The sequence below is a fragment of the Pipistrellus kuhlii genome, unplaced genomic scaffold (assembly GCF_014108245.1).
Source record: "Pipistrellus kuhlii isolate mPipKuh1 unplaced genomic scaffold, mPipKuh1.p scaffold_m20_p_9, whole genome shotgun sequence".
NCBI classification, from domain to species: domain Eukaryota; kingdom Metazoa; phylum Chordata; class Mammalia; order Chiroptera; family Vespertilionidae; genus Pipistrellus; species Pipistrellus kuhlii.
This window is the reverse complement of record NW_023425595.1, coordinates 32715768-32846825: the sequence shown is the minus strand read 5'-3', so window position 1 is coordinate 32846825 and position 131058 is coordinate 32715768. Positions and strand designations below refer to the sequence as shown.

The 131058-nt window shown below is 53.8% G+C and overlaps 3 protein-coding genes, 1 non-coding gene and 1 pseudogene across 14 annotated transcripts in view; 2 read left to right on the top strand and 3 right to left on the bottom strand.

Annotated features, from left to right (window-relative positions):
• ATG16L2 (autophagy related 16 like 2) overlaps positions 1 to 15408 on the bottom strand; it is a 16449-nt gene extending 1041 nt beyond the window's left edge. Inside the window, exons 1-15 of one of the 3 annotated variants that reach the window (XM_036426784.2) lie at positions 15254 to 15408; positions 13383 to 13482; positions 12238 to 12340; positions 8648 to 8721; positions 8111 to 8362; positions 7860 to 7925; positions 7438 to 7548; positions 6195 to 6257; positions 5504 to 5612; positions 5041 to 5146; positions 3467 to 3537; positions 3140 to 3211; positions 2904 to 3024; positions 1078 to 1183; positions 108 to 257 (exon numbers count right to left, since the gene is read on the bottom strand). In XM_036426784.2, the coding sequence (XP_036282677.1) occupies positions 108 to 257; positions 1078 to 1183; positions 2904 to 3024; positions 3140 to 3211; positions 3467 to 3537; positions 5041 to 5146; positions 5504 to 5612; positions 6195 to 6257; positions 7438 to 7548; positions 7860 to 7925; positions 8111 to 8362; positions 8648 to 8721; positions 12238 to 12340; positions 13383 to 13482; positions 15254 to 15362 (1613 nt within the window). In that variant the 5' untranslated portion in view covers positions 15363 to 15408. Of the gene's footprint in view, positions 1 to 107; positions 258 to 1077; positions 1184 to 2903; positions 3025 to 3139; positions 3212 to 3466; positions 3538 to 5040; positions 5147 to 5503; positions 5613 to 6194; positions 6258 to 7437; positions 7549 to 7859; positions 7926 to 8110; positions 8363 to 8647; positions 8722 to 12237; positions 12341 to 13382; positions 13483 to 15253 lie in introns of those variants that run through there. The other 2 variants (XM_045577633.1, XM_045577634.1) reach the window with 2 other exon arrangements.
• A 9241-nt stretch (positions 15409 to 24649) lies between these two features.
• On the top strand, positions 24650 to 61472 carry STARD10 (StAR related lipid transfer domain containing 10). 7 transcript variants are annotated; one of them, XM_045577560.1, is made up of 7 exons: positions 24650 to 24665; positions 36919 to 37232; positions 57550 to 57697; positions 58315 to 58418; positions 58989 to 59106; positions 60762 to 60814; positions 61066 to 61472. In XM_045577560.1, exons 2-7 carry the CDS (start codon positions 37026 to 37028, stop codon positions 61309 to 61311), a joined length of 876 nt encoding a protein of 291 aa, XP_045433516.1. In that variant the 5' UTR covers positions 24650 to 24665; positions 36919 to 37025; the 3' UTR covers positions 61312 to 61472. The 7 variants fall into 7 exon arrangements, with proteins under 7 accessions (XP_045433516.1, XP_036282679.1, XP_045433514.1 ...); XM_036426786.2 differs by lacking the exon at positions 24650 to 24665 and adding an exon at positions 33040 to 33057; XM_045577558.1 differs by lacking the exon at positions 24650 to 24665 and adding an exon at positions 35611 to 35626.
• Positions 31383 to 31541, bottom strand: LOC118713863. The gene has a single exon (XR_004986422.1). It is a non-coding gene; the product is annotated as a U1 spliceosomal RNA (small nuclear RNA).
• A 2266-nt stretch (positions 61473 to 63738) lies between the features above and the next one.
• Positions 63739 to 125101, top strand: ARAP1 (ArfGAP with RhoGAP domain, ankyrin repeat and PH domain 1). 3 transcript variants are annotated; one of them, XM_036426828.2, is made up of 35 exons: positions 63739 to 63884; positions 81447 to 81518; positions 86940 to 87477; positions 98850 to 99013; positions 99601 to 99668; positions 100277 to 100404; positions 100519 to 100674; positions 101046 to 101115; positions 101616 to 101736; positions 102155 to 102357; positions 102833 to 102939; positions 105613 to 105812; positions 107641 to 107726; positions 109010 to 109192; positions 110303 to 110477; positions 111682 to 111816; positions 113895 to 114030; positions 114295 to 114397; positions 115129 to 115324; positions 115571 to 115622; positions 115710 to 115873; positions 116012 to 116224; positions 116530 to 116635; positions 117015 to 117162; positions 117250 to 117336; positions 117419 to 117487; positions 117787 to 117904; positions 119235 to 119348; positions 119579 to 119724; positions 120224 to 120256; positions 121971 to 122053; positions 122725 to 122775; positions 122932 to 122995; positions 124110 to 124259; positions 124496 to 125101. In XM_036426828.2, exons 3-35 carry the CDS (start codon positions 86969 to 86971, stop codon positions 124511 to 124513), a joined length of 4356 nt encoding a protein of 1451 aa, XP_036282721.1. In that variant the 5' UTR covers positions 63739 to 63884; positions 81447 to 81518; positions 86940 to 86968; the 3' UTR covers positions 124514 to 125101. The 3 variants fall into 3 exon arrangements, with proteins under 3 accessions (XP_036282721.1, XP_036282720.1, XP_036282722.1); XM_036426827.1 differs by lacking the exons at positions 63739 to 63884; positions 120224 to 120256; XM_036426829.2 differs by lacking the exons at positions 63739 to 63884; positions 81447 to 81518; positions 86940 to 87477 and adding an exon at positions 91190 to 91502.
• On the bottom strand, positions 103224 to 105162 carry LOC118712748 (annotated as a pseudogene).
• Positions 125102 to 131058: the final 5957 nt, after the last annotated feature.

The following is a 131058-nucleotide window of genomic DNA, read 5'->3' as shown; positions in this document are numbered from 1 at the left end:
CCTCAAGGGAGGAGCCCCCATTGACAGGCCCTGGGGAGCCTTTTATAGGAGACAAGAGGCCCAACTGCCCCAGCCAGAGCCTCAGGCAGTGGCCATGAGGCAGGTACCTGAACACCTGGCGGATGTTGCTGAATCGCAGGTCGATGACCTTGAGTGTGTTGTCACGGGAACAGCTGAGCAGATGCAGCTGATCGTGGCTGAGGCTCAGGGAGGTGACCCGGCCCTGCACGGGGATGACCTGTGTGCAGCGGGGCCCCCTAAGGAGCAGGGACAGAGATGGGGATGAGGAGCAGCCCCCCCGGACAGGGCTCTCCTGGTTCAGAGGCACCAGGCCTCACACTGGGCCAAGGCTGCCAGTGACCGACCTCCCCCTGCAGCCAGCCCCTCCAGCAGGACCTGGGGAGCCCCTGAAGCCCGGGGGCCACTAAAGTAAGGACAGCGGGCCCAGCCGGCGTGGCTCAGTGGTTGAGTGTCGCCACCTATGGAACCAAGAGATCATGGTTCAATTCCCAGTCAGGGCACATCCCCAGGTTGCGGGATCCATCCCCAGTGTGGATGTGCAGGAGGCAGCCAATCAATGATTCCCTCTCATCATCGATGTTTCTCTCTTTCCCTCTCCCTTCCTCTCTGAAATAAATTTATTTTTTAAAAGGCCAGAGGAAAAGCAAGGAGGTCTGTCTTTACACGGGTGAAAGACAGCCAGGGTGTCCATGGCAATCACTGCAGACCAGTAAGGAGCAGCCTGGGGCAGGCCTGGCACTGGCTTTTATTACCGTTCGAGCCCAGTGTTGGGCTCTTGGGTTTAAAATACAACTGAAACTTTTGTACCTCTTGATTAAAAAGTGGTGACTATAGGAAAGGGGGTTTCTAGCTAGTCTGGGCTGCCAAGGCCCAGGCAGAGTCCTATGGTTGGAAGGAGAACCCCTGAGTGGCAGAGGTCCGCCAGCTAAGCCTTCCCCAGGCCAAGCCCAGCTCAGCCTCCCTTCCCTGAGGTGCCCCCCGCCCCTGCCCCGGGCTCCACGGCCAAAGAAAGGAGAGAGCCCTGCCCCTGCACCTCCACCAGGCACAGCCTGTCACCTGCTGTCCCAGAACCGGATCTTCTGGTCATTGTGGCCACTGATGATGACATGGTCCCCACACACCACGTCGTTGCAGTAGGAGAGGACATTGATGGTCCTCGAGCCTACGGGACAAGGAGCAGAGCCCCAGCCTCAGAGAAGAGCCGTCAGCCTCGGGCATCTGAGAAGCTGAAGCCCAGGGGCCTCCCCAAACTATCGGGTCTAGTAATAATTAATGTCGTTTTTAAACATTCGTTTAAAATCTTGCTTGGCGTTGACTTGTATTGACATAACCTTCAAACACGTGGTATCTACAGAACGTGTGAAGTGAAATTAACAAGTTTTGCTTGAAAAAGTTTGTGTTTGAGTTCCAATTAGAAAGAAAAGCAAGTGAGGCTGCAAAAAACATCTGTAGTGCTCTTGGTCAAGATGCAGTTAGCGCCAGAAAATGCCAGCGTTGGTTTGAGAAATTTCGCGAGGGAAATTTTTCGTTAGATGACAAGAGTGGTCGAGGCCGTGTGTCCAATTTTGATCAAGAAGCTCTTCAAGCTCTTTTGGTGCAAAATCCTCAAATTACCCAACAAGAGCTTGCGACAACTTTAAATTGTTCACAAAAAACAATTTCCAATCAATTGCATGCACTTGGCAAAGTCCAAAAGTTTGGAAAATGGGTTCCTCATGAGTTGACCGACAACAACCGTAATCAAAGAGTCACAATTTGCAGTTCGCTCCTCTCTCGTCAAAACCGTTTGCCGTTTTTAGAGCAAATTGTTACCGGAGATGAAGAATGGGTGCTGTATGTTAATTTGAAAAGGCGGCCTCACTAGTTGGACAAAAATGAGGCTCCGCAGCCCACGCCAAAACCTGACTTGCATGCGAAAAAAGTGATGTTGTGTGTTTGGTGGAATTTTAAAGGAATTCTTCATTATGAACTTTTACCATCTACCCAAACCATTACAAGTGCAGTGTATAGTGCCCAATTGGAAAGGTTAGCCCAAGCTTTAAGAGAAAAAGAACCCGCGCTGATTAATCGGAAGGGCGTAATTCTTCACCACGATAACGCACGACCGCATACTGCAAGAATCACTGCTGAAAAACTGCGCCAGTTGGAATGGGAAGTTCTCCCTCAACCTGCATATTCTCCTGATATTGCCCCTTCCGATTACCATTTGTTTCGTTCTTTGCAAAACTTTCTTCTTGGAAAAAAATTTAATAATGAAGAATGCCTCAAAAATGCATTGACCGGCCGAAACCGGTTTGGCTCAATGGATAGAGCGTCGGCTTGGGGACTGAAAGGTCCCGGGTTCGATTCCGGTCAAGGGCATGTACCTTGGTTGCGGGCATATCCCCAGTAGGGGGTGTGCAAGAGGCAGCCAATCAATGACTCTCTCTCATCGATGTTTCTAACTCTCTATCTCTCTTTCTTCCTCTCTGTACAAAATCAATAAAATAGATTTAAAAAAAAAAAAAAATGCATTGACCGAATTTTTTGCATCAAAATCACAAGAATTTTACAACAGAGGGATTAAAATGCTTCCTGAGCGTTGGGCACAAGTAGTAGAAAACAACGGCAACTATATTGTTGATTAAATTTTGTTGTATAGTTTAAATAAATTAGATTTAGAAAAGTATTAGAAAACGACATTAATTATTACTAGACCTAATAGAACCCAGGTCCCCCGCATCCCAGCCCAAAGCCCAGGGTCACCAAGAAACTGACGGCGCCCCTGGGGGATGGAGGAGGGGCCTCGGGAGGTGTCACTCCCAGAGCAGGTCAGGGTCCCTCACTGACCAGCCTGGGGGGTTAGGCGGGGGTGGGCAGAGGGTTGGGGGGCAGGGCCTCACAGCAGGCACGGCAGAGGTCCCACTCCTTCACTGTCCGGTCTCGGCTCCCAGTCACCGCCTGGTGCCTCGTTAGCTTGAATTTGGCAGCCGTCACCTTGTCTGTGTGTCCAGTTAGTGTCTCCTACCCCTCCCCCATCCAAATATGGGTCAAGGGCATGGCCAAGACTCCATACCACCACCCTCCAGGCCCAAGGCATGACCCTGACCCCCAGGCGGCCTCCCCAGTCAGACCTCACCTTGGACTGTGCCTCTCCCACCTTCCAGAGCTGAGCGGCCTGGCTGTAAGTAGCTGCCAACAGCTGGGAGCCCTGGAGAGATGAGAGTGGGAGAGGTCACAGACCTGAGCCTGCCCAGAGGCAACACCCCTCCGGCCGGGGAGCTGGGACTGGGCCGCCTTGAGGCTTCTCACAACCCAGGTTCCCCGGCAGCAGAGGAGCCTCTGGCCCAAGGAGGAGCATTTGAGGGCCCAGTGCTAGGATACCATGTGCTTCTAAGTCCCAGAGCCCCCGCTGCCTAGGGTAGAGAATGGAAACATCCCATGTGCCTGGGGCAGAGGCTCTCACCGAGGGGTCAAAGTCCACACTGGTGATGCTGCTGCCAGCTCCTCCAAGAGTTTGGTTGGCCTTCAGGCGACCTGGGGGAGGCAGGGGAGATACAGTGCAATGAGGCCACTAACCTCACGAAAACGAGGAGCTGAGACGGAGAATGAGAAACTGAGTCTTTCCCAATTTAGGGACAGAATTGTTGGGTCTGCTGCGGGGGTGAGGAGGGGGGCCCTGGGCTGCACCTTCCCACTCTGCCAGCAGGGGGCGCCAGAGGATAGCTGGTCGTTTCACAGCGCTGAAGCAGGCTAGAGAAAAGGGACTGTCCCTAGGTCACAAGCAAGCCAAGGGCCAGGCCAGCTGGAGATCTGACTCCTCAAGGAAGCCTCCAGGAGCTGGCTCTAACTTCCCAACACCCACCCACCCCACCTCCCCCTACACACACCACACACACCACACACACACACACACTCACACACACACACATTCACACACACACACACACACACCACACACACACACACACTCACATTCACACACACACACACACCACACACACACACACACACACACATTCACACACACACACCACACACACACACATTCACACACACACACAGTCACACACACACACATTCACACACACACACACACACCACACATTCACACACACACACACACACCACACATTCACGCACACACACACACACACATATTCACACACACACACCACACACACACCACACACACACACACACCACACACACCACACACACACACCACACACATTCACACACACACATTCACACACCACACACACACACACACACACCACACACACACACACACACATTCACACACACACACACCACACACACACACCACACACACACTCACATTCACACACACACACACACATTCACACACACACTCACATTCACACACACACACATTCACACACACACTCACATTCACACACACACACACACACACACACACCACACACACACACACACACACACCACACACACACACACACACACACCAAGGTAGGCAGCTAACATTGGTTTCTTATTGAGTTCTGAGTGTGCCAACGATAGCAGAAGTGGCCTAGCACCCAGTGGTGTGTCTCAGTGGTTGAGCATCAATCTATGAACCAGGACGTCATAGTTTATTCCTGGCCAGGGCACATGCCAGGATTGCGGGCTCAGTCCTCAGTGTGGGGTATACATAGATCAGTGACTCTCTATTCACTGATGTTCCTCTCTCTCTCCCTCCCTCTCCTCCCTCCCCCTTCCTCTCTGAAATCAATAAGAAATAACAGTGACCTAGAGAAGCCCTCATCTCCTAACAGGGACCATGTGAGCCCAGCCTCCTCATCCTGCAGGCCTGGACCCCAGAAGCTGGGAGACTCTACCTTTCTTCAGAAAAGCAAGCTCCACACTCTTGCCAAGGAATCATCTGACCACTGCCCTCAAGAATATTCCACATGAGGAAACATAAAGAGGTCCAAGGCCTTTACCCACCAAGAAACGAGCTGAGGGTGGGTTCTGGAGAGAAAGCATGGGGTTGGCCTGCAGGGGAAGGACCCTCACCTCCCACAACATTCCAGAGGTGAATGAGGTGGTCAGCTCCTCCTGTGGCCAGGAGGCTGCCGTTGGAACTAAAACAAACTGCATTGACCTCAGAGAGGTGGGCATCCTGTGGGAGAAAAGGAGAGATTGGTGCCCCTGATCCTTGCCACCCAGGCCTCTCTGTGCATGCTCACAGGCTCTCTCACATGCACTGGTGCACACAGTAGGGTCTCACCATCTCCGCCTAGATCCCTGCAGCAGCCTCCCCTGGCTGACACCCCACACTTCCTGACTGGCCTCCTGGTCTCCCAGCCTCCTCTCCCCCTCTCCAGCCCATGCCCCTATTATAAATGGCTGAGGGGCTCCCACCACAAGCTGCTCCTGCTCAAGAGCCCAGCCCTGCTTCCCTGGCCTCCCTGGACCACGCCTGGGGCCCGCCCTCCCCGCAGCAGCACCTTGTGTGTGTGGCCCAGCTCCTCCTCACCAGCACGTCCTGAGCCCAGGTAGGCAGCCGGGCAGCCACGCACACAGGGAGGCCCTGGTATTGCTGCTCAAAGACTCCCCCAATTGAGTGTCCTCTCCTCTTCTTGAAGCTGGGGGGAGAGGAGGGTCAGGAGGGCATTCAGTAAGTCCCCTGAGGCAGAAACAGCAGGAAGCAGGCACAGAGGGCAGCAGAACGTGGCCAGGAGGAGTTGGGAGCACAGTCCCCAACCTGGCCTCTGACCCCAGGGGTCAGAGTGCAGACGGCAGGGCTCAGAGATGGCAGAACGAGGCACAGAGGCAGCAGAGTGGATAGATGCCGAGAAACCTTGGGGCTGGGGTTTCAGCCCTGGTCTTGTCACTCCTTGGTTCCGTGACCGTTAACGAGCCCCTGAGATTTCTGAACCTCAGTTTCCCAACTGAGTGGTAGCTCCTGGGCAGTCTCAGGCTGGAACTCTTGGTCCACTGTGAGGAAATTCAGTGAGGGACAGAGCCTGGAGGGCGGCTGGCTGAGCAGGGGCTGAAAAGGAGGCCATGCACCCAGCTCTGCCTGCGGGGCTCAGCAGAGACTCACACAGGACAACACAGATGGACAGACGGAGGCACACACGCAGACCAAGTCTGAAACGCTGCATAGAAGGCTCCAAGATGCCCTATCCCTTCACACACACACGTCGGTGCACACGCACACTTACTGCAGAAGCCCCTTTACCACATCCACACAGCGGGACAGCGTCAGGGAGGTGGCGGAGGCAGACCTGGGGCAGAATCGAGAGAGACGTGCTAAGGGACTGTCCGGTGGGTGTCCCTTATTCGACCCTTCTCTGCGGGGCCCTGGGGCTCACAGCTTCCGGAGCCCACAATGAGAACGTGGCTCCTCGAAGATCAGGAGAGTGGCGTGACCCAGAGCAGTCCCATGGAGATGGAGGCAGACGGAGTTGGCAATGAGGTCTCCCAAAGTTTTCACCATGAGCTAAGAACTGCCTCAGCACCCAAGTGCTCCCCAACCAAAGTGCCTCTGGGGAGGGGGGGTGAAGGTGTCTCCAGGCTGAAATAGCATAAGGCTGAGGGCAGGGGGATGTGAGGATTTGCTGAGACCTCAAAAATACTAAAGGAGCCCTAGCCAGTTTGGCTCAGTGGATAGAGCGTCGGCCTGCAAACTTAAGGGTCCCAGGTTCGATTGTGGTCAAGGGAATGTACCTCGGTTGTGGGAACATACCCATTGCGGGGTGTGCAGGAGGCAGCTGATCGATGTTTCTCTCTCTCTATCCCTCTCCCTTCCTCTCTGTAAAAAGTCAATAAAATACATTTGGAGAGGGTGTGTCCTGGGGTGACGTGGCTCAGCAGGACCGCCCAGGGCTTTGGGGACCAGGATCGCATGCCCCTCCCCAAGGTTCCTTCACTGCCCTGAGGCCTGGCGCCAGTGACCTGCAAGGAAGAGCTTTCAGCCTGGGGAGTGGGGCGGGGAAGGGCAGCCTCCATGCCGGGCAAATCAAGACAAATGAGGAAACTGAGGGGAGGGGGGGCCCGAGGACTGAAACCCCAATCGGGTCCCACTGTGTGAGCTCACATCTGTGTACACATGCTCAGAGTCTCACACGCATTCAAGTATGCTCACCCAGGCTTGCACACTCGTGTGCTCTCACATCCCTGCGTGTGCACACACACGCCTTCGACAGCTGAGCCCCGGGCCTTGCCCACAGGTTCCCTCCTGGTAACACCCTTTCACCAGCCTGATACCCCCACCCCCAGAGGTCTGGTCCCTGGGAGGAAAGAAAGGAGTGAGGACAGGGTTGGGGTTCCTGAGGTGGCACTGGAGGTCAGACCTGTCCTAGGAGGTCTGAGCTGTCTGTACCCCAGTGTCTCTACAAGGCCCCTCCCAACCCAAGGGTAGGTAGGCTCAAGGTCCTCAAGGCAGAGTTCCGGGCCAGTCCTCACCTGAAGGGCCTCTTCTCACCAGCCTCACTCTCTAGAAACTCAGGCTCAGCAGGCAGCGGGAGAGTCACCTCAGCCTTCTCCCTGGTCCCATTGCCTGAGGTGTCTGGGTTCCTGGGAGAACAAACGGGGCTCAGAAAGGCCAAGGGACCAGGCCCGCCCCTCCCTGTCCCAGACCCCCACATGGTGATAAGCGTCAGTGTGGGCGCACACGTGACAGGCCAGCATGCTGTCTGCTAATGAGCACACGTGCCTGCACGTGTCCTGCGGCCTCAGTCTCCGTGCCCCCTCCCCGCCATGGCTGCACACACACGTGTGTGGGTGGCCGCGGGCAGGTGTGGGGCGAGGTAGAAGGGGAGGCAGCGGCACCAGAGCAGGGCGCACTCCAGAGCACACGGGGCAGAGCCAGCCTCGGAGGCTCTTACTCGCTGATGCTCACGGTCCGCTTGGCCGCCTTCTTCAGCTCCTGGGACACCAGCGCCTGCTTGGCCCTGGGGTATGAAAACTTCCTGGTACGCGGGCGCGGGGCACTGCCCCTCCCCTTCCCCGGGGCGCGCGGGTGCCCTCTCCCCGGGAAGGGGCCCGGGGTGCCCTCGCAGGGGACGGCCCCATCCCCTCCCCTGGGGAAGGAGGGGCCCGGGGTGCCCTCCCGGGGGGCCGGGACCAGCCCTCTGACCTCTCGCGGCGCTCGTTGCGCAGGTTGCGCTCGGCGGCCGCGCGCGCCTTGCGCTGCACCAGCCGCTCCAGCAGGTCGCGCGCCTCCTCCTCCAGCGCGCGCAGCGCCGCCTCCCGCCGGCCCGCCTGCCGCCGCAGCGCCTCGTAGGCCGCCCGCTGCGCCGCGTTCCGCGCCCGCCGCGCGTCCACCTGCCCGGCCTGCCGGGCCCGCTCCTCCCGCAGCTGCGCCGCCCGGGCCTCCAGGGCCGCCAGCCTGGGGCGGGGGCGGGCGAGCCGGCGTCAGCGCCCGCGGGGACCGGCCTCGGCGGGGGTGGACTTGCCCGCGGCCAGGGCCAGCCAAGCGGCCAAGGCAAGTCTCCCACCAGCCTCACCCGCTCAGAGTCCCGCGTGCGGTTCCGGGCGTTTGGGGACGAGGGGAAAGCTCGTTTGGAGACACACGGGGTCACCCGTCCCCCCTCCCGGGCTCGGAGGGCACCCCCCCCGGAGGTGGGCGCGGTTCCCCCCCCCCCCCCCCCGCGCTCGCCCGCCGGCGCCTCACCTGCTCTGCCGCTCCTCCAGCTCCGTCTCCAGGGCGCCCAGCGCCGCGGTCTTCTCCACCACCTGGTAGGCCATCTGGGGGCGGTGAAGGCCTCTTTGTGGGGTCTGCTTCCCCATCCCCATCCCCCACACACACACTCCCCCACTGAAAAGCAAGCTGGGGCGCAGGTAGACTTGGGATCTGGCGTGGCATGCACTGCTGTTCTCTGGAGCGATGGAAGGGACTGGGGCCCTGAAGTCTAATCCCTGCGCGTCAGTCTTGGCCATTTATCTTCTCTGTGGCCCTGGGGTAGGTAGTCATTTAGCCTCAATCTTCTGTTATCTCACCCATAAAATGGGAATGATAGTGCTTGCCTTCTAGGGTAATACGGAGGAATTATTATGAGAAATCATTTTTCAAATAATGGCAATTTTTTTTTAATATAGCACTTATGTGTCCCGTGCCTTGTTCTGAGTGTTCTACGCATATTAACTCCTTAATCCCCATAGCATCATTATGAGGTAGGCAATGCCATTCTCCACATTTTACAGAGAAGGACACTGACAGAGAGAGAGGTTAAGTGTCTTGCCCAAAGTCACACCGCTAAGTGGCAGAGCTGATACTGGAACCCAGGCCACCTAACATTATGCTCCAAGTAAAGGGATGGGTTTAAGGGGTGTGGGTTCTGCCCCCTGGCCTACTGCACAGATCCCCCAGAGCAAGGAGGAGCCCTGAGCAGAGGCACACAGGCTAAGAACAGGAGTGGACTATATGAGCACCAGGCCCACAATAAATACTGGAGCTGCCTCCCAGCCCACATGTGGGGGTGAGGGTCATCTTATCGATACCCCTGCCTCACCCTAACCCTAACCCTAACCAACCCTGCCTCACTCAACAGTCCTTCAACAGAGCCAGGAGCTGGGGAGCTGGGGAAGCCGCACAGATCAAGTTCAGCTCCCACCTTCTGGAGCTGAGGGACCAGTGGGGAGACAGGCTCCAGGCAGAGCAGACCAGTTGCCACCAGTGAGGCAAGAGAAACCTGAGGAAGTAGCCTGGCCAGGGCTCTGGGGGTGACCTGTTCCTGTGCTCTCACATGGGCGGGCCGCTGAGGGAGGGTGAGGACAAGGTTGGTGCTGTCGCCTGCACTGACACCACTCATTCTCTGCGTGGGCCTGGGGAGGGCCCAGCACACACAAGGCAGGGAGGCCTGCCTTCATACCGGGCCCGGTTTACAACATCTGTAATTCCTTTCACCACTAAGCACTCTGACCACCACTTCCACTTCCTCACCTGTCATTCACTTGCCTTGATGTCTTGGTATTCAGTTTTTTATTTGTGTGTGTGTGTGTGGTGGGGGGAGGGTTATGCTTTTCAAAATTCAAATAATAGAGATGGAAAACAGATTAGTTGCCAACAGGAGTTAGGACTGGTTGGGGCAGAGGGATAAGTTGTGACTAAAACAGGGTAGAGAGAGATCTCTGGTGGTGAAATAGAGCCGTATCTGAATGTTCACACAAATCTACACGTGCCAGAATCACAAAGCATCACGTACAGTTCACACCAATATCAATTCCCTGATTGTGTGTGCCGTAGTTACTGAAGAGAGCCAGTGGGGGAAACTGGGTGGAGGGTACCCAGGTCCTCTCTGTACTGTCACTGCAGTTTCCTGTGAATCTATAATTATTTCAGAATAAAAAGTTAAAAGAATAGTAATAATACACGTTTGCTGTGATCATGTGGAACAGTACAAGCGAAGAAAAAGCCCCTCCTCGTCCCTTGGTATGTCCGATGGGAGCTGACTGGTGTGTGAGGAAGAAAATGAAGGAGAGAGAGTGCTGGGGGCAAGAGGTGTGACAGGTATCCCATACAGAGGGAACCGAGAGTGGCAGAGCCGAAACCGGTTTGGCCCAATGGATAGAGCGTCGGCTTGGGGACTGAAGGGTCCCGGGTTTGATTCCAGTCAAGGGCATGTACCTTGGGTTGAGGGCATACCCCCAGTAGGGGGTGTGCAAGAGGCAGCTGATCGATGACTCTCTCTCATCGATGTTTCTAACTATCTCTCTCCCTTCCTGTCTGTACAAAATCAATAAAATATATTTAAAAAAAAAAAAAAAAAAGAGTGGCAGAGTGTGTGTGTGTGTGTGTGTGTGTGTTGTATCTCCTATATAATAAGGAGGGAATATGCTAATTGACTGTCACGCCCTCAAAGATGGGGTCACCCACAGCCACAAGATGATGGCTCCCAGTCCCTTCAGCCCGGCCACTCAACGCACCTGCCTCCAGAATCCCCCAATCCACCCAGCCCTCCAGCCACCCAGGACTGGCCCAAGGTGCAGGCCAGCCTCGAATGTTGGCTGCCCAGCGGCCCAGGGCCAGCCGAGGCTTGCACTGCCAGCAGTGGCAGCAGCAGAGGTGTGATGAAGGCCTCGCCTTCCCCTGATCGCCGGGTCGTCTCCTGCCCCTGAGGGCTCCCAGACTGTGAGAGGGGGCAGGCCAGGCTGAGGGACCCCTCCCTCCAGTGCATGAATATTCATGCACCGGGCCTCTAAAATATAAATATACCAAACTGATAATGGGAAGAAGTGGTGAAAGAGGCTCTTACTTTTTTGTATTCTATGGACTTTGGTTCTCTTGAAATGTTCACAACAAGCATATATTATATATTACTTGTTGATAGTTGATAGATTCCAAGGCCCTAGCTGGTTTGGCTCAGTGGATAGAGTGTCGGCCTTGGACTGAAGGGTCCCAGGTTCCATTCCGGTCAGGGGCACGTGCCCGGGTTGCGGGCTTGCTCCCCAGTGGGGGACATGCAGAAGGCAGCCAATCAGTGATTCCCTGTCATCCTTGATGTTTCTATCGCTCTCTTCCTCTCCCTTTGTCTCCAAAATCAATAAAAATATATTTTAAAAATTTTTTAAAAGATTCTGAGGCAGGATCCATGATCTGGTGACTAGCTCAAAACAGAGGGTTGAGAAGGTTTCCAGCCCTGTGACTACGAATGGAGGGGTGCATGATCTACCTCACTCATCACTTAGTCTACAGATATTCACCGGCATGGACTGTGGAGACAAGCCCCAGGCAGGGACACGATGGAGGCAGACAAAAAGCATTCCAGACCTTGGGGTGCTCACAGCCCAGAAGGGGTTCAGATGTTTGAGAGCCACTTCACAAATATCAAGTTGTAACTACAAGACTCTGAGGGAGAGGCTCCCAGTGGATCCATAGCCCCATGCCCATAGAGTTAGGCAGGTGACTTGGCAGGAGTCTCCTCCAGCGGACTTGAACCTCCATAAGGCCGGGTCTTGTTTATGCTGCCTTCCTGTGCCTTGCATGTAGCAATTGTCCATAACTATGTGTTGAAAGAATGCAGAGTCCCCGGTCAGTGTGGCTCAGAGGGCTGACCTCTCACCTCACTTCCTCCAGCTGCTGCTGGAGCCCACTTCGTCCTGGGCTGCCAGAGCCAAGCGAGAGAGCATCGGACTGTCTGGCCTCAAGGCACTGGGCTTGGGACTGTCCCTCTTTTGCTGGCTCCCATGGACTGCATCTTCCTTCCCCCAGAATTCTAGATCCTGGCCCCACCGCACTGCTTCTCAGACCCTTGCCCAGCCTACCTCACCACAGACCAGCCGAAGTCCCTCCTTCTCCTCTTGCCACTTCACCCTCAGAATGTCTGGTGATGGGACCTGGTCTGCGTTAGACGGCGACTCCTCGTCCCTGCCAACCAATCGAGAGAGCGGTGCTCACTGACCCTCCGTTCACCCAGGCGATGCGAACGAAAAGCCTGAGACCAGGATCATGAGCTCTTTCCTAGGAAGGTGGGAGCCAGAAAGCCAGTAAGGAAAGGGCACATCGCCAGCAGTGGAAGCTGTCCGTGACCCCTCAGCTCTGGGAGTCCCCAGCTGGTTTCCATGGTCAGGACCCTTCTTAAGAAGCACCTCCCAACCATGAGCCCCAACCCATTCTTGATTCTCATCTTCACTCCCTCTTTGGAATAGGTACCAAGACTCTTTCTGTAGACATCCAGTGAAGAACAGGGATACAGTCCTGGCTGGGGAAGCTCAGTTGGTTTGGGGGTTCAATCCCCAGGAGGGGGCGTGCAGGAGGCAGCCAATCAGTGATTTTCTATCATCCTTGCTGTTTCTCTCTCTCTCTCTCCCTCTTCCTTCCTCTCTCTGAAATCAATAAAAACATATTTTTAAAAAAGACAAGAGAGCCCTGACCGGTTTGGCTCAGTGGATAGAGCCTGTGGACTGTAGGGTTCCAGGTTCAATTCCGGTTAGGGGCATGTCCCTTGGTTGCAGGCACGTCCCCAGTGGGGGGTGTGCAGGAGGCAGCTGATCAATGTTTCTCTTTCATCGATGTTTCTAACTCTCTATCCCTCTCCCTTCCTCTCTGTAAAAATCAATTTTATACATATATATATATATATATATATATATATATATATTTTTTTTTTTTTTTTTTTTTTTTTTTAAGACAGGAGAAATAGAGACAGAAAGGGGAAAAAGATGAGTGTGGGGTGGGGTGGGAAGAGGAGATGCGACAAATACAGAGATGGACTGAGATGGGCAGGAGAGAAGAGCAGTCACAGCAGCTGGCCTGGGGAAGGCTGAAGAGCTTACGTACCCCTCCCCCGGGTAGCAGACAGGGGCCAATGGGGTGCCAGGGAGAGAAGGAACCCAGCAGAGGCAGTGGGGGCAGGGCCCAGGCACAGGCGGCCCATTGTGACCAGGACCACAAACACCCATACACTCACCCAGGGCCCTGGTGGGGAGTGGGGGTGACATCGTTGGGCTCCGGCTGCAGCTTGTCTGAGAACCGGGCCAGCAGTTCAGCCTTCTCCAGGAGACGGTTGTCTAGGGGGGCAAGAGGGTAAACCTGGGGCAAAGACCCTTACGGGCAGACGCCATGCATAAAGGTCCCCTTTCTGGCCGGGAAGGCTGCGGGAGCCCAGGGGTGCCGATGGGAGAGCTGCTGGCAGACTGGGTTCTCCCCCTCGCTTAGGGGTGTTTATACAGCTCCCCCAGGACCTTCACTTGGCACAGCATCCTCACAGCGCCAGCCTCCAGACCCTCCCAGGAGAAGACCTGCGCCCCCAGGGACACAGGAAGATGACCAGCCCTGGGGAAGGGCCCTGAGGAAGGACGGGGCTGGGGTTGAACCCCCAGCCCCAGGGCAGGCAGGGCCTGGCCACAGAGAGTGAGGAAACACACAGCTCCACCTGCCTGTGGACTGACTTCCCCTCCAGGAGCTCTAACTTTCTGGATGAAAAACAATCCGACTTCCCCTGGTGGGTAGAAGGTTCCTCCTCCCGCAACTGCCCCCACACCCCCATCCCAGCCAAAACTGAAAGCCCTTGAGCCCTTATCCAGCAGACCTCCTCCGGTTTGGTAGTTTCTGCCACAGACCCTGACACACACCTCCTCCACCCCCACCGAGGTCACTTCCTCTTCTTCACCCATTCCAGGATAATGTGGAGGTGGCGAGCCCAGGCCTGGCTCCACAGAACTCTCCCTCCCTCAGCCCCACCTCAACCCCAGCCCAGCCCTCAGGGCCCTGCCCTGGCCCCCAGCAAGTCTGAAGATGCCATTCTGCCAGCTTATGGGTGAGAAATCTGAGGCTTAGGAATATGATCTGCCCAAGACCACAGAGAAGACTGGACTTGCAGTGTGTCTGATTTCAGCCCTCTGGAGTCTCCCCAGCTCACACATTTGCAGCTGGTGGGGGGGAGGGTTGGTGGGGGAGGGTTGGTTAAGCTTCAGCCAAGGCTAGGCCCAGTGATGGAGCTGGAGCAGTGACCAGAGAAGCGACCAAAAGCCCTGCACACAGATGCACACCCGTTTATCTTGCTTGGTCTACCTACCCCTTCCCGACCAGCAGACCCAGAAACAACTCTGACAATCTGATTGCCGGCTCAGTTAGCTCCCTCCTGCAGCCCGGGGCCTCCGTTTCTCCCTCCGGCCAGGGCTGGCTGGGCACAGAGGCACTCCAAAAACCTGAGCCAGGACCACCTACCAGCGGCAAAGCCTGAGGCTCTGAGCTTGCTCCCTAGACATTGAGTGTCACTCCTTTCCTCGGTTAGCGAAAAGGAGTGGCTCTGGACAGTCCCACCTTCTTTCACTGGACTGTGGGGACCACATGGGCTGACCAGGCTCTACCTTAGGGACCCCGCCCGGCAGGGGGAAGCACAAGAGACCCTACAAAATCAAGACTCCTGTCCAGAGCGCTGCAGACACGGGCTGGTGTGGAGAATAAGGGAGGAATTCATCGGGCCCAGGCTCATCCCAAGGCACATTGCGGGCCCTGCTCTCTCTCCGTGAGTGAATGCAGACCTCTCCATCCCCAGGAAACTGGAGAAACTGAGCAGGAAGAGCAGAGCCGGGCCCAGAGGGGCGCGGAGAGCAGCGAGCGGCGCGGGGAGGAGCTGCGCCCAGGACTGCGCTCCAAGCTGCGCCTGAGCTGGGAAGGGCGGGATGGGGCCGTGCGGAGACGGGGCGTCCCCGATGGGGGTGCAGCAGGCCCCGTGGGGGCTTCGGTGCACTTGCGTCAGCGCCGGAGACACCGGACACACTTTCCTGCAGCCCCATCCCCTCCGCAGCCAGCACCCGGCCCCGTGGGCGCACTCACAGGCCGGCACCAGCTCCAGGAAGAGCGCCTTCTGCGCGCGGTCCCGCTGCCGCAGCTGCCGCACGATGTGGCTCTTCCAGCGGGCGGCGGGCGCGCCGGGCCCCGCCATGGCCGCTCCCCCGCCGGGCGGCTCCGCAACGGTCCCGGGAAGGCTCGGGGGGCTGGGGCTGGGGCGGGGCCTCCTGGGGACTCCGTGACGACAAGAGGGGCTGGCCGCGGCGGGGAACCCCCGGGCTGTACCAACAGCGTATTGTGGGGGAGACACAATCCTGGGGGAAGCCGCTCCAGTGTCTACGCCAAGGAGACCCCTAGAAATTCCTCGCCTGAACTGGAGTTTTTGCTGCTGCCAGCGGGAATGAGCGGGACTCGAGGACGGAGCCTCCGGGGCCGCCTCCCCGGGCCTGTGGGCGCGTCCGCAGGCGGGGCCTCCGGGGCCGGAGCTTCTTACCCGCCGGCAGCAGCGGGGCTCCCGGCAGCAGACCGGGCCCACGCGCCTCCGGGCCAGGCTGCGCTCCAGGGCCAGGACCCGGAGGCCTCCGCACACCCGCCCTGGCCCTCGAGGCACTCAGGGTCAGTTTCTGCAATTTCCTGGGGATGGAGAGGTCTGCATTCACTACAAAGAGAGCAGGGCCCGCAGGGGCCTTACACAATGTGCACAATGCGCCTTGGGATGCATCTGGCGACACAGACACCGGGCACGCACACTGTGACCGTGGGTAAGGAAACACAACAGAGGAGGGAGCTGCAGGGAACAGACCCTGCCTTCTGGGGGTGATGGCACTTGAAGTGGGTTGTGAGGGATGAAATGGGAGTTGGCCAGGAGGAAAGAGAACAGGCAGCAGGAAGAACAAGTTGCAAAGGTTCCATGGCATTAGAACTCCCAGTGGATTCGGGAGTTTCCTTGATTGGCCTCTGGAATAGCAGCATCTCTTCCAGGTACACTTGATAGTACATCGTGGACTGCAGGGAACTAGAATAAAATGACGTCCAGCAGACGCCTTTCTGTCCAGAGCGCTGCAGACACAGGCTGGGGTGGAGGATATAGGAGGAATTCTTCGGGCCCAGACACATCCCAAGGCACAATGTGTAAGGCCTCTGCGGGCCCTGCTCTCTCCGCGTGAGTGAATGCAGACCTCTCCAACCCCAGGAAATTGGAGAAACTGAGCAACGCTGAGGATCCAGACAGGCCTTGGAGATGAAGGTTTGTTGAGAAGCAGATGATGGGTCACAGGACTTGGAAAGCAGTAAATGCCAGTGATACCCCCGGAGAGTGTAACTCCTCCTTCCAGCTGGCGTGGCTCAGTGGTTGAGCCTTGACCTAAGAACCAGGAGGTCGCGGTTTGATTCCTGGTCAGGGCACATGCCCGGATTGTGGGCTCAATCCCCAGTGTGGGGGGTGCAGGAGGTCGTTGATGGAGGATACTCTCTCATCATTGGTGCTGTGTTTGTCTAGTTGTTTATGATTTGTATCTCCTAACAGGCTGGAAGTTTCAGGAGAGCCAGCATCAAGCCAGCCTTGATCACAGCTCTTTCTTCAGCATCTGTCATGGACCCTGGCACCGGCTGAGTAGGTGATCAGTAACTATTGCTGTTGCTGTGATTTCAAAAATATACCAAACCAGTTTTCATGGCCCAGTGCTTACAAGTTTTAAATTCAAAATTGTAGCTATTTTTGACTGAAGATAATCACATGGACACAGCTGAAAATTCAAACAGCGTAAGAGTGAGGTGCTTTGCCACGCTTTCATACTTGTCCGGATAGGACAGGCTGTTCTGTGGTCTTTTGGTCACCTATTAATGCGACCATTTCTTACTCTCTCTCATGCTTCTGAGTGTTGGCAGAGATCAGCTGGGCGTCTCTTACGTGGTTGCAGTCACAACCAGCAGTGGAGTCCTCTGAAGACAGCTGATTTGGTTGCTAAGGACAGCTCTCTCATTTGTCTGGCTAGAGAGGTTGGCAGTTAGCTAGAAGGACAATTAGAGCTGTGTCTCCAGGCGGCTTAGGTTCCCAGGGCATGGTGGCTACCTTCTGAGAGGGAGCATTCAAAGCAAACATTCCATTGCTCAAAACCGTCACAGCCAGCCCTGATGCAAAGGACAGGAGACAGAGACTCCAGCTTCTAATGAAAGGAGTGTCAAAAAACGTGTGGCCATCTTTAACCCACCGCATATGGTACCAAATGAACCTTCATACTTCAGTGGCTTAACGTAACAAAGGTTGGTTTCTCCATACACCACAGTGTGAGGTAGGCAATGTTGGTGTACTTTTCTCCTCCAGCAGTACTCAGATCTAAGGGGCTTCCACCCAGTATCTCCACCAAAGTTCTTTGATCCCAACTGCTCAGGTGAGAGAGAGGCTGGGAGTTAGGGGAGTGGGGCAAAGATTCACACTGACACTTAATTGCCTTGGAGCTGAAGTGACACATTCCTCTGTCCCCATTCCCATTGGCGAGATCATATCACCTAGGAAGGTTGGGAAATGTAGTCTTCCCATGTTCCCTGGAAAGGAAAAATGGGTGTAAACACATCATTGTTGCTGACACACACTAATTTCCCAGTCTCCTTCTCTAGAATAATCACCATTAATAATTTAGTGTATATCCTTCCAGAAATATGTATGCATATATTATACAAACATTTAAAAACATAAATGTAGCCCTAGCCAGTTTGGCTCAGTGGATAGAGCATTGGCTTAAGGACCAGAGGGTCCCGGATATGATTCCAGTCAAAGGCATGTACCTTGGCTGCAGGCTCCTCCCCGCCTGGGTCTTGGTCAGGGCTCATATAGGAGGCAACCAATCGATGTGTTTCTCTCACATCGATGTTTTTCTCTGTTTTTCCCTCTCTCCTCCACTCTCCCTAAAAAAAATCAATGGAAAAATATCTTCAGGTGAGGATTAACAACAACAAAAAACATAAATGTAGCATTTACACACTAAATGCATGTTGCACATATTTCTTCTTTACAAAACAATATATTTTCAAAATATCTTAGAGAACATTCTATATCAGAATAAATAGATCTACTTTATTCCTTTTATGCCTATAAAGCATTTCATTGTGTGGATGGACTACAGTTTACCTAATCAATCCTCTATTGATAAACATTTAGACTATTTATAATTTTTTGCTCTTATTATGTGTTATCATACAGTCTTATACTTAGATCTCTGCTTAACTGTGTTAGTGAATGTGTAGGAAAATTTCAATAAATGATATTTAGAATTATATATTCAGTGTTAACATATAAGGTATATCCAATTAGAAAAGGTAGTAAAAATGAAGTCATTCACAATAGCAACTAAAATTAATCTATAACAATAAAAGTATAATATGCTAATTAGACCAGACAGCCAAACGACCTTCCGGATGTCATTCAGGACATCCTTCCAGACGAAGCTGCGGTGGTGGAGGCCGAGGCAGAGGTGGTTAGGAGTGATTAGACAGGCAGGCAAGCAGTTAGGGGCGATCAGGCAGGCAGGCAGAGTGGTTAGGGCCAATCAGGCAGGCAGGCAAGTGAGCAGTTAGGAGCCAGCACTCCCGTATTACGAGAGGGATATCCAATTGCCAGTTTAGGCCTGATTCTGCATGGATCCCTGTGGGATCAGGCCTAAACTGGCAGTCAGACATCCCCCGAGGGGTTCCAGATTGCAAGAGGGTGCAGGATGGGCTGAGAGACGCCACCCCCATGCACCAATTTTGTGCACTGGGCCTCTAGTATACTTGGGAATATACTCAAGGGGGAAAGTAAGTACAAATGAACAACATAAATTAACTTGAATGTTTGTATCATAATGAGATCAATTAAAATAACTGAAAGATATAAAAGAATACCTAATGAAAGCGAATATATAACGTGTTTGGTGTTGGGAAGACTAAAAATAAAATTGTAATTTACACAAATCATGAATTAAATATATACCAATTGATAAGATATCTTTTTTTGTGGAACTTGACAAGTTGTTTCTAAACTTCATCTCAGAAAGAATACTCAAGAAAAATGTTTTTAAGAAAGAGGGAAAAACTATTATAATGAAAATGGGGCGCTGTTGAGTCAGAAATAAGCAAGACTCATAACAGAATAGAGACCAGAAGTATCCTTCTGTGTAGGAATTTAATTTATGATGAAGATGTATCTAGGACTACCATATGACCCAGCATTTCCACTCCTAGGTATATATCCACAAGAACTGAAAACAGGGCCTGCCCTGAGTGGCATTGTCCTGTGTACCAAGAGGTTGCTGGTTCACTTCCCGGTCAGGACACATACCTGGGCATGTATGGAAAGCAACAGATCATTTCTCTCATGTCAGTATTTCTCTCTCCCTCCCTTCTTCTCTCTAAGCATGTCTTTGGGTCAGGATTAAAAAAAAAAAAAAATGAAAGCAAGGACTCAAAGATATTTGCATACCCATGTTCATCATAACATTATTTACAATAGTCAAAAGATAGAAACAACTCAAATGATGAACAGATAAACAAAATGTGGTATATATGTACATAAAATGGAATATTATTCAGCCACAAAAAGGAATGAAATTTAGATACATGCTACAATATATATATAAAACTTAAAAACAAATTATTGTATATGTGGAATAGGCCAGACAATAAGACAAATATTATATGGTTTTACTTTATCATATATATATAATAGGCATATAAATGGAAACAGAAAGTATTGAATAAATTGAGATTGTCAGGTGCTGGGAGAAGGGAAAAATGAGAAGTTATTGCTTAATTTTTACATAATTTCTGTTTGGGATGATGAAAGAGTTTTGGAAATAGTAGTGATGGTTACATAACATTATGAATGCAATTAATGCCACTGAATTGTACACTTAAAAATGGTTAAGATGGCCATTTTATGTTATATGTATTTTACCACCACATAACAAAAACTCATTTAAAAAAAAAGAGAGAAAGATACTATATAAAAAATAAAAAGAGAAGCAATAAATGAGGAGAAAATACTTGAAACATATACAGTAGTCCCCCATCCACCATTTTGCTTTTCATGGCTTCAGTTTTACCTAAAAATATTAAATGAAAAGTTCCAGAAATAAACACCAATCTGTAAGTTTTAAATTACACGCCGTCTGAGTAGTATGATAAAGCTTGCACTGCCCTGCTCTTTCCCACCAGGATGTCAATCATTCTTTGTCCAGGGTACCCTGGCGCTGTATATGCTCCCTGCCCGTTAATTATTTAGTCGCTATCTTGGTTATCAGACCAAATGTCAAGGTATCACAGTGCTTGTGTCCAATTAACCTTTATTTTCCTTAATAGCTTCCCCGAAGTGCAAGAGTAATGATGTCAGCAATCTGGATATGCCAAAGAGAAGCCATAAACTTTACCATGGTTGTGTATGTATAGGAAAAAACATAGTATGTTGTGAATTCAGTACTATCCAGGCATTCACTGGGGGGTCTTGGATTTAATCCCCTCAGATAAGGGAAGACTGCTGTATAGCCAATTGGTAAAATCCAGAAGATATAAAGAACTTCCACCAGTCAACTAAAGAACAGAAAAACCCTATAAAAACGGACCATGACTTTTATAAAAAATAAAAATAAAATAATCCCCACAAAAATAAAACTATGCATTATTAGTGAAGTGCATCAGGCTGGCAAAAATTAAGAAACTGAAGGTGAGCTGTCTCTCTCAGGAGCACACTCACACCTTTCTTCCCTTTCAGGCATGCATCTCCCCAACTCTAAGGTTCCCACAAGACTTGCAACTAGGGGAGAATGGGCAGCAGCAGCTCATCCCAAGCTTACCCCTTAGGTCCTATGACTTCCTTTTCCTTTGTGCTCAGTGGGACAGCACATGGTTCTTGTGGTGTATTATCTTCCTCGTTGCAATGGATCAATAAACCTGGGCTATAGATTTGTCCCTGCAATCTTTGGCTGATTGGGCTAGAGCAGTGGTCAGCAAATTGAGGCTTATGAGCCACATGCGGCTCTTTCGCCCCTTGGGTGTGGCTCTTCCACAAAATACCATGACCTGGGCAAGTCTATTTTGAAGAAGTGACGTTAGGAGAAGTTTAAGTTTTAAAAAATTGATGATATTTATTATTTATTTGTTTGTTTACTTTTATTCTCAAGGTTGTATTGCCACATAATAAAACAAAATATGAAGCTTAGCCCGGTGGGTGTGGCTCAGTGGTTGAGCATTGACACATGAACCAGATTTCCTAGTCAGGGCACCTGCCCAGGTTTTGGGCTTGATCCCCCAGTAGGGGGCGTGCAGGAGGCAGCCAAATGATTCTCTCATTGACGTTTCTATCTCTTCTCTCCCTCTCCCTTCTTCTCTCTGAGACCAATAAAAATATTTATTTTATTTTTATTGTAAAAAGATGTTTTTTTAGAAAAAAAAATGAAGCTTAGAACTGGATCACTTGGCGCTTTCTCTTCTAATCTCCCAGTTCGAAATGCTTGCATCTCTCTGTAGCCAGCATTAGCTCTGCAGTTGGGCTCACCACATTTAAGACTCAGCACAATCTTTGTAGTTTTAGCCATTTTGCAGGAAATCTGCTTAGTCTGCCCACCATAGCTGCTCTGCTTCCTGTCATGATGCCGCTTTCCCTGGGCACAGAAACTCCTTGCCCACCTGGGTAACTTCGTGGGGCGGATGCTCACCACGCTCCTTACAGAAAGTTTTAGGAGTGTTCACCATGTTTACGAGAGTGCTGTCAGCACGGAAAAGCTAGGTGACATTTAAATAAAGCAATATTTTGATGGCTCAAAGCAAATAGCTGTGTGTAAAGAGGCCAACATCAGGTCTGGATTGCTAAGTGAACCTAGAGTATTGTTTGACTGAAAAGAATAAAGTTAAGGTAAGTGTGGTATATCATGATCTGAATCTCTGTTCCTGGGTTGTAAGCCCTGTCTGCTTAGTGATTTAGATCCTCCAGGTTGGAGTTTCAGTTTTACTTATATAATTTCAAACAGCAAAGTTTCTGATAGTCTATGATTTTAGAAAACAAAGTTGCTCAGTGAGTAAGAAAGAAGTAAGTCACTCAACAGATAGTATGTTATGACATTTTATAACTGCAGTATGTCCTTGGGGAAAATCTTGCAGCTAAGGAATCTGCAAAGATAAAGAGTAGTGAGTAGGTCTCTAACCGGTTTGGCTCAGTGGATAGAGCGTCAGCCTGTGGACTGAAGGGTCCCGGGTTCAATTCCAGTCAAGGGTATGTACCCTGGTTCAATTCCAGTCAAGAGTATGTACACCCAGAAGGGGGTGTACAGGAGGCAGCTGGTCAATGTTTCTCTCTCATTGATGTTTCTGGCTCTCTATCCCTCTCCCTTCCTCTCTGTAAAAAATCAGTAAAAATGTATTAGAGAGAGAGAGAGAGAGAGAGAGAGAGAGAGAGAGAGAGAGAGAGAGAGAGTAGTGAGTAGGGCCTAATGGCAGGGAAGATGGTTTGACTTGGAGTGGTGGGCACACAGTGCAATATACAGATCTTGTAAATAGAATTGTGCACTTGAAACCTGTATGATCCTATTACCCAATGTCACCCCAATAAATTTAACAAAAAAAAATCAAAATAAAAGAGTAGTGAGTAGGCAGGAAGAAAGCTGGAGTGTAAGTCTCACAAAGCAGGAAGAAGATTGTTGGTGTTGAATGCCAAAAGGTCTAGTTTACTGCGACACTGTTCAGTAGGGTAGGCACGAGCCACAGGTGGCTATTTAAATTTAATTAAAAGTGGGTAATGAAATGTAAATTATTTAAAGAATAAAGTTAACTAAATAAAAATACTTTTATTTCTCCATGGCACTTAGCCACATGTCAAGTGTTCAATCGCCACAGATTAGCCCCTATTGTATCATTACAGATAGAAAGCATTTCGATCACCCCAAAAATGTTCTATTCAACCTCAGTAAGAGAACTGAGAGCTCTTGGCGATGTTGATGCCTGTTAGGAGTCTCCAAGGAGTTATGGGGCTTGTGCACTGAGGATGTGCACACTGGTAATGAGTAGTATTCTTTCTAAACTCAGCTCTGACAATACTACTCTCCTCCTGTGACAGCTACTATGGATCATGTACCTTGAACATGCCAGCGGGAGACCAGAGCAGTTCACCTGCTCTAACTGGTTTCTCCGCCAGCACAAACCCACCACTGTCCCCAAACTCCATCTCCCGCCATGCCCCGGGACCTTTGCGTCTCTGTCTCTTGGGCTTCTGGGAAATGTAGGGGTTTTTTTGTGTTTTTTTTTTACAGTGTTCCAACGCCAAAAGGTTTCAGCCCTGAACTAAGGCTCCCAAGAGGCAGTGCTCGGGCCATTCTGGTCTGATTCACCGCAGCCGCCATGTCGGCCGTCAGGGGGCGCCAGAGTTCGGCACCCGAGGTTTATGAACCGGAGACGGAGATGCTGGAGTCCCAGGAGAGGAGGTCAGAGACCGAGCTGTGGCTTCTTCCGGCCATTTCTCAGCTCGCCGCCGCTGCCGGGCTTTGGAGACGCCTCGGAGCTGACAGGGGCCCCAGGGAGCTCCCTGCGGCACTAGGGGCCGCGGCCGGCAGCCTGCAGCTGGAGGACCTCCGGCAGCCCCGCGGGAAGCGCAGGCGCAAACGCAGGGCCCGGCGGCTCCTGTAAACACCAGAGTGCGCCTGCGCCAGCGGAGCGACCCGGGATGGACACCTGGGGGCGCCGCAGCCAAGATAACTGAATTAGTAACTCCGTCTTTTTTTGTTGTTGTCCTTTCCTGACGGTTTGCAAAGCACAGCTTCCTTCATTGCCTTAGTTTGATCCAGTTGTAGATTGGGCAACGGGTCAGAGAAAGTCAGATTATAGCCAGAGGCCTGGTATGATCGAGTTCCAAGTCCAGAGGTGGCTGGTTCAGGATTCACAGGCTCCAGCCCAGGCTCTGCCTCTGACTTACTGTGTGACCACTTGGGTGATTCTGGCCCCTTGGGAACCTCAGCCTTCTCATCTGTAAATGGAAGTAGGTTGTTGGGAGAATCAAATCGGACGCAGGAGTGAAACTACATTCCCAAACAGTCTATAAAGGCAACATACTATTAGTCAGGTGATTGCTGATTGAGGGGCCCATTTCCTCTTTCTACAAATTGCCAAACTGAGGGCCTCAGAGGGTCAGGAGCTTGCCCTGCAGGTCTCCGCAGTCTGTGAGCCAGGGCTGCAGCCCAGCCCTCCTGCCTTTGGTCCTGGAGCCTTTCCCTGCACCAAGGATGAGTGTTTTCGTTGGATACGGTCTTAGAGACACAGACTACTCTGAGGACCTGGAGGAGACTCTAGTTCCAATCCTTCTACCCAACCTAAAGTCTAATGGAAGAGGGCCCTGCTCTGTTGAGATGGCTACAAGAAGCAGGAAACTAAGAAAGACCTGGAGAAAGAGAACAGTGTAGCTGCATCTGTACAGACCCTGCTTCTCAGGATAGTGGCCCAGGTAAGGGAAGGAGCCAGGTGGGACAGAAGTGGGGGGAGTTCTAAGGGGCCAGACTCTGAGTGGAAAGGAATAGGAGGGTACTGGGCTCTGTTTCTGAACATGGGAGGAACTGGGCACTCAAGTGACTCCAGGAGGCGCCAGCAGCGGCTGAAGTTGATACCCGGGCTGGCTTGAGTGATGAGGAGAGAAAGTGATGCACATTGAACTGAGGCTGTCAGAGCCCTCTCCCAGTCAGGGGGAATGGCCAGGTGGCACCATGGACACACCATACAAGCCCCAGCATCAGGCAGGTGTCCAGCAGGGATGTGAACTGTTCTCTGCCTCTGAAGTGGTGGGCCTGGGCTATCCCTGGGCGTTCCTCTCTGGAGTGCACTCAGAGGTTCTGGAGGTGGGTGCGGGATGGGGCTGGGAGACCCTGAGGTCTGGCTGCAGGAGGGGCCTCCTTCTCCGGCAGCCAGTGTTTGTGGAAATGGAAATCCAAGATCCTCCCCACATCAAGTATCGAATTCTGTGGGTCTTCGCTAATCTCTGTTTTCATTGGGGGGAAACTGAGGCTAAAGGAGGCAAGGACTCGCTTACGTTCAGTTGTCGGGGTACAACGGAACTAGGAGAGGGTTCTTTCCATTACATGGCAGCGATCACACATCTTCATCAAACATTTATAGAGTCTCTGATGTATGCTCGGGGCAGAGCCACCTTGGGGTAGCGAGCAGAAGCCAAGGTTGTAGTCAAACCCGGCTCAGAACCAGCCTTCCCAGTGACGTAACGCTGTGGCCTCGTGTCAGTCACTACCCTCCTCTGAATATTGAAATGTCTCTAAAGTGTCATGGGCGGGGGTGGGGGGAGTATGGGTGAGGGGTAGGAAACCCTATCCAGGGCTGTCTCGAGGTGTAACTGTGAATTGAAGATGTTAAGACATGTTAAGTGCATAGGACAGCACCAGGCACACGTTACAAGCTCAGTAAACATCAGCCACTGTTGTCACCGATGACCGCGGGGCGGAGGCCAGCGCAGACAAGGTTCCTCAGGAGCCACGCAGGGCAGAGAGGCTGCGGCCCAGGGATGCTCATCTCTCAGACACCCTCACTCCTCGCCTGAGAGCCTGTGTTTCCGGAGTCAGGGGAGAAACCCACACCCCCATTGCATCCTCTAGCATCCTCTAGCCTGGCAGGGATCAGGCACCTCAAGTGTTTACACTGCCTACACCTCCTCATGCAACATGATCCCTATCCCCACAGCCTGAGGTCTAGGGTGAAGCTGTACATTACAGCCTGGGTCAGCCAGACCGGGACCAGATCCTATACTTTTCCCAGCCCCTTTAGGGTGTGGGCCATGCACAACCCTTCGTCCAGGCAGGGCAGACATAAAAAAAATAAAAAAATTAAAAAAAAACTGCCAACATAAACTGATTACAAAAATAGATACAGAGACAGAAGCATGGACCAGACCATCAAACCTCAGAGGGAAGGCAGGAGGCAGGGGGGAGGAGGGTGAGAGATCAACCAAAGGACTTGTATGCATACATAGAAGCATAACTAATGGACACAGACGATAGGGGGCTGAGGGCCTGTGCTGGGAGAGTTCAATGGGGGAAAAAGGAGATACACGTAACACTTTCACAATGAAGATTTAAAAAAAAAAAAAAAAAAAAGGCAACTGGCAGGGGCTTGGCCTGTGTCCCCAGAGCAAAAAGGAGGAGGGCTAGGGGGGAGCCTAATGTCAGATGTCCTGCCCCTGGCCACCCTGTTTGAAGGTGGAGATCTGGCTCAGCGCTCATTTCAGCTGTGGCCCAGACCTCCGTGATGGAGGTCTGGTTCAAACCCCTTATTAGAGGAGGAAAGAGAAACCTAGAGAGGCCAAGGACTCACCAAGAGCCTCCGAGGTGGGAGTGAGACCCTCCCTGGCAATTAGTTTGGAGGGGGCAGGTCTCGGCTCCCTCTCTCCTTCCGCACTGCCCCCACAGTCCTGCGCGGCGTCAGCCCCCAGTATGGCCCCCTGGGTCAGTTCTGGCTGGGGGGTGGCAGGTGGAGGCAGACAGACCTGGCCAGAGAGAAGCCCAGAGCTGACCTGAGGGACGGGGGGAGGGGGTGGACCGGGGTGTGGTGGCTGCTGCAGGATTTCTAGGGCCTTATTAATCAGTCTGAGGCAAGCAGAGGACGAAAATACTGTGGGAGCACAATCCTGGAGGAGGGAGCAAAGCAGATTCAAGAATGAGTCACAGAGCCCCAGCCCTAAATTTAGAAGGTGCTGAAGGAGGCGGCCTCCCCTGGGGAACCCTGTGGAGATGCTCCTGACCCAGAGCCTCAGGCAGGGGCAGCGGCTGGCAGGCCGTGCCAGCACCTCAGGGCCTTGTGATGAGAAAGCAGTCATGTTGTGTTGCCACCGAGGCATTTAGAAGTATGTCAACCCTGCTCACACCCGGGAGTCTGGACATGTAAATAAGGGCCTGGAGCTTAGGCTCCCGCCACAAATTCTGGCCTTGCTTTTCCCAGGCACATTTTCAAATGACCACTCAGAGATGAGCCTGTGAAAAAATTACTGCCTTTGCTCCAGCCACCTCGTAGATAATAGTGCTTCTTGCTATCTGGTTGTTTATCTCTTGCGCCCTCGTGACCTGGGACAGGGAACTGCCCTTCCTCCCTCCCCCTCACTGTGCTCCCTCGCTTCTGGGACCCGTAAGTAATAAATCTTGTGACTACTTCCTCAGTGTTAATGTATTGAAACTGGGCCTTCAATCAAGAGGGCCCCTGGGTTTTCACTTCTCCAAAGTGGGAGCTCTGGTGCCAGTGTGGGTGGCTTGTGTTCCCTCGTCCCACAGGCCATAGTCTGCATATTCTTAGTACACCAGCTCTGAGGTTTCCCACACGCGCCCTGTGAGGTGGAGCCTGGCTTGGGCCCATTCCAGGGGGTGCGTTTTGCCCCAGAACGAACCCTGACCCAGGGCAGAGCTTTCAGCCCCGTTCTCAGAGCCCCTATCGAACCTTCCTCACGCCAGCCTCTGGAGTATGGACATTTCAGTCCTGTCTAGCCCATGGCATGGGCATGGCCTAGCTCCCTCTATCCTGCTGCTGTCCTAGCAACCAGTTGTCAGACATGGAGGAGGGTGCTCTGGGGATGCAAGGAGCCACTGAGTGCAGAATTCTTAAAGGGGACTCAGGCCTTTGACAACTGTTTGGAATTGGGGGTAAGGGAGGGGGACAACATGTCACAGTGCCCTCCTCTGCTTTTTCTTCAACCCTCAGGCTCCAGGTGAACCCAGGCTGTTTTGTTTCTGTTTGTTTGTTTGCTTTAATGTATTTTTAAAAATTGATTTCAGAGAGAGGAAGGGAGAGAAATATCAATGATGAGAGACAACCACTGATCAGCTGCCTCCTGTGCGCCTCCTACTGGAGATGGAGTCTGAAACACGGGATGTGCCCTGACCAATCGCTCTGGGGACCTTTCAGTGCACAGGACTCTGCCCAGCCACCTGAGTCACACCGGCCAGGGTGAACCCAGGCTGAGAAGAGGGATGCTTCAGGTCGAGCATCAACGACATAGGAAAGAGGCCATGCTTTGGACACAGATGTTGTCACCAATCCCTGTGGGTCAAGGACTTGAACTCATGGTCATTCTGCCCATTGTTGCTCACACCAATAGACCAACACCGTGTTCAGAAAAGCAGGTCAGAAACTTTATTCTTTGGCCCAGGAATGGAGTAGGAAGATCTTATGCTCTAAAGATGCCTTCTTCCTGATTCTGGGGATTTATGAAAGTCTTAAAGGGTATGAGGGGGAGTTAGGAAGTCTCAGGGGCAGAGATTTCTGAGAAAACGGAGTTCCCAGATTCCCAAGGGAGCATGCACTGTCCCCAAACATGCTTGGAACATGCCTAGCCATACACCACATCTCATTTTAGTGTTAAGTCTCCACCCCTGGGTGTGATTTTTTTTTTTTTTTTTTTTTTTTTTTTAGCATGCTAATGAAATTTCCTCAAAAGGTCCTTTGGAAAGGGGTTTCAGAATCCATCTTGGATCTTTATGGAGCAAACCGGTTTCTTAGTTGTGGTCCTTGGGTTTCTTATCTGGTTCCTGGCGGCAGGCTTAGCTAGCCAGCTTGGAATTGCTGTCTTCTCTTGACAAGTTCAACCTGCTTATGTCAGAGGATATGTTGGGGAGAATAATGAAAATTAATGGAATTTTAAAGATTACTAATATGCTGAAACCTGTTTGGCTCAATGGATAGAGTGTCGGTCTGCGGGCTGAAAGGTCCCAGGTTCGATTCCGATCAAGGGCATGTACCTTGGTTGTGGGCACATCCCCAGTAGGGGGTGGTGCAAGAGGCAGCTGATCGATGATTCTCTCTCATCGATGTTTCTAGCTTTCTATCCCTCTCTCTTCCTCTCTGTAAAAACTCAATTAAAAAAATATATAGATATTACTAATATGGTGGCATAACCCAATAACAATGCCAGACAGGAATAAGGGGGCTCAGAAGACAAGAGCTGATAGGTAGCTTAGTTGGTTAGAGTGTAATTCTGATATGCAAAGGTTTTAGGTTTGACTGTTGGTAAGGACACATACAAGAATCAAATAATGAGCCCTAGCTGGTTTGGCTCAGTGGAGAGAGAATCAGCCCATGGACTGAAGGGTTACAGGTTAGATTCTGGTCAAGGGCACAAGCCCGGGTTGTGGACTCGATCTCTAGTGTGGGGCGTGCAGGAGGCAGCCGATCAATGATGAGATATTTCTGTCTCTCTCTCTCTCTCTCTCCCTTCCTCTCTGAAATCAATAAAAAAATATATTTTTAAAAAAGAATCTACTAATGAATGCATATATAAGTGAACAAAAAGTTGATTTCTCTCTCAAATCAGTAAATAAAAAATTAAAAAAAAGAAAACACATTTAAAAAAGAAAAGAGCTGATAACAGCCATGGCATTTACTGAGCACTAACTGTGTGCCAGTCACGGGCTGAACACTCCATGTGCATGAACTCACTTCATCCCATCTGCAATGGCGTAAATCCACACTAGTCTACCCCGTTTTAGTAATGGGAAAATTGAGACCCAGAGAGATTCAATAAATTGTTCTAGATCACACAATAAGAGGTTCTACCCAGACAGCTTGTCTCTCTGGCCAACCTCGTAGCCATTATGCTAGACTGCTGAGGAGGGGTTTCTCCACATCTGTCCCATCCTTCCCCACCCCCTGCCCTCCAGTCCCTAACGCTAGAGCCCTGGGAGCTGCCCTCTGGGTCTGCAGGGTCCTGCTGCCCAGGCAACCAGGCTTAGGGGAAGGAGGAATCCTATATATTATAGGGGTGTCGAACTCAATCAGAGAAGGGGCCAAAATCTAAAATCCAGCCTAAATCGCGGGCCGAATGGTTTACTGAACAGTCATAAACTGTCATTGTGATGGAAACGCAGCGGAGTGCAGTGATGACAGCGCGGTGCGGGCCACATTGCAAGGCCTGGTGGGACGGATTTGGCCCGCGGGCCTTGTGTTTGACACATGTGCTATATAACAAAGAGGTAATATGCAAATTGACCATCAAGCCCTCGCACAAGATGACTGCCCCCATGTGGTCACAAGATGGCCACCACAAGATGGCCAGCAGGGGAGGGCAATTGTGGGTGATCAGGCATTTGAGAGAAATGAGAGAAAGCAAGGTAATCCCCCTCAGGCATTTCAGGGGTGTATTAACCTAGATGCACAAGAACTGTAAGGAAGGGCAGTTGTGGGGGACCAGGCTTGCAGGGGAGGGCAGTTGGGAGCAACCAGGCTGGCAGAGGAGGACAGTTGAGAGGTACTGGGCCGGCAAGGGAGGGCAGTTGGGGGCGATTGAGCCAGCAGGGCAGCAATTAGGCATTGATCAGGCTGGCAGGGCAGTGGTTAGGGGGTGTTTAGACTGGCAGGCAGAAGCAGTTAGGGGCAATCAGGCAGGCAGGCAGGCAAGCAGTTGGAAGCCAGCAGTCCCGGATTGTGAGAGGAATGTCCCACAGGGATCAGGCCTAAACGAGCAGTTGGACATCCCCTGAGGGGTCCCAGATTGGAGAAGGTGCAGGCTGAGCTGAGGGTCCCACCCCCCATGCACAAATTCCATGCACTGGGCCTCTAGTCTGGTAATAACCCCACCATCACCAGTGCAGGACTTTACAATTAAAGAGACCTCCTACCTGCCTCAGCCTAGTGGGGAGGCATCTTGAGCATCGCCATTTGACAGAAAAACAGGCCTACCTCGGGCAAGGCCCAGAGCAGAACCATGGAGACTCCCCCTTTGGGAGGTCCTCAGGCCCAGGTGAACCCCCACGCCCCTTCCCGTAAGGCTGGGTCTCCCTGCTGCTGATGCTTATTGGGCAGTTCGATGGCTGGGTCAATGCAGCCTTCTGAAAGCCATGGAGTTTCCTGTCACATGTCCCTGATCCATCCGCCTGACTCTAGGCCCTCCCCTCAGAAGGTGAGGTGTCCTGGCCCTTCAATCAGGCCAGGACGCCAGCCCTGGGACAGACTAGGCCCCTTTCCTGGCAGCCCACATAACTTCCTTCTTACGGTTTCTTATTTTTTTTTAATCTCAAGGCTGGGCCCTCAGCACCCTAATTCAGAACAGTGTCCACCCTAAGGGAGTAGAAGGGTCTTGGGGGAGCATGTAGGGTCACCCTGTGGAGAGTAGGAGGGGGTCCCCCTCCAAAGCCTGTAGGCCATTATTATTATTATTATTATTATTAATTTATTTATTCTACAGGGGAGAGCGCGAACGCAGTCCCCCACTACCACAAATTATACAGGCGAGTTTCCCACATTTGGGGAAATCACAAGGGTTAGCATATCGGGGTGCAATGGACAAGCCTCGCCCTGGGAAAACCACCTTCGAGACCATGGTTCTCCCCTCCGTAGGCCATCACTGCTCCTGAAGGAGAAGGTCCTCTGAGAGCCATGCTGAAGGAGCTGGGACCTTCCCAAGTGTCAATATAAGAAATGTCCGAACGTGTAGAGAATTTTTATGAGTTTATTTGAGCCAAAAAATGATGACAATTGCCGGAAAGCAAGATCTGAGATCTAGAGGAGGACAGTTTTGTAGTTTCTTCTGTGCCTTTGAAATAAAGAAGGGAAGTAAGGAAGATTACATGAAGATGAGAGAAAGCAAGGTAATCCCCCTCAGAGGGAGATTACTTCTGGCATTTCAGCGGTGTGTTAACCTACATGCACAAGAACAATGGACAGGGCTTGCATAACACCTTTCACTACAGAGGTTATAGGCCTGGGCATGACTACCCACCGTGACCTGCCCAGCTGGGAATTTGTGATCAGATCACCCTGTGAGGTTACTTCCCAAAATACCCTCCCTCTCTACCTTTTTTTTTTTTTTTCTTTTCAGAGAGGAAAGGAGAGGGGAGAGAGAGATAGAAATATAAATAATGAGAGATAATTATCAATTGGCTGTCCTCCCGCATGCCCACTACTGCCAATCAAGCCCGCAGCCTGGGCATGTGCTCTTGATTGGAATCGAACCCAGGACCCGTCAGTCCACAGGCCAACACTCTATCCACTGAGCCAAACAGGGTAGGGTACCCTTCCCCCCCCCCCTTTTTTTTTCTATCCACAGGGGGCTGAGGTCTATGAGGGGACTGGTGAGCAGCCCTTCAAGGCTTTATGATGTAGCCTCAGGCATCAGGTTGCATGATTTAGCAAATATTTGGGACATACCTATATTAAAAATGATTCTTTGCTAATCTGAAAATCAAATTTCACTAGGTGTCCGATGCTTTCTCTAATGACTACTTCAGTGCTCTGGGTAACCTCGCATGCCTAAGCATGGCTGGCCGGACAGGAAAGAGCTGAGGTGATGTGTGGTCGTGTGGGACTCTGGCAGGACTCAGTGATGCTCTGCGGCTGTGACAGTCAGCAGGCAGAGTGAGGATGTGGGTAACTGACCTTGTATCTCTCTGTGACTCTCTGTGACTCTCTGGCTCTAGCAGGGCTCCCTCAAGGCAGGGTTCGGGCTGTTTGCTGAGGGAGGCCCTTCCCGCCCTGGGCAAACACTTAGATCCGGCTCCCGAAGGGACTGGGGTGCAGAGCCTGTGGCCGCCAGACTGTAAAGGACATGTCTTCCTCAAGGACAAGCCCGCCCCGGGGGCCTCAGAGTGCTCTGCTCTGGGCCTTTCAGAGGGGCCCCTGGAACCACCTCTCCACTCTGCTACTTCCTGGTGACATCACACAGGTCTTTGCACAACCTTCTAGAACAGTGACCCCAGAATGCTGTCTCGTTGCCCTAGGCAACCTGGAAAATTTCTCCACCCAGACTGGCAGGCCCAGTGACCCCTGAGGAGGTGGTGGGGTGGGAGGAGTCAGAGGGGGGTCTTCTCCTCATGTCCCAGAGGGAGATCCAGGCAGCCATCCATATGTCTGACTAGATGGTGAGTAGGAGGGGGGACCCAGGAGCAAGTCAAGACTTGGGACTGGGGGAGGATGGGGCTGAATCTTGAGGCAGAGAGGGGGTGGTGACTGTGCCAAGGTTACCCCCAGGGTAGTAAAAGGGGTGTCATATAATGGGGAACAGGAACAGAGTCTTGGGCTAAGAGCGGCTAGACCAAGATTATTATTATTATTATTTTAATATCTATCTTTTTATTGTTGACTAGAGGCCCGGTGGGGCCGTTCCCTCAGCCTGGCCTGCACCCTCCCGCAGTCCCGGGCCCCTCGGGGGCTGTCCACCTGCAGCATGGAGTGGGCCTAAGCCAGAAGGCGGACATTCCCCGAGGGGTCCTTAGGGCTGCCACAGAGACGGGAGAGGCTGCTGCCACCGCACCACGTGCTCTTGCCAGCGAGCTGGCTGCTTCTGGCTGAGCGGTGCCCTCCCTGTGGGGGCGCACTGACCACCAGGGGACAGCTCCTGCGTTGAGCATCTGCCCCCTGGTGGTCAGGGTGCATCATAGCAACCGGTTCTGCAGTTCAGTTGATTTACATATTAGGGTTTTATTATATAAGATAGTAGAGACAAAGATTCATATATATATATATATATATATATATATTTTTTTTTTTTAATGTCCCTTGCTCTTTTTCTTTAACATATTTTATTGATTTTTTACAGAGAGGAAGGGAGAGAGATAGAGAGCTAGAAACATCGATGAGAGAGAGTCATCGATCAGCTGCCTCTTGCACACCCCCCACTGGGGATATGCCCGCAACCAAGGTACATGCCCCTGACCAGAATCGAACTCGGGACCCTTCAGTCCACAGGCTGACGCTATATCACTGAGCCAAACCGGTCTCGGCCTTTTATATATATTTTTATTGACTTTTACAGAGAGGAAGGGAGAGGGCTAGCTGATTTGATTTCTCAGATGATTAGTGGCCTTCAGGAACTTTGTTAGACTCTATTCTCGGTCTCATTGTTTCTGAATGGCTCAGTGAGAATTTGTTTGCCACACATTAGGTCCTTCTCATCTACCTCTGAATTAACTGCTTTCCCTTAACCCCAAACCTTTGTCCAAAATGGCATATAAGCTGCAACTGCCCAATGTGTCCTGGGGTCTCATATTTTTATGGAACCCCAGTATGTACATATGTAATACATTTGGTCATTTTCCACAGTTAATCCATCAGCTGCCTCCTGCACACTCCCTCCTGGGGATGTACCCACAACCAAGGTACATGCCCTTGACCGGAATCGAAACTGGGACCCTTCAGTCCACCTGCCGACACTCTATCCATTGAGCCAAACCAGTTAGGGCTAGAGACCAAGATTCTTATCTCTACTTTGTCCCTTCTGGCTGGGCTGGGCCTTTGTTTCTCTATCTGTACCGTGAGAAGCTGGGGCCACAGTAGTCTAAGATATTAATTAGTTCAACCCAGTGTGGGAGTTGAAGGGAATGTTAGGGACCAGATCTTGAGTGGCTCCAGAAAAGGGCCCTGCCCCTGCCCCCCTGCTCCATTCTCAGACTTGAGGTCCCCGTATGGGCTCTGACTTGCTGTGTGATTCAGGAACGTCCCTGTGCCTCTAGGGGCCTGGGTTTCTCTGTGTGTGAGGGGCACATGTAAGACCCAGAGCACTCTGGGTAATCACTCCTCACTGCCAGACTATGGGAAGCAGGGTGGCTGAGTCCTGGGACTTTTCAGACTCCTCCCTCAGACTCTCCCTCCCAGTCTTTTTAAAAATATATTTTATTGACTTTTTACAGAGAGAAAAGGAGAGAGAAGTTAGAAACATCGATCAGCTGCCTCCTGCATACTCCCTACTGGGAATGTGCCCGAAACCAAGATATATGCCCTTGACCAGAATCGAACCTGGGACCCTTGAGTCCATAGGCCGATGCTCTATCCATTGAGCCACACTGGTTTTGGCTGGGCTCACTCTTATGCCCTTGAGCAGACAGACCCTTTTCCCTGCTGCTTGGGGGTGCTTGAGGCAGCCTATGAATATCCTCAGATGAGGATTAAATAATAATAATAATTAATAATAATAATAATACACTTGAAAAATCTCAGTGTCCTAAGCATGTCAGGACTACATTTGTGAACCCACAATTAGACAATTCCTCATCTTTCTCTAGCGACTTTTAGGAGAAGCTGTTCCACCCCAGAGCTCTAGGCTGGTGAGGCTAGGAGGTTACACATTCTGATTCCCGCATTTTACAGATAGGAAACTAAGGCCCAGAGAGGATAGGGAAGCCAGAGCAGAGAAAGGAACCCTGGGATGGGAGGACGCTGAGACCTGGGTTTTGGACAGGATGCCCATGTACTCACTGTGCAGCACTGGGCAAGTAGTGGGCACCTGTGGACCCTGTTAGCTGCCCTCCAGGGGAACTCACCACGGGCCCTCCCTCCTCCTCTGTGGTCAAGGGCCAGTCCCTGGGGTCAGTGAATGTTCGGCCTTGGGCCCTCTGCCACACGGACTGGCCTGGCCTCGGGGAAGTTGAACTATTGGCCTCAGTGCACACAGAGAGGCTGGAGGCAGAGCTGGCACCAGGACCCAGAGGGAAGGTGGCTGGAAGGGGTGGTTGGAGTGCTGGTGGGCACATCTCCCCGCGGCTCTGCTTAGGAAGGGACAGGGAGCCCCAGTGCCTGAGCCAGATGCTCTTGAGAACCACGTCTAGTCCACGGGAGATGTGTGGACACACACAGGGGTGCTCAGAGCGGGTGGTGATGGACAAGGGTCCGAGTCGAGGGCTGGGGGGAGGCGGGGGAGTCTTGTTACAGCTCCAGCTGAGAGTGGAGATTTTGCCCAAGTCTGGCCAGCCTGTGAACCCTGCGGCTAGCGGTTGGTCAGGGATGCAAGCTGCGGGCAACTCTGAGTTGCTCTTGGTTGTAGTAGGGTGTGTGCATGCCATCTTTGGGTCTCTGGGGTGTCGTGTGGAGATGTCTCTGGGCTCTGGGGTCAGCGTGCCTTGTGTGTAAGTAGGTTGTTGCAGAGCTGTGTACCTGCGAGTATGGGCGGGGTGGGGGAGAGAGAAGGGGTTCACAGTTAACTTCCAGCATTACTGTTCTTAGCAATCACTCGCCCCTCCGATCAGAGCCCACTCGGCCTCTCCCAAGCGCTGCCTGGAGACGGGTCCCTCCCGGGCCAGGTCCCCTCCCGGCGGGCGGGGCGGGCGCTAGGACCCTGCGGGCGGGGCGGGGCGGGGCGGGGCCGGAGCCGGTCGGCGGTCCCTCCGCAGCCTGGAAAACACCGAGCCCGGCGCGGTGCCCCGAGCCCCCAGACCGGCCCGAGGGAGGGAGGGAGGGAGGGAGGCAGGCAGGGCGCGCGGGGCGGGGGCGCGGGGCGGCCCAACCGGGGGACCCACTGCCCTTCCCCCCGGAGCCCCCGCGCGGCCCGGTCGCCGGGGCAGCGGCGGCGGCGGCGGCGGCGCTCGCACCCCGGCCCGGGGCCCCGGCGGAGCAGGGGGCACAGGTGAGCGGCGGCCGGCGGCGCCCCCCGCCCCGCGCCCCGCGCTCCTCCCGGGCCGGCGCCGCTGCCCGAGTGAGTTGAGCGGGTCCGGCCAGCTCTGCGCGGGCCCCGCCCGGCTCTCCCCACTTGGGGTCCCGGCCTCCCCGGGGACCCCCTCGGGCTCTCGCGCGTCCCCCCCCCCCCACTCACCCCTGACACGCAGCACCCACTCCCCGCCTCGGGGCGGTCCGGGTCGCCCCTTGGGTCTGGCCCCGGGGCTGCCCCAGGCCGATGGACCTCCCCCGGGGCCAGCCCCTGCCTCCCGCGAACTCTGCCCCCGCCCCGGACCCCGGACCGCCCCACCCGCGCCCCCAGCGCGCTGACTCCGGTCCCCAAACCGGTCCTGCAGGTCCCGGGAAGGTGGCGTCAGCATCTGCAGCCGCGTCGACGTTGCCGCCGGAGCCTCCGCGGAGGACCCAGGAGAGCCAGACGAGGACCAGGGCCGCGGGCCTCCCCATGGAGAAGTCTGCTGCCTCGACGGAGCCCCAGGGGCCTCGGCCGGTCCTGGGCCGCGACAGCGTCCAGGTGCCCGACGACCAGGACTTCCGCAGCTTCCGGTCAGAGTGCGAGGCCGAGGCGGGCTGGAACCTGACCTACAGCAAGGCCGGCGTGTCTGTGTGGGTGCAGGCTGTGGAGATGGATCGGACTCTGCACAAGATCAAGGTAGGGCTGGGTACCGACCGCACATGCAGCCTCACTCCCTGGGACAGACAACCCGACTGTGCAGTTCAGTCTCTTGCTGGGGAACTAGGCAGAGGCACAGTGTGTTCTGCAAGCCCCATTCCACAGATGGGCCAACTGAGGCATGCTCCTGCGTGCCTCTGCCTGCTCCCGGGAGGTGATCTCCCCTCAATGACCCTTCTGCCCCCACAAGCCTTCCCCTCCTAACTGATGTGAGTCATTCAAGGTGGGACACTTGAGTCCTTCTCTTCCTAATTCCCGCTTCTCTCAGCTTGAGTTTGGGTCTCTTTCCCACGCTTTGCACACTTGGGTGCCAGGGATCCCATCCCTTCCTGCCCGGTGCCCTGCTCTTTCCCCTTCTGTCCCTGGCTGCTCCCCGAGTCTGCCGCAGGGACTCGGGATCCTGGCTGGCAGACCTCAGAGGCAGGGTGGGGATGTCCCCTGCCTTCTGCAGGGCCAAGCTGGTTGGTGGGTTGGGATGGGAGGGGGCCAAGGGAGACAAGAGGAGGCAGGGCCCATCAGCCCCATTCATTATAGCCCCATGATGCTTCTTTCTTTGCCTGGTCAAGGCAGGCTGAGGGTGTGGGACCCCGTGAGCTCGTCTCCCTGGGGGCCTAGACAAAGCAGAGGCAGGTGAAGACTCTGGTCTGGAGGCATCAGTAGCCGTCCCTAGCACACCTGGCTCTGTGTGAGTGCCCCATTTCCAGGGGGATTGGGCTCCCTTCAGCGGGCTCCTGGCCGTAGGCTGTGCCCTTTCCCTTCCCCTCCCTTCCCTTCCTCTTCCCTTCTCCTTCTGCCGTCCTTCTGGTACGGTGAAGATGTGGATTCCTGTTGCAAGGGTTGGTGGGATCAGGGCACTGGACTTGGAGGGCCTCCTGCCCTCCCCCCCACTCTGCCCCCACCCCCTTGCCTGGGCCCCGCTCCCAGACTTCGCTCAGGCACCTTGGCCTCACACCAGGGCCAGAGATGTCTGAGTCTCTGGCCCTGCACCTTTCTGCTTCCCTTTGTCTTAGTCATGTTCAGCGTTGCCCATCTGTTCCCGTGTGGCCTTCTGGCTCACCCTTCTGCCCTCTATCACGCTCTGCGTGCTGCCTGTCTGGCTTTCGTTTTCTCTCGGAGTTTCCATGTGTCTCCCCCTCTGGGACTCAGGACGGTGGGCTCCGGGGCCTCCCTGGGGGCCTGACCTGTGTCTGATCCGGGGGTGCAGGGACGGGGAGGGCCGCCGCTGTGTCCAAGCGTGGCGTTCACGGAAGACAGGGGATGGGTCCCAGCCCAGGTTGTGTCCCCTGCACCCAGCACAGGCAGCGCAGAGATGCTGGCTGAACGGAGAATGGAAGGAAGAGAGGGAGGAACAAACTGAGTGAAAGGTGAACAAGGGTGTTTTGAGAACAAGTTTGCTCTCCTGACGGTGACCTGGGAAAGGCTGAAGGATGGCTGCACGGTGGGGAGGGAAGCGTAGTTCCCCGCTGAGCTGGCTCTCCGGAGGGAAGGAAGGGAGAGATCTGAACGGAGGCTCGCACGCCCATCCTCTGTCAACAGGGTGGAGCTGGCGCCTCACCTGGCGTGGTTAATGGATAAACCAGTCCTGTCCAGGACGGGGGTGGTGGGTCTGGGGGCCAGACTGCTACAACAGGCCTCCTGCTACAGCAGACTTGTCTTGTCTGGTAGTCTTCCTTGGGAGCGGAAGGGACTCGGAAAAATTTGGCTTGTGGGCTATGGTTAAGGCATACCCTCTCCCTGGCAGCCAGGACCCTGTCCCTCCTTCCCTCTCAGACAAGGCAGATATTGGAAGTGCCAAAGGGCTCCTGGCAATCCCTATTTCATATTCCCCTTCCCCCCTCCCACCCTCACTGAGGTGCTAATGAGGACTCTGAGGCCCAGAGAGGGACAGGGGCCAGCCCAGGGTCACCCAGCCAAGTGCCAACAGAGTGGAGCTTGGAACCCAGATTTCTAGCCTCCCAGCCTCGCCCTCTCTGTCTCATTTTCCTCCTGATGGCTGCCCTCTAGGTCTGCTCCCTCCAGTGGAGTGAAGGTTGGGGATAGTGGGTGAGCAGAGCTGGGGCCCAGGGACCAGTCTGGGGTGTTGATTGTAGGCGTCCTGTACCCCACTCCTGGTCCCCTCGGCACAGTCAGGGTGCTCTGGGAGATGGGTGGAGGCCTCTGAGCTGCCCACTCCCAAAATTTCAGGAATACCATTTCTGAGAGGCCCTGCTTTGAACCAAGCATCTTTCTCCATCATCTAATTTGCTCTCAGGCTAGTCTTGGGCAGTCATAGGCTTATCTCCATGCTACAAACAAAGACACTGAGGCTGAGAACGGTGGTATTACTTGCCTCAGGTCAGAGGGCAGCTGAGTGGAACCCAGGCCAGCCTGGCTCCAGAGTCTCTGCCCCTCTCCACGTGGGCTCACACCTTAGTCAGTGTTATGGCTTTTGACCCCATCAACAGCCCTTTGATGCCTTGGTGGCTCAGTTGGTTGGAGCGTTGGTCTGTACACCAAAAGGTTTCGGGTTCGATTCCTGGTCAGGGTACATACCTAGATTTCGGGTTCAATCCCTGATAAGGATATGAATGGGAAGCAACCAATGGATGTTTCTCACATCAATGTTTCTCTCTCAAACACATAGCCCTCAGGTGAAGATTAAAACATAAGTAAAAAACTCTTTGAAGGACACAGTGTTCTCATCATCCCCTTCTCCTTTGATGCAAGAAAAGCCGAGGCCACAAAGGGGTGTGACTTACTAAGGTCACACAGCAGGTCTGAGGCCACAGTCCCAGAGATGATTGAATCACCCCTGGAGGCTGGAACTCAATCACAGGTGTTTGTTGAACTTCCCCCTCCCCCACTCCTGCCCTCGCCTCCTGGGCCTGCCCCCTTTCGGAAAGGGCTGCTGCCCCCTGGACATGCCCCGCGCTTGTGATCACAGGGTGTGGGTGTGGATCCGCATCGGCCTATCCGTCTACCTGATTGATTTTCTCCGCCTCGGCTCCCTTCCCCCTGACTTATCTTCTCCCGCCTCTGTGTCCAGAGGTCCCTGATAGCCGCTGTGGCGCTGGGCCCAGCATTTGGTGCCAGGACAAAGGGAAGGGGCTGCTGGAGGCCGCCCCCACCCTTTCCCCCTCCCTCCTGGCCTCCAGCCCAGCCTGGCCCCAGGCCTGCATTCTGCTCTGGGCACTGGAGAGGAGGCAGACACTGCCTCCCGAGAGGAGAAGTCCTGTCCCCGAGGCAGATACGGAACATGTGTTCCGGTCCAAGGCGGAGGGCAGCTTGGAACCTGAACCCAGGGCTCTCAGTGCCCAGGCCAGGCTCCCCGGTGGCTCCGGCAGTGATGTGAGAAATGGGAACCCAGAAGCTCTGTCAGTCCTGCAGGCGGTGCCAGCTGGGCAAGAGGCTGGGGTGTTCCTGGCGATGGTGCCCTCTTCTGTGTGTGCCATGTGAGCTCAGTCCTGTCCTCTCTGAGCTGTTTCTTTATCTGTGTCATGGAGCTGACTTGGCTCCAAGAGCCTCTGAACTCAGTGCTTGAGCTGGGCCCATGGGAACAGAATAAGGACCGGGGGACAGGAAGCAGGAGACGGCATGGCCTGTGCAGCCCTGGCCTGGATGCTCATGGGCTTAGGTTCTCCGGTGCCGCTGTGTGCCCAGCCTGGTGCCTGGCTAGCCATGCAAGAGGCAGAGGAAGAGACCTGGCCCGTGTCCGCAGAGGTTTCCAGACCCAGGCGGAGAGAGGATTGACAGTTCCAGGTGACCCCTGTCTACTCATGGGACAGATGCTCACAGGCAGACCACTGAGGCAGGAGTGGGCTGGATGGCGGCTGCAGTAAGGCAGGGAGGTCTCTTGGGGGAGTGTTGCTGAGAACCTAAGGTTCCTGATGCCACAGGAAGCTGGGCGGTGGCCGTGGGGACCTGTCTTCTTTGACTTCCTGCCCTGTGGCTCCTCCCCTTTCCCTCTGGGGAGAGCTCCAGTGGCCCCTCACTGCCCTGTCTCCCGTCCCCCTGCTTCCACACCGCAGCCCTCGGCCTCCCCTTCCTGGGATCCCAGCTCTCAAGCCAGTCTCAGGCCTGTCCCCTCTCAGCACCTCATTCTCCCCCGCTTTGAAACAAGGGCTCGGGGTCATGTCAGGGACCTCCAAGGCCCTTTTCACTCTCAACAGTCTGAGGGACTCAGAAGGTCACGGGGAAGGTGGGGCAGGGCAGGGCCAGGTGTTTTGTCTTTCCACTATGTCTTCACAACTGTCCTGTGGCATGAGTCTTACTAAGCTCATCCGAACAGATGTAGACACTGAGGCTCAGAGCAGGAACTTACTTGTGTAAGGCCAAACAGGAAGTGGTGGAAGGAGGATTAGAACACAGGCCCTTGGGTTCAGATCTCTAAGACTGAGATCTTTCTGCTCCCTTGGGCCAGAGAGTCTCCAGGACTCCATGGCTACTCATAACGCACCTCTCTCTGCTGACTTGGGTCTGCTGTGCTGATTCATTGTGGGAGGGCAGCCTGGAGGGGGTCCAGCTGGGCAGGAGGCCAGTCCTTGCTATGTGACCTTGGGGGTCATTTCACCTTTTAGAGTCAGTTTTCTTTTCTTTTAAAATATATTTTATTGATTTTTTTTACAGAGAGGAAAGGAAAGGGATAAGAGTGTTAGAAACATCAATGAGAGAAACATTGATCAGCTGCCTCTTGCACACCCCCTACTGGGGATGTGCCCGCAACCACGGTACATGCCCTTGACCGGAATCAAACCTGGGACCTTTCAGTCCGCAGGCCAATGCTCTATCCACTGAGCCAAACCGGTTAGGGCTAGTCAGTTTTCTGATCTGTGGGGGCAGGAGTGGAAGTTCATCTGGTTTTAGGGCTTTGGATTGGGCGAGTTCAGGTGCAGGCTGGGCCTTTGTCCCCTCTGGGGCTCCGTTTCCCCATTTCTACAGGAAGTTGCTGGGAAGGTGGTTTGCAGAGGCTGTGCTGGTCTTAGGCCATGGTGGCAGGGGGTCTGGACATGGAGTCAGGGCAGATAACTAAGGCCTTGTCCACCTTCCCGGGGGGGGGGGGGGGACCTCAGAGAGGGGAGTGGTCAGAGGTGGCTGGAGGCTTTAGGGAAGGCTTCCTGGAGGAGGTGCCTGGGCTGGCCTGAGGCTGTAGGTGAGAAAGTATGGGTCCAGAGTGGATCGCTGTTCCTGCCTGAGCTTTAGCTTCCTCATCTGCCCAATGTGGATGGTGGTGCTGGCCTGCCTGTCTCAGGCACTTGATTCACTCACCCACACATTTAGTGGCCGTTCACTGATAGCCCCTCTGCCTGGCCCTGTGCTGGAGGTTGGGGACAGAGAGGGGAATTAAACTTGAACCCTGCACTCAGGGAGCCCCCAGTTGGGTGCTGAGACGGACATTGTTACAGGAGCTGTGGAGACCTGGAGGGAGACTCTGAACCAGCCTTGGAGGCCAGGGAGGGCTTTACAGAGGAGGAATGCTTAGGTCCGTGGTGGGCAAACTGCGGTTCGCGAGCCACACGCAGCTCTTTGGCCCCTTGAGTGTGGCTCTTCCACAAAATACCACAGCCCGGGCGAGTCTATTTTGAAAAAGTGGCGTTAGAAGAAGTTTACAAAATTTGGCTCTCAAAAGAAATTTCAATCGTTGTACTGTTGACATTTGGCTCTGTTGACTAATGAGTTTGCCACTGGCTTAGGCGCTCCCTTTTGAACTGGGTCGAGAATGAGGCATGAAAGTTTGATAGTGTTGGGAGCTGTCCTTGAGGAGGAACAGCTGTGCAAAGGCCTGGAGGCCGGCAGTGCATTAGAACTGTAAGTGTTCAGTGTGGGGCTTGGCGCTCAGGGGGCTGGAGGTGGTTAGGGAGCTAGACTCAAGGCCCTAGGACCTGGATGCTGGAGGTCTTGAGGTGCCAGGGGGAGGGTTTTAGATAGTGAGGATGGTAGGAGGAGGCTTTTGCTATATCGTCTGGACTGAAGTGCTGAGGCCTGCAGTGAAGGAGGGCCTGTGAGGAATGGAGCACAGGGCTGTATGGATGATGAGTGGGACATGGAGATTACAGAGTAACCCTTTGCGATGTGCCGATAGTGGCGTGTTATTCGGGTTGGGGGATGGAAGTGCAGCCCCCTTGGTGCCTGCCCTGAGGATAGGGAGCCTTGTGGGTGGGAGTGGGGTAGGGTAGGGCGGAGTGGGTGCCTCCAGTTAGTGTGTCCCTGGGATTAAAAAGAGTCCCCAGCTCCCAAGCTGGCTCTGTGCCTTCCACGCCCAGCTCCCCAGGCTCTGGCTTTTAAACTTTAATGAGTCCGAGCCCCAGCTCAGTTTCCAGTCGAGAGTCTTTAAAGTTTCAGGAGATGAGAGAAAGGAGGGAGTCCTGGAGACAGATGGGTTTTGTTTCTCCCCCTGCGTCCCCACGCCCGGCTAGGCCACCTGCACACCTGCCCTCTTCAGGGATCTGGGACCTCCCGGGGTCGCACTAGCCAGTTCCCCAGGGACCAGTGGCCACGGGCCTGTGCGCCAGGTGCCACTGGGATAGACAGGGATAGAAACCCTGTTGAGCCCTGACCCCTGACGTGGGAAGATTAGAGTGCTCCAGCAACAGGTGGGAGGGGAAATGCTCGGACCAGGTGCCTCCCCTTACCTTCTCGGCGTGCTCGGGCTGGCCCCTGGAGCTTCAGAAACACAGGCGGTGGAAGAAAGTACCCTGTTTCCCCGAAAATAAGACAGTGTCTTAAATTAATTTTTTTTCTCCCAAAGTTGCGCTAGGTCTTATTTTCAGGGGATGTCTTATCTTTCCATGCGCTAGGTCTTATTTTCGGAGGATGTCTTATTTTCGGGGAAACACGGGTAGTAGGCCCAGAGGTTAGTGGTAGGTCCCACGCCAAATGCAGGGTCCTCTTACTTGTCATTAAAGAGAGCCTGGGGCAGGTGGCACGGGGCAGCTGGAGCAGTTCTCTGTGGCCTCAGCCTGTTGCCTCCCTGCCTCTCAGCCTGGGCTCCCTGGAGGCAGGTCCTTGCTACCTCTGATGTCTGTAGAGCCCTTATGTTCTGGGGCAGGTGAACGGCCTGCACATGTGCACCCAGCCCTGCCCCCATAGCGGGGAGCTAGGGGGAGTGAGTACCCCATGTAGTGTCCAGGCCATTTAGTCTCATCCTGCATCTTCCCCTGGTCCCCAGAGCTTCCCCTCTGCCATCTGTCTTTGGGCCGTTTCCGATCGCCTGGGACCTGGTACGAGACCAGGGAGGCGATGACTCTTAAGGCCGAGGCTGGCCAGCCAGAGGGATGGTGCTCCCTTGTGTGTCTCCGATACTCAGTCATTCAGCACATGTTTATGGAGCACATCCTTTATGCCAAGTTTTGTGTTATATCCAGGAATTTAGTGATAAAACCAGACAGATGAGGCCCTGCTGTCATGGTTTTATATCTTGAAGGGGAGATAAGCAAAACAGAAGCAAGCAAACAAGTCAATAAGATACCGGGTGGTGGTTGTGTGTTACGAGACAGCATAATCTATTGCAGGTTGTCTGGCCTTCCACGTGTGGGCCTTCTGCATGGAGCTGGCTTGTGGGTCACTGCATGTCCTTGTCGGATGCATGTGGATGCCCCTTGAAGGTTGGGTGTGTGCCTCTGGGTGTGAAGCTGTGTGCATGTTGCTGTGTCTGGTGTTACTCTGTGTGTGTGAGTCACTCCCCCTCACTGCAGCAGAGTTGTCTCTGATCCAATTATGTCTCCTCGGCTGTCTCCTGGCGCCTCCTGCCCCCTGCACAGCTCTGACTCTGCTGTGGTTTTCCTTCCCTGCCTCCATCCAGCCTCCTGGCCTGGCCCCTGGGCCTATCTCCAGGCCTTACAGTCTCCCCTTAGGGTGTGTTTCCTATTCCTGTCTCAGATGGTTACTGAGCCTGCCTTACTGTTGCTACTTGTCTCTTTTCCTGTAACAATTATTTATTCATTCAACAAACTTCTCATGCCTCCCACTTACTCTATCAACCACTGTGCTGCTGCTGGGGACTGGAGATGGATCAGACTCAGGCCCTGCTCTCAAGTCCTAGTGGGAGTCTGATGGAGACAGTGACAGCCTCTCTGAGAAGCCAGGCTGGGAGGCCAGGGGCTGGGAGCATGGTGGGCGGTGGCAGTGTCTGCGGGAGAGGGTTGGGGGGCCAGCAAGAGTCAAGCTGAGAAGGTCTTGGTGAGTCTCTCAGGGAAGCAGAGGGATGCACTGGGAGAGAGAGAGGAGTGGAGGCAGAGCCAGAGTGAGGAGGACGTTGGAGTTCGGAGTTGCCAAAGGCAGAGGGAGAGGCAGCAGAGTCTCTCGGGCTGGTCAGGGCCATCATTAGCTCTGGGTTTCAGAAAGCTCCCTGGCTGCCAGGGGACAGCTCGTCCTGGGAACCATGGCATGAGGATGTGGCTGCAGCACTCGAAGCAAGGATGGGGAGGCCTGTCCGGGTTTGCTGAAGAGCAGCTGTTGGGAAGGTCCTGACTGAGCGGAGCCCCGGGGATGGCAGTGAGGATGAGTCAGACCTTGCCCAGGAGCGGAGCAGAGGGGAGTGGCATCGGGGTAGACCGTACATCAGTGGTGGCCATGGTGCGTGTGTCCAGGGCTGATGCCCAGGCGGCGGCTGAAGATGTTTACGGGAGGCCACTGTGGTCCCTGAAGCCGGGGGCGGGCGTTGATCCAGTTTGCCTCTGTCTTGATGCCTGTGTGTCAGGCCTGGCCCTGTTTGGTCTCACTGGTCTCCCCTCTCCCCCTCCCTCTTCTGCCAGGCCCACCCACACTCTGCAGCTTCTCAGCTCTCCCTCCTCTGTCTGGCTCCTCCATCTCCCCCGGGGCTGGAACACAGTGGCGGGAGCTCCAGACCAGGAGGTCAGCTTCTGAGATGTCAGCAGGAAGTTCCTACTGCTGCAGAGCTGGGGCTGGCTGCTCCTGAGCCTGGGGGTGGGGGTCCAGGGAGGCTGCTGGAGACTGGTGGGGAGGGAGGAGGAAGGAGGCGGGCAGCCATGAGTCATTGAGCCCTGGATGGAGAGCAGCAGAGGGCCCAGCGTGGCCTGCCTGAGCAGGGAGCTCTGTGTAGGGGAAGCATAGCAGCACCTCCTCTCTCCACCGCAGTCTCAGAGGGGCCCCTCTTTTGGGGAGAAGATGGGTTGGGCATATCTGGTTTGAGATCTTCTCTTCAGAAGAGAGGGCACAGGACTCGGCTGTCGTTTTGCAGGTGGGAACACTGAGCCCGAAGGTGGGGGAAGGAGACCCAGTGTTGGGTGCACCACCCCACACGTGCTCTCCGTGACCCTCCAGCTCCCCTCGCTGCAGGCAGAGCCAACAGCCACAGCTCCCAGTGCTGGCCCACCTCCACAGGGCAGAGCCATGTTCTTGGGGAGCAGCCTCGGGGGTGGACTTTGGGTCACAGTGGGTTCCAGGCTCCTTCCTCCACTTCACCTTTCTGAGTCACCATGTACAAATGGACATAATCTTCCCTCCTCGGTAACTGAGAGGAAAGGATTAGACGAATTTGCTAAATCCCTAGCACAGAGCGTGGCACAGAGCTGGCACACCATTCACGTTTGTTGAATGGATGAATGGATGAACAGCCCGAGGTACCCAAGGGACAGCTCCATTTCCTCCGCCTCCATCCTTCTCGCTCAGGTTACCTCATGGAATTGCAGGAGCCCTCTCCTTCCCCCAGCCCTTCCAGTCCGTTTCCAGTCCCCAAGGCTCATACCGGCACCTCTGCCAGGAGCCTCTTCCCCATCCTTACGTCTGGGTGCCATCTACGCTCTGTTCATTCATTAGGACTCCACTTAGGTGCCCCTCCCTGTACCTTCGTCCCCAGCTTCCCTCTGTCCCTGCCTTGACTGCCCAGGGTGGTCATGCCTGGGCCACAGCCCGAGGCTCCCTGCTGGCTACTCCCAGCACGGCCACTCGACTGGAGCATTTCTTTCTTTCTTTTTTTATTTTTATTTTTACTTTTTAATATTTTATTGATTTTTTACCAAGAGGAAGAGAGAAGGATAGAGAGTTAGAAACATCGATGAGAATCATTGATCAGCTGCCTCTTGCACACCCCCTACTGGGGATGTGCCCTCAACCAAGGTACATGCCCTTGACTGGAATCGAACCTGGGACCTTTTAGTCCGCAGGCCGGCACTCTATCCACTGAGCCACATCGGTGTGACTGGAGCATTTCCAAGGTAACTCAGCACCAGCATGGGCAGCCTCAAACGCCATCTCAGCTGAGTCCGGCTGCCTTGTCCAGGGAACAAGAACCTTGGGATTCTGGACAACACTCTTAACTAGGAAAAAAAAAAAAGTTATAGTTTCTATATCTTATAGAAACTGTATTATATGAACAGTCACAAGAATCCAAAACTGAAAAATCAATCACCCAGAGCCTCGATTCCTGAGTAAAACTTTTTTGTTTTTGGTTCCTTCTAGCTCTCATTCAAAGGTATAGATAATTTATACTACGTTTAGACCGGCAATTTTCAACCGGTGTGCTGCAAGAATGTTTAAAACATGCAGTACATGACTATTTAGTCAGGGCACTGACCTCTTTTCCCTTAGATGGTCCAATAAAAAATAAGACAACAGCCAACATAACAATAGCCCTCTGGTGTGAATGACTTAAAAATTATACCTTGTTTTTCCTTGTCACATCAGCAAAAAACACACATTTGTTGCAGAATTTTAGTAATTAGTTATGTGTGCTGTGAGATGAAAACGGTTGAAAATAGCTGGTTTTGACTATGGCCCTGGGAGAAGTTAATATCCTCCTTTGCTCATTTAATGTTGCGTCTGTGGAAGTCTCTCATATTGCTACCGGATTATTAATTCACAAACATTTCCGGCAGCTGCTCCCTGCCAGGCCTGCTCTGGGTTTGGAAGCCTGCTCTGGGTTTTGAGGGTTCACAGCCCGTTCAGCCCCCGCCCCCCGGCCCAGGGGAGCCCACAGTCCTCTGCAGCTGGCAGCAATGACAAGGCCCTGCTGCTGCTGGCGGTCCAGGTTGTTCTTCAATATATTTTGCTAATTACTAATGCAATAATATAGCCATGCATGTTGAAACAGGACTTTTTCTTACTTTGTATTTTTTCCCCCTGAGTATAAATTCCTGGTCCTGAGTAACAGGAACCAAGTTGATGGATACATTTTTATGATTTGGAAAGTGTTTGCCAGCCAGGAGAAGCCCCGCAGCCCCTTTGCTGGCCCACCTGTCCATCCTCCTGTTCCGGCAGCAGGTCTTTACTAAGCTGTGCCGGGTCCTAGGGATGCCAGTGTGGACGACGGGCCTCAGCATTGCCGACAAATGGGTGCGCTGCAGTGCGTGCCGATGGAGGGGGGCACTGGGGGCTGGAGGGTAGGCCCCAGCCCAACCTGAAGGATTTAGGGAAAGGGGTCCCTAAATTGAAGACAAAATAGAAAAGGAGCCGGCCAAGGGAGGTCCTGGGAGGACCAATCAGATCTCTCTCCTCCTGCACCACCCCCTCCCTGCTTTCCTGGAACCCCTGTGTCAGAATGTCCTGACGCAGGTGCTGCTGTTGAGGTTTGGGGGAACATGGTCTTAGGGGTCTCCCGGCTGGGGGCCCCAGAAACCCAGAGGCAAGGGCAGAGGGGCTGTGCCGGCTTGTCTCAGTGCTGGCCCTGTGGGCTTTGGAAGGGGCAGCGTGGAGGGCCCTGCAGCCAGCAAGCTGGGGCGTGCGCAGGCCCCGGAGGAGGGCCTGGTCTGACACGAGGGCAGCATGTGGCTGTGGCTGTGAGGGTGGTGTGTGTGTGTGTGTGTGTGTGTGTGTGTGTCTGGGGCATTCGTGTAGGGGCCTGGTGTGAGAGGGCCACCTGCCCCTCCCGTCCATCTACCCTGTGGAGAGACACAGGGCATTTTTGTTGTTCTAAGTGCTGTTCCTTGTCCCTGTATATCTTGCTTGACCTTTGGGGACTAGCAGGAAGGTGCTCCCTGAGCCTGAGAAGTCAGGGAAAGCTGCTGGGCTTTATGTGCGAGTCTCATATAATCCTCACCATTGCACTCTGAGGAGAGGCATTTCTGTTTGACAGATGAAGATACTGGGACTCAGAGCCAAGGCCACACAGGTGGGATGTGGCTAGGGCAGAGGCCTGTCTGACCCAGACAGCCCCTGGAACTGCTGAGTGAAGTGTATGCCTGTGGGGCCTGGCTGGGCCTGGTGGGGCAGTGCATGACGGAAAGGTTCTCCGAGGGGGCTGCTCGGCGCAGAGCCCCCGTGCTGGGTTTTGGGCAAGTGGGACCCTGCCTTTGAGTCCATTGAGATCTGAGGATGCAGACAGTGACCTCATTCGGAGGAAGAACCTCTGAGCTGTGCCTCTCTGGTCAGCAAGCCCTCTGAATCCAACGAGCGCTGCATACTAACCATCAATTAGCTAACATGGTCTCCAGCTGCCAGCATGTTTGCTTTAGCTGGGCCGGTCTGCTTCCTTGATGAAAGTAGCAGAATGTCCTGACACTTTGGGGCCAGGCACACCCAGGCTCTGGTTCTCTGCCTCTCCACTGTTTGGCTCTGTGGCCTGGGTCAATCATTGTAACTCTCTGGGCTCACTTTCTGCATCCATAAATGGGGATGATGATACCCATCGGGGTGTTGGGAGGGTGAGAGTCCTTTTCTGCACAGGATGCAGTTTGGTGTCCTTGACCAGTGGTCGGCAAACTCATTAGTCAGCAGAGCCAAACGATTGACAGTACAACGATTGAAATTTCTTTTGAGAGCCAAATTTTTTAAACTTCTTCTAACGCCACTTCTTCAAAATAGACTCGCCCAGACTGTGGTATTTTGTGGAAGAGCCACACTCAAGGGGCCACAGAGCCGCATGTGGCTCATGAGCCACAGTTTGCCGACCACGGTCCTTGACTATTGGCAGAGTCAGTTTGACCTAAATTTTAGCTCAGGGGTCTGGGTGCTGCTATCTCCTTGGTGGGATAATAAATTAGTGATTTGAGCACAGGATAATTGTTATTGAGGTGGTGGCTATGGTTTGGGACTAGGACTGATTTGATACTTAGTGATTTGAATGTGGTTCTATTGAGAAAGGGCCATTTGCTTAACAGTTATTCCTTTTTTGGAACTACTCAAATGCAACATAGTGAGGAGGCGGCACAGCCTGAGGGATTGAACGCAAGTGGGCCTCAGTTTCCCCAGAGATAACCTGAAGAGTAGCAGTGAAAGAGATCATCTCCGGGCCCCACAAATCCTGTGGGCAAGGATAGTGGACACCCACTGTGTGAGGTCTTGGGGTGAGGGCCAAACTTGGGTTCACCTGTCTGTGTCTCAGTTTGCTTGTCACTGCCCTGGCCTTTGGCCACCAAGGCCATATCGCAGCTCCATGCAGGTGACCTGACTTCTTTTCCCTTGTCTCAGGGAAAGGGGTCCTGGGAGATCCTGCTGCCCCTCCTTCCTCCCACCTGCCCTCTCTCCAACACTTCCCTCCCTCCGTGGAGATTCCTCCTCTAGTTGCTGAGCCATGAGAAGGACCGAGAAGCACAGACAAGGGGTGGGAGAGAGAAGGGGAGAGAGACCCGGTTGGACACGGGGCCATGCTCTGGGCATACTTAGTTAAGCCTCCAGGCCTGTGAACCCGCCAGTCTCGCTGCCCGAAATGCCCCATCTCCCCTGTGGCAGTTGAGCTTCCTCTCCGTTTAGGCTTCATCACCCTCTGCTCCCACAGTTCCCTTCCTTTTATGCCCCATCCCCCAGCACTGCTCATCCTCTTCTGGGATCTTGTGTCCCTGTCTTTCCTACCACCCACTTGATGGGGCTCTTTTGGGGCAGGGCCCAGGTCTGAGTCACCTCGGGGTCCCTGCTGCCCAGTGCGGGCTTGGAGCACAGCAGACCCCAGAAAGTGGCGAACGATGGACAAAGGGCAGGGCCAGGGTGAGGTAAGAGAGGTGCCTAGGGCGCAAATCTAAGGAAGCACTTGCAGATGGACCCAGTCCTGGCCTGTGGACGGGTGAATGGCCGCTGGAGGAAGCCTGCGGGAGTAATAACAGCTACTGTTCTTTGAGTATTTGCTCTGTGCCAGGCATACTATGTACATCACCCCACTGAATGTCATCACAGCATCTCCATGCCATAGGTACTATTAGTATCCGCATTTTTCTTTTTAAAATTTATTGGTTTGAGAGAGAAAGAGAGGAAAAAAACATCAATTTCTTGTTCCAGTTATTTATGCACTCATTGGTTGATTCCTGTATGTGCCCTGACCAGGGGTCAAACCCATAACCTTAGCACATCAAGATGATGCTCTAACCAACTGACTACCTGGCCAGGGCAGTAGCCCCATTTTTTTTATGAGGAAACTGAAACTCGGGAGACTTAAATCTTGTGCCCAAGGAGAGGGTTGGAATCTGGGATTGCCAGACCCAGAGACTGCAGGAGTCTTCCCTGATGGCCTTCCTTGATTGTCCAGTCCTTTCCGACCACGGCTCTGTGGCACTCAGGCTGCTGGAGGGTGGTGTTGGGCCCAGGAGTTTTGGGCAATCCCAGTTCTCCCTGTCACGGGGTCTGGAGGGGTCATAGTCTGTATTTACCCTGAGCCTCAGTTTTCTCAGCTGTGAAATGGCTGCATGTCAGGCTCCCTGTTGTAACCAGGATTTAAGGGCATTGTAGCCCTGTTAGCTCCTTCCCTTCAGTTCTGGGAGCTCCCAGGTGTTCACTGAAGGGACTGACTTGCCCAGGGCCCAATGGATATGGGTTCTAGTCATAGACCCACCCACTAGGTATTCTCCAGTGACTCACCCAAAGCCTCTTAGTATTACACCTTGCTGATGTGGCTTCTGGCCCTGCAGGCAAGAACATTGCCAGATGTAGCCACACTGCCTCCTGGGGGCGGTGGAAAGAGCTGGGCTAGGAACTCAGACCCACCCAGACCTGTTTTCTCACCTGGAGGGTCACCACAGCCAGGCTTCTTACCTTCCCAGTGCCCTCCTTCCAACCCGGCCCTGCTACTAGCCGCCTTCCCCGAGCGTCTGCCACAAGCTGGGCAGCCTTTGAAGTTTCCATCTGTGTCTTGAAGATAAAATGGTATGCAGGCAGAGTTCACCCTGTGTTGGGGCTGGGTGTGCTCCGCCCACTGTCTGCTGTCTGGAGGGAGGCCGTTGGTTCTGAAACCACAACAATCCTGATCAAAAAGGCGGAGGGAGAATGGGCCATGTCTGGGCAACGTGAACCCCTTCCAGTGTGTGCCCAGCAGTGGGTGCAGCCAGGCCCTGGGGCGCTGGGGCTGGCTTGAGGGAAGAGGCGTTCCCAGGATGGACTCTAACCTACAGACCAGCATCCTGTGATCACGGCCCCTCCATACCTCACTGTCTGTACACATCTGAGGACTTGCCAAACCAGCTTCCACACTTGGATTTAGAGACGCTCTGGTTTCTTCAGAAGCCGCACTTGAGTGCTCCTCCGTGGTGAGGACTACAGCAGGACCGGGCTTTGTTTTGAATCCCTGCCAGGCGGCCTTCTGGCTGCCTGATTGGGCAGGTTGCTTACTCTCCTGAGCTCAGTTTTCTGTTTTGCAGCACAGGCATGACACCAGCTCTCAATCTGGTTTGAAGAGTGAGTGTGTGTTGAATGTCTGATGAAGCACCTGGACCTCCCCATGGCTGCTTAATAGACGGTTGTTTGGATGCTCCTGGTGATGCCAGATCTTGTGTCTGCCATCTCCTCCCACCATCTCATCCTTCCCATCATGTCTGTCTGTCTGTCTGTTTCTTTCTTTCTTTCTTTCTTTCTTTCTTTCTTTCTTTCTTTCTTTCTTTCTTTCTTTCTTTCTTTCTTTCTTCTTTCTTTCTTGTATGTTTCATTAGTCTCCTTTTCAGTCTGATATAGTTATTGAGTCTTTTCTTGACTTTCATGACCCTGGCACTTACCAGTTCTTTTGTGAAAGTTCCTCATTTTGGGTTTCTCTGATTTTCCTGATGATTAGGTTTAGGTTATTCATCTTTGGCAGAGATACCACATAAGTGGTGCCTGCATTCTTTTGTTTTTAAATATGTTTTTATTGATTTTAGAAAGAAGAGGGGAGGGAGAGGGGTAGACAGAAACATCGATGGGCTGCCTCTTGCTCTCCCCTCTACTGGGGATCAAGTCCACAACCCAGGCATGTATCCCACCAGCAATGGAACCAGCAGCCTTTTGGTGCACAGGAAGACATCAGCCAGCTGAGCACACCGGCCAGGGCATGCCTGTACTTTTTACATTTTGTCCTATCAGGCAGCACCCAGTTGTAACTTGTTCCGTTACAAATGATGTTCACTTTGATTGCTTGATTAAGGTGGGACCTGCCAGGTTTCTCTACTATGGAATTACTCATTTCTCCTTTGTAACAACTTTTTGATGGGAAGGTACTTTGAAACTACGTAAATACCCTTATTAAACATTCAATTTATTTATTTATTCATAACTGTATATACCTATTTTACTCAGTGGAATAGAACTTGTTACTTTCTTTAAAAAAAATAAAATTTCATTGATTTTTTACAGAGAGGAAGAGAGAGGGACGGAGAGCTAGAAACATTGATGAGAGAGAAATATCAATCAGCTGCCTCTTGCACACCCTCTACTGGGGATATGCCTACAACCAAGGTACATGCCCTTGACCGGAATTGAACCTGGGCCTTTCAGTACGAAGGCCGACACACTATCTACTGAGCCAAACCGGTTTCAGCTGTTACTTTCATTATTCATGTTAATACACAGATTGTCCCAGCTTTAGCCCATGGTGGGTGGCTGGCTGTCTAGTTTGCCCAGGTCAGAGAGGTTTTCTGGGAGGTGGATTTCAGTGCTAAAACTGGGAACGCTTCAGGTAAACACTGATGAGTTGGTCAACCAAACCAGTGGGAGCTCGTTGTGCTGGCTCCTCTGGGCAAGTCCCCTAGCATTCTGTGGGTAGTCCTTTTTTTCACAATAAGATGTTCCAGCCTCACCTATACTTACTCTGACCTACATATTACATAGGTCAGATCTATGTAATTACATATTTCGCCAGGGAGATCTGGAACCAGGACCCTTTAAGTGTTAGGCTGTACCAACCACACCCTGGGAACTGGAGCGAATGGAACTCATTCAGCTTCCTGCAGGCCACACTCATCTCCTCTGTGCCTGTTCCCGGGCTGTTTTCTCCCACTCGGAGACACATACCTTCCAGCCTGAGCTTCTGCCTGGAGCCTGACTCCTCACCACACCACAGAGCTGACCTCCCTGGTGCCCCCACTAAGCAGTGTAGGGCACCTTCTCATTTTCAAGTAGGTCTCCTCTCTCAGCTGGAAGCCTTTCAAGGACAGGTCCCAGGTTCATCTCTGACACTTATGAGCTCCATAGGGGGCTGGAACGGGGGAGGGGGGGTGTTGTTAAATGATTGGATCTAGTCAGACCCCCTCCTGAAGCGGGAAAGCAAACAGAGAGGGAGGGTGACATGTTTAGGGTCACATGAGTCTGTGGGCCAGAGTCTGTCCTTGAACTTAGGTTTTCTTAATTCTAAAAAGGGGCTAAAACCTCAAACTGCGGCGGTAAGAATAAAATGTTGTAATATGTATAAAGCACTTAGGATAGTACTTGGCATGTGGTAAGTGCACCTCTCAATATCTCTGGGGGAACTCTAAAGTATATAATCTATATATAATTGATTTCAGAGAGAGGAAGGGAGAGGGAGAGAGAAAAACATCAATGATGAGAGAGAATCTTTGATCGGCTGCCTCCTGCATGCATGCCCCCACACTGGGGATTGGCAGGTAACTGAGAGAATGGGGAATTGGATTCTGACTTCCTGGTTCATGGATCAGCGCTCAGCCACTGAGCCACACTGGCCAGTCCTGTGGGGAACTTTTTATTTAAAATTTTTTCATTATTATAGAAGCAGTAATATACATTTTAGAAAATTAGAAATACAAACAGAAAAAACCAACAACAACCAACCAACAACAACCACAGCCCACCATTTCTCATCGTTCAGAGGTCATCTTAGTGATTGTGCTTCCTGAGCTTTTTCTGTGCGTATAGTTCCCCCACCCCGAATGAGAGCATACCATGCATTCTATTTAAAAAAAAAAAATTATATATATATATATATTATTGATTTTTTTACAGAGAGGAAGAGAGAGGGATAGAGAGTTAGAAACATCCACAGCTGCCTCTTGCACACCCTCTACCGGGGATGTGCCCTCAACCAAGGTACATGCCCTTGACTGGAATCCAACCTGGGACCTTTCAGTCTGCAGGCCGACGCTCTACCACTGAGCCAAACCGGTTTCGGCCATGCATTCTATTTTGTAATCTGCTTTTTGATTTTCAGGCAGCAATCTTCACCATTTTGATTCAACACATTTTTGGCACATTTCACCCTCAGATCATATTCATATCTCTTCAGGTGTCCTCAGTGTCCTCTGTTTATCTGGATTGCGTTCCAAACCAGAATGCAATCCAGGAACACACTTTCCATCTGGCTGTTGTGCCCTCTAAGTCTCTCAGCCTAGCCTAGTTCCTTCTGACGTTAATTTGCAGAAGAGACTGAACCGGTAACTCTGCAGAATGTCTCACCGTCTGGCTTTGTCTGGCTGTATTCCCTTAGTAACACTTAGCTTCTCGTTGTAATACTTAGCTTGTTTCTCTGTCCTCTTTATTTTCTGAAAAGTGAAGCCTATCTAGGGCTTGATGACTTCACTGGTTCCTAAAATACCCAATAGGTAGTGATGTGTCCTTCCCGTGGCCTCTCTTACGGTTAGGAGCCCCACAGCCTAACCCACGATTAGGGGGAAGGCGCTGTGGCACTGCCCTCAGATGGTTGCATGTATCCCCTTTTTAGTAGAAAGCAGTGTGTGTGCTTCCCTTGGCACTGTCTGAACATCAGTTCTGGGAGATCTTTTTATTTATTTATTTATTTACTTAATCAATCTTTATTGTTCATATTATTACAAAGGTTCCTCGTTTCTTCCCCCCTCCACCAGGTTCCCACCCCACCCTCTGCCCCCTCATCCTCATCCATTGGTGCACAGTTTATGTTCAGTCTCTTCCTCCCTCCCTTTCCCCGATAGTAAATCCCTTTTCAGATAGCAAATCTGTTACTTAGCATTTTCTCATATCAATAATACCTCCACATGCCCAATGATACACTTCACACAAAAGACATTTCCAAATAGGACAACCAGCCTCATCCAGGCCCCACCCAAGGCACTCACAGATCAACACCCCAGCACTATACTAACTCAACACATCCAGATATAAGCCTTCATCACTTGATTCAGCAGACCCTCAAGTTCCCACAAAAGTTTCCAGCCATGTCTGAGAGGCAGCCGTGGGGCAGGGGCAGGTGAGGAGCGAGCTGTTTAGGGCCAGGCTGCTCCGGGCCTGGCCTCTGTTGCTCTGGTTCGTTGGGAGATCTTTTTAAACAATGCCAGAAAATTCGTTCACTTGCTGAGAGGAACTTGATCCTGGGGTTTGGGCCCTTGGGTGAAAAAAAAAAAAATCATAGAACAAGGCTGTGGACTAAGTTTCATCTTGCTGAATGCAAATCTGGTGAAACCTCATTGCTTTTACTGGCTTTCCAGACGTGCGATCTGGGTTCAATCCCATATTTCTGCTACTTTCCAGCGGGGTGACCTTGGGCAAGTTACTTTACTTAATCTTTCTGAACCTCGGTTTCCTTCTTGGATTTCTTGTGTGGCAGAGTTATTGTAAGGGTTAAAATTTTTAAAAAGGTGTCTTTGGCTCTTTTCTCTGCTGGACAGAAAGCTCTTTGAAGGCAAGGCTAATAAATAATAAGAAATCCAAAGATGCTTGTTGGATTTAAAAAAAAAAAAAAAAAAAAAAGGAAAAGTGGTATGGCCAGGTGATAAGGTAGCACGGAGGAAAGAAATCATCCCCTGAGGCATTTGTTTGTTCATTCATGCTTTCATTTCAACATGTATCCATGCCGGGTTCTGTGCTGAATCACTTGTGAGCCTGTGACCATGCACTTCAAGAGTCTGAGAGGGCACAGGTATAGGGTCATGCATGGCTGGATAATTGAGAAGGAAACATGGACATATGGGGAGGTTTGCTGGGAGCTTAGGTGGGGGGATAGTCCGTGGATACAGGGGCTGCTGTCTCCTGGCACAGGTGGCTTCTGGGAGGGCTGGACAGGACTCATGGCAAGTGGTGAGTTCATGTTGGCTTTAGAGGTCACTGTTCCTTCCTGTCCTCCTCCTCCTTCTCCTCCTCCTCCTTCTCCTCCTCCTCTTCCTCCTCCTTCTCCTCCTCTTCCCCCTTGCCTGCCTTCCTTCTGGACCCCTGGTTACCGAGGCTTTGAACCCTGTGTGATCCTGACAACCCATGTGCTTGTCTACAGTGCCGGATGGAGTGCCGCGATGTGCCAGCCGAGACGCTCTACGATGTCCTACATGACATTGAATACCGAAAGAAGTGGGACAGCAACGTCATTGAGACTTTCGACATCGCTCGCTTGACAGTCAATGCTGACGTGGGCTATTATTCTTGTGAGCAGGCCCGAGCACAGTCCCCTCGCCTCCTGCAGGCCTCTACCAGGCTTCCAGCCGAGGCTCCTCTTCCCGTTTCCCTCCCTGTGGTCGCTCCCACGGCCACGGTGCTCAGAGACCTGAGTGCTGAGATGTTGGGCTGCCCTTCCTGACATCCCTGTCCACTCCCAGACAGTTGTGAACATGCACACACAATCACTCAAACTCATCATGCACTACCATGTTCATGTATACACATTCCACACAAACACGTGCACACATATATATAACCCACAGCCATATGCCGCGTATTCACAGTCACATGCTTTCATGTACATACATCAAATAATACCGTTATTTTCCCATACACTCACATATTCAAACAAGCCAGGCCAGCAAGGTAAGGGCTGTGTGAGGTTGTGAGGAGCACGGGTGGCTGGAGACAGGAGGGGAGAGGGTTGTGCTCTGTCTCTGCCCTAGTTCCAGCTCTTGGACTGTGGTGTCGGGGGTACCTGTTTGGTTCTGGAGGAGTTGGCAGTTAATTAGGCATCCCTGGGTCGCCAGCCTCTGCCATGCCCGCCCTTGCAGTCAGGCAGGCAGGCCAGTGGTCTGGCTGAACTGTCCCTTGCCCTCCACAGGGAGGTGTCCAAAGCCCCTGAAGAACCGTGATGTCATCACCCTTCGCTCCTGGCTCCCCATGGGCACTGATTACATCATTATGAACTACTCAGTCAAACATCCCGTGAGTTGACCTGCCTTCCCTGCTGGGTGGGCAGGGAAGGTGCCAGGTAGGGCTGGGCTGGCAGGCCTAACCTAGGGAGAGGACCCTGGCTGCTGCCATGACTTCCCTGTGACTTCAAGCCAGACACGAAATCTATTGGCCCTCCAATGGGCTGAATTCCATTGGTTGGGCTCTGCGTGGTCTGACTAGGAAAGGGGAGAGTGAGGTCAGGGTTCCCTCAACTGGGCCACTGTGATCTCCATGACAGGTAGAGCAAACAGGTCTAGCTGGCTTGGGCAAGAAGCAGCGTGTGTGTGTGTGTGTGTGTGTGTGTGTGTGTGTGTGTGTGTGTAGGTATGCATGTGCATGCCTGTGTGTGCTCCTGAACCCTGACCCTAAAAGGTAAGGATGGCCTATTCTGACTCCTCCTTTTCTCCTTACTCCAGCAGCAGGCCTGGCCTGGAGTGGACCCCAGGAGGCATGAACTAACTGTGTGTGTGTGTGTGTGTGTGTGTGTGTGTGTGTGTACTCACGGAGACACCTCCTTTGCCCCCACCCTAAGTCTTACCTCCCTGTGCCTTCTGTCCCCAGAAATACCCGCCTCGGAAAGACTTGGTCCGAGCTGTATCCATCCAGACGGGCTACCTCATCCAGAGCACGGGGCCCAAGAGCTGCGTCATCACCTACCTGGCCCAGGTGGACCCCAAAGGTGAGGGCTTGGCCTGGAGCCTGCCATGGGATCTCCTCCTATTTCCCAGGGGATGGGACCTGATTTACTCAGAACCCAGAAGGGTTTTTGTTAAGAGTTGTTTTGTATTTTGGGGCATATTCATCCAAGACATACTCATCATTTGACCCATGGTTTGAGTCTTGAGATTTCACAGCGGTTTGAAAAGCAAGGGCCACGGTGGTAGCCAGTGTCCCATGATGAAGCTTAGAGCTCCCTTCTTAGTGCTCACACTCCTATACTCTGACTTGCTCCCTGCTCACTGGCCGCTCTCTATCTTGCTGGTTCCCATCCTCAGTTCTCTTTCCCTTGGGAAGGCTCAGCCACTCCAAGGCATCTGTGGCCAGCTGACCACGTGGCTCTCTGCTGAGATCCAGATCCCTGTGGCCACGACCTCCTAGACATGTTCCCCAGGATGTCTTGTAGGACCTGAGACTCACTGTGTCCAATGCTGGACTCACCAACTCCCCTCCTATCTTGCCCGTCTCCCAAGTCTTCCCTCAGTTACCTGGGCCAAGAAAACGGGGTCATGTGAGGCTCCCTCTTCTCACCTCCTAACCAATTCTTACTGATTTTACTTCCTAAATATCTCCTAATCTGTCATTCTCCTCCATTCTAACCCACCTTGTCTGTCCCTAGAGCCACCAGAGGAATTTTTCCAAAACACTTATTTCCTCATGACTCTCTGCTGCTTCAGGTTCTTCTGCGGAGTGGAGTCTAAGCCCCCTGCCCAGGTTTCCGGGCCCCTCCTACTTTTTTACACATTCCCACCTCCCTGTCTAGGCAGCCTACAAACACTTCTCCTGTACTCGTCCCTCCAGGGCTGCTTCAGATGTCACCCCCTCTATCCCTAACCCAGCGGGGTCACTGGCTCCCTGCTCTGTGGGCCATTCCCCCCTAGCAGAGCATGTGGCACACTGTTGGCCCCTCCCGGACAGTGAGTTCATCTCTGTATCCCCGGGGCTGGCCCAGGGGTCAGAGGGTATCACTGAGCGAATGTGGAGTGAGTGAATGAATGGACGGATGACTCAAGGATGGGGAAGCCCCAAGCACCTTTGCCTGGGGATTCCCTGAACCCCACTCAGGGCTCAATGGCCAAGGCCCTGGGCTCCCCAGCATCTCATTGAATGAGTGTATTTTGTGTCAAAGGCAAAGCAGACACTTGGGAGCGAATGAGACGGGGTGGAGAGCTGGGCTGTGGATTCCAAGTCAGGCCAGGCTGGGGTGCCCAGCCAAGAGGCTTTCTGGGGTACAGCAGAGGAGGGGCTAAGCATCAGGACTCTTCCCCAAGGAGGGGTTGGGTATGAGAAGGGAGTTATTGTGAGTGGAGGGCAGGCAGCAGGCAGGAGCTTGCGGGGTCAGGAATTCAGTCCACCTGTAGCCTGTAGTCACCTAGAACCCTGCAGTTTTCTTCCCTGCAGCCCCCTGGGGCTCAGCAGGAGAGGGGCAGGGACACAGAGTTGAGCCTAAGGACCTTGTTCTGAAATGGAAAGAGAGGGTGAGAATCATCAAGTCTTACGGGACTTATATCATGGAAAAGAGGTGGCCTCCCTGGAAACTCAGGTTGGAGGCAGGGGACTGGGTGCCTGAGGCTGCTGTTTCCCTTCTCTCCTCACTTTCCTTCTCTGCTCTCACAGGCTCCTTGCCCAAGTGGGTGGTGAATAAATCTTCTCAGTTCCTGGCTCCCAAGGTGAGTGGCCTTGGGGCTTTGGGGTATGGAGGCTGGTGGAGAGGGTTCCGAGCTGAATGGGTGAAGTAGGTATAGACTGGAAGTCAGGCATGAGGGGCAGAGTTATGAACTTGGGACAAGAACTCAGGATGCTGGGAGCTGGAGTGGGGGGTGGGGGGAGGGCTGAGTGGCTGGAGAGCAGGAGAGGGGAGTGGAGAGGCCATACAGCCCTGTGCCTGTTCGCTCCTGACGCCGGTGCTGCGGGCCCACAGGCCATGAAGAAGATGTACAAGGCGTGCGTCAAGTACCCCGAGTGGAAGCAGAAGCACCAGCCCCACTTCAAACCGTGGCTACACCCAGAGCAGAGCCCGCTGCCAAGCCTGGCGCTGTCGGAGCTGTCTGTGCAGCATGCGGACTCGCTGGAGAACATCGACGAGAGTGCGGTGACCGAGAGTCGCGAGGAGCGTACGGGCGGTGCTGGCGGCGAGGGCAGTGACGACGATACCTCGCTCACCTGAGCGCGGAACCATAGCAGGGACTGAGACAAGGCAGGGCAGAGCCTGGGGGTGGCTTTCTCCCCTCCCGCACCCCCTGTGCCTCCTGAGGACGTTGGGCTCAGACCCAGGTTGGCACCGTGGCCTTGCTGGATGTAGCCCTAATAAACCATCCCACAGCCTCAGCCGGCTCGTCGACTCCTCGCTGTCCGGGGCACAGCTGCTGCTCTCGGTGCCCTCGCTCCACAGTTTGTTTTGTTAATTTTATTGCTTGCCTGACCTATGCTTCTTTAGGCATCCTCCTTCCTCCCCACCTGTAGCTGGGGGGTTGGGTGGTTAACTTTTCTCCATTTATAGGCATGTCCCATTCCCTTTGTGTCTGTTCATTAGTTCACTCTTCACCCGCCCACCTGTCCTTGGTGGTCATTCTGCCATTCTCTCCAGACTGCCTGTCACTGCTCTAAGAGGAGGAGGAGTTCTGGCTAGAGGCCCTGGGTCAGGGGTCAGAGGGTGGGGCTCTTTGGTGTGACCTTCAGCTCCATGGGGAAGCAGGTTTCTATGTTGTGACGTTCAGCCTCATAGCATCGATCTATGGTTTGGGGGACTGACACTCTCTAGTCATCAGGGAAGGGCGGTGGGGAGGTCCCTGGGTGTCAGGCCACAGGGCTGTGGGCCTCAGAACTGAGACTGGGGCCTCATGTTCTGGAGGAGAGAGGTTGGGTGGAAGTATCATTAGACTCCAGTGCATTGGAGAGAATAGGCCCTGTGAGTTGAGCCCTCCGTAGGTCATCTTGAAGACCTCCAGCTTGTGTTAACACAAAGGACAGGGTCCCTAGCCCCTTGCCAGTGGTCCGGTGCCCGCCCCTTATTCCTGTGCTCTACCTCCGTGCTCTGAGGTCTAAAGGATGCCTGGACCTTCCCTGTTCACTGTGGTCCCAGCTGCCCTCCATGCCCTAGGGACATCCCTTCTGTCAGGTTGGGAGAAGGGCGCCGTATTCTTCCCTCTCCGGTGTTTCTGTACCCGATAGGAATTTGGGACCAGGAAGTTCTTCCCCAAGGCCTGGCCCTGTCCACTTCCCTTAGCGCTGTCAGGAAGACACAGTAGACTTCCCTAGAGGGGCAGAGAGTAAAGGTCCAGTGGTGGGTAGGCAGGAGATTCTATAACTCACCACGTTTGTTAATACTGGCTTTGCTAATTTTGGGCAAGTCGTGAAGCCTCAATGCCTCATCCGTAACTGCAGCGACAAGCTTTGCCTTCAAGCAGAGGTCTGAGGATTGAGATAAGAGGAGGGCCTGGCATGTAGTAGGTGCTCATATTAACGACTCCCAACCTCAGAGTAAACCCCGTACCCCACCCTGGTGAGAGGTGTTCTTCCAAATGACTCCACAGGGGTATTTGGGGAAATGGAAGCACAGAAAAGCTAAGGTTTCTGGCTTGGCTGGCCCCCAAAAGTGCCCAGGGCACAGGAACCAGGAATGCTTGCCAAACTCTGGGCCTTCATCTGTGTGTGTGCTCGCAAGGTGGTAGAGAATCTCCCGTTCTTTAGGCCACCAGGGGTGCCTGGGTGCCAGAACCTTAGGCTGCAGCCTTCAGCCAAGGGATCTTGAAGTGCACTAACTGGGCAGGACTCCTCCCAACCACCCAGCCTCAGGGGGAGGTGGCCCCGAGGGGGAAGTGGGATAAACTCAGAGAATGGGGTGGGGAAGGACTTCCTAGAAGAGGAGGTCAGAGACCTTGGTCCTCCTGTTTCTTTACACCCTCTTAATGGGCTCCTGGGGGTGTGTGTGGCTCATCTCTGCGGGCACAGCCACCAGAAGCAGCATAGCAAGAGGCAGGGACAGGGTTTGGCTCAGTGCATAGAGCACATGTGTCAAACACAAGGCCCGAGGGCCAAATCCGTCCCGCCAGGCCTTGCAATGTGGCCCGCACCGCGCTGTCATCACTGCACTCAGCTGCGTTTCCATCACGACAGTTTATGACTGTTCAGTAAACCATTCGGCCCACGATTTAGGCTGGATTTTAGATTTTGGCCCCTTCTTTGATTGAGTTCGACACCCCTAGCATAGAGCATGGCCTGCGGACTGAAAGGTCCCGGGTTCGATTCCGGTCAAGGGCATGTACCTTGGTTGCGGGCACATCCCCAGTGGGGGGTGTGCAGGTGGCAGCTGATCCATGTTTCTCTCTCATCAATGTTTCTGACTCTATCCCTCTCCCTTCCTCTCAGTAAAAAAATCAATAAAATATACATTAAAAAAAAAGGAGGCAGGGACGCTCAGCGGAGGGGGAGTGGTAGGCTCCGGAGACAGAAGCGGACCTCCGCGCAGGAAGAGAAACCGGAGTCACCAAACCGGAGCGCACACACCCACCCACCGGCGAGGCGAACTCGGAGACTCTGACTGGGCGGGGGTCACGGAGGGGGCGTGGCCACGCAAGGCCACGCCCTCCCCTCCCAGGGCGTCACGTGGGCGGGCGGAAGCGCCCGGCGGGGTGGGCGCGCCCGGCCTGAGGCCGCGAGTTGGCTGCTGCTGCGGCCGGAGAGGAGTGGAGGGCGGCGGTGCCGGAACCCGGCTCTCCTCGTGGTCTCTGCTCAGAGCAGGTGAGTGAGGCAGCCGGGCATCCCCGTTCCCGCTCCTTCCCCAGGTGCGGCCCGGAGCCTTCCCATTCCGCAGACGGGAACGCCGAGGCCCCGCGGCGATGCTGTGCCTGACACCTACTTCCGCGGGCGCTTCTCCAGGCGGTGGTGTCCGTCCTCCGGTCTCGCGGCGGGGAGCGGGGTGGCTTCCCGACGGTGCGCCGCTGGGCCGGAGCCCGTAGGGAGGAGGGCGAACCGGCGGGACCAGAGCCCGTAGGGAGGAGGGCGAACCGCGGGGCCAGAGCCCGTAGGGAGGAGGGCGAACCGGCGGGACGGGGGGCGGGGGGGGGGGCTGCCAGCCCTCAGCCCGTTGGCATGAAGGGCTCTCGGATCCGGAGCCAGCCCTTCCCGGACGCCTTGCTTTTCTCGTTTCTGAACTGAAAGCTCGCACCTCGTTGACCGCGGAGACCCCCGCAGCTCTGCACATTGCTACGACCCTATCTATGCCCAGGACCTGGGCAGTGACCTTGGGAAGACTACTTCCGCTCTGTCCCAGTTCCCCAACAGCCAATGGTGGCATGGCTTCCCGAGAGCCCCTACCTGGCCCAATTGTTGGGGGGGAGGGACAAAAAGGAGGTTTGTGTTCACAGTGAATGGAGTCAAGCCTGGAGTGGGTAATTGGGCCTGGAGAGAGCAGTCTCGGAGTGCAGCCTGGGAGGCGTGGGGTGGGTATTTGGTCTCAGATCGCCAGGGGTGTTTTTGTTGATGGGGAACTTCGGTCAAAAGCCATCACAACATGACTTCTGGCATATGCACCTCCTCCTCCAAAACTCCTGTCCTAAGATCCTTCCCAGATCCCCAGGCTTGGGGTGTGTGTGGGTGTGTAGAGGTATTCAGGGAAGGATTTGACTGAGCACCACGGTCCAGACAGGCACCCAGGATGCCTGTCTGGGAGAGCAGAGTGTGCTGGGCTAGGGGAGACCTCCCAGTAAGCTCATTACAGGGTACAAGGATACCAGCGGAGTCACAAAGGCAGGTCTAGACAGGCACTGAGATGGAAGGAGGGACCAAGGGGAGATGACTGGGCCTCCGCAGTTGTCAATTCAGAAGGATAAGGACCCTCCAGAGGCCAGGGCAGGAACGTGCGTGCCGTATTTGAGGAGTGGCGAGGATATGGGTATGGCACGAAGGGGTAGCAAGGGCAGGGTGTAGAGAGAACTCATCCTCCCCCCCCCCCCCCCATGCCATGGGTTTGGGATTGTCCAGACTCTGGCCTGGGAACTCTGCCTGCCGCCCCATTTGCCATTTGCTCGTTGCTGTAGGGCAAGAGGGGGATGATCTAGGCAGGGTCCTGACAACTAGGGAAGTGGAAATTGGCAGAGGCCCAGACTGTACCTAAGCTTCATTGGGGCATTCCCCACTTGACCCCAGCCTCACCTCCACCTGTCGGGTTCCAGTCATGCTTTTCTATACATCAAGCCTCAGCCCTTTGTTCAGGTTGCTTGTCCCCCGCCCCCTAAGTTTCCCCCCCTCCAAATCTCCTAGATCCTTTGCGACTTCAGACGTGGGTTGCTGATTGCTGCCCAGCCTTTGAGGCCCGTGTAGTGGCTCAGCTTAGCAAGGGCTCCTTGGAGCTCTGTGGGGAGGGGTTTGTTTGCAGAGGGATGTGGGGTAGTCCCTGTGCTGCCACTAAACTCTATGTAAATAAAGTGACAAATCCCCAGATTTCTCAGAGCCTTCATTTCCCCATCTGTAGGATGGGGTGCTAGCCCTGCTCCCAAGCTCCAGAAAGAGCCTGGTTGTGGGCATCAGCTGGGCCTGAGTCTAAATCCTGCTCCCAGGAGTGAGTGTTTGAAGGAAGAAAAGGCAGAACCTGGGGAAGGGGTCAGTTCATAGGGGTAAGGGACCTCTGAGAGTCCCAGGGGCTAGTGATGGACTTGCCCATTGGCTGGAAGGAGGAGTCCCCTCTGTTCTCCAGGGCCCTCTCCCCTCCCCACCCCATTCTCCCTTTGGCCAAGCTCAAAGCCAGCCGGCTGATGCCCAAACAAGTAGCTTCTGTTCCCAGGATGGGGGGAGGGGAGACAGGCCCTGGGCTCCAGGCCTCACCCTGCCTCTCCCCCCCCTTCACTCTGGATCTTAACCCTTGGAGGCCTTGGATGGGCCCTGAGCTACTTGAGGGCTGGTACCCCTTGCCCACCAGCAGTCCCTTTAGGGTTCCAAGGGTTCTCTCTGCAGTAGGAGGGGATGCAGTGGACGTGAGGTGGAAATGGAGAAGGAAGGAGAGAATGGAGGGGAGAAGGAGGCTAGCGCACATATGGCCACGGACAGTCAGAGACCACTTGGCCCAGAAGCTTTTTTTTACAGATGGGGAGCCTGAGGCCAAGGGCCAGAGATTGGACACCGAGAGCGCTGGTGGGGTCAGTCTTGACTCGGACTCATAGTCTGGCTCCTCTCTGTTAAAGGAGAGAGAAAGGAAGGGTGCCCACCTTGATTTAAGAATTACAGTGTGCCTGACACTACACATTTGTTACTTCACTACATTTACATCATTCCATGAGACAAGGCTCACTCTCAGGTAAGAGGGGAAGAAACTCAGAGAGAGCTGAGAAAGACATCAGCGAGGATGACAAAGCACCGTTGCAGGCAATTTTATGTGTTAACCAGCCAACCAACCTTAGGAGTTAGGTTCCAGCCTGCAGATGAGGCACAGAGAGGCAAAGTCACTTGCCCAAGGTTACAGCAAATTGGTGGTAGAAGCAGGATCAGGATCCAGGCTTTTCCCCCCACCCACCCCGCCCCCCTCTTTGCCCTGATTTCCCTTTCCATACCCTGGCCTCCCCACCTTGAGCTCAGTCCAGGGTCCCACTCAGGAAGGGGCTTTCCCCTGGTTGGTGGCCAAGGCAGCAGGGTGTGACCTCAGCCAAGCAGACCCAGTCCCCCTCCCTCAGGAGCAGAGTCCAGTCCCTTGGGTGGCCACTCTCACCCCCTCCTCTGGTCTCAGGCAGGCTGGACTCATCCCTTCCACAGCCCTGTACAGAAGAGTGTTGGATGTTTCAGGAAGGGGCTCTGCACTAAGGGTGGCTCCAAGGGTCTTAATAGGAGGATAGGGGGGCCCTCAGAGATCCCCATAAAACATAGGGCTTGCTGCTAACTCCCGAGTGCCCCCAGCCCCGATCAGAGCGGCCGCCAGACCTGCACATTCCAACCAAGGCTCTGGGGAGAACAGGCCTAAGCCAGAGGGACAGCTGACCCCAGGTATCAGGGACGGCCAGAGCATTTCTCTCTGGCGCATCCTTTGGAATATGGTTCAGAAGAGGGAAGTGTGTTCTATGACAGGACACTGTTCTAAACCATTGGGACAATCAGAGTAGCTGGGAGGGGATGTGGAGTTAAGTGACCAATTTAATAACCAATCATTATTTAATTGTAACAAGGACAGTAGTGGTAGCTACTGTTTCTAAGGAGCTTATTGTGTGCCTAAATGTCTAGGCACTGTGCTAAGCATTTTATATAATTATTTCATTCAATCCTCAACCATAGTCTCATGGGGCAGACTATTTTACAGATGAAGAAATTGAGGCCCAGAGAGGTTAACTGATTTGCCCAAGATTATCCATTCTGTAGTAGAGTGGCGGTCTGAATTCCTGTTGCTTCACAGTAAGAGCTCTGAACACTGGGTGACACTTGCCCCCAGAGGAGATCCAAACCCTGGCCTACGCCGGGAACTCCCAGTCGGAGTGACAGGCAGGAACTGGAGGGCCACCTGGTGAGGTGACATTGCTGGGGCCAGCTGTGGGATGGGATCCTGCAAGGGCATCCTGCTTGCAGTCTGGACTGGTTGCTGTCAAGTGCTGACTCCCAAGAGCTCAGCCCTGGGATGAGCACCTCCTGAGGTCTACTCCCTGTTCTCGTCCTGTCTGCTCGGCTTTGTGAATATAGAGGTTCTCCCAGACGCCCTTTTGTTGGTGAGGAAACCAACATCAGTAGACGTAAAGTGACTTGCCTGTGGTCTTTCAGCCAAGGAAAGGGAGAGCTGGGACTAGCACCCAGTCAAGGGCTCTGAGGTCTGTGTTCCACCTCCCTGCCTGAGGTCTGGCCAGGGCTGGGACTTTGATACCCTAAGGTTCCTGCAGACACTGCCCACCTGCCTTATCCAAGGGCCCAAGTCTTTCTCCCTGATTCCTCTCAAGGTGACTGAGATCAGGTACAGCTGGGTGTCAATGACTAATTGTACAAACCTGGAAACGATGGTTCCAGAGCTAAGAGGGCAAGAAGCATAGACCAGCTGTGATCAAGAGTGTGGTTCTCAGCTGAAACCGGTTTGGCTCAGTGGATAGAGCGTTGGCCTGCAGACTGAAAGGTCCCGGGTTCGATTCTGGTCAAAGGCATGTACCTTGGTTGGGGGCACATCCCCAGTAGGGGTGTGCAGGAGGCAGCTGATCTAGCTCTCTATCCCTCTCTCTTCCTCTCTGTAAAAAATTAATAATATATATATATATTTTTAAGAGTGTGGTGCTCAAGGTGAGAGGGGTCGAGGGGAGGATTCAGGGTCAGAGAGCCCAACCTAGGAGGGAGGGATGTGGCCAAATCTTCCAGCTTCTCCTTATCTTCACTGTTGTGAGGGTGAAGATTGTAAGCCAAAGGTGGGGAGGGAGAGGAGGATTGAAAACAGCTACTTCGTGTTCCCATTCTCAGGGCAGGGAGCCAGAGGACCCCTGGAATCTCACCTGCCCAAGCCTCAGGGGGAGCCTGGCCTACGCCTTCTGGCCCGTGCAGTGCTGGGGTGGGTCAGCCCCCAGGACAGGGAGCCATAGCATATTTTCCCTACATGTGCGGGGGCCTCCTCTGGCACCTTCCCTACCACTCCCGAGGACAGTGCCCTGCGCCTGGGCATTCCCCCTCCTCCCCCTTCCTGACTACCATAGTTTGGAGCCAGGGCTCAGTCAGGCCTGCAGTCAGGAGCCCCTGGTATGTCAGTGAGAGGCCTTGGGCTGTCACTGATTTTCAGTGGACTCAGTTTTCCCAGAGCTGCAGGGAGGAAGCAGGAAGCAGCAGCTTCTGGAACCTCCCAGGGTTACCAGCCTCAGGTGTGAACAGCAACCAACCAGCCTGGCAGGTGAGAGGGGAGGCAGGTGGAGGTGGAGGCTTCTCCATACCTCTCCACGTCGGCCCTCCCTCTCCCCATGTTGAGAAGCTGCAGTTTTAGGATTTTGAATCTGAGGTCCTAGGCATTAGGGATTCAAGCAATTCCCAGCTTCAAAATTTCAAAAGTGGATCCTGGGTTTAGAGAAACGGAGACTCTGTGCCACACCTTGGCTGCTGGTGCCAGACCGATGAGGACAGGAGAGTTTCTCAGAGCTGCTTTGGGGTGAGTGGCCGGCCCACGTGGCTGGCAGGCTCTGTGTGCTCGCTGCACCCACCACCCCAGCATACACACCCAACTGCCTCCTTTCAAGAAGTCTGAGAACCAGGCCCTGCAAGGCACTAGGAAGTAGCAGAAGAGATAGTCCTCTTGGGGAGTGGGGAGAGGACAGTGCAGGGCTGCCCTAGCCAGCTCACCTGGAGGAGGGGAGTTGCTCCTGAGGTCACCTGAGAGGAACTCCTCCTCCCAGGGGCAGGGGCTCCTTTCATTTGATGGTGGTGGGGCTGACCTGGATACCGGGACAGGATTGATGAGAGGCCCCGGGAAGGCCGGTGGTTGGCTGGGTCACGGGAACAAGGTCTGGGCCACACTGCTGGGCAAAACAGTTACTCCTGGGACAGGATGTGGTTCAGCAGGCCCAGGGCCAGGCTTGGAGAGTTAGTGTAGCTAACAGACCGGAGCCTGGGAGTCTGAAGGGGAGACATTGCCCCTCCTCAAGGGGCAGCGAAGCTGGGCCTTGGCTGGAGCCTTGGAGTGTTTCACAAAGCCACCCCCACCTTCTGGTACCCACCTGGGCCTGTGGGCACAACAGCTGCCCCGAAAGGGCCCTGGGCATAGAGCAGGACCTGCTACCCCATGGGAAGTTCCTTTCCATGAAGAAAATTCGCCCCCTCCTGGAAGACTTCCTGGCTGGGTAAGCCCCTTCCAGCTCTGCACTCCTCTGGGGGCGCTATGAGTGTGCTTGTGTGTGTGCCTGTGTGCACTTGGACCCAGGTGAATCCTTGAAGGTCCTGTGCTTTTACCTACGTGTGGTATGACCAGCATTCGATGTCTCACTGCAACCAGTTGGGGTAGGAGGTGTGTGGCTCTGCACCCCTTGAAATGTGAGCTTGGCGAGGCTTTCCCCCACTTGAGTGGGGTCCTTCTTCCAGATGGCCCGCTTTGTGGGTCTGCAGCTAAAATTTGATAACTTGTTCCCAGAAGCCTCCCTAGCCTGGTGGGGAGAAAGACGCCTCCGTGAGGGCCAGGTAGGGGATGAGTTTTACCAGATGACAACAGAACAGCTCTGGAGTGGGGTCTCTCTTGCTTGGTGAAGGAGTGCCAGCGCTCCAGCTAAAGGCCTGCCTCTCCCCTCAGACTGAGCCTGCTCCTGCTCCTTCTGTCTTCCTAGAAGATGGACCTGCTAAGCCCAGGGAGGCTGAACATGCAGGGAGTGTCTAGTGGTTCTATTCCAGGACATGAACCAGGACACTCAGCTGCCTCTACTGCTTGTGTCCTGAAAACCCACATTTCTCAGTGCAGGCTGCCCTAGCCAGCTCAGCTGGAGGAGGGGAGTTGCTCCAGCATCTCTGAGGTCACCTGAGAGGAACTCCTCCTCCCGGGGGCAGGGGCTCAGGCTGGGGGTGCCTGGGCCATTGTGTGACCCTGCTTAGGTTCTTGAGTCTCTCTGGGGCTCACTTTCCCCTTCTGGAAGTAGGAAGGTTAGATGAGGTGATTCCTAGGTGCCTAAGGAACAAGAGGTTGGAGGGTTCCAGGCAGAGGGCACAGTATAGTAAGCAACATCCTGGAGGTAAAGTGTCAGACAGTGGGGTTAGGGGGAATGAGACTGGAGAGGAGGAATAAGCTTCAGGAACCAGAGGGTGGAGCCTTTGAACCCCATTGGATAATGGGGAGCCATGAAAGGGGTAGACAAGCAGGGGAGAGGCACCTGCCTGGAATCAGGGTGAGGCTGTTGTTCTCAGAAGGTCAGAACCACCTGGAAGTTCTGACCTTCTCTGGGCAGCTCAAGGGGGTCTGAGAGTTAGCACTTTCCTGTGTGGGTGAGCCCCCATTACCCAGCAGTGTTTATCGCCAGCACAGCAGGAAGTGGCAGGGGCAGCAGAGGTGGAGAGAACTGTTAGGCCCAGCCATGGACGGTGCCAAGGAGTCTCTGAGTTGAATCTTTGACCCCTGTTGCCTCAGCCAACCGTTTCTCTCCCTACCCATGTCACAGGCCCTACCTGACCCGGGCGAGCAGGCCTTTGTAAATGTCCATCCATCCATTCCACCAGTGGCCGGACACGTCTAGCCACTAGGGATAGAGTTGTGAATGAGACAATATCTCTGTCCTCCAGTTGAGACAGACAATGAACTGTGTCCAATGGTGATACTACATAGGATGCTGGAAAATGATATGAGACTGATGGGGGTACTTTTTAGGTAGAATGGTCATGGAAGGAAGGCCTAGTATTGGAACAGGTGCTGGAAAAGTATGGCAGTGAGGCGTGTAGATGTCTGGAAGAGCTTCTAGGCAGAGGGAGCTCCAGTGCGCAGCCCTGAGGTGGAGCACAAGGAGAGGGCGGAGGAACAGCAGGGAGGTGGGAGGTAAGAGGGAGAGACCTAGTGGGCCATGTGTGCACTGGCTTTGGCTTTCTGTCTGAGGGAAGTGAGAAGTCACGGGGGAGTGAGAACTGGTCAGACTTGGCATCTATGTTGAAGGCATATATTTATTCCGCCCAAGCTTGCAAAGTGGAGCTGTTGTAATCCCCATTATACAGATGATGAAACAGACTCAATAAGTTATGTGAATTTCCTATCTCACAGCAGCAGGAACCCCTGCCTGTCTGCCTGTCTGTTGCCATTTGCTTGGTCCCCAGAGGACCCTGCTGCCCTTCATGGCTTCCTGTTGTCTGAACAGTAAGGGCGAGTGTCTTAGCATGGCCTTCCAGGCCCTTCTCAGCCTGCATTTAACCTCCCTCTCCTGCCTGACCTCCCTTCTCCCTGCCTATTTCTACAATGTCCCCTCTGAGGAGATAGAGTGGAAGGAGGGGCCCAGGTAGCTCTTGGTTCAGATTTTGGCTCCTGTGTCATTTTGGGCAAGTTACTTAACTTCTCTGAGGCTTCGTTTCTTCCTCATCTGTAAAGTGGGCTAAGCTATCCACTTTGCAGGTTGTTTAGAGGGTTATATGAAACTAGAGGCCTACTGCATGAAGATTTGTGCAAGAATGGGCCTTCCTTTCCCTGGCTGCCAGCACCACCTTCACTCCAGCCTGAAGCCGCTTTTCCGCCTTCCGCCGCTGCCCAGAGGCCCAGAGCAGCTGGGGTGGTGCAGAACGCCTGTATCATTGCCATGGTGGCAAGCGTCCTGGCCCCAGCCACTGGGTGCCTGTGTATGCAAATTAACCCACCATCTTTGTTGGGCTAATTTGCATACTCACTTCTGATTGGCTGGTAGGTGTCTTGAAGGTGTGGTCAATTTTGCATCTTTTTTATTTGTGTACATAGTCCATGTAACATCTTTAGCACAATGGCTGGTAGATATTAAGTCCACAATAATCATGACTTTTAAGCAGATACGGCTGGATCAAAATAAGTGGATTAGAATGTTCCCTGTGAGCTCGAGAGGAAAGGCCTCTCTGTTATCTGATAATATAGTGGAGGATGCAGAGGTCACACATCAGTTGCAGGCTTGAGCCTGTGGGGCTGGACCCTCATCTCCTTCTCCCTTCTGGCTTCTGCCCCGCCTATCTGGTCACCTTCACCCCAGCAACAAAGGCAGCTTCCCCTTTCACATGCCATTGAGCCTCTTCTGTTTTCTCCATTTCAGGGGGTGCTAGTGAGGGGGCAGGTTTGGGTCCCTGTTCTCTTAGGCTGCTAGTTCTAGGGTGCAGAGGAACCCTCCAAATCTATCCTCCTTTGTGAGCACATGTCAGGTTCCTGGTTAACTCAGAAAGGATGAGTCCAGCAGCCTCTCTTCCCCTCCTCTGTCAGGGCTCAGGGCCAGGAGTGGCCTTCAACTCCGCTGGTATGTGGTGAGGGTCCCAGCATGTGACTGGTTCTGTCCACTCCTGCTGCCTGGGAGTCTATTTTCAGCCTGTGTATTCCTACCCCCTGTGGTTAGCCTGTTTCCCACCCCCCTCCCATTTATAGTGTTAAGAGCCCCCCAACCATCTTCCCAAGGCAGTCAGTGGTCACAGAAGATCTTCCTGCAGTTACCTATAGCATCTCAGCATCCCCACCCCCATCCTCCGCCCATGGCCAACACCTTACAATCTTATTTTAATTTTTTTACTGAGTTTTAGAGAGAGAGGAAGGGAGGAGGTTAGAGAGACAGAAACATTGATGAGAGAGAAACATCATCTATTGACTGCTTCCTGCATGCCCCCTACTAGGGATTGAGCCCAAAACCCAGGCATATGCCCTGACCAGGAATCAAACTGTGACCTCCTGGTTCCTGGGTCAATGTTCAACCATTGAGCCACGCCAGCTGGGCTTGGCCAGCACATTTGATGAGGGAGACACTCGCTGCTCTGCCTGGGAAGTCCCCAGCCCAGTAGGATGTGTCTGTGACTGAAGGGCAGGGGATCAGTCCAGAGACCTGCAAATACCCCAGGTCTCCACAGGTGTTGTGGGGCTGGTGGGGTCACATTAAAGTGGGAGGGCCTGCGTGAGGCCTGAAGAGTGAATGGGGGAGTAGGGAAGGTGGATGTGGGTCAGGCTGTGGGTTTAGGGTTCCGGTTAGGAGCTCTGCCTTATGGCAGGTTAGAGGTATAGGCTGGAGGGTGCCCTGGCCACAGGTGAGGGAGGGGCAGGAGGCAGGGAGGAAAGCCCAGGGGTTCAGGCAGGCTGGGGAGGCTGGGATGGATGGGGGTAATGGGGTTGGAGAGGAGGGTGATGTGTCAAAAACATGATAATGAGGAGGCAGTCAGGGGAAAGGGAGGGAGTGGTCCAGTGTGATCCATTTGGAGGTGGGGATATATAGTAGAGGCGAGGGGGGTTCTATGTCATAGACTTTTTGACAAGGCTATAAACCAAACCATTTGACTTTCAGCTTCATTTATTTGCAAGTGATGGACTTCAGATATCCACACTGCATCCTCACTCACACCTTACTCCCCATCAGACCCGCTCCATGGAGAGACTTGGGCTTCGGGCACCTGTGGGTGAGGGTTAGGGGAATGTGGAATGAAGTCAGGCAAGGGTGGGGGCGGGTGCTATTAGAGGACAACCCATAGGCCTTGGAGTCTTGTGTTTACTAATGGATCTCAGTCTATTTCCCTTTCGAAAGCCTGTAGGTTACACTCTGCTGCTGCCTTCTCGGTCCCTGTTGAAGGGACCTCGTTTGATAAGCTGTGTCTTAGGTCTTTGAGAGAATAAGCCAGTGGGGGAGGGAGCAAGCGTTGGGTCTCAGTTTCTCATTCTCTAGTCCAGATGGCCCAGGAAATGAGAAGTTTTGTACAGTAAGTTCTCTTAGTAGTCTATCCGTGTTATACTTAAAATCATAAAGCTACTTTACAATTGACAGTTTGAGGAACAAGCTGGATCAAACTCAATTCTAATAGACTTAAATACTTTTATATATTTTTCTTTCTAATTATACAAGTGATAGACAACTGTAAAAACTTTAAAAAGTATAGACATGAAGGTTGTAGAAAGTGATAGTCTTTCAAGATTGAGGTGGGAGTTAAGGCTAGGCCTGACATTGAGGTCAGGGATGTCCAGGGTCACTTAGTCTTTAATGCCCCTTGGTCACCAATAAAGTGGGATTTACTGCTCTAAGGAGGTTGTTAAAATACCCTGCCTGTCACCAAAATATCCGCTGTGTGTGGGTGTGCACACTGCGTGCTGCCTGAGGGCACCGGGTAGGTGGGGCCAGCAGGGAGCTGGGAAAGGAGGACTGAAACCCAGCTGTCCTCTCTGCTTAGCCGTAAGCCCTGATGTGGGGCTCCTGAGGGAGAGGCATTTAGATGTCCCTTCCAGGGTGGGAAGAGGCATTTTTTTTATTTGCTCAAAGGCCCCGTGGAGGTTGGAGGCAGCCTTGCTTTAGCCAAGCGAGGAGCTGGTGAATTCACTGTGGGATGGGGAATGTGTGGTGCCCAGGGCCACCCCAAAGAGGGCCAGGGGGTAGTGGGGTGTCTAGTCTAGAGCCCTGCAGAGGGACATGGCCGGAGGCTAAGTGTGGTAGTCGTTGGTATCAGAACTCCGAGGTGCAGGTTAGGGCCTGGCTACCAGACCATCACCAAGGGCCCCTTTTATCAGGAGCAGCAAGGCCTTGGTGCAAAGGACTGGAAGTGTCTCTTTTAATAGCCCAGGAGTGAGCAGGTGACCCATGGAAACGTGTCACAGTCATCTGGATGACAGCCATGCTTTGTGGAGCGAGAAACTGAGGCTCAGAATGTGACATGACTTGCCCAAGGCTTTAGGCAAGAAGTGGTAGAGCCAGGACTGGAACCTGGATTTGCCTTATTTCCTGCAGGGAGGGGCTCTGGCCTGTGGCCCCCACTCCCCACTCTGGTGGCTGAAGTGGCTCTTTAGCACCTGGGCCCTGGCCCCCCCCCCCACTCAGCGCTCACTGCCTGAGGGCTGCTCCTTGGCAGCCCCCACCGCTCCTGGGACACCAGAGCACAGACCACACCACACGTGGGATGGGGCAGAAAATTGGTGCCAGGGTGAGTGACAGGGCAGATTCCGGGCTGGGGTTAGGCAGGAGACTCCAGGGTGCCTCCTTGGAACCAGTATGCAGTGGCCACCAGTCCCTGGTAGACAGAAAATTGGCCCTGGGCTCGGGGTGAATGAGCTGTGCACCTGCTGCCTTGTCTGGCTGGAGGGAGCTGGCTTCTGCAGGGGGGCGGGGGCCACTTCTGCACCCTCTGGGCTGCAAACCCAACCACCGCCCAGTTCCTCATATCTAAGGGAAGTGTCTCCAAGGCCTCTCGCCTCCATTAGTGGAGTCCTGAGAACGCCCTGCAGACCGAGGGTGGCCCTGCCCATAGGTATCCCCTGGTGACGGGGTTGGGTGGGTGGGTGGGGGGGCTTTGAGGGGGAGGGGTATTGGGCACTGGGGGGCTCTGAGGCACTTGTACATAGCCGAGTTGTTGGTGGGGAGTGTGGAGACTGAGGGCTGAGTGTGTGGTGGGGCAGATCTGTGTGTGGCTGCCAGGTCCGGTGGGCGGTATGTATGTCTGGAGGTGGTGTGAGGAGTGCCTTTAAGGTATGGGTGGGGTGGTGTGTAGACCGGGTCTGTCCAAAGCTGGATGCACCGGTGGGGTTCTTGGTTCCTGTGTTGGGAGCTCTGAGGGGTTTCCTGAGGTCTGGACACTGGAGTCCCTACCCAACCTGTCTGGTGTGGGGGGCTGTGCAGGGGAGGAGGAGGGGTAGGTAAGCTCAGGCCTGAGGTCTGGACTCTGGGCCTGCCTTTTCCCTCTTCGCTCTCCCACACCGCTGGGCCTCCCTCTACAGCGCTGTGTAGAGGGGGATCTGAAGATGCAGTCGAGGAAGGGTCATGGCTGAGGGGACTCGAGCGCTGAGTGCAGGAGGGGCAGGACCTTAAAAGCTGCTCTGCCCCGGGTCTGACTAACTCATGCAAATCAGAGTGCACTGGATGCTCACATCCGCAGGGTCAGCAGACTCTGTGGCCACCCAAGGAAGGGTTCCCAAACCTCTCTGGGTGTCACTACTGTTTTCACATTTCCCGTTCCTGCCCCGCTGAAATCTCCCGTCTCTGCGTCTGTCAGCCCAGTCCCATCCCTTGGCCTTGCACAGTTTCCTTTGCTTGGAAGGGCAGCCTCCTATGCATCCCACACGGCCCCATTCAGGAGTGCCCTCTGGGAGCCTTGCCGACTCCACCAGATAGAAGTGGTTACGTCTCCTGAAGGCCCTGTTGGCCCTAGCAAGTGACCTGGGCAAGTTTCCACCTCACACAGCCTCCATGAAATGGGGTAAAAATACCAGGCCTTGGGATTGTTTTGAGGAAACTGAGATGAAGGTAGATCGATGGCAGGGGCTGGGCATGAAGTGGGCACTTAGAAAATGAAGGAGACGGGAGTGTACCTGTCCCCGAGCTCTGGGCCACCTTCCTCCTAGATTGTCGGAATTGGTGTCCCTGGTTAGTGGGCAGGAATGGCTCAGGGGAGATGCTGGGCTGGGTCAGAGAAGGAGCAGTGAGATTTTAACTCTGCCCTCGGGGGTTGAAATGGTAGAGGACAGAGGGTCACAGCTTTTGCTTCAGTAAGAGGGACTTGGGCCAGAGGATTAGAGATTCCAGATGACCCTTACTTACCTCTGGACTGTGCCCTGTGGACCCAGCCAGGTCCTGAGCTCTGGTGGAGGGCAAGGGACACAAGAAGGGGTGTAGACTCACAAGGGTACCCCAGGCCAGGTTGGAGGTTGGGTGGAGATAGACCCCCACCAATGGAACAACCAAAGATAGAGCAGAAGCAGTTGTGAGCTGCATGGCCCAGTTCCTAAGGGCTAAGAGCCTGAGGGTAGTCTAGGAGAACTTTCTGGAGGAGGCAGTCTGGAATCAGTGCCTGAAGGTGGGAAAAATTTGGGGGGTTCCCAAGTGCCAAGCTGGTGCCTGATGCAAAAAAGTGAAGTGAAGGAGGGAGTTGTGGGCCAGCCCAGCTGGCCGGGGCTCGGGGCATGTCACGGGCAACTTGGGCAAGCCACTTCCTCCCTGTGGGCGTTCGTTTCTTCATCTGTAAACGTCAGGGCTGGAGTAGGTCCAGTGACAGGCCGAGCCGCTGAACGTGAGGGCACTGGGAACACCGGAGGGCTTTGCGCGGGGTGGGACGGGGTGGGCACAGCAGAGAGGCGATGGAGGGAGATGGGGGAGAAGCAGGGGCGCGGTAGGATGGTGGGGTGTGAAACCTGAGTTGGGTCTTTGGGTGGGAAAGGAGGGGAACGCTCCAGCTTTTGGCTATGTTTTCGCAACAGAATGACGCTCCCTCTGCCCTGGTCCCTGCTTCCCTGGGAGTGGAAACTCGGTGATGTGTCATATGTCATAGCAGCTGGAGGGCTTAAACCTGGGGTGGGGGATGATGGTTCAGGATTAGAGTGGAGCAAGTGAGGCACTTGCCTCCAGTGCAAAATGAGGGGGGAGAGGGGAATGAGCAAAAAATCTTAGTTATCAAGATAAATAATATATTTTTTAAAAGCAATATTAATGAAAAAGTCCAAGATAAAACCAAATATCCAAGTTTTATTATTTATTAAAAAATATATATATATATATTTAATGTATTTTATTGATTTTTTACAGAGAGGAAGGATAGGGATAGAGAGCCAGAAACATCGATGAGAGAGAATCATCGATCAGCTGCCTCTTGCACACCCCCTACTGGGGATGGGCCCGCAACCAAGGTCCATGCCCTTGACCGGAATCGAACCCGGGACCTTTCAGTCCGCAGACCGACGCTCTATCCACTGAGCCAAACCGGTTTCGGCTTAAAATATATTTTATTAAATTTTTTTTTTACAGAGAGGAAGGGAGAAGATAGAGAGCCAGAAACATCGATGAGAGAGAAACATCGACCAGCTGTCTCCTGCACCCCCCCCACCAGGGATGTGCCCGCAACCAACGTACATGCCCCCAACCGGAATTGAACCCGGGACCCCTCAGTCCGCAGACCGATGCTCTACCGCTGAGCCAAACTGGCTTCAGCCAAGTTTTATTATTTAAAAAAATATATATATTTAATTGATTTCAGAGAGGAAGAAAGAGGGAGAGAGAGATAGAAACATCAATGATGAGAGAGAACCATTGATCGGCTGCCTCCTGCACACCCCACACTGGGAATTGAGCCTGCAACACGGACATGTGCCCTGGCCTGCCCTGGCCTGCCCTGACCGGGAATCAGATTGTGACCTGGTTCATAAGTCAATGCTCAGCCACTGAGCCACGCCGGCAGGGCAAAATATGCAAATTTTAAATAAAGAGGTTCAGTACTGGCAATTCTTCCTTTGCCCCAGGCTCTAGCATGGCTCAGTAGGGTACTGCTCTAAGCTTTTTTTTTTTTTTTTTTTTAAGGAGCTGCCTCCTCTGGGAAGCTTCGCTGGCCCCTGGCCTGGAGAGGGACATGTCCGCTGTTTCCGTGGCTGGGAGTTATCTGACCCCCTCCAGCCTGAGGTGCCTGTAGGGCAGGTCTGAAGTCTGGCTCATGCTTCCAGGGCCTCGAGTGGAGCCGTCCTAGAAGGTTGTGAGTGTGAGGTCCTGGAGCCTGGCCTTGACCCGTCTGATGCCTTCAGTGTAGGAATAGGGACTTGAGAGAGGCCCACGATGGGGTTGGGCCCTTTGCAGGGCCAGAGTGGTTTCCTCTTTTCCAGCCCTGGCCATTCCCTCAGGGTGGTTGGGGTCGCCATCAACCAATCCCTGTGGAACCCTTAGAATAGGGCCCAACCTATGGAGCAGGGGCGCAGTCATCACTCTGTGAGGGGCCGTGGGCAGGATGAGAGTCTAGAGCTGCACTCTCCCACAGAAGGACAATGTGAGCTACAAGTGCAATTTAACTTTTTCTGGTGCACATTAAAAAGAAACATGAAGTTAACAACGTACTTTATTCAAATAACATGAAGTTAATAATGTACTTTATTCAAATAGCTAAAATAGTATAGTGATTCTGTTATGTAGTAAGTAGAAATTTATTGAGATATTTACATTCTTTTAAAAAATCTTTGTTGTTGAAAACATTACATGGGTTCTCCTTTCCCCCATGATATATTTATATTCTTGTTCTCTGTACTAAGTGTTCAAAACCCAGTGTGTGTTTAAGGCAGCACACTTCATTACGCAGCCACATCTTGAGTGTTCAGTAGCCTTATGTGGCTGCCACTGGCTACTGTCTTGTCTATATTGTATCCACGCTGCCCCTTTCCCTAGCTGTGTGACTTTGGGCAAGTGACTTAATTTCTCTGTGCCTCAGCTTCTTCATCTCAAAGTATAAAGTGTGTACTTCATAAGGTTGCTGTGAGGTTTAAATAAGTTAATAAAAAGTGATTAGGGCTCTGGCTGGTGTTGCAGAGTGGTTAGAGCATTGGCCTGGGGACTGAAGGGTTGCAGGTTCAGTTCCGGTCAAGGGCACATACCTGGGTTGCAGGTTCGATCCCCAGCCCGGCAGGTGCGGGAGGCAACCAGTTGATGTGTCTCTCTCACATCAATGTTTCTCATCTCTCTCTCTCTCCTTCATTCCCTCCCTTCCACTCTCTAAAAAAAGTCAATGGGAAAAATATCCTCAGGTGAGGATTTAAAAAGAAAAAAGGGGGAGTGGGATTAAGTACCTAGCATACAGTAAGGACTATTTATGTTGTCTATTATTCTTTTTTTAAAATCATCATTTGAGTAGCATTGCCATTATTTTGCCAACTCAGTATTTGAAGTATTAATTACCTAAAACTTATTTTTAAAATACTCACTTTTAAAATATATCCCTATTTTAGCTTCATCCTAAGAAATAATTGTGGAGTCTACATGAGATAAATACCTGCCTCTGCCATGCAGAGCCCAGCGGTTTGCCTTTGACTCTGCCCTCGCGGCAGGAAAGGTGGTTCTGCCCAGGACCTGCCCATTCCGCCCCCTTCCTGAACCGAGGCCGGCCTGGGCTTGCTGGTGCCTGTCCTCAGGGATGGCTTGTTCTCGCCTCTTGGCTGGAAACACCTTTTGGCCCCACCTGTGGTTAGGAACAGGCCCCTGGGCTCGCTTGCCCCTGCCTCAGTGCCCACCCCACTGATGGCTCCCAGGCTTAGTGGAGAGGGCCCTGCCTCCCTGGGTCTCCCCAGGGCCCCCACCTCTCTGACAGGCTCTGCGTTGTGGGAAGGAACTGGGTCAGCCATGGAGCTGCATTACACCCTCCCCGTGTCGTCCCTGGGGACAGTCAGCTCCTGGCCAGGCAGTAGTTTCTATCACAGTCCCCTACACATCCCAGCCATGGTCCTTGTGGAGGGCCAGAGAATGAGGAGTCTGGCTCCCCTTTACCACCTGTGTGGCCTGTACCCCTGGGCAGGCCCGTGTCTGCTCCTCACCCCCAGGGAAGGCCTGGCTTCCATTAGGCCCCCTGACCCTTCCCTCCTCTCCTTTCTCTTCCTCTTCCCTCGTCTGTGTCTTTCCATTTGCCCAGGTCTCCTTTCACTCCTCAGGAACACTCCAGGTTTCCCCTCTTACAGATCTTGCACATTTCTCATGAAGTTTATTGGCTTTTATATTTTATGGAACTATTGTAAATGGAGCCTTTCATTCTGGTTTTTACCTGGTTATTGCTTATAAGTATCGATTTCTGTTATATTACTTTTGAATCAACTCACTTCCCTCTTTCCTTCCTCTCCTTCCTTTTCCCCATCCCTCTCCCCCTTCTTCCTCAGCCTTCTCCCCTCCATCCTCCTTTCTCTAGTCTCTCATCTCCCCCTCCTCCTGGAATCCCTCTGTTCCAGTGGCCTTGCCTCATGGACTTTCTCTTCTGTTCCCATCCTTGCAGCTCCCACCTCAGGCCAAGATGAGCAGCTGTTCAGAGTAACTGGGAGGACCGGTGTCCTGGGCAGCCCAGCAGGTGAGTTGGAAAATGGGAATGGGAAGGGGCCTGGGTACGGCAGGCCGAGCCCCAACATTGAGGTAGGTTTCATGGAGGCAAGCCCTGAGGTCCCATTGTCTGTTTTGAAAACGGAGGGTGAGAGGCAGAGGGAGGGTGAGGCCCAGAGACCCTGAGAAGAGCCTCGCAGGAGGGCGGTGGAAGGCAGGAGGGGCGGGGACCATCGGGTGGGGAGTGTGTGTGTGAGTGTGTGGGTGTGTGTATCTGTATATCTGCTTATTTGATTCCCTTCTGTGCCTGGCGAGTTACCATCTTTCTCACTCCCACATGATCACCTTATCTTTTAAACTATATTCATATTTTTGAAAAATAGCACAAAATTAAGAAGATACAGAGGATTTAGTGAAAGGTAACTTTCCCTTTCTTGTCCTCCAAGCTGCCAGTATTCCTCCGCAAAGGCAGTTTCTTGCAAACCCACCCAGAGGTATTTTTGTGTAAATGTGTGCTATATATATGTGTTTCCTTTTTCTTAAATTTTTTGAGGTAACATTGGTGTACTATATAATTAATTTATAATTACATAAATTTCAGGTGTACAGCATTATATTTTGATATCTGTATACCCTATTGTATGCTCGCCACCCAAAGTCTGGTTTCTTTCCATTGCGTATATTTACCCAGTTCACCTCCCCCATGCTCCCTTCTCTGGTAACCACCGTTCTGTTGTCTGTATCAGCGGCTTTGCTTTGTTAGTTCATGTGTTACTTTTTTTTTATATTTCACGTGAGTGAAATTGAACAGTTTTTGTCCCTTTTCTTCTGACTTTCTGCACTGAACATAATACTCTCAAGATTCATCCATGTTGTCACAAATGGCATACTTCCTGTTTTTTATGAGTGCTATTCCATTGTACATATCTACATCGGTAGCCATTCATCCATGATGGGCATATAGGTTGTTTCCATGTCTTGGCTATTGCAAACAATGCTGCAGGGAACAGAGGGGTGCATATGCCTTCACAAATAAGTGTTTCCATGTTTTTGGGTAAATACCCAGAAGAGGAATTGATGGATCATGTGGTAGTCTTATTTTTAATTTTTTGAGGAACTTCCATACTTTTTTCCGTAGTGGCTGCACCAGTTTACATTCCCATCAGTGGTGTGCGACGATTCCATTTTCCTCCAACAGTTGTTATTTCTTGCCTTTTTAATAATAGCCATTCTAACAAGTGTAAGATGATTACCTCATTACAGTTATGATTTGCATTTCCCTCATAACTAGTGATGTTGAGCATTTTTTCATATACATTTTCCTATAAAACAGTTTTACATTATAAAATATTTTTCTGCAACTTGCTTTTTCACTTAACAATAAGTCATTGGTATTATTTTATATTAACTTTAGACTGGGTAATTTTAGTTGGGATTGTGTTAGTTATAGCCTAATTCTGGAAGAACAGATGTCTTTATAACGTTGAAAGCTGGCTTATCTAAGACATCGACTGTGTTTCTGTTTGTGTCTTTCTTTGGTCCCTCAGTAACCTTTATTTTATTTTGCTTTCTTAAGTATATTTTTATTGATTTCAGAGAGGAAGGGAAAGAAAAGGATAGAAACGTCAATCATGAGAAAGAATCATGGATTGGCTGCCTCCTGTATGCCCTCCCTGGGGATCCAGCCCACAACCCGGGCATGTGCCCTGACCAGGAATCGAACCGTGACTGCCTGGATCATAGGTTGATGCTCAACCACTGAGCCATGCTGGTTGGGCCCTCAGTAATCTTTAAAAAAAATACTGGCATAGTTAAAAATTCAGGTGAGAGAAAGTTGTGGAGTGGAAAGGCTCCCCGTCAGCCAGAGGTAGGTCTCGGAGCTGATGGAACTTGATCTTCAGGTTCTTCCAAGACCCAAGGAGGGGCCCAGGCAGTGTGTGCCCGTGGTCATGTGTTCTTGTACATTTTTACAAAAGTAAGATATTGTTTCTTTTTTTTTTTCCTTCCCAATTAAAAGAACATTTTAAATGGGATATAATTGACATACCACATTCTGTTAGGTTCAGGCATATAACAGTGTTTCATTGTTTATATATATATTGTGAAATGACAAATAAGATATTTTGTATTCTTAAAGAAAACCTCTAAATTGGATAAGCTTTAGGACCCGAGAAGTCTGTCTTTGGATCTGCTCCCTCCTTGGCCTTTCAGCCTTCATTTTTCTTTCTCAGAGGCAACCAGGCTTAGTGGAGAGGGTCTAGCAACCTTGTCTCCTATGTATCTCTTCAGAGATGTTTCCTGCATTTACCGGTAGATGCATACTGATCTGTCCCCTTGTTTTTCTTTCACATAAAAGGCAGAATGTTATATAAACTGTTTTATAGTGTTCTTTAGTCACTTAGCAACATATCTTGGAGGTCTCATATCTAAGAAGGAGTTTCCTCATTTTGTACAGTTGTTCATTATTCTACTGTATGACTACAGCATAATTTAGTTAACCACTCTCTGGCTTGTGGATGTTTTGGTTATTTCTAACCTTTTGTTCTTTGACACAGTATATAGTCATAACCATCTATGTATGTCTTTTTATAAACACCAGTAAGACTGCAGGATAAGTGACTAAGGATGGCTGGATCCAGGGCAGAAGCACTTGGGGTTTTCACACCTACTGTGGCCTTGCCCTTCCAGAGGCGTGCCAGCCTGCCAGGAGAGGAATGCCTCACCCATCACCACAGAGTATGGGGAGGTGTCGTTCTTTTCCCTGTGCAAGAACCAGTTATATTTCCCTTTCTGTGAATTTCTCTGTTCATATCCTTTGCCCATTTTTTTTTTTTTAAGGTTACTGACCTGTTTATTTTTTTTAAATATTTTTATTGATTTCAGAGAGGTAGGGAGAGAGTTAGTCACATCAATGATGAGAGAGAATCATTGATTGACTGCTTCCTGCACACCCCCTACTGGGGATACAGGCCGCAACCCGGGCTTGTTCCCTGTTAGGAATCGAACCATGATCTCATGGTTCATAGGTTGACCTCAACCACTGAGCCACAGTGCCTGGGCCTGTTTCTTATTTTTAGGCACTTTTTAGTTTTTAGGAAAGTTAGTCCTGTGTTTGGGATGTGAATGGCAGATATTTCCCAGTTTGTCATTTCTCTTTTGGCTTTGCCTATGACTTTTTTTTTTATTGTTGTTGTTGTTGTTGTTTTGTTTTTGTTTTTTTATCACGCAGGAATGTTTGGTTTTTATATAGTAGAATATTTCACTTTTTAAATTCTTTTCAAAAGGCTTTTGCTCGCTGAGATGATTTTAAAAATCCTTTTATATTTCTATTTTTTATAATAAAAACTTTGATCTTTCTGTAATTGATCCTGTTGTAAGTAGTGAGGTAGGAGTCCAACTTAGTTTGATTATAGATTGCTCCCAACAACTTAATAATCCATCTAGTTAGAATTCCTTTTGTTGTGTACTACATTCTTATATGTAGTTGGGTCTATTTTTAAATGTTCTGTTCTGTTTAATCTATCTGTCAAGATGCTGGTAACATGTACAGTCATCCCTCAGTATCCATGAGGAATGGGTTCTGTGGATACCAGAATCCACGGATGCGCTAGTGTCTTATTTAAAGCAGCAGAGATTAACGCATGCAGTCAGCTCTCTGCAACAGTGGGTTGAAAATACGGAGGGCTGACTGTACTGTTTTGATTGCCATGGCTTTCTTTATTTTAATATGTGGTGAGGCTGATTCTTATTCTTTACTCTTTCTTTCCCTCACCCTCTGCTTCCAAAATTTTTCTGGATCTTCCTGTTTGTTTATTTTTTCACATTGGCTTTCAAGTCAGCTTGTCTAGTAAATAAAAGATCCTGTGTTACTTAATAGGGTTGTGCGTATTTATAAACGAGAGAGAGTTACTACTGTCGTTATGCTGTCTTCTGTCTGGGAGCATACTGTGTTTTTCCATTTGTCCAGGTCTTCTTTGCACTGCTCAGTTCCCTCCTACCGATCATGCCCATTTCCCATGAAGTTTATTGGTGTTTTACGTTTTGTGATGCTATTGTAAATGGGTCTTTCATCCTGGTTTTAACTTGGTTATTGCTTATCAATATTGATTGTTTTATAGCACTTTTGAACCCAATCATTTTACTAAATTCTTTTATTTTTTGTAATAGTTTCTCAGTTGAGCTTCTTGGATTTTTCCAACTCAGAATTCATATTATTGGTAACTAATATATTGTTTATATCTTCCCAATTTTTATTTATTTAAAATTTTTATTTATTGATCTTAGAGAGGAAGGGAAAGAGAGAAACATTGATTCATTGTTCCACTTATGCATTCATTGATTGCTTCTCGTGTGTGCCCTGACCAGGGATCTGAGACTGCAACCTTGGCGTATCAGGCAACCCTCTAGCTAACCGAGCTACCTGGCCAGTGCCTTCTTTCCAATTTTTATTTATTTTTGGTCTCTAGAACTTGCAGAGCAATGTGAATAACACTAATAATAGTAGTAATGAAATGGATATCATTGTCTCATTTCTCACTTTAATGGAAGCTTTTCTATTGTTTTTCCATTAAACAAGATGCTGGTGTTTGGTTTAGTTAAGTATCAGTCTACTTTTATTTTAGTACGGTTTTTATTTGTTTAAGTCCCCTGAGTATTGATTTTTATCATGTGCCTCTTTTTTGTGTGTCTGTGGAGATGATCAGATGACTCTTCCTGTTCGATCTGTTAATCACCTCTTTGGGTCATCTATTTCTTGCTCTTGCCTGGCCAGGAGCTCTTAAGTTCAGGGATGGGACCTGAGTCCCCGTTGCCCAGTGCAAGGCTATTTTGAATGAACAAATGAATGAATGGCCTTTTCTATGCATTCATTACTCCTTTCCCCTTTGGTAGTGGCTGTGTGATGCTGGGTTGACTCACCTCCTGGGCATTCTGTTTCCTCCAGGGGCATGCAAGTGGGTGAGACTCAACCCCTAGACTAGGCCTGCTGGGGGACCAGCCCTTTGTATCCCTCAGTCCCACCCATACTTGCTAAGCCCCTGAGCCTTTACCTAGGTCTTGCAGAGGGAGGAAGTGTGTGTGTGTGTGTGTGTGTGTGTGTGCGTGTGCGTGTGCGTGCACCCCATTGACCAGCCTCACAGATGTGGCTGAGACTGTGGATAGGGGTGAAGGGCGGTACCATCTCTGGAGGTCCTGGAAGGCCCCTTAGAGGAGCCATGAACTTGGAGTTAGGCAGCCACAGGGGTGGGGTGCCTGGATTCAGGTAGAGGAAAAAGCCTGTGTGTTCAGAGACTGCCAGTACTTGGCCTTGCCTGGCACATGCGGCACAGGGGAGAAAGCTCAAAGAGAGAGCTTGACCCATGGCATGGGAGAGCCACAGAGGGAGGCTGGTTGGGGAACCACACCTGGGCAGCCATGCTGCTGCCTCTGACCCATGCCCGTCTGTCTGTTCCAGGTCTGGACAGAGCCCTGCCGGCAGGAGCCATGACAGAGGCTGGGGATGCGGCGCTGTCAGTGGCTGAGTGGCTGCAGGCGCTGCACCTGGAGCAGTACACCGTGCTCTTTGAGCATCATGGACTGGTGCGGGCCACAGACTGCCAAGGCCTCAGCGATGCCCGCCTGGTGGACATGGGTGTGCAACTCCCTGGCCACCGCCGCCGCATCCTGGCTGGCCTGCTCCGCGCCCAGGCACCTCCAGCCCCTGCACCCCGCCCTACCCCACGTCCCGTGCCCAGGAAGCGTAATGTCTTCCGCCCAGTGCCCGCACCCACCACTCCACCTGAGCCACTGCCCACGGCCAGAGAGGATGAGGGACTACCCACCGCCCCACCCATCCCACCCCGGAGGAGCTGCCTCCCTCCTGCCTGCTTCTCTGCCCCTTCCACAGCTGCCCCAGACCCTGCGCTGCCCCCGCTGCCTGCCAAGCGGCATTTGGCAGAGCAAAGTGTTCCACCCGTGCCCCCTCGCACTGGGCCCCCCCGTCTGCCCGTGAGGTGAGTGGATGCTGTCCACGGGACGAGGTACATGGGCAGAAGGTCCTGGAGGGTGGGCGGGGAGTTTGTGGCTTTTGGCACTGCAGTAAGAAAGGCACTTCAGTGCAAAGCTCAAAGGTGGGAAGCACCTCCTAGGTTACTCTGGCAGACACTGTACTTAGCTGTTGGCTGTGTGAGGGTGAGGCTTGTGGGTGGTGCTGGTGGGATGTGCTGTGAAGGCCAGGTGGACAGCCAGGAAGGTTTTGTGCAGAATGACCTGATGAAAGCTGAGTGCTACAAGGGTCTGGCTGCTGATGAGGTTGGTGAGGGAGGAGGCACAGGGCCAGGTAAGCCCCCCTTCCTGCCCCCCCCCCCCACTCCCTTCAGGCAGATTGGAGCAAGGTGGTGTTTCTGGAATGGACAGGACTTAAGGACAGCCAGGGTGTGAGTGGAGCTGACATGGGAGCCACAGCAGCGTCCAGGTTTCCATCTTGGGTGGACAGTGGTGCCATCGCTGACCTGGGGACCCAGGGATACAGGGATAGCGGTTAGTGTGGGAGGAAGTCTAGAGTTCAGGTGGGGCCTAGTAAGTAGGAGATACTTTGGGGGGGGGGGTCAGGCTGTGTTCTGGAGTCAGGAAGGAGTGTGTGTAGGAAATGGGGAGCCTCGGGTGACGAGCTTGTGGCGGAGCAGGGACTGCCCAGGGTCTGGTGCTTGTACTTCGCCTCCCCTTTACACTGAGGAACGCCTCTTAGGCCTCATCCTGTTTGCCCTTCCTCCTCCTCAGGACTGTTTTCTCCCCGGCTCCTGGCGCTCTTTGTTTTCTTGAATTGCCCCCTATTTTTGTGGACATTCCATTTAATATTCTTCACATGTGCCCTCCCTTCTGCCTTTGCTGGGGCGCCCAGCCGGAGGGAGCTTTCCCAGCTGGGGCTGAATGTCTGTTCGGGGTGTGATGGAGATTTACTATAGCACTCAGACCGAACAGCCTCATCTGGGAAGGCTTCTTGGAGGAGGAAGAGATGCACAGGAAAGGTCTCCTGGTCCCTATTATTGCTGGGCTCTGTGCTGGGTGTTTTGCTTACGTTATCTCATTTGATCTCTGCAGCAAGCCTTCTGGGGTGTTTGTGTCCCATTTTCAAGCCTCAAAGAAGGGAGGGGACACTGCCTACATACATGCCAAGTACACACTCAGGGAGCCCCTGTGAGGAGGACCTGGGAGGTTTTCCCTATCCAGAGAGAGGCACTGAATCAGGGGCGTTAGAGGCAAGCTAGGACTGTGCAGTTCTGAAGTCTGATTGGTAGAAGCATAAAAAGGTTTATGCCTTTCCTGGGTTCATACAGCTGGGGACAGTACTGGGGTCCCCCAAGAGCCTGGCTTGATGTTTAGATCTGCATTTTCTGGTGTCATTGCGCCCTCTAGTGGCCGTTGTCCTCCAGGCAGGACTATTTCCTTTGATGCTATCATCAGGGGTGTGTGTGTGTCTGTGTGTCTGTGTCTGCGTCTGCCTGTCTCGGGGGTGGGGTGGGGGTGGAGGATAGGATTGGTTAAACAAAGACAGAAGATAAGTGCCTGTTTATAAGGAGCTCACAAAGGCTGAGGAGGCAGAACCCACCGTGGGAGAGTGGAGGTCAGGATTTTTGCTTGGAGGCAGGCCTAGCTAGCTTTGTGCCTCCCATTAGGAGCTGCTCTGTGTTTGTTTCCCCCTCCGGGACCCTCCTTGGCCTTTCACGGTCCTTCCGGTGCTGACAGCTGAGCTCAGGAGACTTGCTGGGTAGAGCTAAAGTCTGTGCACTCCCCAGGGTACCAGCCTCTGCTCTCAGAGCCTGTCTGAACGTAACCTCTTAGCCAACCTCTGGGGGAGGCCAAGCTTCCTCAGTTAGGAATCTGGCCCCTTGTAGTGAGAAGATCCGAATTGTGGGCATCTGTAGTCCTCGTGCTCCCAGGCTGTGCAAACTCATTAAAGCCCATTAGTAGAAAAATCCATGGCAGCTGAGCCTCAAGTGTGTGTGCCAGGCGAAGGCCGGGCAGGGTAGGAGCCAGGATGGGCCCTGATTGGCTACCCCATCCCCTCACAGCTCCTGTGAGAGGCATGGTGGGAGACTTCTCAACTTGGCCTGTCTCCCTTGCAGGAGTCCCCGCTTCCTGACCTGGCCTTCCTGTTCTTGCTTGCACCCTCCAGTGATGGGTGTCTCCCTCTCTCAATCTTAGGTCTCTTATACCGGATCCTGTGAACATTACTGGCCTGGTTCCAGCCATTACCAGGCTCCCTAGTGGGACTTGGGGTTTTCTGCTGTGTCTGCATGTGTGTATTCTTGAGATAGCGACTCCTTTGTGCAAGGTGTCATGGTAGTAGTGTGTCTGTATTTACACATCTGCACAGGTTCTAAGGGGGGTGATGTGTGATCTTCATATGCCATTTCAGTGGTGACTTGCAAGTTCACCAGAGCCCTGTGCACATATATGTGCTTGTGAGTGCTGGTGTGGTGGGGACTCCAACAGCTCGAGTCCATTTTTGGGTGCTCATGCGGTGGGTGGTGAGTTGGCAAGTGTAGCACTAACATACTATTAGGTATGTGAGCCAGTGTGTGTACATGTGTGTGCGGGTGAGGTCAAGAGGAGTCCACTAGAATGTCTACTGTAGGGCTGAGAGCATGTGGTTTTGTTTATCTCTGAATCCCTATCATTTGGAACAGTGCCAGCGGCTAATCGGCTTGAGAAAGTGTTTGTTGTGAGTGAATAGAAGATGACATGAGCTTCTATACTGTTACCCTCAGTGCCCACTGAGGAATAATAGGGTTAAAGGCCCTGAGCTCACCACGCTAAATCCCTTCCCACCGCCCAACCCATACCACCGCAGGTGTCTTGGAAAGGGAGAGGCCTTCAGAGGAGATAAGCAGAAAACCCTTCTGCCTCGCCCCAGCTGGGCCAGGACTCTGAGAACCAGGCTCAGTATTCTGTTTGGCCTGGGAGGACCTCAGTTTACCCCAAAGGGTCTGCACTCCTAACCTTATTTAAAACTGTAATGGGGAACTTGCTGACGAGTCCAGAGATGCTGAGAGATTTGCTCAGAGTTACATAGCCCAGCAGATGGAAGCCGATGTTCAGACTCTTGCTCCTGGCCTAGGGCCCAGTCTACCCAGCTCCAAGTCTCATAGATGTGAACCCTCTGAGCCTGCTTCCCTGAGAATGTCAGAGGGGTCATTTCTGATCCAGGGTTCCAGGGTCACTCCAGAGTCTCTCCTGGACTGGTCTGGGCCTCGGTTTCCTCCTCTGATACTTGTATGCCTGGAGATACCTTGGAAAATGGAATATGTGCCAAGAGAGGGCAGCTGCCAGCTGGAGTTACACCGCACGGCCTTCTCCCCGTGCCCTTGACTACCCTGCAGCTCAGCCAATCCACATCCTTCTGAAGGCGGATCACTTGTTGCCGGGGCAGAATTTGCTCCTTTTAAAGAGCCTCTTTCCCAGTCTCTCTGGGCTTCTTTGTGGCGGTGGGGAGGGGCCAGCCAGGGCCAGGGCTTCCTGGGTGTCCGTGCAGTAAGTCCCTGCTAGGTGGCACTGGGGTGGTTTGTCTCGTTCCAGCTTGGGATGGGGGGAGTGGCGACGGGGGTGGGGGGTGGGGGCACTGGGGCGGGGAGGAAGTGTCTGCCCCGGGGGATTCTGGGTGACTTTTCTTTCTTTCTGTGTTTTCAGGAAGTGTGTGTGTTGGCCAGGGCTGCAGGGGTGGGGGAGGCAGAGAGTAGGAAGCCAGGGCTGGATGCAGACACACACACACACACACACACACAGGCATTCACTTCACAGTTATACACAGAAACACAACACACAGACAAGTAATCAGATACACAAATCACAGGCGCCACACCTGGACCCAGATTTAGATTCAGACATACCCAGGAATCAGGTGCCAAGAACTCCACGAGACCAGCCCAGGTTGGACCCGGACTGGCTGGGCAGGCACACAGCTCTCCTGAGCATACGCTGGTCCCGCCTGGTCAGAGCTGTGGGAGTCCTCAGGCTCGGGACCGGCGGGCATCTGAGGGTGAGCAAGGGGCAGCCTCGGCTGGGCTTTTGGGGGGAGAGGGCGGTGGTTAGGCTCCTCCTGAGGGCCCGGGAAGGCAGGAAGCCCCGTTGGTCTGCCTGTCTCCTCTAGGGCGGGTTTTCTGTTGTGTTCTCTTCTCAATTCCCTCTCCTTTTTTGCTCAAATTATTCTTTCACTTTTCCCACATTTTCTGTTCGTTTGTTTTCTTTTGCGTTTTCCTTTTCTCCTTTTTTCTCTTTCCTCCCTCTGCCTTGAGATTTCCAGTTTCCCGTCTCCCCAGGGGCCTCTCTCCACCGGGAGCCCACGGCACCTGTTTGCTGGGCCACACAGCCTGCTTCTCTATGAGCCTGTGCCCCTTAGGTACCTGGCGCCGATCTCCTTAGTTCTTGCTTCCTGCGCTCCACTGAAGATTCTCTCAGCAGGCTTCGGTGGGCTTCTCTCACGTTCTAGTTAAGGGTGCAGTGACTTTGGACAGTTCCTACCTGAATACCTCTTCTTCCCTCTCCCCCCAGTCCCGGGTGATAGAGAGACCTGCCAAGGACCGGCGTTTATTCGGCCTGGTCCTTATCCCTCCCTCTAGGGCTGGTAGTGCGGTTGGTGGCCCGTGTTGTTGGGGGCAGGGCTGGCCTCCCTTCCCCCCAATTGTGCTTTTTTTATGGACTCAGCAACTCTGTGCTTGGGTCACTGGGGATGTAGAGATGCTTCTAACCAGGTCTTGTCCGTGCATCCAGTCCTGCCCTGAGTCCTCGGCTCTCCTCCATAGGGCTTAGCAGACATCTGCATCTTATCCTGCCATGCCAGCCCTGAGTTGGACAGTTGGGGTGAGGGGAAAGGCTCAGTACAGTGTGAGTGCCCTGAGGACTAAATTTCCTCCCCTCGCTCCCCTCTAATGCCAGCACAGGGCCAGGCCTGGGAAGCATGTATAGCTGCCCCGGGACCCAGGCCTGTGTCTCCTCCGGCCCATACGGCAGGACTGGCCTGTGAGGAAGCTCAGTGCTGACCTGGCGGTAGATGAGCCATGAAGGCACAATAGGCTGTGTGAGCTTAGAGAGGTGACAGTTGGGTGGACTTCCTGGAGGAGGGGGTGTGTCCTGAGCACAGTGGCGTTGATCTGGGTCATTGTGGGATTAAATGCAAAAAGGCCCCCTGCAGAATGCCTGGCACATGGTCAGTACTTAGCAAGGGTAGCTCTTGTTCCAGAGAGAAGTGTTAAGGGCTCGGTGAAGCCTTGGTTTTGAGGATGGATGCCAGGTTAACTGGGCACTGCTCTGTGGAGGAGCAGGGGAGCTGCCGACCTCCTCCAGTGACCTGGAAGTGGGAGGTGGTGGGTATTCAGTCATCCAGCACACGCACTGGAGTCCCCCTCTGCGTTGGGTGAGGCTGTGGCATGGAGAGGGATTGGCCTGAGGGGACTCACAGCATGTGCAAAAGCTACAGATACTACATCTAAGCAAGTGAAACGCCAGGAAGGGCTTTCTGTGCTATGGCCCAAGCAGAAGTAAACAGAACAATGCACGCTGGACGGGGTGACCTTTGGGTCTCATAATGGAGAAGGGAGGACAGGAGCAGCTGTGGAGGAAGCAAGAAGCATAGGACTGAGGCCTTGGCCTTGCGTAGCCAACGAATGAGGAAGCGGGCAGCTGGGAAGGCCTTCTTGTGGGAAGGGGGGACAGGATAGGAGACAGATATGTTCAGATTGCTGGGCCTGACACCACTCCTTGGCCCTGCTGGTGAGAGTCCAGGAGCTGGGATTGACCTGGTTCCCTCCATGGCCGGCCTGTGTGACACTCTAGTGGGAAGGTCCCGACTGTAAGACTGGGGGTAGGCCTGGGTCCTTGGTTCTCTGTCAGTTCAGTGAAGCAGACATTGACAGACACAACTACACGGAGTGATTAGAAGTGTGGAGGCTGGAGGAGCCCCAAGAGGCCTCATCCAAACCTGGGACATAAGAGGAGGCACAAAGCGGAGGAGGAGAATATATGATTTGGTTCCTTGAAGGAGGAGTAGGAGGTAGCCGGACAGGAAGGTATTCCAGGTGGAAGGGACAGCATATGTAGAGACCGGGAAGTGTGCATTTATGGAATGCAACTCACTCAGGAGTGGCTGGGATGTGAGTGGGGGGATGAATTCAAGGCCAGCCTGAGATATTCAGACTGCCCCACTCTGCAGCCCACCTGCCCCTATGGTGAGACTTAGATCCTTTTGCCAGAGATTGATGGAGACAGAAAGATATGGAGGCAGAGTCAAGGGCCACCCTGGAGGAGAAGGAGACTATGAAACAGGTGGGTTTCTGGCCCACCCTGCAGGGCCTGCGCCTCCTCCAGCCATAACCAGGGTGAGAAAGTTGTGCTGATGACAGGTGGGGGTGGCTCTCCTTACTGAATGACCAATAACCCCGGAAGCAGATCAGAGAGGAAACTGAAGCTCAGGGATGAAGTGACCTGCTTTGCGAGGTCACAAACTGGTGAGTGGTCAAGCTGGGATTCCAGCCCAGGTCTGCCTGCTCCAAAGCTCTGTTAGCTTCAGCGACCACACCACATCTCATTTTCTGGTACAGCCCCTATTTACACCTGTTGGCATATCATGGTTACCGTATTTTCCGGCACAGTGTACATGTTCTGTACCCGAAGCTACACTGTGTTCTATTATAGTAAAAAGCCTGCTCAGATTGGCCAGAGTCAGAGAGGCGGTCTATTAAAAAAAGAACTGGTGTTGCCTCGGAAGTGGGGGGTAGTCTTATACAGCGAATATAGGCCTAAACCTATGTTTTTTTGTTTTGTTTTTAAATATATTTTATTGATTTTGTACAGAGAGGAAGGGAGAGAGACAGAGAGTTAGAAACATCGATGAGAGAGAGTCATCGATCAGCTGCCTCCTGCACACCCCCTACCGGGGATATGCCCGCAACCAAGGTACATGCCCCTGACCGGAATCGAACCCGGGACCCTCCAGTCCCCAAGCCGACGCTCTATCCATTGAGCCAAACCGATCTCGGCTAAACCTATGTTTTAACAGTAAAATTAGGGGTCGTCTTATATGCCAGAAAAATACGGTATTAATAGTGCCTCTCAGAAATATTCTAGTGTATGCAATTACATGGTCCCCCTACTCTTTCCCATTCTGGCCTGGGACCCTCACATGTGTCCCAACCCCTTTGTGTAAAGTAGGCTGTGTGTATTGGCCCTAATCCAGTAAGACAAACCTTAAACATAGGCTGAGAGCCCGGGCTGGGGTGGTCAGCCCCTGCCTATGAGTGCCCAGTCTTGCTATGGGCATAGTGGGGCGAGCAGATGGGTCCACATAGCACTTGGATAGAGGAGAAAGGGGCTGACAGAGCAGGGGAGCCACGGGTGGAGGCCAGGGGAAAGCAGCTCTGTATCGATATCTCAGAGGCTGCCTAGAGGCCAGGCCTGTCGAGCTGTGTTTGTGTTTTGTGTACAGATGGGCTCTCCATGGACAGATGGTAGGGAGAGGGAAGTGAGGAAGAGGGAGCCGTTTGAGCAAAGACATGGCAGTAGGTCATTGAGCAAGGACATGCTTACGGTTGGGGCTCATCTTCTGGTCTATGAGTCAGAGGTCAGTGGACAACATCTCAGCTGGGCCTCAGCTGGGCATGCAGACACTGAGTGGCTAGGATTCCAGCTGCGGCTAGAGCACTCTACGGACTCCGTGCCTTCCCCGGGGGTTTTCCCACATGCTGTGCTTCCCTGACACCACTTCTCCATTTCTGGCCTTTGCCCTGACTCAGCACAGCCTGGTTCCTGTGGCAGGCAGGCAGGGGTGAGCCAGAAGCTTCCTGGAGGAGGTGGCTAGAATTAAGCCTGGAGGTTCATGAGGGGCCCCTTGCTCCTGCCTTCTGGGCACACGGTCCTTTTCCTGTGAAGGCTCTGCTGGAAGAAGAGCCCTTTGCACCTGTTACCTTTCCCTTCTTGCTATGGTCACAACAGGTATCAGAGCTGTGGTCACATTCCCTCTTGGACCAGACGTCAGCTCCAGAGCTGTCTAGATTTTGAGTTGGGGTGGGGCGTGAGGCGGTCAGCTCAGAGAAGCCCTCAGATCCTGGCCTCATTTGCCTCCCACTGGTGATTGAACTTGCAGGCGGTGATGCTAGACTACCTGGGTGTGAATCCCAGCTATGGGATGGAGGCCGAATTACTTTGTGTCTCTGTGCCTCAGTGTCCGTCCTCAGCTGTAAAGTGGAGAGAACAGTAAGCCATACCTTAGAGCCCTTGTGATGAGTAGCTGAATTAACTCATATGAAGTACTTTGAAGACGGTTGGGAATACACATACATACACAATAAGAATTAATTAATCCAGGTGTTCACTCATTTCCTAATGCCTGCTGAGTACTGGGGTCACCATGGTGCATAAGGTAGTGTGGCATTTGCCTCAGGGAGCCCACGTGCTGGGGAGGCCTCAGGCTGGGCAGATGGTCAGGATGGTGATGGGTAGGATTGAGGGCAGACGTGGTAGGACTGAGGCTGCTTGGGCTCCGAGGATGCTGTGTTGCCACCACCTTTCCTTCAGTGCTGGCTCTCAGTCCTGTGGGAGGCTGGGAACCAGGCCCACTCAGCCCTGCTTGGATGGAACCTGTCCCCACCTCCTCTGGGCCAGTCTGACTGGTCCCGGCCGGACAACTTGGAGTTCTGCTCTCAGCTGATCAGGCCAGACCCTCAAGGGCCTCTTCTTAGAATCTGAGAGGCTGTGTGTGATAGATTGCTTTGCCTGTCAAGAGGTCAAGGGCATTGCGCCTGACTAGCTGTGTCAACACCCTTGGGCCTTTATTGACTCACTCAGTTTCTTGGTCATCATTCACCCTTTCATTTGCTTTCCTCCAAGTCCTCACCCATCCATCCTACCTACTCACCCATCCATCCATTCACCCACTTACTCTGTCTTCCATTCATCCATCTGTCTGCCCACCCACCCACCCATTCAGCATGCTCTTGTTGCTGACTCAGCCATGCCCTGTACTGGGCTGTGAGGATGAAGAAGTTTAATGCTGCCCCTGCCCTAAAGAGACTCAGGGTCAAGTTGGGGAGGCAGCCTGGTGCATACCCACAGGGCATCTTCTCAGGTCCAACTGAACATCCATGCCCATAAGACTAACATAAGCCCCTGTGGCACCAGATCCCCTGAGAAGCATATAGGGAGAGAACAGCTGGCCACCAGGGCAGTGGCGGGTTTCCCTTTGCTATGGGGTCCTCATGGCAGTCAGTGCCGCTGTTCACACAGCCATCTAGGAGCCATTCTCTATGACCTTCTAGGGGGCAGCTCAGGGGGCACTGAGACTCACAGTGGGCAGGTGTGGGAGCCACTCTGGCTTAGAAAGTCTTGCCCCAGGGGCCAGTATGTCTTCTAAAAACCCCACTAGTGGGGGTTTAGGTCTCTGCATGGGATGTGCCCAGTACAAGCCATCACATTCAGAGGAGCCCAGAGCTCCTGCTTCTTCACTGTGGCGAACAGTACAGTTTCTCCCTATCCAGTGCGGTTCCCTCAGGCCACCTTTGCCAACGGCAGTGTCACCTCAGAACGTGGCTGCCATGCCGCCTTTGGCAGGTTTCTAGGGGAACAGAGTGAGGAAGGAAGGAAGCTCAAGGTCAGGTTCTCACACAGAAAGGAAGGGTTTCATTCATTCTTTGCCAACACACGGAGAAGGGACAGAGTGCATGGTGATACGGCAGTAGCCATGTGCGCTAAGAAGCACGTGGACTGTAGATTCAGGGGTCAGTTCCTGGCTGAGGTGCCAGCACAGCTGTTTAAAGCTCAAACGGAAGGAAACATGGGCAGGGACGGGGGCGTTGGGGAGGACATGTAGGAGGCGTCAGGAAAACTTTAGCGTTTGGAGTTAAAGGATAAGTAGACGCTCCCCAGGCAGAGACCAGGGAGAAGGGTATTCTTGAAGGAGGCAACAGCAGGAGCAAAGGCTGACATCATGGCCACACCCCAGCATTTCCTTGCTTTTGTAGTCAGTCACACACTGTCAGTCACTGCCAGGAACGTTGGGCAATAGACCAGGCTGAAAATAACCCGTGGGGAACGTTGCCCACACGCTCTGGCGCTCCTCCTCAGCTGGACACAGCAGAGACCGGGGCTGGGGCCAGGGCTGTAAGACTCAGGCACCTTGTTCCAACCGGTGGTCCCTGTACACCCTGTATGTTGGCATCTGACATTCCTTGTCTTGGTTAGTCCTCCAACCACCCTGCCAGGTGGGAAATAGAGTCCCCACTCTACAGAAGAGGAAACTGAGGTTCACAGAGGCTAGTTGCTTACCCTGGGACAAGGACCTAAGACTGAGGCAAGGTTCTACCCCACATCTCTGGTGCCAGAGCCCTTGAGGGACTGTCAGCCTGCAGGGAGCAGTCTGATCTGTGCTGAGCCAGACAGGAGCCCTGAGGCTGTGGGAGCCCAGGGGTCAGCGAAGGAGAGTCGGGGAAGGGTGCTTGGGGGAGCGGTAGCAGAGGTGGGGAACTGGTGTGCTCTCAGAGGAGTGTGGTGGTGTCAGGTGAGTTTGCCAGGTCTGGGGCATCTAGGGTTGGTGAATATCTGTCTGGAACAAGAAAGAAGGTGGTTTTGAGCCAGAGACCGCGATTTAGGGCCCCCGGACCTGGTTTCTGAAGCTCTGATCTGCTCCCTTGGCCTCAACGCCCATTTCATTTCTCCCTCAACCACTTGCCAACATACGACTTCTCATCCTTAGAAGCTCAGCTCAAGCCTCACCTCGTCCAGCCTTCCCTGACTCCCCAGGCTGGGGTGTACTAGTCAACCACCCACATGCCCTTCTGTTTTTGTTGTTGTTTTTAATCCTCATCCAAGGATATTTTCCCATTGACTTTTAGAGAGAGTGAAAGAGAGAGAGAAAGACAGAGAGAAATATTGATGTGAGAGAAACACATTGATTGGTTGGTCTCCTACCAAGACCCAGGCCCGGTAGGAGCCAGCAACAGAACTATGCGCCCTTGACTGGGATCAAGCCCACAGGCCTACTCTCTATCCACTGACCCAAACCGGCTAGGGCACGCCATTCCATCCTTATTCCTCTTGTAGAGTGGTGCATGTGGCTAAAAGCTAGAGCTCTGGGACAGGTGACCGTGTCACAGCCAAGGGCGGTGCCTGCTTCCTGTAGGCTTTGAGGAGCTTGCAGGGTGTGGGGCAGGGAGTGGGGCACAGAGGTCTGTGTGGAGGAGGACTCCTATCCAAGTTTTTGGAATGAATGAGTTTTGCTGAGCTCAGGTGAGCTGGGCCCAGTGGATTGAGTCCTGGTTCTGTCGCTTAGTGATGCTGGCCCAGTGACTCAGTGGCACCGAGCTAACTCCTTACTGCCCAACTTTTGGTCTGTTTCTAGCCTTCCCTACAAAGAAGAGGAGTTACAGTCATCACCACTGTCATCCTCTCCTCAGCCAGAACCTGAGGAGTCCCCGGCCGCCTTCCCCCGGGAGCCTCCCCAGCCCCCATCTCCCAGCCTCCCGGAGATTCCCCAGAAGCCGCCTCACCTGTTCCCAGAGTTCGGTGAGTGCCACAGCCAGGCCTGGGGCTCCGAGTGGGTGGCCTGGGCTCTGGCCCTCAAGGAGTCTGAAAGGATGCCAGGTTTGTATCCCCTGTTCGGTTAGGCCCTGGCACTGACCCCCAGTGTGGCCCTGGACGGACAAGCATCATTCCCTTCATTCTCAAAATAGGGGCAGCATCCACGTATCTGACCTACTTCTCTGCCCTGGTGCGGGCACGTGGCAAACTTTCCTAGTTTCCCACGGTTCCAGGAGGAGGGGGCTTGTTGGTTTGCCCTGAGGATTGTCCACTTCTCTTGACTCTCATTTCATGCTGCTTTTGTGAATAGTTCCCACCCCTGACCCCCAAGCTTGCCACCTCTTCAGAACTCCCTGTGGTGGCCAGGCACCCCCTAGTGACGTCCTGTGAGGCCCCTCGAGTATAAATAGCACTTCCTGTCTCCTGTGCCTTTTTTTGAAAGCCAGGCCAGGTTGGGAGTGGGGGGTCTCCGACTGAGGATGGCCTTTGTGAAGCCAGGCCCAGGGGCCCAGGAGGGGAGGCCAGGCTCCTTGCTTCTAAGTCTCTCCCCCTCCCCGCATTTCTCTCCCCAGATGACCCTGACTACGATGAGACCCCAGAGGAGGGGCCGGGAGCCCCAGCTGGTGTGATGACCAAGAAGGTGGGGCAGGCGGTGGTTAGGGTTTGGGCTGTCTGCTGTTCATGTGAGGCCAGGCTGCTCAGCTGCCTGCAGGCCCTGGGGACAACCAGATAGAGAACGGGCAACCGTTCCAGGAGAGTTCCCTTCCCCCTTCATTGTCTTGCCTTGCAAGGTCAGGGGTTAGGCACAGGGTCCAAAATCCCATTGCTGGGCCAGAAATCCGGGGGTTTGGTTTGTGGCTCCAGCCCCCGCCTTCAGGTGCATGCGAATGGCTGTGGGTGGCCTCTTCTCTCCTCGGTGTGTGAGCATGGCTGTTGTAGAGATGGCCCCTCTGTCTTTGTTTCACTTTCTGTGTTCCAGTGTCACCCTCTCTGAGTATCTTAATTCTCCAACCCCTGAGTATTTCTAGTTTTGTTTTGTCTTTGATCTGCCTGGTGTAGCCCTGTCTCCCCTGGCCCCTGTGCAGTCTGCCGGTGGGAGGAGGGGAGTGTGAGGAAATGAGGAGGAGTGCTAAGCTGTGGGGTCCAGAGTGGAGTGGACAGAAGGGAGTGTGGCAGCCTCTGAGTACGTAGGTGTTATCCGGGGCTTGACGGAAACATGACACTGAGTGGATCTGGGTGGGGGGGCAGGAGGAGCCTCCAGTGAGCCAAGTCCCACGTGCCGTGCGTGTGGCCAGTCTGCTGAGCGAGGGAGAGGAACTGTCGGACGACCAGGGGGATGAAGAAGAGGATGACCAGGACTATGAGGGCATCCCCAAGTGAGTGTCCACCTCGTTTGGGTGGCTCTCCCATCCAACTCCCCCATCTTTCAGCCCCTATCCCCACTGGAGCCCCCACCTCAGCCCCCTTCATTCCCTTTCCTCTTCCTCCAGTGGTGGATGGCACACCAGCCACCTGAGCTCATCCTTGTCCAGCAGCCTCCTGACCCCCCAGCTCCCACCCCACCCCATGGATCGGCTGCCCGGGGGCCCCACCCCCATCGCACAGGTCATCAAGTCTGGCTGGTTGGACAAGAACCCACCACAGGGGTGAGTGAGGCCTTATTGGGTCCTGCTGGCGCTTTGCGTGGGGTGCGTACTGTTCGACACTGGTGTCATGGCTCTGAAAACCAGAGGGATCAAGGTTATTCAAGCAGGACTCCCCCCATGCAGACTAACCATTGGTGATCCCCACGAGACCTATGTTTTATTACCCTTAATATTGGGAAGTCCTACTCTGAGTCCAACTTCAGTCACTCCAGCTGTAGGTGAAGTCCGTGTTCTCAGTGGCCATTTGGGATTCTTCCTCTCGGACCTGGTGTTCCTAACTTTGTACACGGCGGGCGGAGGGGGCTAGGGTAATCCTGGAACCCCTCCCCTAATCCCCAATCCTTGGCTCTGTTGTCCCTCTGCCTCTCCAGGTCTTATATATATCAGAAGCGATGGGTGAGACTGGATGCCGATTACCTGCGATACTTTGATAGTAACAAGGTAAGGCCCCTGTTGGTCCTGATGGGACCCCCCTGTTCCAGCCTGGCCCGACATGGGACCCAGGCAGAGTCCCTCCCCAGATGAGTCCTCACCAGAGCTCCAGTCTGTCTCCTTAAACTAGGGGTGTCGAACTCAATCAGAGAAGGGGCCAAAATCTAAAATCCAGCCTAAATCGCGGGCCGAATGGTTTAATGAACAGTCATAAACTGTCATTGTGATGGAAACGCAGCGGAGTGCAGTGATGACAGCGCGGTGCGGGCCACATTGCAAGGCCTGGCGGGACGGATTTGGCCCGCGGGCCTTGTGTTTGACACATGTGCCTTAAACCATGTTCTTCTGGCCCATCAGCCAGCTGTGGGCTGTGGTCAGGGTCAAGGTAGGGGTTGTCGCTGACCTCCTATGGGAAACGGGGCTGTAGCCTTCATTTCAGCTAAGGTTGAGGGAGCCGGGGTGCTGGGCCTCTGGGGACCCTCCACAGAACAGCTGCTCTCTCTTCCCAGGACGCCTACTCGAAGCGCTTTATCTCTGTGGCCTGCATCTCCCGGGTGGCTGCCATCGGGGACCAGAAGTTTGAAGTGATCACAAACAACCGCACCTTTGCCTTCCGGGCAGAGAGCGATGGTGGGGAGTGGGACCGGCAGAAGGCTAGCAGTTTGGCTTGATGAGGGCGGGGAGGACCAGGGCAAATCTGCTTCTCCCACATAAAACCCAGAGAGGAGTCAGCCCTCTGTGAGGTGGGGGATGAAAGGGGGTGCCCTCTGAGGCTCTGCGCTCAAGATACCCACTGAGTTCTCAGAATCAAATCCCACTTATGGGGGTTGGGGGGGGGGGGGAGAATGGGCTCAAATATGCAAAGCAGGCTTGCCCAGTTTAAGCTGTCAGCAGGGATTGGAGCCTGAGGTTGGCTCCGCGGGATTGGTACAAGTCAGAGAACTCAGTATAGCCAGAGATAGGTGAGCCAGTCTGGGCAGGCTTTCGTGTTCTTAAAGGGCCGCCTGCCAAGCTGAGCTTTGGCTCACTCCTTCCCCTTTGCCCACAGCGGAGCGGAAGGAGTGGATGCAGGCCCTGCAGCAGGCAGTGGCTGAGCAGCGTGCCCGGGCCCGGCTGTCCAGTGTTTCTCTGTTGGGTGTTCAAGGCTCAGAGCCGCCTGACCGTGCCGGCAGCCTGGAGCTGCGTGGCATCAAGAATAAACTGTATGTGGCTGTGGTTGGCGACAAAGTGCAGCTTTACAAGAATCTGGAGGTATGAAGGGTGGGCCAGGCTGCTAAATCTCTCCCCTGCTCCATGCCACTCTGGCCCTTTAACCCCACCCCGTGCCCACCTGGTTCCTCAGCCTCTCCCTTGTCTACTTGGTCCATTTGTCTTGTCCCACGTCCACCTGGTCTTTCTTGTCCATCTGGCCATTTAGTCCTGTTTTTTGGTGTGTTTTTTGCCCCTTTTTCTTTTCCCTTGTCCAAGCCAGCCCTGTCTTCCTTTTTACCTTTAGTTCTGATTCCATCCCCTGCCTGGCTCCTGAGTATTACCCTCCCATCCTATTGCTACATGGCCTCTGAGCCTGGGTACCTTTACCCAGGCCCAGACCCCTGCTCTCACTCTTACCTCCTTTCTAGCCACTTTCTAATTCCTAAGGTACACCTCCCCCTCCTCCCTACCCCTTCCTGGGCCTTGAGCTCCACCCTCCAGGCCTTGCCCTCACTACTTCCCCCCTGCCTGCCAGGAGTACCACCTGGGCATCGGCATCACCGTCATCGATATGAGCGTGGGCAATGTGAAGGAAGTGGACCGGCGTAGCTTCGACCTCACTACCCCCTACCGCATCTTCAGGTGAGCCTCCACCGCTCACCTGCGTCCTCACTCCCTCCTGTTTTCATCTTGTGGGAAGCCGCCCCTTCTTTGGGGTGGATTTCTCCTCCCTTCCCTGCCCTGCCCACCCTGCTGGCCTTTGACCTTCACTTGCTACCCTGCTCTGACCCCTCCCTTTTAAGAAACCTCACTTTTGCCCTACCCGCCTCTGGCCATCACTGACCCTCTTCCCTGCCAGCTGCTCCCAGAGTTGCCCATACTGGCTTTCTGCACCACCCACCCACCCTGCTGTCCCTCTAGTCTGCCCTGACCCTCGAAAGTGTTTGTCTGACATCAGTATTTGCTTGAGATTAAAGGCTGTTCTTCCCTCATGTCTCCTGGGACCTGTTCTGGGGATGACTTCCTGAACCTCCAAGACTCTATCGTCTTGGTTTCCTGGACCTCAGCTGTGTCCCTGTGGTCTGTGTCTGTCCTCTGTCCCCTCCCTGAGCAGGCTTGCCCACTCCCAGGCCTTTAGTTGCCACCTCTGAGGCACTGTGTAATTTCTGGTTCAAATCCGTGTATTAGTCAGCTCTGCTGCCATGACAGAATACCACAGACTGGGGGTTTCCACAGCAGAAGTTTATGTTCTCACAGCTCAGGAGGCTGGAAGTCCAAAGTCAAGGTGCTGTCAGTGTTAGTCTGTCATCCTCATTTGCAGATGGCTGCCTCTTCACTGCGTCCTCACACAGTGGAGGACAGAAAGCAGTGCATATCTGGAGACAGAAAGCTGTCTGATTTTCCTTTCAGTTTTATCAGATTAGAGCCCCACTCTTTTTTTTTTTTTATTGTTTTTATTGTTTAAAGTATTACATAAATCTCCTTTTCCCCCCATTGACCTTACCCCAGCTGCCCCACCCTTAGCACATGTTCTCACTGCCCAACTGTCTGTGTCCATTGGTTATGCTCCATGCATGCATACATGTCCTTTGGTTGCTCTTTTACCCACTCACCCCCCGCCTTCCCTCATAGGTTGGACAGTCTGTTTGATGTAGAGCCTCACTCTTATGACATTATTTAACCTTGATTATCTCCCTAAAGGTCCCCTCTCCAGATGCAGTCACATTGGGGTCAGGGCTTCAACCTATGGGTTTTAGAACACAATTCAGTCTGTAACATCTAAGGTGATAAACACCATGGTACCACTGTGTGACGGGGCAAATCACTTGGCTTCTCTGTGTCTCATTTGCCTCCTCTGTGTGTAAAGCTGTTATTTGACATGATGTGCAGTAACTGCTCAGTCAGCACTAGCCTCACCAACACCACCACCCCCACTTCCAATCTCCTCACCTTCCCTGTCATCATTGTCTTTGTTCTTAGCTCAGATCTCTGTCTCTTGCAGGGTTTTTCTCATGAGGTCTGGGTCTGCATGTGTAATATTTTATAGACATCTTCTCCCATTAACTTCCCCTGAACTCATGGTCCTTCCTGGGCCCCCCTCTCTCTTACCCACGAAGACCCCTGTCTCTCCTACTCACCCCTGTGAATACCCATCATCACCCCTGTCTTGCCTCCATTGCTCTCACCTCCATCTGGTCCCTCCCTTCTGCCCCTCACCACCTTGCTCTGGGCCTGTGAGCCTCTGGCCCCACCCATCCTCACCCTTTGGCTACCTGTCTCTGGCTACCAGAGGGGTCTTTTTTCCTTTTTCCTAAGGTTTTATTTATCTATTTCTTGCATTTGAGATAATTTTTGATGACACCGTTGGCCTGAGATTCTTTATCATCACCCTTAATTACCACATAACTGCAACCGGCCACTTTCCGGAGTCTTCCTTCTCTGTCGGTTTTGCAGAGCCTGCCCATTCACCGAGTTCCTTGTCATCAGCCTTAATTCGGTTGATTTGGTGTTCAGCACCAAGGGTGTCCACCAGCCTGACATACGCAGGCTCACGCAGTTGGATGCAAGCACTCGAAGTCATGCTTAGCACCTGGCAAGGCCTTGGCAGCTTCGCAGATTCCACTGCTAGGCCTTCGTGGATGAGGGCGGCTGGTCTTCAGCGCCTCTCAGAAAGCAGCATTAGCATTCGTTACATCTGCAGCAGCAACACCTTCTTGGGCCATGGCGGTGGATTACTGGTGGAGCCAAATCTTGAATGTGCACACTCGACTTTGGGACAAAAGGGAAAGAAAGAGCCAGAGGAGAAGGCATCTCTTTCCCACACTCCTCGCCTACTGAAACCCTCCACTGCTTTTCCATTGTCCTCTGGGTGCATTTTGACTTCTGCCTGGCATAGGCCTGTCCCTATCTGTTTCCCTGCCTCCTCTCTGCCAGCCTGCCCATCCTGCCCACAGGTCCTAGAATCTCCCATGTGCCATCCTGCCCTTTTGCACATGGTGTTCCCTCTGTCTAGAGTACCCTTCCACCTTGTCATCTGTCAAGTCTTAGCCCAGGAATCATTTCTTCCCAGCAGCCTGCTCTACTCCCTGGGTGGGACAGAGCCCCTCCCCAGCCCTCACACATCTCTCAGGTTCAATGTGCCCTTGCCTTTGTCACACCCACCTTCCTCACTTGACCCAGGATGACTCCCTCTTCTGACTATGAGCTCTCAACACCTTGCTTCTCCAATTTCATGCTCTGCCCCTTTATGCTGCCCCCCAAGTCCTTCTGAGCCCTTTTCCACCAGCCTCCCTCCTCCCATTCCTGTGTCTCCAGCTTCTCAGCCGAAACAGAACTAGAAAAGGATCAGTGGCTAGAGGCCATGCAGGGAGCCATTGCCGAGGCCCTGTCTACCTCAGAGGTGGCCGAGCGCATCTGGGCCGTGGCCCCCAACAGGTTCTGTGCTGACTGCGGGGCTCCACAGCCTGACTGGGCCTCCATCAACCTCTGTGTCGTCATCTGCAAGCGCTGTGCAGGTGTGTCTGGGGAGGAGCACCGGGCCAGGGCAGGACAGAGCTGGTGTGTCTGGTGGCGGGTGGTCTGTCTGGCTGGAGGGACTGGAGTGAAGATAGCAGTCAGAGATTGTTTAAGATGCACCTGGTGCCAAGCCTCTCCCACTGGGATTGCAAGGCAGGCATTTAACGTCTCCCATCCTAGGTGGGGCACTGAGGCATAGACAGGGAAAACAGCTCGTTTGGGGTCATCTGGCAAGTAAGTGAGTCTGCATTTTAGCCCAGGCCTCTTGGGGGCCAGCACCCCTGCCCCATCATAAAAGTGGAAGGAGGCCACAGGTAGAGGTTGAGGAGCAGCTGGTAGGGCCAGGTGGAGGGAGGAGCTGATGTTTCATCCAGAGGGGGATGGCAGGCAGCGGTGGGAGGACTTGGTCAGATTTTTGCAACAGACTCTGACAGGTTGGAAGCTGAGAGGGAGTGACCCTGGAGACTAGTAAGGAGGCAGCTGCTGGAGCTGAGAGAGAGGAGCAGGAGGCCTAGTCTGGGGGAGCTATGGAGAGTATTCCAGAGGTGTTTAGGATCTGTGGTGTAAAATTTCCAATGGCAGATTAGATGAGGAGGATGGGAAAGGAAAAGTTGGAGCTCATCTACTCAATCAGCATTTACTGAGGGTCTGTGATGTGCCAGGCACTGTCAGGTGCTGGGGATTTGGCCCTTTAGGAGCTGACAATGCTCAGGTAGGGATCTGGGGGAGGAACAGTTTGGGGAAGTTTTTGAGCTCAGTGAAAAGCTCTGAAGCCTGTGGAACATCCAGGGCAGACATCCAGGAGGCCTTGAGCTATGAGATCTGGGTGCAGAAAAGGAACGACTGGGCTGGAGACCAGCTTAGGAAGGCATCCGCTCCTGGAGGTTGAGGGCGCCTGGGATGCAGAAGCAGGTGTGGCCGAAGCCTGAGCCATGCAGTTCCAGGCACTCCTAGTGCCCCCAGCCCCCTCTTCTACAAGGCTCCTTTGTGGGTCCTGAAGGGAGCAAGGTTGTATTCCGTTCAACCCCGACTCCGCCTCCCCTTTCACTCCACAGAGACTTATGAAGTGCTCACTATGTGCCACTTTGTCCTGGGCTTTGAGCTTAGACCCCAAAGCAGACAATCAAGGTTCCTGCTCTCAGGCAGCTTACTTTCTATAGGGGAGAAACTGGAAATACATACACAAACCAACAGAAGTGCTAGGCAGAAAATATGTGGTAAGCCCTCTCCCCATGTCAACTGAGATTTAAATGTCAGGAACAGGCCCTGGGGAGTTGGGGGAAGAGAATCCAGGCAAAAAGAACAGTGAGTGCAGAGGCCCTGAGGCAGGCATGAGCTGGAAGATTAGAAGAGGGGAGAAAATGTGGCTGAGTGGGATAGGGGGAAGCATGAGATGAAGCTGGAGGAGAAGCAGGTAAGGAATTTAGATCTAATTCTGGGAGCCATTGGAGGGGTCTGAAGGGATTTGAAGTGAGGGAATTTGCATTTTAAAGAGATGGAGCTCACTCAGAGTGGCCTGCAGGGAGCTAAGACTGGCCATCGGAAGCCAGGGGGGTGGGGGGCCTGCTGCAGGAGCCCAGGGGATGATTGCTGGCCTCAGTCCTATGGTGCAGGGAGCAGTGGTCTGTAACTGGATTCTGGAGCTGTGTGGGTGGAGCTGTGTGGGTGGAGCTGTGTGGGTGGAGCTGCAGGCCTAGCCCCTGGGTCCTGCCTATGGCCTCTCCCAGTCTGCCCCTGGATGAGCACTGGGGGTCGGAGTGGGGAAGGAGGTGAGGGGTCTGTGCAGGAAACGGCCCAGAGGACCCAAGTCTGGCCCTCTGTCTACAGGAGAGCACCGTGGCATGGGTGCTGGCGTCTCCAAGGTACGGAGCCTGAAGATGGACAGGAAGGTGTGGACGGAAACACTCATCGAGGTGGGGAGCCCCTGCTTTTCACCTGTATTGGGGATCTAGCTGCTGCCTAGGTCTCCCAATCCCAACGCCTGCATCTCCCAGACCCTAGCACTCTAGAGCTAGAAGAGACCTTTGGGACCATCTAGTGGGTGTGGATTTTGGAAAAGCTGATTTTTGGCAGTGAGCAAACTGGCCACTGAGCTAAGAATGTTTTTACAGTTTTAAAGGTTGTTTGAAAAAAAAAAAAAAAAGAAAAGAAAAAAAAAAAAAAGACTATACAACCATCACTTTGTGTCCTGCAAAACCTCAAATATTTACTTCATTTCATCTCTACTCACATGTGCCAGTGGATATGAGATATATGTTTAGGGGCACACACTCACCTGTACATTTGTGTCTGTGTACGTGGGGTTCCCAGGTACTGATTGTGGTAGTTGCAGGGGAGAACCTGCAGAAGCATGCTGGACTGACAGCCCAGCTCAGCTGCAGACTCCAGAGCAATTTGGGTGTCACATCCCTCGAGTGTTAGGGTTAGATCCGCAGTTTATAGATGCAGAGATAGAACCCCAGCGAGAGAAAATGACTTGCTTAAAGTCACAGAGTGAGTCAGCGCAGCAGGGACTGTGTCTGCATTCTAGCACCCCACACAAAGAGGCGAGGGGAGGTGGGCGGGAAATGGCATTGGAACAGATAATCAGCAGAGTGAAAGAATGAAGAACTATATAGTATCCTGAATGCTAGACCCCTGCAACCCTCCAGAGTCTGCCCCTGTCCTTCTTCCCCGAAAGGAGCCCAGGTGGGGACTGTAGGGCTCTGTCCCAGGAACAGGGCTGTGTCTGGATTCCAGAGCTATGTGGGGTGGAGCTGCGGACCCAGCCCCTGGGGAATGTCTTAGGAGAATATTGGACAGGATATGGTTCCAGAATCTCCGCTCACTCCATTGGCTGTCAGCTTAGCCAGCCCTCCCCCAGCTGTGATAGCCTCAGGAATGCAGAGTTCCAGATGTGGGACTGGGTGTGGAAGTAGCAAGGCCCCCAACCAGAAGCCAGGCCTGGGATGTTTACCCTCAGACTGTCTGCCTCTTGTCCTGTCACTGGGCTGAGGATCTGGGCTCAGGCCCAGGGTTGGTGAGGGAGCACCCCGGGCCACCAACAAGCAGCCTGCCCCTCAGCTTCCCTGAAGGGAAAGTGGGTGGGTGGCCTGACTCTCCCAGCCATAAGCCTGGCAACCTCAAAACCAAGATTTTTGCAGGTCACGGGGCCCGTGGTCATAGGCTGTCTCTAACCTCTTGTCCACACCTGTAGCTCTTCTTACAGCTGGGCAATGGCGCCGGGAACTGCTTCTGGGCAGCCAGTGTGCCTCCCAGTGAGGCCCTGCACCCTCACAGCAGCCCCAGTGCCCGGCGGCTCCATCTGGAGGCCAAGTACCTCGAGGGCAAGTACCGCCGTTACCATCCACTCTTTGGCAACCAGGAGGAGCTGGACAAGGTCAGGTCACTGGGTTTCTGGGGCCCCTTAAGAGCAACCCCCCCTTTTCCCTTCACTGTCAGAGCCTTGTGAGACCACCCCCTTTCTTCTTGTTCCCACATTTCTCACCATCCTAGCCCATCTTTTCCACCAGCTCTGAGTGATGAGCTGGCCTATGGAGAAACTAAGGCCCAGAGGGCAGATGGCCCGTCCCTAAGCTTCAGGGAGAGTTGAGGCAAAGAAAGGAGGAGCCAGGCCTGACCCTTGGACCAAGACCACATCCCCAGCATCTGTCTGCCTCCCTCCCCTGCAATTCCTCTGTCTCCTGCACCCTGTCCTGTTCCTTCTGTCTCCTGCCAAAAGGAGTGAACTTGATGGGGATGCTATTTCCTGTCAGGCTTATGAAAAACAGCTGGTTGCTCTGACCACCCCCATCCACACCCCACTCAAGATGAGGCCCCACATAGGCCCCAGGCCCTGACAGGCTGGGAGCCAATCTCTGGGTCCTGCTGGCTCTGCCTGAGTGGGAGGTGGCCTGCCTCAAGGCAGGGGCATGCCATTTGTGACCTCTTGTCGGCCTTCAGCCCCTCCCCCAAGAAGCCCCACCCCGGAGGCTCAGTCCAGCTAGAAGCCCAGTGGGAGCCAGGCCGCCCCCTCCCAGGAACCCCGGCGTCCAGCCCCCAGTCCAGCCCAGTCTGACTTGCCAGCTAGGAGGGGCGGCAACTCCCATTGGTCCGGAGGGCTGGGCAGGCGGTGAGGAATTCAAATGTGGGAGGAATTAGCTGCAAAGCAACCCCTTCTGCCCTTCCACAAGGCAGAGGGAGCTTGAGATCCTCCTGAGAGCAGGCTTGGCAGCTGACAGGGTCCTGGGGCTGCCAGCAAGGGTGAGCCCTGGGTGCTGGGATCCTGGTCTGTGCTGGGCAGCCCCTGTCCACCCTCTCTCCCTGGGCTTTCCTCTTCCTCCTCCTCTCTTCTATGTTTTTCTTCCTCCGTCTTCTCTCTTCCAACTTGAGGATGGGTCCCCCTAGACCTGGGTGCCTCCTACCTCATTCATCCTACTCCCCCCCCTTCTCTTTCCCACTGGCCCCACACTCCTGCTGAGACTGACCCTTCCCTCCTCACCCCTCTCAGGCCCTGTGTGCCGCAGTCACTACCACAGACCTGGCAGAGACCCAGGCCCTCCTGGGCTGCGGAGCTGGGGTCAATTGCTTCTCGGGGGACCCAGAGGCTCCCACACCCCTGGCTCTTGCTGAGCAGGCGGGGCAAACACTGCAGATGGAATTCCTTCGGAACAACCGGACCACGGGTGAGCAACTGATGGGGGAGTCCTCGGGGGATGGGGCCTCCCTGCTGCTGGGGTCTGGGCCTTTGGAAGGGATGCCAGTGGGGGTCGGGGCTGTGTTTCTCCTTGTGAGGTTTGATTACATTCCACTCCAGCTGTAATCGCAGCTCCTGGAGGGTCCTGGTACAACAGTGTGTGTGATTTGGGGTGTGTTTGGGTTTGCATGTACTGTCTATTTGTGCATCTGGCTGCTGCTTTATACGCGTGTCCCTTTGTGTCTCTGTCTCTACATCTGCAACTTTTTGTCTTTGTGGGTCTCTCCCTGACCTCTAGTGTGGGCTTTCAATGCTGCATCTGTATGCCTGTGTCTGTGCGTCTCTGAGTTGCCGTGGATCTGTTTCTTTGCACCTAGGAGTGTTGAGGGCTTTGGGCTTTGTGCAGACTAAGTCTGTTTTGCTATGTCAGTTTTGCTGTGCGTGTGTTGCGGGGGTGGGTGGGTATTGCATTTCTCCATGTGCAGGTGACCTACAATAGCAGCCTTGTCCACTGCTCTGTCTGAGACTCTGTCACAGATGTGTTGGGTCCCATTTGGCTCCCACTCTTGGGGTGGATGAGGAGGAAACAGTGGGGTTGAGGGCTGCTGGTCATGGCCCAGGACTGGCCTCTGGGGCCACGTCCTAGGACTGAGGGTGGAGCTCCTCGGCCAAGGCTCTGGGCTCAGGGCCACGGGCGGGTGGGGTGTGCTGGGCTGGAGAGAGCCCAGGTGTCCAGGGAGACACAGGAGACCACCCAGCTGGCTTGGGGTTTGGGACTGAAGCAGCCAAGCCGCTTCCTCAGGCTTTGCATCATCAGGGATAAACCTCCCTCTGGGGATTGTTATCGAGTTTTTGCCCAAGGCCCCCCTCATTCTAGTGTGCTGGCCCTTTGCCTCGACGAGCAACAAGGAGGGTGGGATGGGCCTGGCTGGGGAGTCAGGAAGACTTCCTGGTTCTGGAGCTGGGCCTTGGGAGCAGGGTGGAATTTGCATATGAGGGGGAGAATTGGAAAATGGCTGGGGCAAAATTCTGGATATGGCAGTGAGATCCTGAGGGTGCTAGTCAGGGGATCCGGGTCTGGTGACTTAAAGGCAAGCTTGGATGCCCAACCCAGGTATGGGTGATGGCTCCCCCTTGGATGGCAAGTATGGCCAGCCTTTCCACACCCACTTCCCTCCCCCCCCCCCCAAAAGAGGTACCTCGGCTGGATTTGATGAAGCCCCTGGAAAAGCACTACTCAGTTGTCCTGCCAACTGTGAGCCACAGTGGCTTCCTCTACAAGACTGCTTCCGCTGTCAAGCCGCTGCAGGACCGCCGTGCCCGGGAAGGTGGGTGCCTGGGAAGGTGCCATTCTGGCATGGTGGCAAGGCCAGAAAAGCCGATGCTGGCCAAGTTGGTGGGCCCATGAGGGTGCCATGTGCACCCTGGCAGAGTCAACCTGGAGGGCTTCCCGGATGTGGTCTCTGGTACACAGTGGGGGCTTAATAAATGCATGATCAGGATGTAAGTAGGGCACAACACATAGAGCACAGCACTGCCTGTCTCATTTGGACTAAAGAAGCCTTTATTAAACACCTCCTGGAATGGGCCCTGTGCTGAGCATCTGGCATTTGGAGTCAGTGGGTATTAGGAAGTTTGAGGACTAAGCTTAAAGCACCGTCCCTCTCTTATCTCAGTCTTCCATTTGCTCACCAACTCTGAGTATATACATGGTCCTTACACACCCTACAAGAACCTCCATGTCATGCTGCATTACCTCCCTGACCTCTCTCCTCTCACTCACTCTGCTCCAGCCTTACTGGCCTTGCTGGGTCTCAGACATGCATATTCACTCCCGCGGGGGCCTTTGCACTCACTGTGCCCTGTACCCAAATGCTTTTCTCCAAGTATCTGCATGGTCAGCCCCTCACTTCATTCGGGTCTGTTTAAATGTCACTCCTTAGAGACTTCATCTTGAACCATTTTATCCAAAATAGCACTCCCTATTTTCATCCTACTTTCCTACCATTTATCTGACATTAATCTGTTTATAGGTCTGTTTATCGATTCTCTGTGTCCCACTGAAACATAAGCTCCTCTTGGTCACCACTATAGCCCTGAGCCTAGAACAGTGCCTTATACACAGTGGCATTTGGCAAATGTCTGCAGGCTGAAGGGTGACTGAGACAAGGCTGGTCCTCTCAGAGGGAGCTCAGCCGTGGGGGCCGGGTTCTGGGATATGCCACCCACAGGGGCAATGCCACGATCTTATAGATAGGATGAGAGACTGAGTCCACTGTGGGATCACTGTCAAGACCAGTGTTCACCGCATCCATCAACATTCCCAGTTAAGGCCCTCCAACTCCCAGAGAGATTTCTTTGGAGCTCTGTGCTGTACATCACCTCACTCCCCCTGAGGCACTGTCCATTCTGCCTCTCTGCCTGCTGGTGTCATTTATGTAGCTGCCTGAGTCATCCTTTTTTGTCCTGGTTCCAGGAAGCCCTGAGCCAGTGTGAAGCTCAATGCTTCATGAGTCTGAATGACCTTGACATTCTGTTCTTTCTCCTACCTTTCCTGGCCCAGATTCCTATTTCTGTTCCTTGTCAGCAATTATAAGAGGAGGCAGAGTATAGAGTAATGGGTGCTGCTGGGAGGGGCACATGGAAGGCTTCTTATGGCAGTTGGACTGGCTTTGAAGGATGATGGGTGTAGGGAGGGAACAGGATGAGAAAAGAAGGGAGGTGGGGTATGTGCCCAGAAAGGGGGCTGGAGAGGTGGGAACAGGCAGACCCAGCAGGACCTTGAATACCAGGCTGAGGGCCGAAGACTTTGTTCTGAGGACAAGGTGGGGAGGTAATGGAAGAGTTTTGAGCTGAGGAAGGACAAAATCGGGTTTGCTAAAGCACTTTTTTTTTTTTAATCCTCACCCAAGGATATTTTTCCCATTAACTTTTAGAGTGTGGAAGAAGGAGGTGGGGGAGAGAGAAAGGGAGAGACGGAGAGAGACAGTCATTGATGTGAGAGACACATTGTTTGGTTGCCTCCTGCATGTGCCTTGACTAGGGCTGGGGATTGAACCTGCAACCCAGGTAAATGCCCTGGACCTGGTATTGAGCCCGAGATCTTTGGTGTGCAGGACGGCACTCTAACCACTGAAAACACTGGCCAGTGCTAGATCACTTTTGACTCTTGGAAGAAGCAAGGCTGGAAGAGCAGTGGAGAGGCCACTGCAGTGGTCCAGGGGAGAGACTGGGCTGGGCTGGGTCACAGGGCTGCAGAAAGGAAGGTGAAATTCGGGGAAGCTTGGGAGTTAGAATGAAGAGGAAATGAACCAGGTAGGTGTGGGAGCCCAGGGAGAATGCAGAGGTGGTTTTCTGGTGAGGGTGGGAGGCTGTCTCATGGCTCCCTTGACAAATTTCTCCCCAGAGTTCAGCCGACGCTGGTGTGTCCTTAGTGATGGGATCCTGAGCTACTATGAGAATGAGCGGGCAGTGACCCCCAACGGGGAGATTCGGGCCAGCGAGATTGTGTGCTTGGCAGTGTCCCCTCCTGACACCCATGGGTGAGCACCCCTGGGCAGAATCACAGACTGTTATTCCTATAAGGTCTAACCCACTCCCCACCCCATTGGGAAGAAGCCCAGAGAGGGGCAGGACCTCCTCAGAGTCACACTGTCCCCCGAGGCCCCACCGAGGGCTTTCCCACCAACTCTTAGGGGGCCTGGTGAAGGGCACTCACTGGGGCAGTCATGGGGTGGGGCAGAGAACAGCAGTGATGTGGGGGCAGGGCTGTAGGTGGGGCTGAATCCTGGCCTGTGTATCTACAGCTTTGAGCACACCTTTGAGGTGTACACGGAGGGAGAGCGACTATATCTGTTTGGACTGGAGAGTGCGGACCTGGCTCGTGAGTGGGTCAAGTGCATTGCTAAGGTGGGCCTGGTTAGCAGGAGGGCGGGAGGGAGTCCTACAGGGTGTGTGGTGGGACCTCCTGGCAGATCCCATATATGCCAGCTCCCCCAGGATGGAGGGCAGCCGACACAGGGCAGGCTCTCAGGCCCAGGGCCTACCTAATCCGCAGCACTCTGCGGGTGGTCAGGAAACCTGTCTCAACTACGTGGGCCTTGTACTCCGTAGGTGCTCAATAGATGTGTAATAATGAATGGCAGGCAGAGCCGTCTTAGGACGGACAGTGCTGCCCCCAGCAGTCTCCTTGTCCTGGAGAAAGGAGGCAGGGATCCTGCAGAGGAGAGCTCTGCCCTGGGGACTCCAGCCAGGCTCCCTCCGGGGAGCCCCATATCTTACCCACTCAGATGTGCCCTTCTCTGGAAAACCTTCTGACACCAGAGAAGGATGTCCTTCTCTGCGCCCCCGGGCGCCAAGGCTTCCCTGTCCTCTGCTGTGGCACTGATTACACTGTCATTGCTACCTGGACTCCATCTGTCTTCCCCATCAGCACGGAGCACCTGAAGAGCCAGGACCGAGACACTCACCTGGGTCCCCAGGGCACTGAGAAATGACACCTGAGTTCATTCACTCTGCTGGGTTCTGCCCCGGGGAAGAGAGAGAAGGCAGCTACGTGGGCAGTGGGTATGCACCCACAAGCCAAGGTGTCTGGGCAGGTAGTGCTGGTGGCCGAAGCAGTCTCTGGTCTTCCCCAACAGGCGTTCGTGCCTCCCCTGGCTGAGGATCTGCTGACTCGGGATTTTGAGCGACTTGGGCGCCTACCCTACAAAGCTGGCCTGAGCCTACAGCGGGCCCAGGAGGGCTGGTTCTCTCTCACCGGCTCCGAGCTCCATGCCATCTTCCCAGAGGGGCCTTGTGAGGAGCCATTGCAACTGCGGAAACTGCAGGAGCTTTGTGCGTGGATCCAGCCCTGGGGCCCCAACCTGCAGGGTCTTGGACTCCCAGGCTCCCAGTCCCTCCCTGGAAGTCTGAATGCTACCCTGTGACCCCATATGCTGGCGGGTGGGTCCCAGGGGTGTGTGTGTGTGTGTGTGTGTGTGTGTGTGTGTGTGTGTGTGTGTTCAGAGAGCCTCAGGAGGGAGCAAGTTGGGGACCATGAACAAGGCCCAGGCCTCACTTCTCCTGGCCCCCCCTCCACAGCCGTCCAAGGGGACAGCGAGAACCAGGTGCTGGTGCTGGTGGAGAGGAGGAGGTGAGCCTGGTCTCCCTGCGGGGCTCTGAGAAGCTGGGAGGGTTGGGGCAGGGCTAGACCCCAAGTGACTGACTGTCCCGGGCCCAGGACACTGTATATCCAGGGAGAGCGGCGCCTGGACTTCGTGGGCTGGCTGGGCTCCATCCAGAAAGCAGCGGCCAGCTCGGGGGATACGCTGTCGGAGCAGCAGCTGGGAGACTCGGACATCCCAGTGATTGTGTACCGCTGCGTGGACTACATCACGCAGTGTGGTGAGCTGTCCCAGAGGCCAAGCCTCCCCTTCCCAGAGTCCCTGCGAAAGAAGCTGGGAGGCCCCACCCCGTGACCAATGCCTTAGGGCTTAGGCCCTCAGTTTTGTCCACCCCCAGCTCAGCTCCACCCCTCTCCAGGCCTGACCTCCGAGGGAATCTACCGCAAGTGTGGGCAGACTTCGAAGACACAGCAGCTGCTGGAGAGCCTGCGGCAAGATGCTCGCTCCGTGCACCTCAAGGAGGGCGAGCAGCACGTGGACAACGTCTCCTCGGCGCTCAAACGCTTCCTGCGGGACCTGCCCGATGGGCTCTTCACTCGAGCCCAGCGCCTGTTCTGGCTGGAGGTGTCAGGTGGGCCCAGCGAGATCCAGGCCAGTGCTGCTGACTTGTCCATTCCTGTCTCAGGATTCCAGCTCCTCCCCAGTATCACTTGGGCGACTGAGTCCCCCCGCCCTCCTGTTTTTCATTCCTGTTGTCATTTTATACGTTGCTGGCAACTCCTGAGTGCCTGGTAGTATTTGCCCTGGCGGGGGCAGGGAGTACTGTTCCCTGGGGCGAGAGGCAGGCAGAGCAGCCAGAGGGTTGGGATAGGGTGGGGGTGTTACAGGTGGAGGAGGCAGGGAGCATCCTGACCTGATCTATCTCCCCCAACCCAGAGATTGAGGATGAGGAGGAGAAGATCTCCAGGTACCGGGGGCTCCTGGCACGTCTGCCGCCAGTCAACCGGGCCACGGTGAAGGCCCTGATAAGCCACCTGTACTGGTGAGGAGCGCTGCCTTTGGGAGGCTGTGCGGGGATGAGGTAGAGGAGACGCTTCTTTCCCAGCCCTGCTGACTGCCCTCCTCTGGGAGCCAGGTAGGCCTGGGAACTGAGTGTTGACTTATGAGGTGCCCTAATCTTGGACACTTTGTCTTCCAACTTCCTGCAGTTGGAGAATGGAGACCTTTGCCAGGTCTCCAGCTCCCAGCCCTACTCTTCCCAAGGACCTAAAACATGGCCAAGCAGTGTGCCCACTTCCCCTTAATGAACCCTGCTCTGACCAGGATCTTTCCTGGCTCTCTCCAGTCATGGACCTGTCAGGAATTGGGAAGGTGAGGTGGGCCGGACTCCTCACTCAAAGCCTCCGTCCTTCCCTGTCCAGCGTCCAGTGCTTCTCCGACACGAACCAGATGAACACACACAACCTGGCTATCGTGTTTGGGCCCACGCTCTTCCAGACAGACGGGCAGGACAACAAAGCTGGCCACGTGGTGGAAGACCTCATCAACCACTATGTGGTGGTGTTTAGTGTGCGCCCCTGGTCTGTGGGGTGGAGGGCAGGGCTGAGCCCCCTGCACAGCAGTGACCATCTGTCTCTGCCCCTGCCCCCTTCCCAGGTGGACGAGGAGGAGCTGAGGAAGCAGCGGGAAGAGATCACTGCCATTGTAAAAATGCGTGTGGCTGGCACTGCCAGTGGGACACAGGTGAAGGACAGGACCTGGGGTGGGGGGCCCAGGCCATCCACCTGCACCCACACCCCAGGCATCCAGCCCTGTCTCCTTACAGCACGCCGGTGACTTCATCTGCACTGTGTACCTGGAGGAGAAGAAGGCAGAGGCTGAGCAGCATATCAAGGTGGGGGCCCGGGACCTAGAGGCCAAGTGGCCAGAAAAGTCAGGCTGGGCCAGACACAGGCTCAGAGGGCTGTGGGAGCAGGGCTTCTACCCCAAAGGGAGCCCTAGTTTGGGACCTGCATCTGGGTGGTGCTTGGCCTCCTCTTCCTTGCCTCCCCACCCAGCTCATCAGGATGACTCAGAGACACCCCGCTGCATCCCAGGCCATCAGAGGACCCTGAGCGGGGAGGGCTGGATCGCACAGCAGGGTTGCGGCGGGGCAGGGGATAGGTTAGGTTGATCTCCTCTTGGTCTTCACAGATCCCAGCATCCATGACAGCTGAGGAGCTCACCCTGGAGATCCTGGATCGCAGGAATGTGAGCATCAGGGAGAAGGACTATTGGACCTGCTTTGAGGTCAATGAGAGGGAGGAGACAGGTGGGTGACCACCAAGATATGGTGCCAGTGTGTCCTTGTCTGGGCCGCAGCTCCAGCGTGTCTTCCCTTACCCTGAAGTGTGGGAGCAGTGGTGGTGAAAAGGGTTTGGAATGACAGACTGTTGGCACACTGTGATCTCAGTAGTTGGTGGTAATGGTGCTGGTGGGGCTTGAGGTCACGGTTATAGTGCTGCTGGGAGGGACAGTAAAGGGGTGGGTATATGGTGTCAGCTAAGACAATGTTTTCTCAGGTCAATGAGAATAGTGTTGCTTGCAATGGTAATGGTGCTGAATTTGATCATGGGATTGATCATGTGACCTTGTTGATGGTGAAGGAGACCATGGGTGGTGATGACCATGGGGTGGGTGGGTGGTGGTATAGGTAAAGATGGTTGTATTGGTGTTGTGTGAATAGGCTATGATAGTGAAGGGGGGTGATAAAGGCATTTTAGGGTGAAGGGTGACCTTGATGGCAGTGGATGGTGAGGTATATCTCTGTGCATTTTTAGTGTTATTTCTAGAGTTCTAGGCCAATATGCGGTCCCTACCTCCTAGGGGTTAGTCTGGTATGGAACAGAGATATTAATCCTGTGAGCATGTCAGTAAATGTACAACTACAGCTGTGTCGGCTGCTGTTCAGGAAAGGGCCACCACTCCACCAGAACTTACAACAGGGTCTCTGGCTTTGGGGTCCCTGAACTAGGATGTGAAGAAAAGGGGCAACTTGGTGAAGAGGGGGAACAGCATTGGCAAAGACAGAGACAGCGCCTTTCAGTGAGCGTGAGATAAGGGCCGTGAGGGGTTTGGCAGGGTGGGGCTGTGCTGCAGTGGGAGAGGTGGCCATTCGGGGCCTGACGACAGTGCGAGGCCAGAGAAGGGTTAGTGACTGGGAGTTTGAAAAGCTGTCTCCCTGCTGCTGGGTGGAGAGAGCTGGGGGAGATGGGAGTGAGAGCTCATGCAAGGACCGCTTCGAAGGCCACAGTGTGAGTCTGAGGAGATGATGATGACATGGCCAAGGAGAAGCAACGGAGCTGGGCAAAAGCAGGGAGACTTGACCCGTGGAGGGAGGAGGGGTGGTTCTGGCTGGGCGGCCTGGCGGGTGGAGCTGTGTTTCCTCACGAGGACAATAGGAAAGCTCACCGCTTGGGTTTGGACACGTTGGGTCGAGCAGCCGTGGCGCCAACAGGATGTGTCATGCCTGAAGCTCGGGTGTGGGAGGGGGTCATGGGGATTGTGGTGGTGCTGGGTGGCGGTGATGTGTGTCCATGTGCCAGCCCTCAGTGCTGTCACACCACGTGACCCTGGTGACGGTGGGTGTGTCCTCTCCCCAGAACGCCCCCTGCACTTTTCGGAGAAAGTGCTGCCCATCCTGCACGGGCTGGGCATAGACAGCCACCTGGTGGTGAAGAAGTACCAGTCCATGGAGGCCATGCTGCTGTACCTGGGTAGGTGGTGTACCTGGATGGGTGGAATACCTGGGTGGGCGCTGTCTACAGGGCAGGACCTGGCGGTGTGATGTGTAATGGTGCTCAGGCAGTGGGCACCAGACGGGCAGGCCTCTTCAGAGGCTGAGGTAGGATGGGGCACTTTCCTTCATTTTGGGACCCTACCCTGGGCGTCTGGACCCACGGCTAGGAGGTTTGTGCAGTCTATGCCCACTCCAGTCCTTCCCCAGCCAGCCATGTGGGTGACACCAAGCATGGCATGATGAAGTTCCGAGAGGACCGCAGCCTCCTGGGCCTGGGCCTGCCCTCAGGTGGCTTCCACGATCGCTACTTCATCCTCAACAGCAGCTGCCTGCGGCTCTACAAGGAGATCCGGGTGAGCGGCCCTGCCGGGTCCCGCCTCGCGAAGGGCCCTGCACCTGAGTGTGCACAGACACGCATGCGCTGGTGTTCCCTCGGGTTTGCCAGTGGGAGCGTCTCTACTGAGGGGTCTTGGGCCAACACAGCAGTGGCCCTGGGTGGCTACCCTGCTCTGTTCTATAGCCCGACTCGGCCCTGGTACCTGGATGCCATCACGTCAGGCCTGTGCTTTCCCACCTGTGCCTGTGTCTTGTTATGACACACACAGGAACATGCTACATGGTGACAGCCCAACTTGTGGCCCCAGCATATCTTATTGCTGCACAGGTCACATCCCCTGTGGGCCCACTCTGTCCACATGCTGGGTTCTTCCCAGACCAAATCCTATCCTGACAACCTTTTTCCCAACATGTTTTGCACATACATGCCACATCCTACCACACACCACAACGCACACCGTCCTGGCTCTGGACCTGGGCCTCCTTCTTCTGTAACCCTGATCCTCTATCAAACAGAGCCAGAGGCCATGGAGCGGGGCCCCTGAGACCGTGAGTAGCTGTGGGCCAGCTGCCAGCTGCCTTACACCACCTGGGGGCCAAGTGAGCCTGGGGGGAGCATGAGGACAAGCCAGAGCTCCTGGCCATCTCCAGGCATGGTTCCCTGCCCTCTCGCCTGTCAGCATTGGCCCTACCCTGAGCTTGTGGCCTAGGTTCCTGCCCTTCATCCCCAAACCTCTCCCAGAGTCCTTTTCCTAAAGTAGGAGTCCCCCATCAATGTGATGCTCTAGAATTTTCCAGAAGACTCAGTGTGGAGGTGGAGGAGCCAATAACAGAGGCCCCTAGATTTGAGTTAGAGTACTGCTCCTCATCTCCTGTCACCGCTGGAGCCACGCTCTTTTTAACCCAAGAGAGGGTTCCGGGCTGTCAGAATGGCGACTGCAGCCCAGTTTCTTTTACAGCCTGTCTCAGTCTCTCCGGTCCTGCCACCTGCTTTCTTTCAGCCTGCAGTCTGATTTTTTCAATTCTCTCAGCTCATGCATGTAGGTTTCCTCCTTGTATTCTTCCCACACCTTGTTTTTCCCATATCCACAGCTTATTTCCCTCCCACTGCCCCGGTTCCTCCTGCCTGCAGCTTGGATCATCCTGTGCCCACGGCCCGGTTTGTCCCAGGCTGTCTTGGGCAGGTGCTGTGTGTAGGAGACTTAGGGCTTCTCCATCAAGGCCTCGGTCATCAGGGGGGATTGGGTGAAAGCAGGATAAAGGGTCCTAGTGAGCTGCTCTTAAGCCACCACTTATGACAGCACTGAAATCTCCACTAATCAGTCCATCTACTAGGCAGTTCATCCTTTAGTGACCTCACAGGGAACCCGCCAATTCCTGACATTGTCTCTCTCCCCTGGCCACCCCCTAGTTCCCTCTTTCTGTTCTTGCAGAGGAGCCATGCCTGGGGGTGCCGAGGAGCAATGGTGGGAGACATGGTGGGGTTGGCTCAATCTCTGACCCCCAGTTTTGGTTGTAAGTGAGTCCATCTCCCCTCCATTCACCCTGGTGCCGCTGCTGGCTCCAGGGGTGCCTGGTGGGGACAGGCCTTCGAGCAAGTGGCTCCCAGAACAGGAGGAAGACTCATTAGCTTGACCTCCAACCTCTTCCTTGGGGGGTTATCGCTCCCCTCTCCCTGCCTCTGAGCCAGCCTGCTCCTGCCACGTGCAGACCCATTTGCAGACGTGAGGCCAGAAGTGAGCCTGTCGATGTCCTGGTGTCCCTGCTCAGTACATCGGCCTCTCGCTTCCTGAACGGCTGTTCTGCTTCAGCTTATCATCAGCCTTCCCCTCGTGGAGCCAGAGAGCGATAGCTGCTGTCACACCGTCAACCCTGGAGCCTCCATGGGGCAGGGAGGGGTGAGGGATAAATAACCTGAGGCAAACATGAGCAGCCAACCAGATCACCCACGCTTGTTCAGTTTGGTGCCAGAGGGTGATGTACAGACGTCTGTCTCTGGGACTGGGATTCACTGCTCTGGATCCCGCTGGAACAGCTGCCCGGGGGACTGAGGGTTGACTGTCTGATGCCGCTGCAGGGAGAGAGGCCTGGGGGCTTCATTGGGCTGATTGTGAACAGGGCGGGCTTTGTCAGGAAGGCCTCCTGGTGCTGGGATGCAGAGGGGGCTGGGTGAGGGAGGGGGGAGGTACCTAGTGGGGAGAAGTACCCCGATGTCTACCCGACTGACTGAAGCACCCTCTCCTTCTTCCCACCCCCTCCCCAGAGTCACAGACCTGAGAAGGAGTGGCCCGTGAAGAGCCTCAGAGTCTACTTGGGAGTGAAGAAGAAACTCCGGCCACCCACCTGGTGAGCTGGGCCTGGGGAGCTGGGTCTATGGCTATGGGGGCTCAGAACAGATGGGGGAAGGTACATCTGGGGGCTTTGAACTTGACGTGGCTTCGATGGTTCTGAAGGTGTGGCTTCCCAGACCTGCTGATCCTGGGGGCGGGGCCAGCATTCTGTGCTGTAACAAGTGTTCAGGGAACTCTGATCCTTGCTCATAGTTGAGAACTACTGGCCTGGATTGAAACCCTTTCACTGACTCTCTCTGGGACCTTTCTATGCCTCACTTTGTGCATCTGTAGAATGGGGAAATAATACCACAGTTGTTTCAAAGGGTGGCTGTATGTTTTCAAAAATTGAAAAGCGATGCATAATAATAATAATTAATGTTATTAATTTAAGAAGCCACCAGCTCGGTGTTCTGACTTTCTTGACTCTCTGCTGGCTGTGTCTGGCTTTATCTGAGGCACCAGGGCTCTGGTAGGGTAGGACTGAGGATGGGGGAGCCAAGGGCTGGGAGGCTGGGAGGGAGGGAGGGGCTGGAAGAAGAGGCAGTAGCTAGGACATGCTACCCTTGCAAGAAGGCCCCGAGCTCTGCTCCCGGCCCTGGCCCAGGCTTCTGGGCTCCAACCTGGGAACCTGGGCTGTGAGGCCGCTGGGGGCTGTCAACTGACCGTCTGCTCACCCCTCTGCAGCTGGGGCTTCACTGTGGTGCATGAGACAGAGAAACACGAGAAGCAGCAGTGGTGAGCGAGGGCCCTAGGCCGAGGAGAGATGGTAGCCTGTCCCCCTGAATGGGTCCCCTTCACTGTGCAGATCTGTGCCCTCCCCTGAGGCCCTGGGCTGGGGAGATGGGCAGGGTGTTCCCTTGGCAGCATCGGGACCTGTGCCCCACCCTGCAGGTACCTCTGCTGTGAGACGCAGATGGAGCTCCGGGAGTGGTTCGCCACCTTCCTCTTTGTGCAGGTACCAGGTGCAGAGGGCCTGGGTGTTGGGGGGAAGGGAGGCCCAAGGAGGCATTCATTGTGGTGAATGGGATGTTTGCTTCTCCACTATTCGGGCTACCAACTGTTCAAGGAAATTTTGAGTTGTTTTAAATCCATTTTGTTTGTTCCTTTGCTCATTAAACCCTTCCCAGTGCCTGCTCTGGTCCATCCCGGAGCCGGGCAAGCTAGATACAAAGGGTGCAGACCCCTGTCCTTGGGTGGGTGTGAGGGGAAGGCAGCAGGGAGAGGGGGTCATGGGAGCCGAGTCTTTCTGGATGAGGGGACGTACAAGCAAAGGTAGGAGGTGGGGGGTGGCTTCTAGGCAAAGGGAACAGTTAACGCAGAGGCACGGCAGAGAGCTACAGGCTGTCCAGCGGGGTGTGGAGAGAAAGCTAGGAGTGCCAGGCATGCACTGGAAAGGGAGTTGGGAGCAAAGCCTCAAAGGCCCTTGAAGGCAACGGAAGCTGAAGCTGACCTAGTCGGCAGTTTTAAGGGAGAGTGTTAAGCAAGAAAGAGGGGTGTGGGTTTGAGTTTAAGGGCTCATTCTGGACGTGGCATGCAGGGGAGGATGGACTACGGGGCTGGCCTGGAGGCGAGGAGGCCGGGGAGGCGGCTGCTGCAGTGGGCCAGGTGGGAGCAGGCTGGGGACTTGGAGCAGGGCCGAGGGGTTAGGCTTAAACAGGTTTTAGCGGAGAGCTCAGAACTGTTTAGGAAGAAGAGAGACAAAACTGTACCAGGGCCTGGGCTGAGTTCCTTTTAGTAGTCAAGGTCTAAAGGGAAACGGTAGATGCTGTAGTTTCCTTGGTTCCTGGTGAGAGGAGGCAAACTGTTGCATTGGTGCTGCGTTCCCGGAGCAGCTTGTTTGTGGAGCGGGAGAGGAGAGTTGTTGGGTAACATAATTGGCTGGGCTTTGCCAGGAATACAGTCATGTTCTCCTAACAGCTGCTTCTCATATCGGCTGGGATCAAAGCTGAGGGTGTCACCTCAGACCATAGCTGGAGTCATTTCTGGGAAGGGTGGGTGGATCTGGAGCCGAGTGTCTGGGCCAGAGCTGAGCCCGGGTCTCAGCATCCCTCTCGTCCCCTGCTCCCCAGCACGATGGCCTGGTGTGGCCCGCGGAGCCCTCCCGCGTGTCCCGGGTGGCGCCTGAGGTCCGGCTGGGCAGCGTGTCGCTGATCCCCCTGCGTGGCAGTGAGAACGAGATGCGCCGGAGCGTGGCTGCCTTCGCCGCGGACCCCCTTTCTGTGAGTGGCTCCATCCCTGGGGGCAGGGCTAGGGTCCTGGCTGGACGCTGCCTTCCACCCGACTGCCTCTTTGCTTCTCCTTTCTGAGTGCCCGGGGGCTCTGTTCCTCTGGCCTCAGTAGGAGTCCTGACCGGCCCCTTTGTTCACTTGGTTCATGGGAGCCCCCTCTCCGCGTGGTGGCCCTGTGAGCCTTCACCAGGTGCTTATGAAACCTGGGCTTCTGTGTCTCCCCGCAGCTCCTGAGAAACATGTGAGCGCAGGAGCCAGTCCCTGGCTCTGGGATTCTTGCTGCCTGGAAGCCTTCCTGTTCCGACACCCTCATGCCCTGCGTGCCTGCCGTGAGCCAGCAGAGGGCGCATGAGGAAGCTGCACCCCTACATTCCACATCCAGACTGCAGCAGCATGGGGATCCCTGGCTGGGGTGGGGGCAGCAGGGCCTGTCTGAGGAGGAACCCCGCACCTGCTCAGTCCAGTTGCACAGGCCTCCTGGCCTGGTCTGCTCTCCCCCAGGGTCACCCACCCTGAGCTGGAGAGGTTGGAGAGATGGGCATCAATCAGGAACTCTGGAGGGACACCATCCTTCCAGAGGCTCGAGGCTCTGGGGCCCCCGCTGGAAGGGAGCCTGCCGCCTCGCACAAACAACAGGGAGCTGATACTCTAGGAACACTCATCCGGGGGCGGGGGCGGGGGAGCTCTTGGGTAAGTTTCTACAGGGCCGAGAGGTGGACTTGGGGTCTTCGGTCCCTCTTCTGCTCTGGGCCGCCTGGGAGGGCCCAGGTTGCCTGGTGCCTCTTCCCCACTTTGGGGACCTTTTGATACTATAAATATATCTGTGTATTTTATTCTGCGGTGCTCAGGCCTGTGATTGGTTGGGGGTTTCTGGCGTCCGGTGCAGGAGGAGATAGGAGCCCAGAGGTGAGTGCTGGAGCCCTGAAGCCGGGCCTGGGCTCTGCTCTCTCTAGGCCCTGCAGCCACTCTCCCCTCCCCCAGGCAGAGCCACAGCCTGGCTCCATGCCATCCGACTGTACTTCTGTGCAGCCTGGGTGGGCAGTGCTGGTCCCAATCCTAGCCAGGACATACCCCCATCCAGACTGGCCCCTATTCCTGAGCAGGAGCCTGTGTGGCATGTGTGTGACTCAGGGAAGTCTCCCACCAGCTCCTCTGAGTCACAAGGTCACGGGGTCACAGGAGTTTTATTAAATTAGGAAGAAGGGCCTCAGGGTACTGTTGGCCCCTGTGCATACCTCTCCAGAGGCAGGCCCTGCCTTCATAGGGAAGCTGCCCTCACTAGGCACTGCTGGGTCATTTCCTCCAAGAAGACAAGGCCCTGGCAAGTGGAGGAGATAATGAGCTGCTCAGAGATGGATTTGGGACTCCCTGGGACGATGCCAGACACCACATTCCCACCTCTGCCTGGTCTCATTACCGCCTCTCTCCAGGGGCCCAGCGGGCAGACAGGAATGACCTCTCAGCCTCAGTCTCAACCACTCGGGCTAGGCAGAGAGATGGAAGATGGGTCACATGACCTCTGACTCATGTGACTCTGCTCCATGGGGAGGCCTGGGTTTGGGTAGGAACCTTGGGAACCTGGACTGCAGGTCCCTTGTTCCTTGCTAATGGGAGATGGATGCCAGGAGACTGGAATGGGTCCAGGGCTGGGGCTGAGCCCCTTGAGTCTTGGACTCTTATCTTGCCCCAGGTGGGCTTCTCCAGGCCAGGCTGACCATTCACCCACAGCCAGGACAGCCCTCATCCAGGTGCTCAGGGGCTGGAATCTTCCCTGAATCTGACCTTGGACTGAGGCTGAGAGAGAGGATGGTTGAAACTGGTGTCTGCCCTCTCCTAAGTTGCCGATGTCACTGCCCTGGCCAAGGGCTTGGCTGCAGTGACTGCATGGGGCCACCAGGGAGCAGCCACAGCTCAACATTGGGTCTCAGAACGGGCTAGGGAGGTCTCTAGTGTGACCATCCTGTCTCAGGCCTTGCTCTTTTGGAGTGGGGGCTGGGACCTAATTTTGCCTCTAACTTTGGTGATATTCTGGGAAGCAGCACAGAGCAGGGATGTGTTTCAGACTCCTGGAATCTAGAATCCTGGAGGAGGAAGAGGAAGAAGAGAAAGGAGGAGAAAGAGGAGTAGGAGGGGGAGGGGGAGGGAGAGGAAGGAACAGCTCTTTACCAAGCACCTATCGTGTTTCAGCTCCTGTGCTCTATGCACTATCTCCTGGCAGAGGAAGAAAGTAAGGCTCAGAGAGGGCAGGCAACTGGCCCAAGGTCACACAGCTCTCCTGGGTCTGGGCTGAAGTCCATTTCCACTGCCCTGCTTTGGAGTGGTTTCCCTCCTGCACTCCTCTCCTTATTACAACTCTGCTCACTCTCATAAGTGGCCCCACTTGTTCTCTGGGGAAGAGGATCTGAACTGTCTGGAGTTTAATGTACTTTTTCTTGGAATCACGAGCCATTAGGGCCTCAACCTTAATGAATTTTGGCAATGTCAGCGGTGTTGGGTGGGTTAGGAAGCTCTGTTGGTCTTTGTCACAAGGATTCCTAGAAATGGGATGTCTTGAGAGGTTTGTCCACATGTTATTTGAGGTTGGGTTGGCGGAGGGTGGGGGGTGGCTGAGGAGCTCAAAGCTAGACCTGCTGATGGGAGGGCAGCAGCTCTTGGAGAGGGAGGGCCTCCTGTAAAAGGTGCCCCTGAACTGGCCGTGAAGACGGTGCGCACGGGGCAGGTGGGACTTGAGGGGGGATGGGCTGATTTGTTGGGGGAGGAGGACAGGCCTTTAAGAGTCAACCCAAGTCTGGGCCTAATTTCAAGGGACCACAGGGAGCCCTGGGAGAGAAAGCCGTGGCAAGTCCGAGAGCATTGTGGATGGGAAGGTGGCTGAGAAGAGAGATGGGGGAAGGGCTGGGAGTGGGAGGTGGGGTGGGATGTCTATCTCTTCCATCTCCTTGCTCAACCTGCCCACTCTACAAGCATTCAGCAGCTATCAAGAGCCTCTGGTCCTCAGGAGACCCTTGGGCTCTGCAGGAAATCAATGGGGTAGAGGAGGGGAAGATGGGCCCTAACCCCTCCCCTCGCCCCCCTGAGCTGGATTGGGAGGAGGGCTCCTGTCCTGGGCCCATGCTCTGGTGGCTCCCAGGCCCCCTGACCAGAGCTGAGTTTTTTTGAAAAGTGTGGGTGTGAATGCCAGCTGGGCCGACACTCCATCTACAAGCTGTGGAGCTTTGACTGAATTCCCAAGGTTTATGATCCGCCATATTCTCATCATCTGTACTTTGGAGATATTAATAGTACTGACATGCCTCACTTTATTGTGCTTCACAGATATTGTGTTTTTTTACAAAGTAAAGGCAGACCCTCCACCTGCAAAAAGATTATTATATTTTATTGTATTGGTTTGGAACCAAATTCACAATATCTTTAAGGTATGCCTGTACCTACTAATGGGAGGATAAATGAGCCAATAAGTGGAGTACTTAGCACTATCCCTCGATAATCCCCTTCCCAAATATGTCTGGGGGACACCACGGCATCCAGAATCCTCTCCAGGCCCATATATTGTCATTCAGTGAGTGTTTCCTGAACATCTACTGAGTGTAGAGCTTTACTGAGCGCCGAGTGGGAGCGGCTGAGTAAGTGGTGTGGGGGAAGGAGGGAGCCTTCTGTTGAGAGTCGATCAGGAAAGACTCCACGATGAGGTGAGGCTGGAAAACAAGTGTGTTACTGCAGATGGAGTTGGGGGGAAGGCATCTGCAGGAGAGGGAATGGCATGAGCCAAAGGCAGAGTGATGTCACTGCAGTGAGCAGCCTGTTGCATATGGTGCTTACTTGGCCCGGGGGCCCTCCAGCCCTCTCCTCCTGCCTCTGGTGTTGGGATTCTTACCTGTATTATCTGTTTCTTACATGTGATCAGAACCCCGTCAAATGGGCTCCTTGGAGTCTTCTCCCCACCAGAAAAATGAATTTCCTATTCCTTTAGCCAGCTCTGTTGACCCAAGTGACCCAAACCCTGATCTTGAGAATGTCTGTCTGTCTGTCTGTCTCTTATACATGTAAGTACAGCTTGCATGAACCTCCCAGTCTCTCCTCCGATTGACACCTTCAGGAAGCCCTTCTGAATTGCTCTTTGTTCCTACTATACGGGTTGCACGTAAGGTGTGTGTGTGCGCCCAGGTCACTTGCACCCAGCGAGGAACTGGCCCCGGAAAGATGTGTCAGGGACCGTTTCTGGTCATCCCTTAGTGTGTCCCCGCCTCATGCCGCTTTCAGCCTGTGGGAATTTATGTACTTTCCCTGCCCTGGTTACAGCTCCTGTTACTGTATTTATCACCCTGGAGACAGTGGCGCAGGCACACACAAGCCACACACACACTTTCCCTGCACACACGTGCCTGCACACCTCAGCTGCACTCACACACACACACACACACACATGCACGCACACACTCTGCACATGTATGAACTCCCCCCCACACAAAGCTCTCTAGGAAAATTGTCCCCATCCTTCCTGCTGCTCCTCCTCCACTCTGTCCTCCCATCTCCACCCACCTCCAAACACTGGGACCAAAGACATGGGCTGGACAGCGCCTCCCACCACCTGTCAGCCTGGGAGGTACTCCCCCTCCTTAACCATAGTGTGTTCTCTTTCCTCACCGCCTGCCTTTTCCCTCCAGCCTGTCTCCCCAGCGTTCTGCCCTTCCCCGCTCAGTGCCACCTTCTGTAATCTCTTCCTCCACCTTTGTCACTCTGAGTCCTCTCTTGGCCACTCTGTTGACCCTCAGAGGTGGAACCCGTCCTTCCTCCCTGTTCTCCCCCCTCAGGGGCTCAGGGACCTCACAGGGGCTGATGGAGACAGAGGGACAGGCAGAGGGGTCCTGTCACTTTCTGTTACTCCTGAGAGAAGGGAAGGCTGTGTGCCTGGCACCATGGAGACCAGTGTCATGGTAACACAGCCTGGGTGGGCACAGCCTGCCTTCTGCGAGGAGCACCATGGTGCCCTAGGAGGAGCTGCCATGAGGTCCTGAGGAGGTCCGTGTGCTGTTGCCCAGCACTGCTGCCATGCCTGCCTCCAGCTCACATCACCCCCACCCGGGCGGGACACCCCCACCCTGACCAATTCTACTTGCATTGCAGCTCCCAATGCCTTAAATCACTAATGGGGGAGGGGGCAAATCCTCTCCAAATACCCCAGGGCTCGTTTATAGATGGAGGCAGAGAGGGCAGAGGCTTGTCAGGGGCACACAACAAGTCTGGCCCAGCTCCCGGGTCAGCAGTCACTGGCTCAGAGAGGTCAGTGCAAACTGGGACCCTACTCCCTGGGAGGTCTCTAGCCAGTCCTTAGTGTCATAATGATGATGCAAACGATAATACTGACCAGCCATTTGGAAGCACCATCACATACTATTGGGCTAAGGCTTTGCCTGTGTCGTCGTTTCATCCTTTTATAACCAGCCCTAAGCGGGAGACACTCCTTTTGCTCAGGAAACTGAGGCACGGACTTACCAGTGTCAGCTGACTGGCAAGTGGTGCAGTAGGGACAGGAGCGCAGGTCCTTCCTTCCCAGATGCGACAGGTGAGCCCAGGCTTCACGCCTAGTGCCCGCCCCCACAGGCGGTCTTTTACTATGGAAGTGGCAAATCGCCTTTCAGCTCTGTCCTTCCTTCTGGAGGGCGTTCACAGGGGAGGTCTGGGGCTCAGCCTAGGTCTGGCCTTAGGTTTCTGGAAGCCGGGAGGTAATTTTTCTAAGAAGATGGAGGGGGAACAGGCCTTCCTCGTGTGGTTAGTCCTAAGGAAGACCCCCCTTGCAGTCAGGCAAGGCAGAAGCTAGCTCATAACCCCAGGACCATTTGGGATCGAGCCTAAGCCCAGGCTGGAGCCTGGGGACGGAGCAGCCTCTCCTTGCCACCTGACCTTGATGGAGTCACATGCCAGCTGCCTCGCTCCTGGCTTATGTAATTATTCAAATATAGTAGCTGCCTTTATTTCACTGAGTCACCCCGCCCCCTCCCCAGGTGCAGAGAGTTGAGGGGGAGGAGGTAATTATGGATGAGTGGGTGGCTCAGGGTCTCCTGGCGAGGAGGAGGGTGCTATTCTGGGTTGGAGAGGGTGGTAGGGGGGCTGGGGAGGGGGCCGAGGGAGAGTAAATCCGTCCCCAGAGTATGCAGTCCCAGGGGCCACTTTTGCCCTGACCCATCCCTTCTGAAATCCCACATTCCTGGGGCTTTCTTCCCAGGGTCAGAAGCTGTGTTCACAGCCTTTTCTCCTGGGCCTTTGCCCAGCCGGAGGAGGGGGTAGGAGGAGGGAGAGGTGGATTAGGAAGAGGAGAAGGTAGTCTGGAGGGGCAATGACTAAAAGTCCCTGGTCCTAAGCCCAGCCCTGCCCTTTACTCCGCCCTCTCTCACCTCAGTTGGAACATGAGGGATTGAAGTCTGCTGCATCTTCTGCTGCCCGATTCCTATCCCTGGAGAAGGCCTTGCCCTTACGCAGAAGGCATTTCCAAGTGTCTGGTTGACTTACCACTCCTCTTCCTTTTCTCTGCCCACCCCAAGTCTGCCCATCCTCGCTGGGCCCTTTCAGCCTTCACCACCCACCCACAGGGCAGTGTAGGCAGAAAGGGTCACCGGATTCTGGGCTGAGGAGCTGAGCTGCTGCTGCCTCTTCCCACCCTAAATTTGCCATCTGTTCGACCACTTCATCTGCCTGCCCAACAGGAATGGGGGCTTACTGTCCCCACCTGGGGCATCCCTTCTCTCAGGGCAGCTCTGAGTGATCTGGAACCTCGAGCACACGGTGCCTGGGC

Coding starts and splice junctions, on each gene's coding strand:
- STARD10 (XM_045577560.1), top strand. CDS start 37,026: ATGGAGAAGTCTGCTGCCTCGACGGAGCCCCAGGGGCCTCGGCCGGTC. Junction 37,233..57,549: donor GGACTCTGCACAAGATCAAG/GTAGGGCTGGGT, acceptor GCTTGTCTACAG/TGCCGGATGGAGTGCCGCGA. Junction 57,698..58,314: donor TGACGTGGGCTATTATTCTT/GTGAGCAGGCCC, acceptor TGCCCTCCACAG/GGAGGTGTCCAAAGCCCCTG.
- ARAP1 (XM_036426828.2), top strand. CDS start 86,969: ATGACAGAGGCTGGGGATGCGGCGCTGTCAGTGGCTGAGTGGCTGCAG. Junction 107,727..109,009: donor GGACGGAAACACTCATCGAG/GTGGGGAGCCCC, acceptor CCACACCTGTAG/CTCTTCTTACAGCTGGGCAA. Junction 120,257..121,970: donor GGAGCGGGGCCCCTGAGACC/GTGAGTAGCTGT, acceptor CCCCCTCCCCAG/AGTCACAGACCTGAGAAGGA.